This window comes from Homalodisca vitripennis, chromosome 8, assembly GCF_021130785.1.
Source record: "Homalodisca vitripennis isolate AUS2020 chromosome 8, UT_GWSS_2.1, whole genome shotgun sequence".
In the NCBI taxonomy this organism is placed as follows: Eukaryota; Metazoa; Arthropoda; class Insecta; order Hemiptera; family Cicadellidae; genus Homalodisca; species Homalodisca vitripennis.
This window is the reverse complement of record NC_060214.1, coordinates 10,682,388-10,807,442: the sequence shown is the minus strand read 5'-3', so window position 1 is coordinate 10,807,442 and position 125,055 is coordinate 10,682,388. Positions and strand designations below refer to the sequence as shown.

At 34.9% G+C, this 125,055-nt stretch overlaps 2 protein-coding genes across 2 annotated transcripts; one reads left to right on the top strand and one right to left on the bottom strand.

Annotated features, from left to right (window-relative positions):
• Positions 1–54,983: 54,983 nt before the first annotated feature.
• LOC124367285 (transducin beta-like protein 2) lies at positions 54,984–117,197 on the top strand. Its single transcript, XM_046823999.1, has 5 exons — positions 54,984–55,281; positions 77,639–77,825; positions 79,700–79,885; positions 91,314–91,499; positions 113,031–117,197. Exons 1-5 carry the CDS (start codon positions 55,114–55,116, stop codon positions 113,267–113,269), a joined length of 966 nt encoding a protein of 321 aa, XP_046679955.1. The 5' UTR covers positions 54,984–55,113; the 3' UTR covers positions 113,270–117,197.
• On the bottom strand, positions 102,376–107,307 carry LOC124367284. The gene is made up of 3 exons (XM_046823998.1): positions 107,044–107,307; positions 105,929–106,012; positions 102,376–102,875 (listed from the first exon to the last, which is right to left on the bottom strand). Exons 1-3 carry the CDS (start codon positions 107,090–107,092, stop codon positions 102,499–102,501), a joined length of 510 nt encoding a protein of 169 aa, XP_046679954.1. The 5' UTR covers positions 107,093–107,307; the 3' UTR covers positions 102,376–102,498.
• Positions 117,198–125,055: the final 7,858 nt, after the last annotated feature.

The window sequence follows — 125,055 nt, the reverse complement described above, 5'->3', positions numbered from 1 at the left end:
AATTAAAGCAATGGCTTTTTAACTTTGAGGACACGTCAATACTGATACATATTCTGAGATAGTCTGATTTGGTATATTTTGCTGAATGTGAATAAGTTTGAAATACTATTTTGAGTAAGATTATGCTATTTTTGTTTCTTTTACAGATACTTAGTACAATATTACAGTTAAATCATTATTGTTATTAGTATTTTCTTTTGTGGAACTTTGTTAATTTCAATTTGATTATAATCTTAGCTACGACATTTTGTTATGTTACTTATGATATAAAAGTCACATAAATTTGTTTAAATTAAAGTGAAGCTTTGCTTTAATGATAACTAAATAATATGTTCTGACTATTGTTTTTTGTATGTCATAACTTTAACTTGAAACAGGTAGTGTACATACTGTGTTGGTTAAGATGTTGCACGAGCTCGTCGCACTATTTATTTTGTAAAGGTAGACTCTAAGTTATGTTTTTTTATGTATTGCTAAACCATCGCAACTGGTTAAAGATGGTTTAGTATTTTCACAAATGAGTAATTTATGATTAAATTGTAAATATTTATCGAAAATAAATCATTATTCATTATCTCATCTAAATCCCGGGAGTAATTTAGCCAACTTTGTTGTCCAAGCTCAAAGACCCTTGACCATCTTTTGTAATATTTACCACAATGTTACGTGAAATTTAAAATATTTATTATTGAATTGTATTTATTTTGGCACGCTATGGATGTATGTTTTGCACATGCTTTCAAAGTAGAATTTAAGTTTTACCGAAACGTAACATCTTATCTGAACTAACAAAAGTTGAGTTAATGAAAAATCTTTTAGGAGAGTTTATATAGACCACAATAACATACAATATCGGGTGCTTATTGGACCCTACCCGGCAAATAACGAAACACTTCTCTAATCTAGTAGTATTTTACAATTATTTGTTTCCTAGCTGTTCGATAAGTTTACTCATATTAGACTATTATTGACGTAAATGTTGTCCGAAATATCGCATCGTCTGGATCTATACCTTGCTTCTGCAGACATTCCTTGGTTATGGAATCTTTCAGAGGTTACTTAAGCTCTAATTGAAAAGCTGTTAAAATGTACATAATCTATTCATACTCTGCTATTAGCACCTATGTTGACTTCTACACACTACAAAACTTTCAACGCAAAACAATCGTTGCAAAGAGACTAAAATATGTGGTAAAATAATGGTTTGAATAAATCTACTACTAGTAATTTAATAGTCTGTAATATACTATTACTATTATACACTTTAAATAAATGGTTAAACTTAATTTGTATTCTGATGATTATAGCTAGAAATAACAAATAACTCAGTATGATACAAATGTGAACTTTAATGATGATAAACTGACATACAGGTTTGAATTTTGAAACAAGATGGAGGATACAATAATAATGGTAAATTTTTAAATACAGTTCTTAAATTTTAGGGCAGGGTGGTCGGTCGTGCTGGCTTAATGAAATAGAAATATTGGGTATTTTTTTTAATAAAAGATATTGTAATTTTGGAAAAATAATTTTGTTAAATTTTAATTATATTAATTTTGAATTATTAGCCAAATCGAATGTTCCTGGGTTTTATGTTCTTCCAATGAATCACTATTAAACTTAAAAAGAATTTTCTCACCCAATGTCTGTCTTCTGCTTCTTTGTACTTCAGTGATAATAAGAATTTAATCAAGTAACCTTTCAAATACTGCTGAATAAAAGTAACCAGTTTCTTTATTTAAAATAATAATCTTGCTTCACTTCTTCCAGATCCCTCTCTCCTCTTCACCTTTCAAATCTCTGCTCTCTTCCCTCTTCAACAATCATCCCTGCACACTGTATCACTGACTTTAGTTCACTTTATAACTTTTGAGTTTTTATATGTAATAAGGTGGATTTTGATTAATTTTGATTTCGTATTTATTATTGTTTGTAGTTAAATTTGAGACAATTTATAAATAATTATTCCTTAATTATTATTACTAATAAATTTCTAAATTAAATTAGGCCTAAGTATTGAAATGAATGTGAGATGGGTGTATGAAATGAGTCATTACAAGTCATTTAGTATTTAAAGCTCATCAATTCTAAATTGAATTTCAGCACGGTTAATGTGAATTCCTATTCCAATTCACTACTAGTTTCATCCGGAGCTAATAAATTGATTAGATCTTTTCTAGCTAACAAAGCCGTAGTGTAACTTAATCCTGGAAGAAAATTAGTCTTTCTGTTAATTTTAATTATAACCTTTACTCAACTACATCGCGCCTTACCTTACATGCACTTAAAAAATAAATTACGAAAACAAGATTTTAATACAAATTTTTCTGAAGAAACATTAAAACCATTAATTGAGTTTTTGAAGGATAAATTGAATTTAACAATGTGAAACGATAAAAACACAAGTACAACGAGATATGGAACTATAACAATAGATGCTGTGTTTACAAGATATTTAGCAAGATTTTGTTCGCGAATTTTTATTTCAGTTATTATAAACCCATAATTTTATCTTTTTGAATATAGTGATAATGAAAATAAAGCAATTATTTTGGAAATACAAGATTGTATTGAAAATGATACTGATAAAATTATACAAACTAATATAAACGATAATAATGAATATGTATAAATATTTATTATTTTAATATTTAAAAGTCAGTGATCATTGTAATACATGAAATATAAAAATATTACAAAAATGTGTATAAAATTAATACATATAATATACAAATTTTAATGTAAAAATAATAGTCTCACATAATACCTTATATTTTTATACATATGTATAAAAAATAAAAAACCATTTACAATTAGCAAACGTTCTTTTTAAAGATATATATTCACAACCCGTTATAAGAAGTAATCACTTTTGTCGTCTAGTTCCGAGACTGCCTTTCTGTTTTTTATATTTTATAATTCCTTTTTACATTGTTATTTATTATTTTATTAATAATTTTTATCATTTTAACAATATAAAACAGTTTAAAAGAAGAGTGTATTTCTTTGGTTACTTACAACGACAAATGTCTGTATATTGTTACGCAGGCTGTATAAAGGTTTGCGTATTGTATAACAGCACAGCAGTAATACCAGTGAACAAGTCAAGTAAAATAAAATCAGATTTTATTGCCGGAACATATACATCGCTTGGCAAAAGTCAAGTTTTTACTTTTGAAAACAACTACCACCACTTAATGGACGGTTTCAAGATGGCAGCGGTTTGTGTCAGTCTAAAGTTTTATATCAGCTGCGGTACAATATAAGAAATATTAAAAAATATTTATATTTAACTATTTTTTCCGTTGTATAATTCGCAAGGTTTTCATAGATTTTGGTCGCTCATCCTTATAAAATAGTGTAATTAAATATAAGCTAATCCGCAAATACAGTATAGCCCCGCTATTCTAAAGTTCAGAAAAAATACAGATTTTTAATTTGTTTATAAATTTAAAAAGTCGCTAAATCTCCGATTTTTTACTCTAAACTTAAAAGAAAGGAGAAATTAGGAGAAGAAAGAAGAAATTATAAAGATGTTCGTGATTTATTGTTATACAAAATATACTGTACAAGGAAGTTTAATTTTAATGAAGATCTGTACTTGGAGTCTAGGTTTGAGAAAAACACGAAACTAATTCACACACCCTTAAGAAGTAAAGGCAGTGATTTTTTTCTGGCGAATTGCAGTGAATCGACTTGAGCATGCAATTTCCCGCCATCGCCGCATAAACATAACATCATTTTGTGATGTTGCGTGTTGTTCATCGTGGTGTAAAGAGAGGTCAAGAGCATTTGCCGCGTCTGTGTGTGATTAAACTGCCCTTCCCTCCTGATTTTCACGCGTTCACGAGACGATCATCGCCCATGTCGAGTTTATTCATGAAATCCGCCTATTCCGAACTCCCGCTTATCCGAACAGTGTTCGGTCCCAGTTAATTCGGATTAGAGCAGGGTGACCAGACGTCCGGATTTTGGAGGACACGTCCTCTTTTTTTAATGTTTGTCTTTCTGTCACCGGCTTTTGGAAATTATGTAAAATGTCCGGCTTAAATGTTCAAAAAAAGCAGCATCATATTAAACAAATTCTTCCGATTTCCGAAGTCCCGAAGATAGACAATGACAAGTTATTGCAGCGCACACGTAATGCCATGGCATGTGAACTGCTGTTAGATTCAGTTGTATGTTGAGTGTTGTCTATAGTGTCACTGACTCACTGTTGTTTCTATCCGCTCAGCTGCACTGGCGCTACTACCCCTTGATTTTATAAATTAATTAATCAATCTTATGTCACGTACAAAATAATAGCATCCAATAATACTTTTAACAACCAATATATTATTTAATAACATTTAATTTCTCTGTTTATAGGCTATGTCAAAACTAATCTAATTTATTTTTTTTTTTAATTTACATAACAATATGCTCAAATATAGTACAATATAATTTATATGTGCGTTTTTTTTATTAATGCATAAATAAATGTTTTTGCAAAGTTGATAAGATTGTTTTATACTGTCCTCCTTTTTAACCCCAAAAGTCCTTCTTTTAGGAATTTGCGTCTGGTCATCTTGGATTAGCGGAACTCAACTGTAGGCCTTTAGTGGAGCCAGAACTATAAACTGGTTTAAAAATATCAAGTTAGTTGCAACAACTTTTACCCACATATGTTTTTAATGCGGTGGTTAGGTTTATAATTGTTTAAACCCCAATAAGTTTCGAAGACACTATGTGCTTGTAAATTTCGAGATATCATGTCAATATGTCAAGGCAGTGGGTCTCTCAAACGTTTGATAATTTTACTAACACACCGTCCGTTAAAAGGAAAGTCATTGTAAACAATGTCACACATGACATAACTGAGTGACTTGCGTTTCGCTCAGATACTCCACGTTATACGCAACCAGTTCAAGGACAACTAAAGTGCGAAAATTAAAACTTCTAAACTTTTGGACAAGATAAGCGGCCAGCGCCGTTATATAACTGCAGTACAACGCGTTATAACGAAACGGTGAACTCCGCACTTGGGCTAAATCACGCAATCGCTAAAAATAATGTAGCAAACTTAATATAAATTAAGTTAATGGTTTTTAGAACTTTAAGATATTGTTTGTTTAATTCAATACTAATAAATAAACTACATCATCAATAGTAAAACTTACTGTAGGTGAGTTAAACAATAATGAACATTCATTACAGCGAGTGAAATTCAACTGATCTAGAAATTAATTATATAATTAGTTGTTGTATATAACAATAGCATTACCATCTTGCATGATTTTTGTGTAAAAATCGACTTTCGCAACGTAATTAAGACTCCTCACTTGGGCTAAATCGTGCAATCGCTAAAAATAATGAAGAAAATCCGTAATTAAATTTAAAAATTATTTTGAGATCTTTAAGTAATTACACTATTTTCGTCAATAATAAAACTCTAGGTGAGTTAAACGTTAATAAACATTCATTGGAACGAGTGAAACGCAACCGATCTAGAAATTAATTATCTAATTAATTGCTAAAGATAACAATATCATTATCATCTTGCATGATATATCTGTAAAAATCAACTTTCGTAAACGTAATTAAAACTAATGAAGGCCGCATTGTAAACGAATTGTCCAGTCGTATATCTAACCTGTATATCTGGAAATTAAAGAGCTGTTTTTATGATGATAGTACTAAAAATGTTTCATGAAAAACTGCAATGGTTGTTTCAACACATTTACTGGTTCAATAAAAACTAAATTATTACATTGCATAATACTGAATTTCCAAGTATTTCCGGCTATATCGAAAATGTTGTTCTTGATATGGGTTTTATCTCGTCAGAACCAACCACGCAACTTTGTATGACACACATACGCGGTTTAAAGGTCCAATAGTTGTCAATATTGAAACGTTTCGTCAAGTTTGCCCGGACAGTTAACAATCTCTAGTGATGTGTTGTCGTAGAGTTGTGCAAGGTTTTGGACTACACACTCTAATATGCCCTGTTCACATGCAATTAAAGATATCAATACTTTAGCTATCGTCATAAATTGTACTGTCAGCATACGCTTTAAAATAATAAATAAGCGTTTGTAATCAATGTTAGAACATGTTAGGCCATCGCTGAGGGACAGAGCTTTCCAGAGTGTGTCACACCAAGTGTCACGTCACAGGCTTTGCTAAGTTAGCTTGCAACATTTCAAATTTTAAAGTTCATTCTTGTAACGTCCTGCGCACAGACAGACAGACTGATGATCTGCCGGGGAGAGCTTCACATCCCCGGCAGACAAAGAGGGATAGGCTTCAATGACGCTCAGCCAAACTCCATGGTTGGACATGCACCATCATTGATTCCATTCTTGTCTATGTAAAAATTCGAGAAAAGTTGGATGGTTCGAATTTTTCTCTCGTCAAAATTTAAAACCTAATTTTATGATACATCATATTTTTGTTCACCTTCCGCTCTACAATGGAAGAGTCCGTTGAAATTAAGTATTGTATCGCCGACTTTTAACGTTGACTTCCACTCGTACTGTATGTGTTTTACTCCAGGTATAAAAATGCCACATGTTAAAATCCCATATGTAGGCCTACTCGATTTGTTCCCAAGTGATATTTTTTTGGTTGCCATCATGGTTACCTTTCAAATATCAGTGTAAAAATATTCGCTAACGCTCAGCCAAATCCCATGGAGTGACACGCAACTTCATCGAGTTTAGTGAAAGTTCATGCAAAAATATAAGTATTATAGGTCAGTTCGTTTTTAAGATGTGGTGTGGAGAGACTGGCAGAATGTTACCAACCCTCGAGTGATGAGCTTCGCTAACGCTCAGACGAATCCCATGTAGTGACGTGTACCTTAATCACATTTAGTGAAGAGAGGCGGGCTTAAATGTTACTGGCCTCGAGTGATGATTTTCGCTAACGCTCAGCCAAATCCCATGTAGTGACATGTACCATTATCGAATTTAGTGAAGAGAGGCGGGCTTAAATTTTACCGGCCCTCGAGTAATGAGCTTCGCTAACGCTCAGCTAAATCCCGTGTAGTGACCTGTACCTTTATCGAAATTTAGTGAAGAGAAGCTGGCTTAAATGTTACCGGCCCTCGAGTGATGAGTTTTCGCTAACGCTCAGCCCAAATCCCATGTAGTGAAATGTACCTTCATCGAATTTAGTGAAGAGAAGCTAGCTTAAATGTTACCGGCCCTCGAGTGATGAGTTTCGCTAACGCTCAGCCAAATCCCATGTAGTGACATGTACCTTCATCGAATTTAGTGAAGAGAAGCTGGCTTAAAATGTTACCGGCCCTCGAGTGATGAGCTTCGCTAACGCTCATCCAAATCACATGTAGTGACATGTACCTTTATCGAATTTAGTGAAGAGAAGCTGGCTTAAATGTTACCGGCCCTCGAGTGATGAGCTTCGCTAACGCTCAGACGAATCCCAATGTAGTGACGTGTACCTTTATCACATTTAGTGAAGAGAGGCGGGCTTAAATGTTACTGGCCCTCGAGTGATGATTTTCGCTAACGCTCAGCCAAATCCCATGTAGTGACATGTTACCATTATCGAATTTAGTGAAGAGAGGCGGGCTTAAATTTTACCGGCCCTCGAGTAATGAGCTTCGCTAACGCTCAGCTAAATCCCGTGTAGTGACCTGTATCTTTATCGAATTTAGTGAAGAGAAGCTGGCTTAAATGTTACCGGCCCTCGAGTGATGAGTTTCGCTAACGCTCAGCCAAATCCCATGTAGTGAAATGTACCTTCAGGGCCATTCCACACCAAGTCATCCAGGGGTCGACACCCACCCGTCACAGATTTTAATGAAAATTTTTGTACACACATAATGTAGGCATTTAGATAGGATAAAATCCAAAATTTCAGTTTGGTTCTGACAAATGGTTCCAGACATATGAATTTTTAAATTTATTAGCTAATTCAGTTCCCGAGACCCATTTTGCCGCCAAGTGAGCGTACACGTATTCTCGTATTTTCTATGTGGAATGGACAATTTTTTAAGCTACAGGCTTCAAATTTTACTCATATGTTCAAAACTTAATGCAGAATCATAATATACTATTAAATGAGATTTGTTATCTACTATCACCATAAAAATAATTCCGAAACACAAATAATTGGATTTTTCTGAAATCGGAACATCAAGTTTTGTAGCAAAAATCTCTCTCCACCTATCCCTATAAAAGTATATATCACTGGAAAGAGGATAAAATTATCTTTCAAATGTGTATAATAATATGAGTGGGGTTTTGTGTATTACCATTTTTATTACACGTCAAAGTAAAAAAATACAATTTTACTCTATTAAAACACAAAATATAGCCAAATATTAAAAATACCTATGAAAAATTGTTTTGAAAGAGGCCATTTTACATAAAATTAAATATATGTTAAATCAAATGTTGTTGCAGAATAAGTCACAGTTAAGTTTTAAAACAATTAAGTCACTTATAATGAGTACACAAACATTATATTCAGTACTTACTTGATAATATTTCAAACAGGTATGTACATTTTCATGTTAAAAAAAAATAAAAATCATTTATACTGAATTGATTATGTTGGTCCATCAAAACTACATTTTTTCTTTCTCACACACACCCATTGCACTCTAATTACAAACTGAAAATATTCCACGCTTTGTCTATTTCTTTCCGAGATACAGAATCAATTTTGTACGAACGTCCAAGAGAGGTTGTTTCAAGTGGATTAACAATGCATAACAGATGAGCTGCTGGAACAGGGCACTGATCTTCTTTTTGGGGCCAAAAAAAAATGTTTCACTAGGTCCATGAGGGTGCATAAATTTTACATCATAATTTCCTTCAACTTCATTGAAACACTGGATCATTCCTATCCACCAAATTATTTTCATAGACACATGCTACAAAAGAATGAATATTAGGCTCTAGAGTTGGCAAAGTGTTCTTGAATATGTTTTGTTTTAAACAGACATCAGTGTCTGAGCTTAGTCGCTTCGCTGTAATTACTTCACTAGTTGCTGGCTGAAAGAAGTGAAAACTTCTTGTTCCCTTAATAGTTTCACAACATTCAAAACGGGTTTCAAGAGACTTTCTTTTGTTTTCAATATCGTTCTCTTTCAAAAAGAAAAAACTAATTTTCGAGAACTGATTTGCACAAAATGAGTACATTTCTTCAGCATTTATGATTTGGTCTGAATCTCTGGCACTTTGTAAGTTTTTCTTTGTTACAGTCCTCTTAACTGTTCCTCCGATCCCATCACAAACAGTTTTTTCCGTGACTTGTTGCATGGAATGACCAACTTGCTTCTAGCCCAAAATCTTCTTTATGGTAACACAAATTTACCATTGACTTGTAATTTTTTATATTGGGCACTGCAACCATCTGTTAGGTATTCAATTTTGGTTTACGTTAGGAAAGTTGGACTTAATGTACTCAACGGTTTTTTCTTGAACGGAATAGACGAATGGTACATCATGTTTCAAATCATCGGAAATAAAACACAAAGAGGATTCTTTTGTTGTTTCACCCTCGCTTTCTTGAGTAAACAACAACAGGATGAATTGAACAACTTAAATGACTCCAATGATAGGATTGCACTTCATTTTGTAGGACAAAATTGTAATTTTCAGCGAAGTCCATTAGGACTAAGGCTACATCATATTGTAAATTCTCCTTCCTTTCCCTCATATAGGTGTTTTGTGATTTAGTTATGAAAGAATGTGGAATGAGTGATTCAATTTTATCAATTACAAAAGCCAATAAACTCTTGGCGTGGAAGAAGCATTGTCTGCAGCTTCATGTGACCATCACTTATCCACTGTGAGAATTTGATTTCTTCCTCATCATCAAAATCTTCTAAAATATCCTCCAAGTATTGTCTTAATGGATCGTTTGTTTTTTTGGACATTCATCACAACGTTTCAGCATACAATTTCTGGACTGTCTGTTGCAGACTAATTTTTCCATCATAATATGTATGGCTTCTTTATCATGCTGATTTATGGCATTAGCCAAAAGCTCGACATTTTTTGATGGTATAGGCATACACAAACGCAATGCGTGCCTGGAGAACCAGCCAGTACACACCATTTTGGCCTCAGAGAGCAAAATTTTGAAAATCCTATTTTAAAAATTTGGATGTTTTTCTTTGAATGCAATAAACAGTTCTTTTAAATTACATAAAAGTAGTCTTTTTTTGCATGTAGGTATTTTTTTGTACACTAACTCTGTCTTTCGCTCCTGGAAACATATAAGAAAATTCATCATCTTCATAGAACTGTTTTACTGCTTCAATTGTCTCTTCAGGTAGTTTTCTACCTTCTTTTGGTTCTGGCATCACCAAAATGCCCTTTTCATTACAAACAGCCCTAGCTTTTCGTACTAAGTATTCTGAAACATTCAGTTTTTCAGCTACTTTTCTGCGGGACCATGACTTAGGAGCAATTGTTAGTAAATTGTATTTTTTTCCCTTCTGGTTATTATTGGTCCTCAGCTTTTGCTTAATAGCATCCATTAAATAATCAAGATCTTCAGATTTTTTCTTTTCCTCATCATGAAATTTTTCTTCGCCATCACTCGAAGACTCATTTAAAGAATCATCATTTACTTGTAGGACAAAAGATAGTTTCTTCTTGACTTGTAATTTTGCCTGCTTTAACTTTTTCCTGGCATATTTTTTTTTTAATGAGTAGATAAGGACTGGAGTTTCAGAGGTGTCACATCTAAAAACCTAACAGAGACTCATTTAGAACTTCTTTTTCCACTACTCCTTTTGGCAGTCGTAAGATCTTTGCCAATATCTTCATCACTCTCATGAAATGCAGTTTCATCATTATTTAAACCTTTGTTTTCTACAATTCAATAACTTTCTACAATTACTGCACAAAAGCTTTCCTGGACTAAAATTATGTCTTATGTTCTCTAACATCTTTCGCCTTTTCTAAGGTAATTACTCTTAAATCTTTTTTCTTTGTCAAAGGTACAGCATGTTTTTGAAAAGGGTCACAACATGATTTTTGGCTTTTTTCAAAATATTTAAAAAAATAACAAAAATGATGAGAACAAATTGTGTCATTTTCACAATACTGATTATTTGTCCGCCAACTCAATGTTTCTACTTCTTCACTTGAAAGCTTTTGAAAAATTAAATGTACACTTTTTTATCTTTTGTCAGAGTAAAGTTTTCACAAGAAGAGTTCTGAAAGTTTACCTACTGTACAAATTAAATTTGGTCTCACTTGACTTGGTCCAGCAATTTCTTCCATGATAAAAATAAACACTTCACAATTAATTACATATTTATAATAAATAAATTAATTCATTCATTTAAAATAGACAATTCACAAAAAATATGTAGTACACAGCACCAATGTTAACTGAACCACAGATCCTCACATACTGACAATAGCTTGCAGTGTGACTTACTGAGTCATGTTGAGACTTGTGTGTTTCATGTCTCCACAAGAGTAAGTTTCTTTCATGTTGAGACTTGAATGAATGTTTCATGTCTCCACAAGAGTAATTTCAAACACTGGTTTGAAACTGGTCTAGATGTCACCCATTGTGGTTTGTGTTATAAAATATTAGTAATTAGCATATAATGTAATATTGATGTTTGACCTTTAATAGTTAATAAAGTGTTGTTTTTTTTTTATTCAGAATGTTAAACTTTTAAATGTTGTATAAAATATTATTTTAATGCTTGTAAAGTTATAATTAGCCATGTTTTAGGTAAAAGTATTGTAGGCCAATTTAGTTAGGCCAATAATTATTTGTGTAAAATAATACTTTAATTCATTGACTTACTAAATTTTTTAAAGAAACTTAATTTTTTCTTTTTTATTTATACACACTTATAAAACTTAGAACACAATATTTTATTTCACCTTCATATATTTTCAGATATTTTCAAACAAATATAATACATTTTTACACCTTAGAATTTATTTTTTCTTCATCACATAAATATTTTGTATACAATCACATTTTAGTGTCTTAAAATTTAATTTTTGACTTTGATATATGATAAAAAATGTTAATACTCAAAACCCCACTCATATTATTATACCATTTGAAAGATGATTCTATCCTCTTTCCAGTGATTATATACTTTTATAAGGGTAGGTGGAGAGAGATTTTTTGCTACAAACACTTTTTGTAAACTTAATGTTCCGATTTCAAGAAAAATCAAATTATTTGTGTTTATGAATTATTTTTATGGTGATAGAAGATAATAAATCCCATTTTAATAGTATTATATGATTCTGCATTAAGTTTTGAACATATGAGTAAAATTTGAAGCCTCTAGCTTCATAATTGTCCATTCTACATGGAAAGACGAGAATACGTGTACGCTCACTTGGCGGCAAAAAGGGTCTTGGAAAACTGAATTAGCATAAAACTTCAAATGGCCGTATATCTCTGAAACCCTTTGTTAGAATAAGCTACAATTTTGGATTTCTTCTTATTTATATGTATATATTATCTATGTAAACTTTTATTGAAATCAGAGAACCTTGGGTGTCAATTCTACTTTTGGCTGGATGATTTGGCGTGGAATGGCCCTTCATCGAATTTAGTGAAGAGAAGCTAGCTTAAATGTTACCCGGCCCTCGAGTGATGAGTTTCGCTAACGCTCAGCCAAATCCCATGTAGTGACATGTACCTTCATCGAATTTAGTGAAGAGAAGCTGGCTTAAATGTTACCGGCCCTCGAGTGATGAGCTTCGCTAACGCTCATCCAAATCACATGTAGTGACATGTACCTTTATCGAATTTAGTGAAGAGAAGCTGGCTTAAATGTTACCGGCCCTCGAGTGATGAGTTTCGCTAACGCTCAGCCAAATCACATGTAGTGACATGTACCTTTATCGAATTTAGTGAAGAGAAGCTGGCTTAAAATGTTACCGGCCCTCGAGTGATGAGTTTCGCTAACGCTCAGCCAAATCCCATGTAGTGACATGTACCTTTATCGAATTTAGTGAAGAGAGGCGGGCTTAAATTTTACCGGCCCTCGAGTAATGAGCTTTCGCTAACGCTCAGCCAAATCCCATGTAGTGACATGTACCTTTATCGAATTTAGTGAAGAGAAGCTGGCTTAAATGTTACCGGCCCTCGAGTGATGAGCTTCGCTAAACGCTCAGCCCAAATCCCATAGGGTGACATGTTCCTTCATCGAATTTAGTGAAGAGAGGCTGGCTTAAATGTTACCGGCCCTCGAGTGATGAGCTTCGCTAACGCTCAGCCTAATCCCATGGGTTGATATGTTCCTTCATCGAATTTACTGAAGAGAGACTGTCTTAAATGTTACCGGCCCTCGAGTGATGAGCTTCGCTAACGCTCAGCCAAATCCCATGGGGTGACATGTTCCTTCATCGAATTTAGTGAAGAGGCTGGCTTAAATGTTACCGGCCCTCGAGTGATGAGCTTCGCTAACGCTCAGCCAATTCCCATGGAGTGACATGTACCTTCATCGAATTTAGTGAAGAGAGACTGGCTTAAATGTTACCGGCCCTCGAGTGATGAGCTTTGCTAATGCTCAGCCAAAAAGACACGTATTTGTATGAAGATAAAGTTCCGTTTGTCTCTGAGTTTAGAGTATATTTTGAAACACTTTACAGCAGCCCTGCTCATGGGAATTGGCAGATAAGAGGTCAGGCCTTGAGGTCATCTGGGGTCAGGAGCCTGTACCAAATTGATATACAGCATCGTCTATATTTCGCAGTTGATATGTGTGCAACTGTTGTTCCACTTGCGTCTGCAGTCAGCTGATTTCTGCAGAACTGCTTTGTGGTCCACATGCGAAATTAAACATCAAGTCTTTCTTGTTTTTAATGAATACAAGTGACATCAACGGTAGTGACGTATTTTACTCTTCGTTAGTTTCTCATTTCTTAATCTAAAGATTAGATTACAAAGTTATGAATTTTTGTACCGCCATTCTTTGCACATTGTTAGGTATTTAAAATTTGAAAATTAAAGTGTTTGAGAAAAATTTGTAGTTTTTTAATTGGTCGAGCGAACTGACCCGTATAGTTTAAATGTCGCATGAAGCGGCATAGATGCAATATCGATATCTAAAAGGGTGCATGGCATTCTGTAAGATTTGGCTGAGCGTTAGTGAACCTTTTTACCACGGATATCCATGGTGGCAACGAAAAATTGGAGAGTAAATAAATTTATAAACGAAGTAAATACAATCATACAGTATTTTAACACGTACATAGACACGAGTGAGTTCGATGGTTGTTTATTTGGCTGAGCGTCTATGAATCCTACCAATCGGTAGGCTGGCAAAATTTCTCTCAAGTTTGCGGGGGGATGTAAAAATTTGTTTCTCTACGATTGTCTGTCTGTCTAAAGGAATAAAATGAGCTTGAAATGTCGCATCCAGTCTCAGCGAAGTCTGTTACGCAACAATACTCATTTTAGGAATGATCAAAAACCTAAAAAGACGTTTCCTCAACTAGAAATAATCCGTAAATAGTTTAGAATATTTAAACAATTTTGTTAGAAATGGACTATTTCAATTCATTTTTTAATATGTGTAAAATCTTAGATTTAACAAAAGTTGAGAGTTAGGTGTTGAAATTTATCTTACATTTCTTATACAGAAACAAACATACTGAGTGTAAATAAAATAAAGATTTACGAAATCCATAGTTGTTATAACGATATACAATAAATTTTAACGATGGTGTAATAACAATAACCCAGGCACGTACCAGTTTGTGCCAGTTACAATATCTGTGATTAGCCACCTCTAGTAAAATTTATTAATGACATTTCGACTGTTGTAAGAATTCCACCTTGGTAAACAATGATAAATATGGTTATATTTATACTTTATATTTCAAAACTTACCGTATCTGTGTTGTTACTTGGTGTAAGCGGTGTGTATTTTTATAGATTGCTTTGGATATATTTAGAAGAAAATAATCTGTTTTAGGTGGAAAATATATGATTCAGGGTGGTCAGCCATTCAACCGTAAATAAATTGGGAATCTCTTCCTGTAGAAACCGGAAACGATCAAAAACTGTTTTACTCTAGGGGCTCCCTTAAATCAGGGGTTGATTACTCCTAAATATTTTACCTAACGCGATTACTGAAACTGTGAATGAAGATCAACGATGTAGGCCCGACCTCGGTCAGCTCTGGGAGGGCTGCAGTGGGCGTCGAGAGTGAGCAGGACATAGTCAGTGGACAGTACTCGGTTACTAAGGTGGTGTGATCGACGCTGCTCCACCTGCCACCGTTTAATCCCAGGTCGCCTCCGTTAGTGTATTGGTCTAATATTGTCGCCAATCTGCAGTCGGCCGACCGATCCTAGTCTGCGAACGATTGCTCCTAACACACGATCCGATTGATAATCCGATTACGTAGGTTGGTACGAAGAAAATTAGGTTATGTTTTAGTGCCACAGTTGCGTACAAACCTCGACTGAACTAATATTGTCGCCAATCTACAGTCGGCCAACCGATCCCAGTCTGCGAACGATTGCTCCTAACACACGATCCGATTGATAATCCGATTGCGTAGGTTGAAACGAAGAAAATGGGGATAATGTTTTAGTGCCACAGTTGCGTACAAACCTCGACTGAACTAATATTGTCGCCAGTCAGCAGACGGCCCCCCGAGTTCCCCACACACGTCAGTTTTCGTCGTTAGAGCGGCATCGTTTGGATGACGGCGGCTGGAAATTCTATAATTTCTCCGATCTAGTATTCGTCACGTTGTGACGACCGGTCGGACAATTCGAACTGGTCAGACCAAATCGTCCAACCAATCGATTGTTACGTGTATGAGGAGTCTTACGCCTCGTTGTTCCATTGTCAATCTAACGACCACTTTGTAACTTAAACTTAACTTTGCCGTGATGCTGTGATTCTATTCTTGTATTATCTTAAAGTAAACACAAAATATTTCAATATCCAGTTATTGGTTACGTCAATTGTACTTTTTATTCCGGGCGCAACTGTAGACGATACTCAAGGACGTAGCCAGTGAGAGGGTCCAAGAGGTCCGGAACCCCCCTAAATTTTCAATTTTTTAAATTACTTTTTTAGTAAACAATTATTATTTAAATGATTCAGTATTACTGACATGTACTACTGCTGAAAGTTCGTTCTCAGCAAAGAAACGAATCAAGAACCTTTATAAGGAACAAAATAGGGCCTTACTCTCTGTCCAGTACGCGAAAATATTAGTTGTCTGGATCCTCACCCCTAATTTTTTCCTGGCTCCAATTTTATTTTGGTTCTTAAGTTGATACTGTTCGTTACTAGTGCTTATTGTATTCAACCGACGGTAACTTCTGTAGCAGATAACTTTCAGATGCGGTCTTCATATATTGGTCGGCAGTGCGGTACATTTGGATCCACGACACTGTCACCAGGGCTGCCACCGACCGTGAAACCTGTGGATTGCGCGTGAATTTCATAATGTTCTTTTAATGTTTACTAGAGATCACTTCCGATACCATCAGGATTGTTTAAAATACGTTTGGAAAGTAACGATTTTACAATATTACTATTACTGGTATTCGCTGACAGCTGATCAGCAGTACGCAAATTACTATTACTAACACGTAGCGTGATTTAAAAATATAATATTTTACCTGAAGTTCGTGTTCTCCATATGTTATAACGCCAGCGGGCAAATTCTTGCCACGTACCGAAAGATCGTGCCCCGCAGACCTGCAGACCCGCAAATACCAGACTTGTAGTCAGCCCCACAGCATCGATGTGATGGTAATTTTTCATTCTCTTATTTTTTCGAATGGGAGACATACATTTTCCAAACTTCAGAAATTAAAATTATTAGGTACACACGATGTTGTGCCGATACATTGCAAGAAACAGATAACAAAGGAGTTTAAATTAGATGGTAGCTATGAATATTCACCGAATTTCTCGCATGTACCGCCAGTGACGAAATGTTCTAGGCCGCCGCTTCGTGCCGCAATACAGCTGCCGACTGAACCCGGTGCGTTCCACTCTACCATAGGGTTAAATGCAGTATTACAGTTGTTTATATTTGAAATGGACTAGAGAATCGTCAATTTTCGAAAGGGAAACCCGGGAATTTGAAGAAAGAGTGTTTAAGTGGCCATCCTGTGACTGTAATCACTATCATTGTGGACTGGAGGTAACGAACCCAGAAAAAAAATGCTCAAATTATATTATTAGTCTGTTTGATTTGAAGTGAAAGTGGACGGAACGTAATTCCCGAAATCCAAAGATGTTTATTATTCATTTATCCCTATTCAAAAATTGCCATCTATAATCAATTTGACAAACAAGAAATCAATTGTTAGAATCAAATTTTTGAGTTGAACCAAGGGTTAAGAGTGGTAAGGCATAAATAACTACCTACCCCCATCTTGCTTTATCCAAAGATGATCCCATCACCGGAGATGTTTTAGTTTAACATCAAAAATGTTTATTTTTTATTCATTTTAGAGCTTACGATATTTTTGTATTCGTTTTTAAATATCTCTAATTAAAAGTAGCTGCAAACTAAATGTGTCTACACATTGATCAAGCAATAAAACATATAGTCTTATGACAATATATTTTCAAGTGCTTTCAAAAACTAGTTGAGGATCACTCGTTTTCAACTGAGTTGAGGCTACATTTATTTCTGATGAGCATTTTTTAATTTGTAGTGTAACTTTGCTGATTGTTAATTAATAAATAACGACGGAGGTTTGGCTACGAGAACTACCTGCAGGTTGAACTTTCACTAGGCGGAAGCTCTCGGCCAATTTAATTACTTAATAGCGTCATTCTCTGATGATGTGGAGACACGAAAGTACGCGGGGTAAAATATATGGGTTTTGAATAACATTTTAGCCTTATATACAAAATTGTAAACTAAGTTTAGATCATTCGTTAACATTGCAGAGCCAAGTGTATTTGTGTAAATGACAATACATCTCTTCGAACAAATGATTACATTTAACAAATAATGTAGTTGTACAGGCGTGTCCTGAAACCCCGATCTCAAAGCTAGAACTCTGTTGAATAGATTGATAACTTGCCAAAGTATACACGTTATAAGAACAATTTGTAAAGTTTAGAATTAGCCTGAAGTATTTTGGACATTCAACAAGGAAAACAATCTCCAAGCCAGCCCTCGTAACTCGGACACACACCGCAATAACGAACGTACAGTTATCTCTTCTCGGATAACTAGTGGTCACACCCCAAATACATTGTTTACTTCCAGAAGAATTCGTACTAAGGTGACTTTGTTAAGTTTAGAATTAGCCTGAAGTGTTGGACATTCAACAAGGAAAACAATCTCCAAGCCAGCCCTCGTAGCTCGGACACACAGCGCAATAACGAACGTACAGTTATCTCTTCTTTGATAAGCAGTGGTCACAACCCAAATACATTGTTTACTTCCAGAAGAATTCGTACTAAGGTGACTTTGTTAAGTTTAGAATTAGCCTGAAGTGTTGGACATTCAACAAGGAAAACAATCTCCAAGCCAGCCCTCGTAGCTCGGACACACAGCTCAATAACGAACGTACAGTTATCTCTTCTTTGATAAGCAGTGGTCACAACCCAAATACATTGTTTACTTCCAGAAGAATTCGTACTAAGGTGACTTTGTTAAGTTTAGAATTAGCCTGAAGTGTTGGACATTCAACAAGGAAAACAATCTCCAAGCCAGCCCTCGTAGCTCGGACACACAGCTCAATAACGAACGTACAGTTATCTCTTCTTTGATAAGCAGTGGTCACAACCCAAATACATTGTTTACTTCCAGAAGAATTCGTACTAAGGTGACTTTGTTAAGTTTAGAATTAGCCTGAAGTGTTGGACATTCAACAAGGAAAACAATCTCCAAGCCAGCCCTCGTAGCTCGGACACACAGCTCAATAACGAACGTACAGTTATCTCTTCTTTGATAAGCAGTGGTCACAACCCAAATACATTGTTTACTTCCAGAAGAATTCGTACTAAGGTGACTTTGTTAAGTTTAGAATTAGCCTGAAGTGTTGGACATTCAACAAGGAAAACAATCTCCAAGCCAGTTCTCGTAGCTCGGACACACAGCTCAATAACGAACGTACAGTTATCTCTTCTTTGATAAGCAGTGGTCACAACCCAAATACATTGTTTACTTCCAGAAGAATTCGTACTAAGGTGACTTTGTTAAGTTTAGAATTAGCCTGAAGTGTTGGACATTCAACAAGGAAAACAATCTCCAAGCCAGCCCTCGTAGCTCGGACACACAGCTCAATAACGAACGTACAGTTATCTCTTCTTTGATAAGCAGTGGTCACAACCCAAATACATTGTTTACTTCCAGAAGAATTCGTACTAAGGTGACTTTGTTAAGTTTAGAATTAGCCTGAAGTGTTGGACATTCAACAAGGAAAACAATCTCCAAGCCAGCCCTCGTAGCTCGGACACACAGCTCAATAACGAACGTACAGTTATCTCTTCTTTGATAAGCAGTGGTCACAACCCAAATACATTGTTTACTTCCAGAAGAATTCGTACTAAGGTGACTTTGTTAAGTTTAGAATTAGCCTGAAGTGTTGGACATTCAACAAGGAAAACAATCTCCAAGCCAGCCCTCGTAGCTCGGACACACAGCTCAATAACGAACGTACAGTTATCTCTTCTCGGATAAGCAGTGATCACAACCCAAATACATTGTTTACTTCCAGAAGAATTCGTACTAAGGTGACTTTGTAAAGTTTAGAATTAGCCTGAAGTGTTGGACATTCAACAAGGAAAACAATCTCCAAGCCAGCCCTCGTAGCTCGGACACACAGCGCAATAACGAACGTACAGTTATCTCTTCTCGGATAAGCAGTGATCACAACCCAAATACATTGTTTACTTCCAGAAGAATTCGTACTAAGGTGACTTTGTAAAGTTTAGAATTAGCCTGAAGTGTTGGACATTCAACAAGGAAAACAATCTCCAAGCCAGCCCTCGTAGCTCGGACACACAGCTCAATAACGAACGTACAGTTATCTCTTCTTTGATAAGCAGTGGTCACAACCCAAATACATTGTTTACTTCCAGAAGAATTCGTACTAAGGTGACTTTGTAAAGTTTAGAATTAGCCTGAAGTGTTGGACATTCAACAAGGAAAACAATCTCCAAGCCAGCCCTCGTAGCTCGGACACACAGCTCAATAACGAACGTACAGTTATCTCTTCTTTGATAAGCAGTGATCACAACCCAAATACATTGTTTACTTCCAGAAGAATTCGTACTAAGGTGACTTTGTAAAGTTTAGAATTAGCCTGAAGTGTTGGACATTCAACAAGGAAAACAATCTCCAAGCCAGCCCTCGTAGCTCGGACACACAGCGCAATAACGAACGTACAGTTATCTCTTCTCGGATAAGCAGTGATCACAACCCAAATACATTGTTTACTTCCAGAAGAATTCGTACTAAGGTGACTTTGTAAAGTTTAGAATTAGCCTGAAGTGTTGGACATTCAACAAGGAAAACAATCTCCAAGCCAGTTCTCGTAGCTCGGACACACAGCGCAATAACGAACGTACAGTTATCTCTTCTCGGATAAGCAGTGATCACACCTCAAGTAGATTAAAGCAATTACGGGTAATTGGCAGTTATTCAATGAGCCGAGATAACAAGCGGTTGGTGCGTATACACTGTATAATGGCGCGGTTTACTTGTAAATTAAGATTGCTCAATTTCGACCACAATCTCCATTTGAGCTTGGATTGCAAAGATAATTGTTAATTGTTACAGATTTCAACGTGTCGGTTCCGAAACGTCCTATTTGTCTAGGTTGATATTTTTTTTAAATTGTAGTTGTAATATTATTTTTATTCTGTTTCCACGTGCTTTTTCTTGGCGAACTGGTGACAATAGACCTTTAGACAAATGGACAACAGAATGGCGAAATTCATTCCCATAACATAAGTTCTTTTTATATGGTCATAACTGCATTTCTTAGATTTTCTAGAAAGTTTCTTTAAAAATGGACTGATAATTAATGTAAGATGGAATAAGGCGGAAATTTATAAATCACATGACTGCGTGGTTACAGTAAAGTATAAATTAAATATACAGATTAGGCGTGTGTGTACAGACCTACACAAAACGTCTTACAGTTTAATTTGTTTTAGTTTACTTTGACCTTCATTAGTGTTCATTTTTGTTGTTGTTAAGATTTGCCCTTCGTAGAATAAGTTTCTGAAATTGAATACTAAACGTTGATGAGTAATGTTTTCACTTTTAATCTTTGGACCGTGAAGGGATTTTTTTTATACTTAATTAGGGTTTCCAATAGAAGCGCAATTCTTTAATTCCATATAAATGATTATAATGGTCCACTAAATGTAGAAGGCTGCAGAAAAGCAATTCTTGATCTTTGTAAAGCACACAAGAACTTAACAATCGTTACCCTTCACGTTAGTGCTACCACTACATCCTGGCTTACAACTGCGTTGTCTGTCTTCTGTGATCGTAGATCGCTGACGATCACCAACCCTCCAGATGTTGAACTAACACCAACCCTCCGGATGTTGAACTAACACCAACCCTCCAGATGTTGAACTAACACCAACCCTCCGGATGTTGAACTAACACCAACCCTCCAGATGTTGAACTAACACCAACCCTCCAGATGTTGAACTAACACCAACCCTCCAGATGTTGAACTAACACCAACCCTCCGGATGTTGAACTCAGTTGGCCCTCTCTCTTTCTTGTGCTCATCCTCGAGATGTACTTGATACTTGATCGACTAGTGGCCTATCTCTTTTTTCTCACCATATTTGCCTTGTCAACAAGTCACGTAAATCTCTTAAAAATACATACCTTAAGGTATGAAATTTTCTTTGCAATGTCTTCTATGGATCATCCAGGCGTTCTCACTACTGTCATATCAATAAAATGAAATATAAACTTCAAATAGCACTTTTTAGATTTGATTTTTGTTCTGTAGTAAGCAATTAGACCGGTAAGTAAGCCCATTCTGAGAATTAATTGAATTTGAGAGTGTTCTGTCTCCTCTTGTGATGGGTGTCACTGGTAGAGAGTTTTGTTGTCAAACCATGTTATGGCTCTTGCCTCACCTTCACCTTTCGCGTGTCTCTTTCTTCAAGAGAACCTGTTTCTTTCTCTTTCTAATCCTTATCATTAGAGTAGGATAAGGATTCATTCAAGGGCCTGATTATAAAACTCTGTAATATGTAAAAAAAAGCAGATCCATAAAAATCTAATTCTTTTGGCCTATTGTTACAAAAAAATAACAAACCTCTTTTGGTATAAGCAACCATTACAATCTAATGTTGCAAAAAAAGCTACAAACTTAATTTTTGTTATTGTAATAGCTTTTAGTGATATAATTTTGACTACTTATCAACATAAAAATGCTTCAATAATATATGAAAATTGTTTTTATTAACTCATTACTTATCTTTTTGTACAAAAATTAATTTGGAGAATGCAGCTGATTGGTTTTGAATCAGATATTGAGAACGACAAATACAATATGCCTGAAGATGCTACTGCTAGAATCAGTGTAGCCACTACAACTACATAATACTTCCCGACAGTATGTTCCAAAATAGTTACAGTGGGCTTTAAACCGGAAATTAAATATTAGTGGAAACAATATGTATACAAATGTATGTTGCAAAATTGCAACAGTCGGTTAGAGATCGGTAAAGAATGGGACCTTTATATCTCTTGTGGTTCCTTTGGACAGAAACTTCTGGATTCTAAGGTTACCTCTTGAAGCTAGATGAAACCTTAGCTGGCTGATCTTAGAAGCCAATAAGTTATGTATGCAGTGACATTCTAGTAGTGCGATTGCCCCAGAGACCATAATTCTTCTGCAGATTTAGTGCACAGAATTTTCAAAAGTCCAAGTCTTTTCTTTAGTGTTATAAAAATCCAATAATCTTTTGGTGAATGAACCGAAAGGTACTCCCCAGAATTTAGCTATGGTGGGAAGAGTTGATTCAATGTGAATGTTGAGTTTAGCTCCATATTCCTCTTAGTGCAGCTTCTGGAATCCAACGCTGTCAAAGACTCCTGAAATGGAATCACATTCGTCTGAAGAGATAAAAAAATGTTTACCTTATGAGACAATGAGAGTTTTGGATCTCTTCAGACGAACATTCCTAGTAAGGAGACAAAATTACTAGCATAGATGTCCCACATTTCACAGTTAATATTTCAGCAGCAGCACCTAGTAACACCAAATTCGGTGTAAGTTTGAAGAGTACGAAACTATAATTTTTGGTCGGTATGAAAAGTTTCTCTTACTCCCATTTACCAACATTTCTCATTATTTTCCATTCTGTCATCAACTTAAAATTAAGTGTAAACTCACGTCAGTGACACATACTTTGATGATTTAACTTTCGATGACTTACTTAGATTTTGATGAAGGAGGGAGCATAGGGAAAGTGTAGTCTATCTAAGTGCAGGATAAACTGAAGAGTGTTTAGATGCTGTATAGATATATACTATCTAGATACTATATATATATATACTAAACAACCCAAAAATTGTATATCTTCTTCATAAAAATCGAACTAAAAAAAAATATAAAATCAGCAAAGTAAGATCTAAACAAAGTGGGTTTTCTTACTAAAAGAAAAATAGTATACGTATTTTTAACTTAAAAATAATATTTTTATGAACCATCTTCCTTGTGGTACGTAAACTGTTGAACCTGTTAGCTTAAGCTAATTAAAATGTAAATTTTTGAGTTCTATATTTCGAATGTACACATTTTTATGTTCAGCGAACAAGTGGAGTTCAGAATTCAGAGTTGCAAACCTTACATGATCGCCATTCCTTACTGAGGTGTTACAAAACTCACTCTTAAAATTGAATTGGCTTACCCTTAATAGATAACATGGTTTTCTGTATAAATATTGAGAAATATTGCACCATGATTTTTGAAATCTGTCAAAAATAAATGTAACTATTGAAATTGGTTGATTTTAAATTGGTTGGTTTTCTATATCTTAATTTCAGAATAGAGAATTTGAACTGTTCTGTTCAAAAATTCTCACAATTAACAGAATAAATCATAAAGCGAGTTTCTTAACCTAAAAAATACAAAATATTACGCACTCTTGTTGGTTGTTTGAGTGTCTTCTTGAGATCTCTGAGTACTTACAAGATAAGGAGAGAAATTATAGAATAGATAAGTGAGAGGGGGAGGGGGAGGGGTGATGTTGACTTTGTGGATTACAACTTGCTCCCATTCCAAGCATGTTTATTTCAGCAAATCTAAAATTGTTTTGCTCTTCCAGATTTTTACATACAAAACGTTATTGACGTAGGGGAGAATATTTCTCTGTGAATTTTTGTGTTGAAAAAGTGCACTTGGAATTTAGGAGATTCGCAATTGACGATATATTTTTCGGCGCTTTACTTTGAAATATAAAACGTTACATTACCTGAGATGTATCTGTTTTCCAGATCAATTGACATTTCATTTTTGCCTAAACCTGTGAGTCAGGATCTATTTATGACGTAGTGGCGGATGTTGAAACGATACAAAACGTTCGTTTTGAGCTTCTTCGTGACAGACTCGTTTTGGCTCTCTTCAAAAGAACATGACTCCAGATTCCAGGAGTCAAGTCTTGACAGCGTCAGATTCCAGACGCTGCTCTATGCGGAAGGTGAACTGGAGCTAAACTCAACAATCGGCTATTTATTGTAGTTGATTGCATAATAAGAAGCTATCTAGATAATCTTTAACATTTAGAAATTATATAATATTTAAATTTGTTAAAAAAAGTACAGATTTTATTTAATTTTGGATGTAAATTTGTGAACAATGTTGAATTCCTATGCAAGTGATCTTCTAATTTATTGTAAGTGCAATTGTGAATCATTGGTATACGAGTACCTTGGTTCATTTCAGTTCATTATTTTACAGCTTTAAAACGTGAAAACCTTTAAAATTATTTGAGTCAATACTGCCTGTTGATAAAATATTCCTAATATTGTGAATCTTGTAAAGTATTTTATTGCAAGGATTTATTTTTTAGCCTCGATGGAGAAATTTAACTGTTAGGAAAAAGCCTAACACAAAAGTAACTGTCATTTTGGATATTCTTTGTTATCTGAGACTATAAAACGTCATTATTTGAAATGTGTATTAAATGCAGTAGACGTTTATTGCCATTTTACAAAACTTCTTTGCCATTGCTCGCTGTTTTTGGATACAAATTTAGTTTGAACATTAGTTCAATATATCTGGAGTATTTACAAATTATCATCAGCCATGGGCAATTAATTTTGAACTGAAGTTGTTAACTACCTTAGCGTATTATAGCTTATATGCTATATAAATTAACATAGCAGAAATTAAGACCTTTTTATTTTTAATTTGCGATAAAATTTGTACCAGTCTTAGGAATTTAAGTCTTTTTTTACTTTTAAATAAACTGTAGTCAAAATGGAATTGTTTATTTGCATGTTGGGAAAAAAACCTAGCCACCGATAATTGGGGGTTTAATTGTCAAGTTAGGTATAAAACATATTGTGATTGTGAAAACATATTGCTTGTACGTTAAATATTGCTTTGTGTTTGATTAGAATTTACCTTCACAAACAATGAAACTATTAAATTTGTCATAATCCTTGTAAAAATGTCAGAGTTAGCTTTTTCACTGTCGGATGACTCCTTAAGCTGGTATAATCGATTGTGAGCGTGGAGAATTTTTATTGTCTTAAATTAATATATCTTGAAGGTAACTAATTTTGTATAACTCCGCTTGAAACTTCGAGACAAATAGTAGGCAATTAAAACAAAATTTAAAGTATCCATATTAAAATTAGAAACTTAGTCAATTTTGTAATCAGGCTCAAATAAAAACGGTTGAAGATAAAAATTTGAATGTTTTACACTATGTGCATAAGCTATATTTTGAGATAGTGACGTGTTTTTATTCATATATAACTTTAAAAATTATGTATTTTGTTATTGACGAAATTAGCTGTGATAAATGATAACAAGTCACTAGCTGTCATCTTTGAAGTACCCTACTTTATAGAAACATCCTGTCACTTTGGGGCAGGAACGTCTGCATCGATCATAAGTAGATTCTATTTAAAGTGTAATGGATTATGACTTTAATACAAGTTAATCAGTGGGATAAGTTGTCACTTCCTTGTAATTGAACAACATTCGATAACACGATAGCGAGTAAGCTTGTGAAGTCGTACTTGTAGCAGATTGCGCAACAGGTGGTCACATATTATTACTAAGTAATCAAAATTAGAATAATAGAAATACGATTACTTGCAGTGCTCTTACAAAACTGCTTGTCATGTGGTTATCATTTATTAGGCAATCACGTTTTTTAGTCCAGTCGTATTACCTGATTGAAAAAATAAATGTTTTCTTACAGCAAACTAATGGCACAATTTAGTCAAATACATCATAAATAAATAAAAAAAAAACATTCCGAACCAAAATCGTCTATTAGGGGGTATAGGAGGGGTGGTTTTTAGGGGTGAAAATGGTTTTTTGCAATTTGTGACTAAACAATGCATCCTATTGAAAAAAGTCAAATAAAAAAGTTGTTGGAAATAAAAAAATCTACAACTTATGTAGTAATCATTTTTGCCCTAAACTCAAAAATTTACAAAAAAAACCCAAAAAACACCGTTTTTTTTTGTTTTTAATTTTTTTCTTTTACAAAAATGGTTCGATTGAGCTGAAAGTTTAATCAAATATACTTTGTGCTATTCTAAAAATACAGTATTTTTTTCATTAAGAAATATTCAGCCGTTATAATAAAATTTCAATTGAAAAAAAGTTTTGATAATTTTTAATCACCATTTTGAAACATTTTTTTATCAAAAAAGGTTCTCTGACGACTCATTTTTTTCGTTTTTTTGTCTATTTTGAAAAAATGAAGTAAAAAATATGTAGTTTAATTGAAAAAAAAAACTGCAGAAAAATTGAAAATAAACAAAATATTGACATTTTTCATTGTACATTTATTTCAGAAAACATTTATTTATTTGACCATTTTTAACTGCTATTTCTCCTGGATTAACAATGATCGTGGGTACTGTTTTAAAATCTAAGCAAAATTATAGTGAATAAATAAGGTCAAATGCGTTCATGTCGTCAATTCAACTGTTTATTTCGACGATTAATAGTTTCAGAGGACTGGCCATTATGACATCAGATGTGTGTGTGTGTGTGTGTGTGTGCGCGCGCGCGCGCGCGTGTGTGTGCGTGCGTGTGTGTGTGTGTGTGTGTGTGTGTGTGTGTGTGTGTGTGTGTGTGTGTGTGTGTGTGTGTGTGTGTTTTTATTCATGATATGTGCAGTCTTATTTCTTCTGACGACGTGTACAGTTTTTTTAAGCAATTTAACCGAAATTGGTAATCATTTTAAATAGAATTTTGGATTGGACGGAAGGTTGTTTAACCTTATTTATTTATAGTCGTGTATCAATTCAGGAGCCAATACAGGTATAAAAAAATTATAATGTTCACCGATTTTTCAGAGGGAATATTTCCATCAAACTTGAAGTTCCTCACTATAGAACAACAATATACAATAAATAATTTGACACATAACTTGTATAATATCGCAACACCTAAATTGTTTATATTATCCTTAATATTCGTTATGTGTTTTAAGTGTTATGGCCTGAGGAAGAGATCTGGTGACAGATCTAAACACTGTAGTGATTCTGATTGTTCGTAAAATCAAATCGATCTCTTACTGTTTGTGAAATTCCCTTTCGGCTTCTTTAATCTGTTTAGAACCAGGATGGGCTTTGGTTAATAACAGGAGACATGTATGTGTGAGTGAATGTGTATTGTGGCTATTCTTCTTTTCATCTTTTTTTTATTTTTCCACTTTAGTTGTTATAGCTGTTATGCGATAAACTATATTTAATTGTGAAGGAAACAAGATTTTTCCGGACATTTGCCATCGTTCAGTGAAACAAGAAAACAGTAAGACTACGTTTCCAGATCTGCAATCTGATCTCTTCTTCAGGTAAAGAACTAACCTAATACATAATTACAAACTAGGTTAAAATAAACAAATCTTACTAAAGCGTTGTGGCACGTCTAAGTCAGGAATCACAACCTACATGTTGTTTGTCAACTTCACTAACACTAAAGACATGCACTTAATACAAAACTATACAAAACACTAATCATTAACTAAACTACGGAATACAGGTCACAACCTACATGAAGTTGACAAACAACATGTAGGTTGTGATTCCTGACTTAGGCGTGCCACAAACGCTTTAGTGAGATTTGTTTATTTTAACCTAGTTTGTAATTATGTATTAGGTTAGTTCTTTACCTGAAGAAGAGATCAGATTGCAGATCTCGAAACGTAGTGTTACTGTTTTTTTGTTTCACTGAACGATGGCAAATGTGCGGAAAAATCCTGTTTCCTTCACAATCCTTCCATCGTCAAAAATAACCTTTAAAATATATTTAATTATTTTTATGTTTATGTAGATTTGCGGATTTTATATTTAATAATCACGTATTTGCTATTTTTGCATGTTTATGTATCAAAATAGTTACGCATGTTTAATTTTGTAAGTTTTATTCATTCATGTACTTTCAGATACTATTATTATATTTACAGTTAAATTTATATGTATTTTAATCGACGCGCGTGTTAAGGTTATGAATTAGGCTAATAGTCCTAACTCCGCTTGATTATTAATGATTAGTTTGATAATTAAAATGTATTTGAAATCTAACTTTTTACCTCTAAAAAATTTATCACCGCTCACGAACACTGTGTACGTAATATTAAGAAACATCAAAATAGTTCGTTGTTGAAGTTTGTTATAGACGATGGAAGGATTGTGAAGTTTAGCTATTTACCTGAAGAAGAGATCAGATTGCAGATCTCGAAACGTAGTGTTTCTGATTTTTTGTATCACTGAACGATGGCGAATGTCCGGAAAATTCACGTTTCCATCAATTAGTTAATACAATTGGAAAGTTTCATTATATGTGTAGTTAAATGTGTAGTACTACTCTGTGATAGTTAGTGTTAACTACACGTTACTACTCTAAAACTGCGTTCTTGTTTATTATAATAGCATGTTTGTAGTCCTTTATCTTTTTGAGGTATAGAATCATTTGAGCATGTTGCAACTGTTTTCTCGGCAGCACTTGGGAATAATTTCGGTGATCCCAAAAACCAACCCCCCCTCATTTATAAGTGTATGTACATATGGTATATATGACGCGGCTTGTGGAAACTGAAACTAACCCACAACGCTCAAACGATTTGAATGTGTTCAAGAACGTATCTTGTAAATATCTCTGCTAAGTTCGTTGGCCAGCTTGGTACGTTCCTTTATTTATAAATCCAGAGAAAGAATGAAAAGTGTTCTGGAGTGCTCGTAACATTGGAGAACAATTCAATCGCATGAGAATTAATTAATGAGATTGAAGTTGTCACAATATCTATGTACGCCTTTCGACTGAGCAGGAAAGACTATTTTTTACAAATTCGGCATTTGCAAACTTAAGAGTGGTTGTCATCATTCTTAGATACGTAGATTTTGACGTAATTCGTTTCCAATATCATTGAAGTGTCAACTATTTTGTACAATGCTGTTGACATCATATTTGTTACGCAATACACAGCTAGATCGTTTTGCAATCCAGACATTCCGACTAAGTTAAGTATATAAACAGTATTTATAAACGACAATCAGTTGCAGGAATGTACGCAAGTAACTCATAATGAGCACAATGTTATCTGGGTAGTGTTTAGCCTCGTGTTGCGCAGAAGGTTCTGCAATCAACTTGCAGGAATGTACGCAAGTAACTCATAATGAGCACAATGTTATCTGGGTGGTGTTTAGCCTCGTGTTGCGCAGAAGGTTCTGCAATCAACTTGCAGGAAATGTACGCAAGTAACTCATAATGAGCACAATGTTATCTGGGTAGTGTTTAGCCTCGTGTTGCGCAGAAGGTTCTGCAATCAACTTGCAGGAATGTACGCAAGTAACTCATAAAGAACAAAATGTTATCTGGGTGTAGTGTTTAGCCTCGTGTTACAGAAGGTTCTGCAATCAACTTGCAGCTTACTCATTGCAAGATTACATTATCTTGTGGAACATGCCTGAGCCACTACTAACTGCGTATATCAACACCGCAGGCTCTTGCTTCATGTCAGTTACAGATTTTTCCATTAAAAAATTTATAATTGATTAAAATGCTATACAAATCAATAAAAACTTTAAATATACCGAGACCAAACTTACGATTTTTGGGTCGAAATAATGATGGTAGGTCGAGATTCTAAATTTAATATTGATGAAAGTTGTGATACCCAATATTGCATACGCGTGTAAAGTTTTAACCAACTTAATCAACACGTCTCCATAACTGTCTGCTTATCATTACATAAAAAATTGCTGATTAACATAAAATTGAAGAAATTGTTTTGCATTCTTATTGTAGTAATGATCCGGGCAGAGATGTGAAAAATGTAATCACAAATTATATTCTGAGACCGTATTGAGAGGAATGTAAATGCCTGACACGCATAAGTTATTGATGTGGCATTACATACTCCCATACCTACAGTTTAGAATTAAGAATAAATTGAGGTGATTAGAAATGTCATATCACAAAAATGTACAAACTGAAAGATTTATAATTATTGTCTTTCCCAAAGAAAACATGGATTTTCTTTAAACTAATTTTAGATTTGCTCAAAACGTCATGTAGGTATAAAAAATGCAATTACAACTTTTGAGATGCACTAGATTTTAAATAATTACGTACTGTAAAGAAGAAGAAATTAACATTAAGTTAACTACTAACCAATTAAAACAATTCAACCCTGCAAAAAGGTTCTTGTGTTTAGACTTTACTGCAGGAAATTCAATGTATGTTTCTTAACTACTTGCATATATTATATCTGAAAATTAAACGCACTAAATAATAATAATGAAAATGATTATACATGATGTGCGTTTTTATCAATAGGCTACTCCATAAAACTAAATGAACTTTAAATAACACTATAATCGGCATTAACAATAGTGTATTTGGAAATGAAGACTGGCTGGCTTTATGGTTAGACTCGTGTATAAAACATGCTAACATTAAGGATGACTTTAGTACGGTAATGAAATGAATAGATTTCATTGATTTGACAAGCTTTGAGTACATAGGTCTAACGTGAAATTTTGTGTTCTTCAAGTAAAAGATTAGCTTGAAAGGTAAAGATATAAATGAAGATTTGTCTCGTTAAAAGTATCACGTGCGTAATGAGTTTTGCGGGTTTAGATATACTCAAGTCTAATAAATCTTTTTTTTTTCAATTCTTTGGCTAAATTTTTTTACTCATAGACAAAAATAAATGATGGGGGGTAAAAAAATCATTTTAAAATTATGACAAAAAACAATATTATTTATTGGCCAGTCCTGGTTAACTACATTGACTTCCTCCAAGACTGAGAATTTTTCATTTTAATTAGGATATTAAAATGATAAGGAAGTTCATGATGTAACATTTTAATTGCATTGCTGGACAAGGAAAAGGAAGTTGAATACTCAGTTTGCTAGCACGCGGTTTAACGTAAGGTGTACATATACACGTGTGTTACATTAAACAGTTTATGTGTAGTTTGGTATGAAGGAACAGCTAGCTTGAATACCAGAAACAGAAAATTTAGAACTTAATTGCAACGCTGAACTAAGAAAAGAAATACATTACAATCTACTTGTCTAGAAATAATATAATTAAGAAAAATGTAATAGCGAGTCAGAAATTGGAGAACTGTGTGGGAAATGAGCCTTGATTTAAAATTGGCTTTATTCTATACCATCGACTAAGCACTTGTAAAAAAGTTGATACATTGATAAAATTAATTCTTAGAGTTGTACCTCCCAAGCAAACGTTCACCTAGATGTCAAATCGTGTAAAGTGCCAAGTGTACTTAAATTCTGTACGATAAAACAACATCAAAGTGTTGTTTTATCGTACAGAATTTAATGGGGATGCTGTACTGCAGACAATTTTCCAAGGATGCTCGGTAATCGAGTTGTCCACAGACCAATTAGAGCGAACGTAAGCAAATGCATCCGGCACAATTTGAAAGCAATAAATAGATAGGTGAGGCTCGGGTGCCAACAAGCACATGAATGGAATGTTCGCGCCTCGTGCCAGTTCACGTCACGCCATTTCTGATCTTACTCATTCAGATACGTAGTGTCTTGTGTCAGACATACCGTATCGTGATCAGAAATATTGATCATACTACTACGTGATCCACGTCCGACGCTTGTTACTGACGGTGGATGATCAGAAGGAATAGGCAATTAGGCAGAGTAACAGTCATTTGTGTTTCTTAATTTTTACAATTAAAAAAAAAAAACGCGACGTTTACTAAAACTTAAGTTTCCGCGTGCAAAAAGTAGCATTTTAACACATGACGATGATCACATCGAGGTTTTACCGTCAACGTGATTCTTTGTACTGGGACAACTTTTTTTTTATTAATTTGAATGTTTGGTGACACAGCACTCTTATATAAACGTTTAATTTTTTTTAAGTATAACATTTTGAAATACAATATAATATTGCCAAAATTCCAAAAGTCTTATGCATCTGTACTAATTTAAATGAGAACAACTTTAACAAATAAAAAATTAACATTAAAAAATAAAAAAAATTGTATACAAATGTTTGAAAAAATCATTTTTGAAACATTTATTAGTCAGTGAATTTTTAGTACTGCATGGCAGATTTTTTTACATATTTATTGCGGAACATGGATATTTATCAATGTTCTGGTGCACCAAATAAAAACTGAATCATTTTAGAGTGCTTGAATTCACGCGTCCAAATAATCAATATGTTCAATAAATAAACTAGCCCAAACTTTTTTGAGTAAGTAAAAGTGTTTAGGTTTTGGGTTCAACAACTGCGAGGAACAAGTAATTTAGTACAAAACGTCTGAACTAATTGTTGTGATCTTAACTTATAGAACGGTGTTAGAGAGAGACAGATCATGACGTTACTATCACCATGCCCACTATAAAACACCACTGTCGGTCGTTTCTCAATGATCCAGGGCTGCCAACTGCATTCTCAATCTAGATAACTGTGTTTTAATTCAGTTATAATTTAATTACACGTGTATTGTTAAAACAATAAGGAAACAGACGGTGACGTACAGTTGTTGACGATTGGAGAAACAGACGCACTTATACTTCACAGATCTATCGTACACTGAACCATTCTACCTACCGTGCACTGAACCAGTTCATCAGCTTGGGTCAGGAGGCAGGGTAAATGAAAAAAATGAAATGAAAAATTGTTTATTTAAACAGGCAAAGTTAGGGCCTCATGGTCCTTTCTTACACTTAACCTGTCTGAACAATAATTATTAACAAATATTAACCAAATTAATATTAACACTAATCTACTTTACTAAAGACATTAAATTAAACATTAATCTAAACACTACAAAATAAATATGATACTTCTAAAATATATATATATATATATATATATATATATATATATATATATATATATATATATAGTAGGCAGTATATATAGTAGGGTAGGTGAGATAGTCAGGCTTAAATGATAAAAAAGCAGAAAGGAATCGAGCAGGTTCGCCAACCGTAATCATCCGCGGTTCCAATCCAGCCAACAGTTCGCTGACTAACACTAAACACAAGTCATATGATTCCAGCCTAGTCATGGGTCAATCGACGCTGAAGATTTTAATATACGATACACTAGTACTGTGAAATCCCGTTTATGTCTGTTTTGGTCAGTGGATGACATATGTTATAGATTGTTTCAATACATTAAACATATTACAGTTATTTCTGCACTCAATGGCACTAGTTAATGAAACACAACAAGCAAACAGTAAGGTTTCGAAGTGGTTGACGTTGAGTAGAGATAGAACAGAGTATAGCTGACGTTGAGTAGAGATAGAACAGAGAATACTCGTAGCTGAAGTGTTTGTCAACTAATCGTCTGCATGTTTTACACATTCGTTAATTAGCGCAATGTTTACTATGTAACAGTAGAAAGTTTTTACCTTACTTTGGCTGTTCTCGGAAGGCTTACCCACCCAGAGACTTGATACATTTAATATTGAACCAGTTACTTTCAGTATACATCAGCGTTCCAGGATTTAACTCATGCACATGATCTGTAGGCCTACTATAAATAATCATGTTTTTATTTCCAGCTGTTTTAATTTAGGCCTATCTACAACGTTTTCTACTTGAAATTATAAATTCCTTTTACACCGTCTTCAAAGAAGTTTTCGTCAAGGGCGATAATTTTGAAGGTAAAAATTTACCTAAATGGAAGATGATTTCACCACCTTTAAAAATAATATCGTAGAAAGAGGAATTTTGTAATTTAATTTAATATAAAAGATCTTTGTTGTTTATTGCGTGGTGGTGATCAATGTGGTAATTGGGGGTTTGAAGAGAAACAAGTTATAATTCTAGAACAAACGATGTAGTGCGTGGTTAAATAATGATTGTCAGTCCAATAAAGTCCAGCTTCCCGGCTTTTCTCAGAACTCCCTGTGTTTGTACACTATTGATCTCGCAGGTAATTTTAGTTAACCCTTGTTAGTACGTTACAAATAACGTTCAGTAATGATTGTCAGCCCAATAAAGTCCAGCTTCCCGGCTTTTCTCAGAACTCCCTGTGTTTGTACCCTATTGATCTCGCAGGTAATTTTAGTTAACCCTTGTACTAACCTTTAATATCATCTTCCTTGTTGAGGTGCCGGTCTGGTTTAAACGTTGTAACTGTATATTCATCAGAAACATAGTTCTTGTTCAACTGCCCTGAAAGATTATTAAATTATATCACATCATTGATCAGTACTTTCAATCTGAACAATGAATTAATTTCTTCTCAGTCTTTAGGTATTTTTTGCTTCTGGTTTTTTTTTAGAGAAGATCTCTCTTTAAGCCTAATTCTGTCCGTCCTCATGGACCACTTGGCTGTGCGAGGTTGATGGTTCTGTTAAAACTGTTACGGTCACGGACAGGATTTGATCCTGCGCTATCTCTAACTCAGTTCCATTCGTAGACCGCTCGGCCATCGGCACTCCCTTCTTTCAGTTGAGGAATGGCTCCAAGAAGACCTCAACCTCCTTGCGTAGAGTTGGACAATGACCGCGTGGTGTTGGGCCGCACGTGCAGTCGAAGTGTCTGACCCTCATTGATTGGGTGGTGAGGGCATGTCCCAATATTCATCAAGTCTGAGAAGAGTTGCTCGTTTCTTGCTTCTGGCCAAAGACGAGTTCCTGTTTTTCAGTTAGAGTTCATGATTGCTTTTAATGGCAACCATTTTGTTACCAATATGAACTCGGTTCTCTGTTGTCAATTGTCTTTTTTTAAATTTTATTCAAAAGTTGAACTACGTCACTTTAATCCAAGTTTTATTCTTGATATGAGGGTAAGGTATGCCGGGAGATAAAGCTCATTGCCTGTGGTAACTTGTGTAATAATTCTGGGAATCTGGAATTTCTCAGTTTGAAGTCTAGGAACGGCAAGACTCAAAATCCGTTTTTACTCTGACTCAAAATCTTATTAGCATTTCGAGAGTTCTGGCACTGCCGTTGAAGCACTTCTTCAGGTCCATTATCTGACCTTCTCTCTGCCATTTAGCCGATCCTGGATGAATGAACTGTTAAAGTTCTCAAGTTTTGTTGACAAAAATGGAAGAAAATGGAGTTATAAGAATCTCCCTCGCTCCTATTCACATCCATTTCTTTATTTTCTAGCTTCGCTCAAAGCCTTCAGAGATGCTTGTGAAGAAGCGATTAAGATAGGGAATAATTAATTAATTTAATTGTCGTAAATGACTTCTGAAAATTCTTATTTATGTCATTTTAACTTCGTGCGGATGATGTAACCTTTTTAGTTGATAGTAAAATTTCGCCGATATACAACCAGTAGTACGGGTATTGTTTGGTTAGACGCAGTAATCAGAGCTGTTACGGTGGTGTGGAGGTGAACCGGCGGCAACGGCATCATTACCTCCACAGGACCTGTCGGTCAGGAAGATTCAGTTTACCGACATGGACAGGTTCGTGTTTACTCACGAGAAAGCAATTGCTCAATATTTCAGGCCCAAAGATGGTAGTTTCTGTAGATTCATCTCTGCAATCCTGGAGATCTTCCGTTGCGCAACAGCAATGGACTTGTTTAAGTGTGCCAAATACAGTCTAGTCAAATGGCTCTGGCTGCACATTCTACTATAGTATCAACAAACAGGAAGTGCTCCTGTGTCCTGGTAGTTTCACACACACGCACACTCAAGTGCAGTGTATTGCACTTCCATTATCTAACTTTGAATTTTGTTGTTTGTACAAAAGGATCTTTTGTCCAACATGATTTGATGAGCTTGCTCCATGTGCTTTAATCTTAATCTGTTGTAATTTTCATCAGGGCATGGTGGTATTTGGTGTATTTCATTTAATGTAAAACGCTCTTCAATGTTATCTTGTTTATATTCTAGATAATGTCTTGTCAGTGGTTTTACTTCATCTTTGTGGAAAATATAAAACCTATGCCCTGTCATACGAATTCTGAAATGGTTAGATGTTTGGCCAATATATTGTTTGGAGCAAAACTTGCAACTGATTTGGTTTATTAGATTTTTAGAATTACAGTCGATGTTGCCAATTATAGGATAGGTCATTCCAGTATTACTGCTATATATATATATATATATATATATATATATATATATATATATATATGTCTTAAGTATTTAAAAAAGAATACAATTTTATTTCTATTTTTGTATGTTTGCATAACATTAGGACGTAATGTAATAACTAGACGTGCTAAATCGCATTGTTCTAATTTATACCGTTTATGATTTAGAATTTTAAAATAGGCAGCCTCATGGTAAACAAACAAATAGGATACAAAAATCTTATTCAAATCGATAGCTCTATGTTTCCTATGTTCAATTTTTAAATCGTTGTGTGTGTGTTTATTAATAACAACAAACACAGCATTAAAAGGGAAAGGAAGGAACTGGCTAGAGCCAGAAGATACAAGCGTTGTGACAAGGCTTTGTTAGCGAGGTGACATGACCAATCGCACTGTCTGGCTTATCACAGGCCGGTAGGAAGTGATAAAACTCGTGACCTTGGGGAGTGAGGACTGGGTATCTCCATATGGCCTCCAGCCCACACACAGACACACACACACACACCGCGAGTATTGTATGTGTGGGATATGTTTGCAGTTCGCATGTACTTTATGTTCTGTGTACTTCTATTGAAGTGTATTGTCCTACCCCTTTCACGTTATGAAATCAGAATTCAGAAGAACCATTCTAGATTGTAACACAAAATGGAGATAATATTTAAGGCAACTTGTCCGTAGAATGACAGTAACTTCAGAAACAAACCATTCCTGAACAAATTACATTCATTTCATCACCAAAAATATACATTTCTAACTAATTCCAATGATAATAGTGGATGACGTCATTCTTGAAGCCGAACCCATCAAGTTCCTAGGATGACCCCTTGTCAGAGGCTTGACCTGGAACTGCCACATTGGCAGGGGTTTTTTTTTAGAAAATGTCCTACTTCTGTAGTCGGCACTACCATTAAATGGCCTGTGTTGGTGGTATATACCCGCACTTATGCTAGGGTATTGTGCCAAGTCAAACTTTGTTAGAGATTCTCGCCTCCAGAAAGAAGTAATTCGTATAATTGCTAAATAAAATTCAGAGAATCGTGTAAAGAGGCCTTCGGGGTTCTTGGGCTGCTGACCCTTCCATGCTTGTGCTTGCTAGAGACTGCCCTTTACTGTCGTTCTTAGTGTACCTTAACGAAGGGCAGAGCAGTGCACCAGTACGGGACTAGGGCGCCTAGCACCGTACTGCCGCTTTTGAACGCCTGCCATCGGAAGCTGGTGTCAAAATACTCAATAAACTTCCTGAAGGCCTAAGATTAGCAACAAATCCCTCAACATTTAAAGCTCGTTTGAGGCGCTTCCTAGTGGGTGTACCTCTGCTCTCTACTCGGTGGACGAGCTCATGGACCTTAATTAACAATTAGATTAACACCCGGGGTGCGTTTTCTTCTAGTGAGAATGGCTAATGGATCATTTAATGTTTGTACTCTGGGAAGTATGAATGTGTTAGAACTCTAGGAATTATGAATGTCTTAGAGCGAGTTTTATTTTATGGCGTAATACATAATGAGTGACGTCTGCGATACATTGTTATAAAATGTCTGATGCAATAAAAGATATTTCATTTAATGTCAAATGTGCCTTGCAGCTTTTGTGCAGTTGTTTGTAAAAAAGGGTATTTGCTAAATTTAAACTACATTTTAAAATTGGAACAAATGTTTCTCCACGGAAAATTGAAATATTATTCAATAAGACTGTGTGTGTTGCATATATTGAGGATTATTTCAACACTTACATTAATAATTGAATTTGTCTCTCATAGCACATGTGTCAATTGCATTATATTTGGAATAAAAATTAAAAAAACAATTCAAACATTTAAATAATACTAAAGTGGTGCAATTTGTTTTCGGTTGTATTTTCTATTTTTTAAAGGGCTATATTACTTACAGTAATTTAAAATACATTTCTTAAAGACAACAAATGAAAAAAATAAAACTTCTTTTCACGAGGAGTTGTAATCATTTAAATAAGAATTTAAGGATATCTTATACCATCATCAGAACCAAAGAAAAATTAAAGTAAGGATATAGATTCTTTATTGTACGGACGTGAGTTGTGTGGTGGGGGGGGGGTGACATGTTTGTTATTCATAAAAAAATAATTTCCTTAAATAAATTATTTTTAAATTATTATAAATCTCCATTAATTAGTAATGACAATGCCACTTCCGAAGCTACAATTGATATACAAATAGAATAAATTCACCTGTTTACCCTTGGTCTTCGTTTTATGTAGCCCTGATTACAAAATAGGTTGTATTTCCCACTGTGATTCCTGTAGTACCTCGTGGGTGGAGTGATCGTAAATACTTGTATTTTCTGTCTTCAAGGACGTTATTTTTAAAGGGCAGGACTTTAAAGTTCTAAAAAATTGTCCCAACCAAACCTGATTGCTCCAGCTTAATGTAAGGCGTAACGCTCTGTCGAGTACTGTAAACTCAAGACTGCATGAAAGGTAGCTGGAATTTGGATTTTAAATTTTATACAGAGTGGTGTAAGAAGGATTTTAGATAATTTGTACCGTATTTAGTTATTTTATCTATTTATACGTGTGCGTGTGTGGGCCCAGAATGATTCATTAGTACGACACTTTAGGCAGAGACAACTACAGAACTGGGAGACACAGGCCGGTGGTTTATGAACGCTTGCCTTCACAGGCATGGGTTCATTTTATTAACAGATTGCCTAATGAATTAAGAAAAGCCTCTACGCTCAAGGCGTTCAAAACTAGTTTGAAACGCTGTTTAGCGTCAAATGCATTTTGTAATGTAAACGGGTTTCTGGAGTATGACTGGGAGACCACACAATAACAAGACTGACTCTCGAACGAAGTAGGGAAATCAATGCGTTAGGAGTGGTCAAATGTACTCGTATATCTGTCTGAATGGGGCTCGATGTGGTATGTATGTCCAAATTTTAGAATGTTTTGACGTTTGCCGTTTTTGTTCCCGTAATAAATAATTGACTATTGAAATATATCAGTAGGCACAACACGCATGTGAGTTTACACCCCTACAGAAACATTCTGTATGTTACAAGATATTCATTAAGCGTATTCCTTAATACAGTACATGATAGCATAACTTTGTTTATAATTATGTTACAATGGAACTCTGGAATGGAATCGTAACAAAGTTAGGTATTCGCGAAACGAATTTTAATTTAGTTAACCCGTTATAGGTCCCATCCTATCCACACATACGTACCAGGTCCCCTGTATAGCTGCTATCTAACAGTACGTTTTTGTATGTTACCTTTGTTTTTATGCTTCTAAATGCTATTGTACACTTATTACTCGTATTGTATCTGTTTTTGGATAAGTTTATACTTATTTTAGTGTAAATAAATTATTACATGTTTGTTTATAAATATATTTGTCACTTTAAATAGCACATTTTAGTTTATTAAAGTACAATAGACAATAATTAAATGCCAAGCAAACATTGTTTATTAAAGATTATTATAAATTAAATATCAAATATTTAAAAATACAGAGACAAATGCAAAATAAATAGTTATTATTGTTAGTTTGTAGTTGGTTTTTATCATTTTTCCTCTGTTGTACAATTATGGCACCAGTGCAAGGTTTTCGCAATATTTTCCTTGCACGTAGACCTTGAATAAGCTGTACATTTGAATAGCGTAAATCTGTTTTTCCTGACAGGGCAGTTGGGAGGAAAAAGTTTTAAAATGAACTAAATAAAATGAATGGTCACCGATAATGTTTGTTACAAAGACACACTGAAATAACGATATCGAACTAAACACTGTATTGACACTAACCCGCTTGCACTAACACAAAACACTAACGGGATTGGTCACGTGCGTAGATGCCGTATAACACCTGCACTAACGCGGTCATTCCTGTGTCGAGATGGCAGCTAACAAAGCGCCTAGGGTGGGATTGCCCCTTCCACCACAGACACGGATGTGGATGAATAAAACCGTGTATAACGGAAAAGAATGTGTCATATAGTCAGTGAGGCACTTGTGAAGCATCGGAAGGAATTATCGTTTAATACAAAAATTTAATCAGTCCAATAAATTATGTTTGTTAGATTCCATCTAACCAGGAGACCTATCACGGGTTGATACAAATGATAAAACCTACCTGGCTATGTTATTCCAGGAGATACAAACTAACGAATTTCTCAACAAGAAGCGTCTTCTTGTGGACGGTTAGTGCACTTTTGTGTTCTTCATAAACCTAATGTGTGTGATTTTCGTTCATACCCTACTCCATGACTTATTTACACAGCTACTTTGTAACTCAAAGTTAACTCTGAGTTTTCCAAAACATTTAAAAAGCTGCTTTCTCTCGAACTCGATTAAGAATTTTCATTTATGTGTTCCCAGTGTATTCGTAGGTTTAAGCTAATCTGCCGCAGTTGACTTTATTGTTGTTCAAGAGGAAACCCCAGGTAGTTCTGAACTTTCCATTATAAGTGTGTTAGAATTTTACTTAAGCGCGCTTAAGTACTTTACCACAGAATGTTGACTGGAGGACAATATCGTTCATTTCCCTATTTCTCTCGAGTTTTACACAAGAGGAAAAGCGCACACTAAGTGAGGCAATAAAACCGGTTTTCAAGCGTCAGTTTATCAGCGTTATCAGAATGAAGCAACCTCTCCACCCGGCGAACGTGAACTCTACAGTTTATACTTCTGTGACTGTCTCGACATTGAAAGTCCTCCCCCTCCCCCCCCCCGCGGTTAACAGATGCGGGCGAGTAATCGGTGACTGGCGCTGATTGCGTCGAGTAAGCACATCGCAGGTCAAGTGGGCAAAAAGTAATCGCTTCAGAGTCGGACGTGTTCGTTTTTCTGGCCGCAATCTACAAGCGAGTGTAAACAGTCGGGGACTTCGGTCGGCGGCCCACATCGGCAGTGCAACGACTTGGGTTTGGCTGCGCAGTAACCCATTTGGCTCCCGGCGCGGCTCCATTCAGCTAACAATGTGTCTCTTCCTTCCAATAAACAATCGGTGTATTACTCTAGTACAACTGCGTGGCATAGTCAGATTGTCTAAATCAGTCCAGTAATTTTTTTAACTGCAAAGGTTCTTGTAAACGTAGAGTTCTACCAAAAGTAGAGTAAATAATATTTCTACTGCCCATATTTTTGGGTTTTGGGCAATCATCGGTATGGGAATAAAAGCATTACTTTCGACGTAGAGCCGACTGTAGGAAGACCTTGACCTTGAGCTCTTCCCCATAAGAACTATGTTAAACCTCATGCACTTGTACGCCCTAATTTTTTTTTTTTCAGAATTATTGTAGATTATACATCGATTGTTGATATAATACGGTGTTTCTGAGACGATCTCAAAAATCACGGTGGAGCTGCCGAGATTGCTACACACAACGTCGAGAGAAATTGTGGGAAGGGTTGATTCAATAAGAGTGTAAAGTTCACTTTCCACTTAGTGCAGTGTCTGAAGTCTAAAGCTTTAACAGATTTAACTCCTGGAATCTGGAATCAACATCCATATGAAGAGATCTAAAACAAAGAAGCTCAAAACGAACTCTTACATCGTTTCGACATCAAAGACACCTGGACTACAAACAAATGTAGTGAAGATGAAGTGGTGTTCTCATTGTCTCATCAGATACACAATTGAGTGCACTTCGATGTTTCTGAGCCGATCTCAAATCGTTGACGATGCGTATTAATGATATCTTAACGTATCATAACGTAGAGAAATGGCGGAAAGGGTTGATTCAATATTTCGGTTCCAGTTCACCTTCCACTTAGTATGGTTTCTCTACGTTACGTGTAAGAAACTCGGTTCCTCCACCGTGATTTCAGATCGTATCAGAAACATCGAAGTGCATGCAGTCAGTTGTGTGCCTGGTGAGACAATGAGAACATCACTTCATCTTGATTACATTTGTTTGTAGTCAGATGTCTCTGATGTCGAAACGATGTAGAGAGTTCGTTTTGAGCTTATTCGTCGCCGACTGTTTTGGATCTCTTCAGATGGATGTTGATTCCAGATTCCAGGAGTTAAATCTGTCAAAGCTTTATACTTCAGACGCTGCAATAAGTGGAAGGTGAATGGAGCTGAACTTTAACATTCTTATTAAATCAACCCTTCCCACCATTTCTCTAAGTTATGTGTTAAAGGTATTACACATCCGAACGCTTTACATTTTTCTATATTTCTATGGTTTATTTTATGAAAAAATATAAAACTTTGATTTCATCGTTAAATATTGAAAAATCATACACTTTACAAACAAAAAATAAAATACTTGTGGGTTTGTATATGTTAAGAATAAGAAATCTCATAACGGCGCTTCGATCAAAAGCCGTGAAACTGCATGAGCTTCAACATTGTTCTTAAAGGGAAAACTCAAGATCATTTTACTACTCAGCCGGTTGTAAACACCACATACACTACACTACCAATTTATTGTGTAGTTACAAGTACAAGTTTCTCGTGCGAATGATGTATAGGAAGAGTTATCGAACAAACACGAGAAGAATGATCCTTTCATTATTTTCCTTTAAATTAAAAATTGTCGTTTTTAGGTATCGTGTCAATCCTCTAGAATGTTTATGTCATCTGGTACACTATTGCTACTATCTCGGGTAGTTCGGTATTTTACAAAGGTCACTCTGTCCCTATCTACTACTTGGTATTATACAAAGGCCACTCTGTCCCTATCTACTACTTGGTATTATACAAAGGCCACTCTGTCCCTATCTACTACTTCGTACTATACAAAGGCCACTCTGTCCGAACCTACTACTTGGTAGTATACAAAGGCCACTCTGTCCGTATCTACTACTTAGTACTATACAAAGGCCACTCTGTCCGAACCTACTACTTGATATTATACAAAGGCCACTCTGTCCTTATCTACTACTTGGTATTATATAAAGGCCACTCTGTCCGAACCTACTACTTGGTACTATACAAAGGCCACTCTGTCCGAACCTACTACTTGGTATTATACAAAGGCCACTCTGTCCGTACCTACTACTTGGTATTATACAAAGGTTACTCTGTCCCTATCTACTACTTGGTATTATATAAAGGCCACTCTGTCCGTACCTACTACTTGGTATTATTCATGGGCCACCCTGTCCCTATCTACTACTTGGTACTATACAAAGGCCACTCTGTCCGAACCTACTACTTGATATTATACAAAGGCCACTCTGTCCTTATCTACTACTTGGTATTATATAAAGCCCACTCTGTCCGAACCTACTACTTGGTATTATATAAAGGCCACTCTGTCCGAACCTACTACTTGGTATTATACAAAGGCCACTCTGTCCGAACCTACTACTTGGTATTATACAAAGGCCACTCTGTCCGTACATACTACTTGGTATTATACAAAGGCCACTCTGTCCCTATGAACTACTTGGTATTGCGCTAAGGTACGTACTTATTATAATTAGGTATAAGGCCAAAGTTAACCTTTACCTTTACAAGCGTTCACGTGATCTGAGCTTGATTTTGGGTACTATCTCGAGGGACGTTTTTCTTCTCCCGCCAGAAGTGAGAGGTGGCGCGGGGGCGGAGCCCCGTGTTCAGGTGCATCTCCGATCGGAGCATCTTAGATCACGTTGATCAAGTCGTGAAAGTACCAATCGGAAACGCCCCTTGTCATCGAGATCCGCTCCCGCGTCACCTCGCACTTCTAGCGGAAAAAATAAAAATATCCCTCGAGATTAGTACCCAAGCTCAGACCACGCGAACGCTCGTAATGGTTGTCTACTTTAGTACTACTAGTAACATATTCGCGGTGACCCACTCTAAACCTACTTATATCGTGGAATATCAGGTAGTAGATAGGGTCAAGGTGGCCTCTGACCTCTGTATAATAACTATAATAAACTACGCTAAATCGATTAATGTTTTACGTTCGTTACGTCGCCATCAGTGCAGTACCCTAAGTTACTACGTTACCCCTTACTTGTACTGCTAAGTTGTTTTATAGGAGTTCGTGGAGTTTTAATTACATTTCCAACATAGGTATATATCATGAAATGTATTAAATAACATGTCGGTATAAAAAAAGGTATCGGGTAAAAGTTATAAACGAAGTCTAAGGGAGAAACTCTGCGCCGGTGAATAACGGTACACGGAAGGAAATATCGATGTTGGGGTCTATTCATAGGGTTTGTAAATAGCCGTATATATATAAAATGTAAACAAAATGTAGTAGTTTCTGACGTGAGGTGCGGTGGAGTAGAGCCATTTGTGGCCTGGCAGACTGCCGCGACCTCGGCTTGCCTGATCCCTCTCTCCCTCTCTCTCCTCTCTAGTGCCCATTGCACTATTTGCCTCGTCTGACAACACTAATTGTGCCCGTATCTCACGCGCTCGCCACGACGTACCGACCTGTTGATATCATTGTCGTCCTCTGTCTTTCTCCTCCACTAGTGCCCATTGCCTCGTCTGACAACACTAATTGTGCCCGTATCTCACGCGCTCGCCACGACCGACCTGTTGATATCATTGTCGTCCTCTGTCTCTCTCCTCCACTAGTGCCCATTGCAGTATTTGCCTCGTCTGACAACACTAATTGTGCCCGTATCTCACGCGCTCGCCACGACCGACCTGTTGACATCATTGTCGTTCTCTGTTTCTCTCCTCCATTAGTGCCCATTGCAGTATTTGTCTCGTCTGACAACACTAATTGTGCCCGTATCTCACGCGCTCGCCACGACCGACCTGTTGACATCATTGTCGTTCTCTGTTTTCTCTCCTCCACTAGTGCCCATTGCAGTATTTGCCTCGTCTGACAACACTAATTTGTGCCCGTATCTCACGCGCTCGCCCCACGACCGACCTGTTGACATCATTGTCGTTCTCTGTTTCTCTCCTCCACTAGTGCCCATTGCAGTATTTGTCTCGTCTGACAACACTAATTGTGCCCGTATCTCACGCGCTCGCCACGACCGACCTGTTGACATCATTGTCGTTCTCTGTTTCTCTCCTCCACTAGTGCCCATTGCAGTATTTGTCTCTCGTCTGACAACACTAATTGTGCCCGTATCTCACGCGCTCGCCACGACCGACCTGTTGACATCATTGTCGTTCTCTGTTTCTCTCCTCCTCCACTAGTGCCCATTGCAGTATTTTGTCTCGTCTGACAACACTAATTGTGCCCGTATCTCACGCGCTCGCCACGACCGACCTGTTGATATCATTGTCGTCCTCTGTCTCTCTCCTCCACTAGTGCCCATTGCACTATTTTGCCTCGTCTGACAACACTAATTGTGCCCGTATCTCACGCGCACGCCACGACCGACCTGTTGACATCATTGTCGTTCTCTGTTTCTCCTCCTCCACTAGTGCCCATTGCACTATTTGCCTCGTCTGACAACACTAATTGGTGCCCGTATCTCACGCGCTCACCACGACCGACCTGTTGATATCATTGTCGTCCTCTGTCTCTCTCCTCCACTAGTGCCCATTGCACTATTTGCCTCGTCTGGACAACACTAATTGTGCCATTCCCGTATCTCACGCGCTCGCCACGACGTACCGACCTGTTATCATTGTCCTCCTCTGTCTCTCTCCTCCACTAGTGCCCATTGCAGTATTTGCCTCGTCTGACAACACTAATTGTGCCCGTATCTCACGCGCTCGCCACGACCGACCTGTTGACATCATTGTCGTTCTCTGTTTCTCTCCTCCACTAGTGCCCATTGCACTATTTGCCTCGTCTGACAACACTAATTGTGCCCGTATCTCACGCGCTCACCACGACCGACCTGTTGATATCATTGTCGTCCTCTGTCTCTCTCCTCCACTAGTGCCCCATTGCACTATTTGCCTCGTCTGACAACACTAATTGTGCCCGTATCTATCTCACGCGCTCGCCACGACGTACCGACCTGTTTATCATTGTCCTCCTCTGTCTCTCTCCTCCACTAGTGCCCATTGCAGTATTTGCCTCGTCTGACAACACTAATTGTGCCCGTATCTCACGCGCTCGCCACGACCGACCTGTTGATATCATTGTCGTACTCTGTCTCTCTCCTCCACTAGTGCCCATTGCAGTATTTGCCTCGTCTGACAACACAAATTGTGCCCGTATCTCACGCGCTCGCCACGACCGACCTGTTGATATCATTGTCGTCCTCTGTCTTTCTCCTCCACTAGAGCCCATTGCACTATTTTCCTCGTCTGACAACACTAATTGTGCCCGTATCTCACGCCGCTCGCCACGACTGACCGACCTGTTGATATCATTGTCGTCCTCTGTCTTTCTCCTCCACTAGTGCCCATTGCACTATTTGCCTCGTCTGACAACACTAATTGTGCCCGTATCTCACGCGCTCGCCACGACCGACCTGTTGATATCATTGTCGTCCTCTGTCTCTCTCCTCCACTAGTGCCCATTGCACTATTTGCCTCGTCTGACAACACTAATTGTGCCCGTATCTCACGCGCTCACCACGACGACCGACCTGTTGATATCATTTTCGTCCTCTGTCTCTCTCCTCCACTAGTGCCCATTGCACTATTTGCCTCGTCTGACAACACTAATTGTGCCCGTATCTCACGCGCTCGCCACGACGTACCGACCTGTTATCATTGTCCTCCTCTGTCTCTCTCCTCCACTAGTGCCCATTGCACTATTTGCCTCGTCTGACAACACTAATTGTGCCCGTATCTCACGCGCTCACCACGACCGACCTGTTGATATCATTGTCGTCCTCTGTCTCTCTCCTCCACTAGTGCCCATTGCACTATTTTGCCCTCGTCTGACAACACTAATTGTGCCCGTATCTCACGCGCTCGCCACGACGTACCGACCTGTTATCATTGTCCTCCTCTGTCTCTCTCCTCCACTAATGCCCATTGCACTATTTGCCTCGTCTGACAACACTAATTGTGCCCGTATCTCACGCGCTCGCCACGACCGACCTGTTGATATCATTGTCGTCCTCTGTCTCTCTCCTCCACTAGTGCCCATTGCACTATTTGCCTCGTCTGACAACACTAATTGTGCCCGTATCTCACGCGCTCGCCACGACCGACCTTTTGATATCATTGTCGTCCTCTGTCTCTCTCCTCCACTAGTGCCCATTGCACTATTTGCCTCATCTGACAACACTAATTGTGCCCGTATCTCACGCGCTCGCCACGACTGACCGACGTAACGACCTGTTATTTCTTTGTCGAACTGCACATTGCTGCTGATGCTACGATCATGTGTTACAATCCAAAGATGTGTAATTATAATTATGTGTCGATATATTGTCTCTACTCTCGTGTACGCAATATTGTGTTTACCTGGATTTCGAATTTTAGATTTCATTTAGTTTGGGACCGTCCGAACCAAAAATTGACGTCCTTGATGAAAGTTGTTTTTTACTATTTTTGTCTCATAAAGCCACTATGATATCAATTATAAAATTCGACAATATTTAACAAACTGTGTCTTTGATCATTTTTTAACTGTTATTAAAAATTGGTTACAATTTTGGATAAAATGCAATTGAATTTGTAAGAAACCCGATGGTCTGTTTCATAATTTTAATAATTAAAAACAATTTTAATCTTTAAACTGTAAAATAGATAAATGAATGAGTTTTTTTTCTATAGATCTAGCTGAAAAAATTTATAAAATACTAAAAAACGTTTGGAAGCGCATTAACCAATATATCTATAAAACGAGACACATCTCATATTTCGACAACAAAAATAAGGGTTTAAAAGTGCACGAGGTTTAACACTGAGCTACAACTCATTTCATCATATCATGAAAAAGTTTTACTTTGCATTAGGTTTAATTTTAATATTGTGTACAAATATAATTGTGCTATTTTTTTTAAGGAGTGTCATAAATAAAAGGCGTGTTCTTGATTTCTTGATTCCTCACTTTCGCAGAATGTTTTAAATTTTACATTGTAAGAAACACGAAATTCAGATAATTATGTCGTGTTTGATAAATTGAAACATCTTTTTTAGCGTTTACTTAAATTGTTATTTTTAAAAATTATTCAATACGATAATGGTAAAGGGAGAATTGTTTTTAAGAGGTCTAGATTATTCGGCACTTCATATTCTACATACATTGAGGTTGAGTGGTAGAGAGGACTTTATAGTCCTAACTTCGCCTCTAATAAAGTCATTTTTCATTTCATTTCATAAGAGCTTGATATTAACTTGATATTAATGATTTCCAGCATTTAAGAACCACTTCGTTACTGACGACGAACATTCTTACTCGTGTCATTTTGGAACAGTTTTGATCCGTCGCATTTACAATTTTCTGTTTCCAAATGAGGAACAAATAGACGATAAGCGGTCCCAGTGTCTGCTTACGCACATGACGAAACTACTGTTCCTCCGTGTGTATAGATTTTGTTAACTCTGCGTTTTCGATAAGAGTGTGTAAACATCGCCCGATTGTTTATGCAGAGATTATACTAATCAGTGCTAAACTCCAGACCTTGGTCCGCACGTACAATAAATACGCAGTATTTACAAACACGTATGTGGTATACAGTGCAGAGTGTCACAGTTTACTATCAACAAGGAAACATTTACATGTATGTTTATACATGTATCTTACACCAAACATCGTCCTTTCTTATCACATTTCAAGGCAGTATTTGGAAATTAGAAATTCTCTCATTGAAACAACATTGTACCTGCAACGTGTGTTAGGACTCGTGCAATAAGACTGTGTTATCGTCGACTTGATCCTAGGTCACGGGTTCGATTCTTGGGGAGGCCAATATAATATTCCAGTATAATATACCTAAGATTGTATATTTGTATTTTTTTCTAAACAGTTTTTTAATTCTTTTCATTGTCTAATTAGTTTCTAATAATCACTCTATATTGTATGCAGATTTGCTATACGTATCTATTTTGGTTGTAGTTTTGTTTGTAGTCTTATGCAGACGTCGCAGAAAGCAGTCTGTTGACTTTTTAGTTTTTTATGTGAGAGCAAGCTATAATCTGTTTATTTGTGTATTGTTTATCTGTTACACTGACCAGCTACTTGATTTTGGTCAGTGACTTCCTAAGTTTTTCATTTATTGTAAACATGAATGTAAATTTTGGAAAATATTTATTTATTTGGACCATTATATCTTGAAACAGTAGAGTATACTCAATTTATTGCCAATGACGCAGTGTAGCGGGTATAGCGGTTATCGCAAGATAACCGAATCAAGCAACGTCGAGCGTGGCTTGCTGCTTGGATGGGTCACCGCTAGCGATCCTGTCCTTGCAAGCAGCCCGCCTGCCCGGTCATTGGTGGTGGTTCGGAAGTCACCTTTAAGCCGTCGGTCCCCAGGTTAAGTGTTAGAGAGGGCTTCTTAATCTTCACTGCACATGGTAAAATAAAACATTACTTTACTTTAATAACCCATCGTACGTACGGGCCAATTTTTCTGGCGGAAATCGCCCTACGTACCGGAAATAAGTTTTTAACTCTGCCACATATACAACTCGGAAGTGTTCTTAATATACGAGTATTTATGATTTTTTTTATCGTAATGTTCTATATTATAATTTATTACACTTCGTGTATTTTCAAACAAGCCATTGTTAAAACGTTATTTCAAACTGGGATAGTCGAGGGTAAAAAAAAAATAGCGGCCGGTTTTATCAGCAAACGTAATTTTTAATAGGGAAAGAGACTTTTTTCAGGAACGGCACAGTGCCTTCCCACATTACACCACCCTGTTAAGACTCGGTTATATAAGCAATATCAGTTACGCAAGCCCTTAACAGGTATAATCTGTCAATTCGGTTGCGAGGTTGGCACGCCTGATGACACCGCGTCGTGCCAGTGCCAGTGCCAGTGCCAGCTGACCGGCTCACCGGCATACTGATGGCTACTCGATCTCGGTCTTGTCACCGACTGTACTGCAGCTTCACAGCCTCACCATCATTCATTGTGTCACCTGAAACAGAAAGTGCTATAAGAATCTATAGTTTAGCAGGCGAGAGCTAATTTCCGCTGTGTACCACATAACCCAAGTCCACGGTGGAGTCAGAGGAATTTCCCCTAAGAGGTAAATCGATCTTCAGCGTCGCTTTCTTGTGGGAGGATCTCAAAATGTACTTTTGTCTCAGATCATAGCTTTGTTGTCTCGACTCACACGCTTAAAATCAACCATCAGACTTGTCAGTAATAGACTTTCAGTAGATACGGACTACCAAATGAAATAGTCACCGATAATGGACCCCAGTTTGTTTAAAATGAAAACTCTTTCAAAAGAAATGCAATAAACAATATTGAGACTAGTCCTTACCATCCAAAAAGTAATGGACTTGTGGAACGACTCTTGAAAAGGAGATACTACTCGACGAAAAAGGAAGTTTGGGAGACGGTACATTAGCTCTCCAAAATGTACTCTTCAGCTACAGAAATTCCCCCCAAAAAACTCACCAGAAAGGCTCCATCTGAAATGTGTTTAGGACGCAGAATGCCTACGGTATTTGACAATATGAAATCTAATCTTAAAAGGAAAATTGAAGCAAAACTTTGGAGAGATCAAACTAGGGATACCCAAAAAGATCCGAGAGTCTTTGAATAGGGAGAAGAATTGTAAATAAAGGATGAATATGGCAGCGGTTGGTCGGCTGGAGTTGTCGGAAATCTGAATGGATTGTACACGTGCGAAGTTCTTGCTGGTGGAATTGTATGAAGGAAGCATACAGACCGATTGAGAAAACGTGTGGGTGCCGTGGATGAAAACAGGCAACGATCCAATATTAATGGCGATGACAATTATTTAGGGGGGAAGGGGAGTGTACGATTGCTATTAATGTCAAATCACATGTTTTATTATCAGCTGATTGTTTGTTGAGAATGTTTACATTTTGAGTTTGTTTCAGTTTTGGGGTAGGGTACGATAAGCAGACCCGGTTTTTTATATCGAAGAATGTAATCATCGATACCTAATATTTGCATCTCAAATCCTAGACTATCAATCGATATAAAAGTATCTGTAGTCCTCAATAACAATCAAATGTTTTAAATTAAAATATGAATTTGATATTTACAGTGATGAAACAAATTATTATAACCAAAAATTAGGAAAAACTGAAGACGACCATATTGGCTCCTCTCACAGTTACAGTTGTTTCTTTCCCACAAATTTCACATAATGGATTTTTCTGTATGAGTCCAACATGTTGAAGCCACATCAAACATTTCTTATCATCTTTCAAGTTCAACGTGTAGTTTTCTAAAATTGACTGCCATTTTTAGTAATCAAATGTTACTTATGTAAAATTGAAATATTACCTTACGTGAAAGTATTTACAGCTGTTTATATAGTTTATTATTTTTTTAAGTTAATTGTTCAAAATAATTAATCAGTATCGATTTATTGTATCGGTGGTTATGATTAAGTAATATCGTTTACCAATTTCGATATAAAAGGCCGGGTCCGCTTATCGTACCCTACCCAAGTTTTGTCTAAATTGATTAATTAAATGTTTGTGGTCTAAAAAGGAGTTATTTTAGTAATTCATTCTAGACATCGTAAGCTAACGAGATAAAGAAACTGGAAGACGCGGTGTACGGTGTTCAGCCAGTCAGTCTACATATTGTTTACTGGCGTTGATTTAACCTTTAATTCAATATAACTTAGGTTTCTCCTAATCAAATTGATTTTTATCCCCAATTTCTCCCAAAACCTAGAGATGGAGACGGTCTTGTAGTGCTGTATCCAATAATACTTTTGTGCACGTAACGTAGCTGTGGTGGAAGGGTTGAGCAATGTGAATGTTGAGTTTAGCTCCAGTTCACATTCCTGTTAGTGCAGCGTCTGGAATGTGACGTCACAGGCTTGACTCCTGGAGTCTGGAGTCACGTTAGTCTGAAGAGATCCAAAAAAAGTCAGCGGCTATGAAGCTCAAAACGAACCCTTTACACCGTTTCGACACATAGACTGGTTTGTTGTACTATGTAGCCTACACAGTTCACACGATGAGTGGAGAGAAACGCTAACTAGTTGTGGTGGCTATGCAACAAGCATTAATGGTTATAAATATCATTAGGCTGATAATGATCTGTTACAACCTGCTGATTGTATAATTGGGGTTTTCGCTTTAAGCGACTTTTCCTTCATCCGACCAAGCTGCAGGTGATCGGTTAAAAGCGTTTACTTGTAATATGAAGAAGGTCCTGGTGGCAATACTGCAATACTTCACTCTACAATTTTCTCATTTAATTGGTGCCACAATCTCAATTTGGAGCAGATCATTTTATTATGCTATAAAAAAGTCAGTTTCTGACTTGGGTAACGTAATAAAAGCAAAGAAGAAAGAAATTTCATTTCTTTCTTATATTGTTATAGATGATTTTGCTATGAAATTTATCTGTCTTGATTGCCGACTGTAGGCTATAGACTAATAAGATACTGACTTTTAAGTGTCCTATTCATTTATTTCAGAGCCGTTCAAGAAAAGAGAGCAAATTATTATCCCGCACTTGTTCCAGACAGAGCAGTGTTCATCTGGAGCACCAAGGACTTAGCCGGCAAGGAACACAAGAACGTGAGGCACAACATCGAGTTCGACCACGCCTCCCACATCTGCTGGAGCCGTAAACAATTATCCCGCACTTGTTGTTCCAGACAGAGCAGTGTTCATCTGGAGCACCAAGGACTTTGCCGGCAAGGAACACAAGAACGTGAGGCACAACATCGAGTTCGACCACGCCTCCCACATCTGCTGGAGCCCTAACCATTTATCCCGTAGTTGTTGTTCCAGACAGAACAGTGTTCATCTGGAGCACCAAGGACTTTGCCGGCAAGGAACACAAGAACGTGAGGCACAACATCGAGTTCGACCACGCCTCCCACATCTGCTGGAGCCCTAACCATTTATCCCGTAGTTGTTGTTCCAGACAGAACAGTGTTCATCTGGAGCACCAAGGACTTTGCCGGCAAGGAACACAAGAACGTGAGGCACAACATCGAGTTCGACCACGCCTCCCACATCTTCTGGAGCCGTAAACAATTATCCCGCACTTGTTGTTCCAGACAGAGCAGTGTTCATCTGGAGCACCAAGGACTTTGCCGGCAAGTAACACAAGAACGTGAGGCACAACATCGAGTTCGACCACGCCTCCCACATCTTCTGGAGCCCTAACTAATTATCTCGCACTTGTTGTTCCAGACAGAGCAGTGTTCATCTGGAGCACCAAGGACTTTGCCGGCAAGGAACACAAGAACGTGAGACACAACATCGAGTTCGACCACGCCTCCTACATCTGCTGGGGTCCTAACTAATTACCCCGCACTTGTTGTTCCAGACAGAGCAGTGTTCATCTGGAACACCAAGGACTTTGCCAGCAAGGAACACAAGAACATGAGGCACAACATCGAGTTCGACCACGCCTCCTACATCTGCTGGAGCCGTAAACAATTATCCCGCACTTGTTGTTCCAGACAGAGCAGTGTTCGTCTGGAGCACCAAGGACTTTGCCAGCAAGGAACACAAGAACGTGAGGCACAACATCGAGTTCGACCACGCCTCCCACATCTGCTGGAGCCCTAACCATTTATCCCGTAGTTGTTGTTCCAGACAGAACAGTGTTCATCTGGAGCACCAAGGACTTTGCCGGCAAGGAACACAAGAACGTGAGGCACAACATCGAGTTCGACCACGCCTCCCACATCTTCTGGAGCCCTAACTAATTATCCCGCACTTGTTGTTCCAGACAGAGCAGTGTTCATCTGGAGCAATAAGGACTTTGCCGGCAAGGAACACAAGAACGTGAAGCACAACATCGAGTTCGACCACGCCTCCTACATCTGCTGGAGCCGTAAACAATTATCCCGCACTTGTGTTCCAGACAGAGCAGTGTTCATCTGGAGCACCAAGGACTTTGCCGGCAAGGAACACAAGAACGTGAGGCACAACATCGAGTTCGACCACGCCTCCTACATCTGCTGGGGTCCTAACTAATTACCCCGCACTTGGTGTTCCAGACAGAGCAGTGTTCATCTGGAGCACCAAGGACTTTGCCGGCAAGGAACACAAGAACGTGAGACACAACATCGAGTTCGACCACGCCTCCCACATCTTCTGGAGCCCTAACTAATTATCCCGCACTTGTTGTTCCAGACAGAGCAGTGTTCATCTGGAGCACCAAGGACTTTGCCGGCAAGTAACACAAGAACGTGAGGCACAACATCGAGTTCGACCACGCCTCCCACATCTTCTGGAGCCCTAACCATTTATCCCGTAGTTGGTGTTCCAGACAGAACAGTGTTCATCTGGAGCACCAAGGACTTTGCCGGCAAGGAACACAAGAACGTGAGACACAACATCGAGTTCGACCACGCCTCCTACATCTGCTGGGGTCCTAACTAATTACCCCGCACTTGTTGTTCCAGACAGAGCAGTGTTCATCTGGAACACCAAGGACTTTGCCAGCAAGGAACACAAGAACATGAGGCACAACATCGAGTTCGACCACGCTTCTCACATCTGCTGGAGCCCTGATTCCAAGGCGTTTGTTATCAACCGGGCAGCCGAGAATGTCCTCGAGGTTTACAAAGTCACGAGAAGAACGGACGGGTGGATCTCTGCAGTATCCAAGGCCATCACATTTCCTAAGGTGACCACATGATTTTCTTTGACACATGATTCATGATCAGTCATAAGAACTATGGTATTGGTACTGACAGTCATATTTTGTGATCCACAGTATGTAAAAAAAGTGGTAATAGTATGGGATTTTTATCATGTGTAAGAATAACCCATAAACAAATAAGCATGAATTTTATAATTACATTGACGAACTGACTGAGTGCCTTTAAAAATATCGGGGAAGTTCCCAAGTTCATGTTAATTAATCTTAAGAGCTGGATGTAGTGGTGGTTATACATTTTAGCTCAATAGGATTAATACTAAAATTCAAACACGTTTATGTCCTTATGTTTAGTCAGAATTGCGGAAGATATATAATCTTAAAGGTAAGCTTTGTTTGAAGTTTATTTTTGACGATGGAAGGATTGTGAAAGATACAGGATTTTTCCAGTCATTTGCCGTCGTTCAGGGAAACAAAAACAGTAACACTACGTTTCGAGATCTGCAATCTGATCTCTTCTTCAGGTAAATTACTAACCTAATACATAATTGCAAACTAGATTAAAATAAACAACTCATACCAAAGTGTTGTGGCACGCCTAAGTCAGAAATCACAACCAAAATGTTTTGTGTCAACTTCACTAACTCTAAAAAATGCAACAATAAAAAAAGTATACACAACATTTTATTTACCCGAAGAAGAGATCAGATTGCAGATCTCGAAACGTAGTGTTACTGATTGTTTAAAGGCATGGTTTGGACGCATCCAAACAAATTTTAGAGCTGTTCAGTAAAAATCTCAAATTGTTGTAAGTTGCTGATTTTCACCATTTCAACTGTTCAAAAGTATCCACATTACAAGAAAAAGTAAAAAGCATTTGGATATGTATTAATTGTGTGTATTATTAAGAATATCTTTGCTACGAGACATCTCCCATACTTGTATGACCAAAAATAAAGGTGTTAAAGTGTTTTAAGTCCATATAGGGTGAAACTCCAGATCTTTTCGCTGCAAAAGGCTCTTGGAAGATATGTAGGGTAAGATGAAGATAGAAGACGTACAATTAATTGGTTTTAACATTTGTTATTAGTTTAAATTGACACTGTTAAGACCCTCCATGAATTTTTAGGTAACAAATTCATTTTATATTAATAGCTGATTTAGTACTTTTATTTTTTCTTTTAAGTAGAAGTGGCTCCGTAAAATATTTGCCTACTAGAACAACAGCATTGAAGATAGAGAGCCACAATTTTTCCTTTTGGGTACAAAATTGATTTTGGATTTCTCCAAAAAAGTGATCATTTTACTTTTTTACCCCAGTAGCTGGGGCAATCAGGATTTGGTTAGATATTTTTTAAATTTAATTTGACAGTAACTTTGCTTTAAGAATCCTTAAAGATTATTTACATTACATTATTAACAATCCTTGAAGATTAAAAAACTAAAAAATTTTAAAACTGTTTTATTATAGGATAGGTATTAAAGTTTTATAATTAGGCCTGAGGAATAATGGCTGAAGATAAGAATGTAAATCTTTACAATATGTGTATAAATAATTACATTCTTTAATCACTTATGACGTTAGAAAAAGCATTATTTTTTTAATTTAATTTAAAAAATTTGCATTTTCTACAGTAAAAATTATAGTAAGCAAATCACATTCTTTGTAACAAAAACATGTCTCTTTAATCTTCTTTCTTTATACATGCTGTAAACATTTTATAATATCTTATCTTCAGCCATTCTTTTTGTGTACCAGATTACAAGATAACCCCAAATACTCTTTAAGTGCCTGCACTTTCTTGTGAAATGACCAAGCATATTTTGTTATGAGTATATCTTTTATCTTCAAGAAAGGCAACTTAAAAATCTGTGATTTTTTTTTTTTGTTAAAAGAAAATTAATACGTGTGAACACCAATTGCACCATCTTAAAGTGTTTCTGTCATAATTTAAATATATTTCAAATTCTACTGAAAAACAACTGATTATACTTTTTTTATTTCCTCCGTATCTTCTCACAGAGTAGCCTTCGTCATCCTCTTCTTACTTAATATAAACTTACTTGCATATTCTCTACTTAATATAAAGACTTTCAGAATTTGTTGAAAAATACTCATTTATTTAATACAGAAATATGTGTTCAATACTGTACTTACTTGCTACATTATAATTTGTTACTAATGAAAAATCTTATTTGTTAACATGTTTATCTATAGAATTTGGGTAATTCTTGAATCATAATTATAATTATTCATTGTGATATAAATATGGATTTTGGAGATGTCCTCATTTGTATATGCTGGAGTGAAACAGGTCACCAAAATTTTATATATTTGGCCATTATCTGTCTGTATGAATCTATATTGGATGCTTAGTTTTATCCGAAATACCCCACAATCTGAAATAATTATATGATGTGCTGTAATTTACTAAAACTGATTAGATAGTGATTACCAGATAATGATAAATGCAGGAATCATATAGCAGATATTAAGATGTTATTTATCATACTTGCTCTAAACTTACCATTTAATAATCCTAGATCATAAATATGTAATCTTTAACAGCCAAGCCTTTAAAACAATAATTTGATTGTATTTTTTTATAACATGATATACTGTTGATACATAAGGATCTGTGAAGATTTACATTTTTATTTACAACCAAATGCAAGTAATTAAACGATTGATTTTTTCCTTTGTTTAAAGGTTGTTGTTGAAATGGAAGGTTTTAATGGATAGTAAGATTTTGGATATTTGCCATCGTTATATGTTACAAAATGTATAACACAATGTATAAAACATCCGATCAGGCCCTCCTGGAGAAATTCAATGCCTTTGTACCAAGGATGGCATAGCACTCCCTTGCTATTGCAGGACAGTCAAAGAGCAGGTGTTCAGCAGTCTCCTGCTGCTCATCACACATTCTACAGAGCGGATCCTCCCGAAGGATGCCGACTCTGTGAAGATGCTTCCTCAGGTGACCATGTCCCGTAATGAGACCCATAACCCGAGAAGACAACAATCTACTTGGTGAGAGAAGGTCAGACGCCACCCTAAGGGGAAGGTGACTGTAGAACCATTCTGCTCATTCTCAGACCCGGATGCTCGCTCCACCTCCTTTCATGTTCATCGTGAATCCACTTCGAGACAGCCCCAAAGGATTCACACCTAGAAATACCGTGAAACGGTGGAGGCCCCTTCATGTTGGACGCTGAGCAGCCCAAGTTGGCCAGGGCATCAGTTCTTTTGTTTCCAAAGATCCCCTCGTGACCAGGAACCAACAAACAATCACATTGTTGATTCTGCCAAAAAAAAAACAACTTGATGGCAATCCCAGACAAGTTTGGAGTTGAACACAAAAAATTATTTGATTCTTCCACTTAATCGCCGAAGCATGAAAATTCCTTCTGAAACTATTTGCAACTGACTCTACATGGTTATCCCAATTTAGATCCGTCTGTATTGTAACACCTAAAAAATTTACTATGGCAAATTCATGACCATGTTTGAAAGAAAATTACACCTAAGTAACTTTTTCTTGTGTATGCCGATGGTACTGCTTCGTCCCTGAATCAATGTTCTGCAGATAACCTTGCTGTCTCAACCTATATTGCCCTTAACATGCCCATCCAGTATTGTTCTGGAAACGATCTTGTTGTAATCCCACCAAAGACTAACCCTATCACTTTTGGAAGGAGAGCACCAGAAGTCCCAGCTATTCCTGATGCCAGTATTGTTGCCCAGTTCAAATTCCTTGGAATAACAATAGATACAGACCTAAATTTGACTAATCGTGTGAACAACCTTATTAAAAAAACTCAACACTAGTCACCTTGCTATAAAACAGATAATTTCCCTCAGTAGTTTACAAACAGCAAAAATAACTTACCTCTCCCTTTTAAAATCCCACCTCCGATATGGTCTACCTGCTTGAGGCGGAAACTTCTGCTGCAGATCTTCAACGATTACTTATCATACAAAAGATAAGTATTAGGACACTGGCTGGCCTCCAACCTCTTGAAAGCTGTTGAGAAGTCTTCAAATCTCTGAAGATTCTCACTATTATTTCACTTTAGATTATTGAAACCTCCAACCTCCAAGTTCACATCTTCTGAGGCTATACGAGCGGAAACCTTCATACATGGGAATGAAGCTCTACAACCTGCCACCACCCTAACTGTTGCCCAAAAGATAAAGGAACTGAAGACAGCTCTACATGTATGGCTTGTACATCGACCATTCTATACGCTTGAAGAGTTGCTTCAAAAAACTTTATTTCCCTGATTTTGTATTTTTCTTTGACACTATTTGTAATCTTGAAGATTGTAAAAAAAGATATTCTCATCGATAACGCCTTGAGATATTAGTAAATTACAATTATTTGATGAGAATTTCATCAAAATCAAATGATTTTTATAATTTCTTATCACAGTTCAAATTACGCTTTATCAAAAATTGATTTTTTTAAAGTTTCTAAAGAGAATGTTGGGGATGTTTGGTTTTTGCCATTTTTAGTAAGCTTCTCAAGGAATATTTGTTATATTTTTTAAAACAATTGTAATAAAAATCTTATAAAAACTTAATTATTCATTAGGTGAAAAACTCGGGGTGTAACGATTTTATTTACCCCATGCTAGATATGATAACAATCAGTCATCACAAGGCACTTTGCAGTACATCCATACATGTACAGGCAAACATTTCTAAAACTACTTTTCTTGACTCAAGGATCAATAAACATTTCTAAGAAAAACTAAAATTCAGATTTTTTCATAATATTGCTGTCTTCTATAACCCTTCTATATGTGGGGATAAAGGAATAGTAGAAATTTGTGTGAAGTTGTATAATTACAAAGAGAGATCGTGTAAAAACGGATTTATTGTTTTATTATTTTTTACTGAAACCATTAAAACTTGTTATGTATTTTTTATTCTTTAGCCAACTGCAAGAAGAATAACAACGTCAATACTCTAAAATCAAAGATTTGAGGCCATGAGATTTGACCGGGATATTTCCAGTTTTTTTTACTGGAATAATAAATGTTGACTTTAAAATTATAGTTACACTATACATAATGTGAATTCATGTTTTTGTGTAAACTCTGTATTAAATGTTGTGATTTTACAATTTTAACACTTGAAATTTAACTAAAAGTTTTTACTATTTCGTCATTCTTGTTATGTTGATAAATATTTCATAATTATTGTCATATTTTTCTGTGTATTAACTAATGTGTCATATGGTACTTAAAATTATGAAAATAAACTTTGATATTTTGGAAAAAGTTTACTTTTTTCAATAAATTACTACTAACTTACGGGGCACCAAAATCTCGTGTGGGGCGCAATCCTCATGTTCCAAACCAGCTACCAGAAACTGGCATTTAAAATGGTTCAAATAATATAAAAATAATCTCTTAGTATATTTAACTAAACAAAAGCAGTTGTATAGTTACAGTATACAGTATTGATATTACTCCTATGTAAGACATTATAACTATCAGTTTTATAATACGACTTTATGGTCAGTTTTATGTTATTATTGTAAATACTGCGCAGTATGTTTAATAGTAATTTTCCTCAATTCTACCATTTTTATTAAATCATATACCAATGATTATAATTATATTTCAACATCATTGTTAGTTCTTAAAACCGATCAACTCTTTAAATATTTCATAATTTCATAACAACAAGTAAAAATATTAAAATCATGTTAACGTAAAATTTAATAAGTAAATATGTGGCAAAAAATAATGTAAAGAGCTGTGTGTGTGTGTATTGTAAACTATACGACCTTTTACAGTACAACTATTATTTTATATTTGATAAGGTAATGGCAAAATATATACAATGTATCAGAGACTTGTTTTTGTAGTTAATATATTAATATATCCATTTTTAAAATATAAAATGTTCAGTTAAATCTAAATATAATATTTAGTTATTATCAAACTAAGTATTACAATGTTTCAAGATATGAAAACTTATCCAGATGTTCAATGTCAAACCAGTGTGCCAAATTTGGCAAAAACCTTCCTGTTTTGGTAATGGCCGAAACCTAAACACACAACAGGGCCTTTTTAACATTTTAGTCAAAACCTCTCAAAAACTCGGGTGATCCGGAAACAAATATTTAAATTGAAAACCACAATTTTATTTTTTATACAGGTACATTATAGTGTACTTGGGTCCTTCCCCCAATAAAATTAAAAAAGGACAGGAAATAAAAACCTTATCTAATTTATGGCTGTACAAAAATCCCCACTGGATATAAATTTGTGTTATCATCGAAGGAGGAGCTTTTCTTATTGGAATACAAACTGTTGCTGTAAAAGAAATACACAATTGTGCAATCATTTAAAATTTATTTTACAGGGCCTTTCATCATCCAAGACTCCTAACGATGGATCTTCTTGGATGCTGAAAGACTTCTTGAAATAAATTTTAAATTATTGTGTATTTCTTTTACAGCCATAATAATTGTGTAATCATGTTTTGAAAACTTATAATACTAAAGAAAAGAAATTACTTTTAAACTAAAATTATGTTTCACAATATGTGACATTGTTTGTTATTATGTACAATTATAATAAAAACGGATATACTGTACTAGAAAGAGTCTTTAATGAAAGAATAATCCACAAATAAAATTCTAATTCAGTCAAATAATTAATTGTGTAATACTGATTGGAGTGTTAGTAACATAACTGATTCACTATTGATTAGCAGTTCTAAAAATAGAACAGATGTTGTTTTTGTTTATATTGCGACCAAACACACACACAGTTAACAAGTTGTAAATAGAACATTTTTTTATCGCAAGCAGAGTTATAAAATTTTGCCATACAATTATTATTGTTCTTTATATTTTTATAAATACTGTGACGTATTTAAAACAATTTGTACTATCGTCTTTATAATGAATTGGTGGAAGTTTATCAGAACTAATTGGAAATTTAATGACAAATTAACGTAATATAAAGTTTTTATAATTACTGATTATTGTTTACATTGTTAATAGGACAGGTAAATCATATTATAAGGTATGAAAAAATCATACTTCTAAAAAAAAATTTCTTTTAAAAACAATAGTTTCTTTAAATGCTTTTCTTGTAAATTTAACAATTTTAGTCTATCTTTCCAGTGCTCCCCCCTCCTCCTCAAGTTGTTGATATGTGATAAGGTGTGATAGGGTTCCACATGTATCAGGAAAATATAGGTTTGTTTATTACCAGTGTTTGTAAGCAGGCTTTGATTACATCCATATCTTCACACACACACACACAATGGAACGTGTCAGGTATCAGTTTATAATACAAAACACTGGTATCACAGTGATTGTGGTAACACTAAACATTCAGCCAAACATGACTTACCAAACGCTGGTAGTTGGAACTTATCAGTTTTACAGCTAAGTTAAATATCACAACAATGAGAATCAACCCTTTCTACCATTCATATGTGTAGAATTACAACATATTGTAATTTGCCATAAACTGGAAATTTTGTTTTACGGGGTAATGCTCCTGAATTATATACAACAATTAATTGGCATCTAAAAGTTACTCATTAAATTTAAAAAAATACAAGTTTTTTTTAATGTTATTTCTTGTTTCTAATTTTACTATTTTATTATCTATCTGTACATTATCTATATATATAAAAATGAAACTGTTCGTGTGTAACAGCATCACTCACAAACGGCTGGACGGATTCGCCTAATTTTTTTTTTAATTTGTTCGTCTTGATCTGTAGAAGGTTATAGGATACTTTTTATCCCTTTCCCGATTCAGGATTCCGCCCCACTGGTTACAGAAATACCCGTAAGAAATGCATTGCAGCAAACATATGTTATTAAGTGAAAGAGTCTTTTCAAATTTTTAATCAGCTGTTCTTTGTAAACATATATAATGCGACAAAAAATTGTTGTTATTTTTGACAGTAACTAAGTAAACATAAATATTTTTGACGTTTCTATGTAAACAAACATTTTTTGACATTTACAACGTGTCACAAATGTTTGAATTTAAGAGACTTCAGTTCCCCGTTCGACTTGCGTTCGCAATGACGATTAATGAGGTACAAGGACAACCACTTAACGTCGCAGGAATCCATCTGGAAACCCTCATGTTTCTCGCACGGTCAATTATACGTCGCTTGCTCAAGAGTCGGAAACCCGAAGAACCTTTATATTTATGCTCCAAATAATACAACTAATAACGTTGTTTACCAAAACGCATTAAAATAAACAAAAAACTTTTATAATAGATTTTATGATATGCTACGATGTATTAGTAGAGCAATAAATTAATTGGAAAAACGTATAATAAAATTAGTATTTCTTTTCGATGCTTGATTGATGTAGCCCTCTCTACTGCCACGCGAGCGGAGCCGCGGGTTTAGGCTAGTTTCTTATAAAACGTAATTTCTTTTCCTAAATTAAATTGAACTTTACATTTTTTAATATATGAGTATTTCCTCACTGCGGGAATAACATTTTCTGTTTGATTAATGCATGTTTTGTTGTGAATTAAAAAAAGTATATTACATGTGATACCACTTACATTTAGCTTCATTTTGTGGTTTACTCTTCTTCAACAAATAGTCTTCAATAAACTAAAATAAAAACTATAACTTTTTAAATTATAGTTTATTCGTAGCCTATCATGTGCTTAATAGAATCGTTCAAATGCATTTATTTTTAAAATCTTGTTCAAACATTACAAGAATAAGAATAAATTAGGCAAAACAGATTTGAAAATGTGATAGAGAACATGACTAATTTTTAAGGATTTCTTAATAAGAGTGTAATTATAAATATCTTGACAGGATCTTCATATACTTTAAAAATGTGTTACTTTTTACAGCCAATAGTCAAGTATTGTTTAAACTTCAAAGAGTAACAAAGCGTTTGTTACATACTGAAGTCTGTTTAGTTTTCATTTAAATACATTTTTGCTCAAACAAGTAATTAAAATAGGGTAGATTATTTTATCCAGATGCATAACAAAGATTAAAAATAGTTGTGACAAAATACTATTTAGTAATATGCTATTGAAATAATTTTTGATCTATCACATCATATCAAAAGAACTTACCCGATGTAAAAACAAGCCTATCTTATTTTAAAACAAATTAAGTTAGAAACTTTTACTTCAGTAAATATAGAGAGATTTGTAGAAACCTAAAAGGATCTTGAAAGACCTAACACAAAGTATCTCGGAATAGTGATAGATGAGAATCTGACCTGGCGAACTCATATTGACCAACTCTGTAAAAAACTGAGCTCAGGAACATATGTAATCAGACGAACCGAACAAACAAGTGGGATAAAAACATCCAAAATTGCATATTTTGCACTTTTTGAATCCCATATAAGTTATGACCTGGCAATATGGGGTGGAACAACAAGCTCAAATCTGGAAAGAGTGCTTATACAACAGAAACGAGCGATTAGGAGCCTTGCAGGGTTAAACTACCAAGATAGCTGTCGAGAATCTTTCAAAGAACTTAAAATATTAACTAGTAGCACTGTACATAAGAGAAATCATCTTGTATGCAGTAAAAACCAACCAAGACAGACACAGATACCTACATCAACATAACACGAGAAACGCAATAGATTTCTCACTCCCAACTCACCACTTGAGTCTTTATGAAAGGAAGCCTAGCTACAGAGGAGCCTTGTTCTACAAACAATATGCCTGGACACCTCAAGAAAGTATCTGGACAACGACTGAGTAGACAACTAACAGCATGGCTGGAAGACAGACACTTCTACTCAGTGAAAGAATTCCTGGAGAGAGCCCTTGACTAAATGAAGACCACATAATGAATTTACAAACACTGACTATTACACTCATTTATAACATTAACACTTCTTCTTGACCTTTGTTCTGTTCTCTAAGAATATGTACAATTAATAAAGATTAAATGAAAGGACGCTGTGAGATCCTAAAAGGGCCTTTTGGGGAGCATGGCAATTTTGGCCCCTTTATAAATAATTATAATTATAAATCTGAACCCTTGAAGTATGATAATTCATTGAAAAGTGATAGAAAGGTGTACCACACCTCATACCCCAAAAGAAAAATAACCCCATAACAGTTGAAGAATGTTGAAGACTAGAGGTATGTATTATTTTTTTTCAAAATGGTGATCTTTGAGATTTTAACCTAATGTATAAATTCATTAATGTAACTCTTGAGTAAATTACTTTGAAATGTAGTACAAACACCTCTATCCAGTCATTAATGATTATTTGTACTTTGAATGATAACTTATGAGCTGGAAGCAAATGGAAATAATTTTGAATGTGTGTTATTGATAAAAAATATGTATTGCTACCAGTTTAATATTGTTGATAGTTAAAATAATAAAGAAACATGCTTTAAAGGTTTTAAGTAAATTTTAATAAGCCACCATTTTGGATGGTGTCAACAAAGAGACCTTAAGTTTCACCATTATTTTTCTAATTGTACCTTTAAAATTATGTATAAGTTAGGGGTTCATATTCAATAATTCTTATCTTGCCTTTTCCTTACTTCTATTTATATACTTATGGAGCAAAATTGGAAAGTTAAATAGTACTGTATAAATAAAAGTTTCAATTTGTTACCATTTAAAATAAAATGATGAGGGGGAAAGACTTTGTGTATACCTGCTGTATCTTGTAATCTATCAATTAATCCAAGTCTCACAGGATCAGTTTTAAAATGTGTGTATAAAATAATGTTTTGACGCATTATAATAAATAAATACCAAAGACAACACAACAGGTTGTTGCCAGTTGTACCATTCCGCTCGGATATTATCATGGAATGTCTTCTAACGAGGGACACGGGTGCCCAAGTATAGAGGCACTATGCAGAATCATGAGTTTATTGCCTCATAAAGTAATTTCTCCTCTACACTTATGGTGCCACCAAGGTCAGCATGTCTGAACATGTTGGACCTCGCACTCCAGTGTCTGATGATTCTCATTTACAGATAAGCAAATTGCGAGTCTAGTTCTGTCTTGTTCAGAACGGTATCGGTTCTAAGGTTTATCAAGTCGGTGAAAACATTTATACCAATAAAATTTACAATACCGAGTACAGATATTTTTATGACAGCCAAGGAAGATCATGTAAAGATGAAATAGTTTAAAAATACAAAATTGAGTTTAAAGCTCTGAAGATCACCTGAGATACTAGTTTAGGTTGTTCAGATATTCAACAAATATCATGGGAGTTCTATGAGGATAAGTTTTTTAGTAAAATGAACACACGTAGTGTGAAGTAATCTCAGCTTGCAGCTTAGAAATAACATTTTTGCAAGCATATATCACAGAGTACACGTTCATCCTTTTTGTATTTAAAAATCAAATTTCTTAAAATGCTTTTATAATGAATAAATATTTAAATGATAACAAAATTAACAATTAAATTATAAAACATTAGTAAAATATATTAATTTATCTACAATCTGATTTTGTATACAATTTATGTTTTAATTTAATGTTTTTTAGTGTTTGTAACAAGTTGAGACATCATCATTTACTGTGGTATGGTGTTATGTAACAACATAAGAATACAATAAAAAAAAACCATAGCTTTTTTTTAAGAGATTAGCGTAACTTATGGAGTTTTATGATCTCGAACTTGAAACTTGCCTGATGTTCCTAGCCGACAGAAAGAGACTGGCATTTAAAATGGTTCAAATACAATCAAAATAATGTCCCTATATCTTAGCCAGACAGAAGCAATAATATAATTATTAATATATTGGACTTCCTATTGGAGTGTAAGATATTATTTTTATCATTTTTATAATCCAAATTTTATTGTGAAATTTATGTTATTATTGCAAATACTGTGCAACATGGTTGATAGTAATTTTTATCAACTCTGTTAAAATTTCTTCTAGGTCATATTCCAGTGATTATAATTATATTGCTGAACCGTTGTTATTGTTTTTAATCAATAAACTTTAAGTAATACATATTTTTTATGGCAACCAGTAAAATAACATAAAAATAAAAATATTTAAAAAGTGAGCTGTGTAAAAGTTTACCAGAAAAACATTTAAATAACGGTGCGAATTTATAATAATAACGCACATATACATATATAGGATGGAATAGTGTGTAACATTTATTGCATTTTTATTGTCTTGTTTAAGTTTTTAGGTAGCAGTGGGTTCACCATTAACGCGAATATATTGTTGATCTTTTTTCTCTCTCACTCGTAAGCCCACATTATAGGTTAATGAAGAAGTTGCTTAATTAATTGGGTCCTGAAATTAACATTTAGTGTGTGATTTAAGGAGTACCTGTAGATCAAAACACATTTTAAAAATACAGTGTTATTACATTTTACCAGCTTCTTCTTATTGGAAACTAAATGCTCAATATATGATCAAACACTCCAATAAATGAAAAATTTTTATTTTGTGAGGCCTTTCGTGCTCAATGAACACATCGTCAGACCCACATAACTGAAATAAAAGTAAAGTAATAATTAATTGTGACAACTGTAATTTAAAATATATTGGCCAAACAAAAAGGAAAATAAAAAAGAGATTAAAGGAACATAAAGCATGTCTGAAACAAGAGGATGATCGGCCATGGCTAAACATGCACTTCATACTGGACACTGCTTTTCACAAGTCAAACTATTAAAAGAAATCAAAAACAACAAATTCCTCGATGCTTACGAAACTATTTTTATGCAGAAGAACCAAAATTATTTAGTAAATAATGAGCCTGGACCTCTACAAAATTCACTGTTACTGCCTTTAATTTAATTAAATATTAATTTTTACATATACTGTACAGTAGACATACTTCCTGGCCTTTAAAATCTTATCTCTTTGTATTTTTCAAGACATATGTTTTTATTTAAGTCTAAATTGTATTATTACTTTACTTTTATTTCAGTTATGTGGATCTGATGATGTGTTCATTGAGCACGAAAGGCCTTACAAAATAAAAATTTTTCATTTATTGGAGTGTTTGATCATATATTGAGCATTTAGTTTCCAATAAGAAGAAGCTGGTAAAATGTAATAACACTGTATTTTTAAAATGTGTTTTGATCTACAGGTACTCCTTAAATCACACACTAAATGTTTGTTCTCTCTCTTACTAACAGCACTCCTTAATCAATAACTTAGAACTAATGATTATTTTGACGATTCAATGCATGAAAGTATGTAACCTATACATTTTTATTTCAGTCTGATTCTGGGTGTGCTTGTATAAATCCTACATTATGTGCTTGCAGCTTGAGCAATCCAATTTATTCTTAGGCGTGACGCGTTTCGCTTGATCTCAGCATTGTCAAACACACACTGAAATAAGTAAAAAACGCACAGTGTAGGCCTTAAACACATAAACACATGATATAAAATAAATGAATTAAAAGTTCACCTAGGCAGAATGGTAATCTATACCATTAATAGATAATACAGAACTGTAATGGTCTAAAAATAATTCATCATCACACAATATTGTCTGGTGACGCACTACTATGGCAGTATAGTGAATAGTTGTTACCATTGATTGTTTGAAATCTTCCATTGTTAAAAATTATTGTATATTGTTCACTGGACAAATGATTCATTATCTCTGACTGCATTTGTCGATATGGATTTAGCCTTTCAGGGAATTTATCAGCAGGGTTTTTCTCAAAGCCTGCAACAGTCATCGGGGCTTTCGAGTACATTTAACACGCTTACGTTATTTTTATTATTGATCAATCAATTGTAACTTTCTAAAATGACCTTATATAGTGATGTTGTTTGGTCTGTTCGGTTTCCTTCGAACATCTCGGAACACTGAGACATGACAGCTGCATCGAGCGAGACACGGACAACTGCACATCATCTGATGTTTGGCAGACCTGTCAGAACACACTTGTTTCTACTCTGTGCACTGAAACAAAGCAATTAGCCGCTGTGTACAGAGAGTTCAAGGTCAATCACATGATACGTGCTAGAGACACTCTGGCCCAAAGTGCAACTGGGGTTTTGGCAAAATAATTTTGAAACAAGGGGTGATTTAATTTACAAACTTGAGATGAACAAACAGGATCATTTGAGAACACAGATGCATAGACAAAATATTTATATCTACTTCCTGTAACTTCTTCGTTCAATAAGAGAGATGTTATTAGTTTAAAATATTTAATTTTCATAGATAAAAAATTTTTATACAGTACCATGAATAGGTTTTTATGTTTAATTTTGATGATATAAATTTTCTTCTGCTTGTATATGATGTTTTATTAAATATTTTGTGATATGTAAATAGCCTACTTTATAACAAAAATTTTGTGCACAGCTAACCCACAAAGCGGGTGTGTATGCACTCTAATAAGTAATATAATTTTATAGTTTTTATGGTATAATACTCTTTTGTAATCCATATTCCTCTTTAACAACATCCTTTCCCCCTCCCCCCTCTCTCTCCCCCTCCCTCCCTCCCTCAACCTCCTCACACCCTGAAGGACATTTCTTTGTATCCACAGCCAATACTCTTTGGTTATCCATATCCCTCTTTAACAACATTCTAAATTCTTTCATCTCTCTCTCTCCTTCCCCCCCTCTCTCTCTCCTCTCCCCCCTCTCCTCCCCTTTCTCCCCCTCCCACCTTCTGGGTACTTAAAGGAAGGCTTATTCCACCTCAGCTTTCAACCCTTCCCAGAACACATCCACCAAAGTAACACTGTCGTGGAATCTTTTTTCTCCACTAGACTGTGTTGGGAAACTTTTGTCAATAATCTACCCAAACTGTCTATTGACAATTTATTAGTATCTTATCAAATAAATGGTTGGGGGGAGTGTGGCTTTGGGAAACAAAAATAAGCCACTCTCTCGATGTTGCAGGCCCTTGTTTCTGTGTGTTATCAATGGTGGCATCGTACATCTTCAAATATTGACTCCACCTGCAGCAAATATTGCATATCTACTAATAATTTTATCACTGCATTCAACAACTTTTATCACTTAAGTGTTGAACTCGTATGGCCCTGAAATTATTGTGCTATAAACCCTTTTGAATAATGATAATGATTATTTATTGCATGACATTATGTACAGATGCACAGTCATAAAATATTTTTTTGAATACATGCAATTACTGATATTTGCTCGATGAATCCTCCATGTAAAGTTTCCTCCCAACTAAGTGGTTTGTCGTTTTCTTCTGCCATTTTAAAATATTTTATTTCTAGTTATTTTTATTTTTTGGGACTCTAACTCGCCTCTACACCCTGAAAGATACAGACAGAAGTTTCACAGACCTGAAGCTGGTCTGTGAAACTTGACCAGTGGAACTGTCAAAAGTGAAATATCCAAAATAGACCTGAATTTCAGTTCTTTAACAGTTGAAAATTCTTAGTTGAGCTCTTATCGTACGCTGAGTCACTGTCACTGCACTGCTCATGCCTATTTCACGTTCCACAGATATTGGCCAAGTCAGTATTAAAAAATGCAACCTGTTAAATGTACTTTCAACCCCAAAAAATCTGTTTACCATGTCAAAATCCTTGAAGTTGCCATAAATGTCTGTGATGCTAAATTTTCCTAAATTTATAACCTGTAATAACTTTGTCTTGTTCGATGTTGGAGACGATGCAACAAGTCTTGCATCAAGTTACACCTTGAAGGATGGGAAATTTGATAAGATAAGATTAATAATAGCTACATATAACATTAATATTTTTTTAAAGGGTATATAGAGAGAAAACAATATGTACTCTAATGTAAAGATTAGTATGCAGTAGGATTAACTTCAATACACGCAACAGAATGCAATCAAATCTTAAATATTTAATATAGGGCGTCCATCAAGGATTTATTCTATGACCTGTTTTTTTCCTGTATTATTTGAAGGGACTTCCCCAAATTATTGATGACCCAAATAATTCGATCTTTCTCTATGAGGATGACACTGATGTTGTAACAACTGGATATGATCAGATGTTGAAGATAACTAACTGTTGCTAATTACATTTTACAAGTCAAACTTTTTTGACAGAAAAAACTTACTTTTAGAGAAATCAATTCATGAAATATTCTATACTGCACACTTCATTTTGTAAAACTTTGAATTTTTATATTAAGTTTTGTCCTGCTGCAATCTTAATTTGTATTTTTAGGAGGTGAAAACTTGGACTTTCTATGGGTATCCGTGGTTTTAGTTGCACTTTGTTCACAAAATCAAAATTTTTTTTTCTCACAAAAATGTGTATTTATGCAAATATGGTTTATGCCATTTTTAACAATTTAATTTGTTGTAAGTGATAACATATTAACTTTTCAAGAATTTTTCTTTCTACACTTTTTTTTAAATACTATGTAATAGGTCGATACCCTCCGATTTTAATCCTTAGGAAGTCACAATATTTTTTGTGTGTAATAAACAGAAAGCAGATTTATATTTTATAACCTGAAAATATTCATTCCTTGTCCAGATAAATAATTTTAAGTTTTATATACTGCAATGATTATTTATTACCTGTTTTATGTTTGTGTGTGTTTCAAGTCCTTATCATAACCTCCAAACATTAGTTTCAGTTTCTTTTCATCGTGCAAGATAGATTTTGCTCTTTAAATGCTTTAAATGGTAAGATCTACAAACTGTAGAGCTTACCATATGAAAATAGTGGTAAAAATTTAATAAATTTTAAACATATTAGAGTTTTGAGATAGGGTACATGCAGGGAGGAGCAAGGATTTTTTATTCCAAAATAGTTTATTTAAAGTTTCTTTTTAGCTTGGTAATTGTTTAGCAAAGAAAATAAACCATTAAAGAAACCACTTGGTACAGGAACATAATTTGACCAGTTGGGTTACTCTGAATAAGTTTATTAATTTTTAGCAATATGATTATAATAATGTTATCTCTTTGCCATGTTGTAATCTTAAAATAAACAATTATTATGATAAGTTTTGTTTATCTGATTACTACTAAGCAGATAAGGTTATTTTTCATTTCTATTTTTAATAGTCTCTCACCCTTTGATTGTCAAAAAGCATATTTTGTCAAAACTAAGAATTTCCAAAGAATTTGTTGCAAATTTATCAACCACTATTTAAAATAATAATAGCCATTTTTCTGTTTACATTAAATAAACAACGTCAGAATATGGCACAGAGAATCAAACCAAATACAGTTACTTGACTGTAGCTCTGTGCTCTGTGCCAGGTACATTAGTTCTCACTGGAATACTGGTTTCAGTTGTCTTTTTATACAAATTAAAATTAAATATGTTTAATATCAATGTTTAGATAGTGTCCGAATAGTGGGGTGTAAGTGGTAAAAATTTAGTAGAAATAACTAAACCATTTTATGAAACAATGGTTTTTTGGCTATTAAAAAATCACAATTTGTGAAACTTAAAAAGAATTTCAATAAAAATAGTCTTGTAGGTATTCATAAATTTTTAAATTTTCATACCAAATTTTAACCATTTGCAAAGTTCTATTAAGGTTTCGTTTGTACTTTACCTAAAATTGTGATGGATTTTTTTAAACTTTCCATTAACAATATCAAGAAAAGCAGTTTGTGCCATTTTGTTAATCACCTATTGGGCATTAAATTAATTGTTATTATACTAATTGTTTGAATTTAATCAAAATCGACTCTAGAGAGTTTCGGAAATTTTGTTTTTAGACAAAAAACATAATCTGTGAGGTATAATAAATGAAAATTATTTAAATCATTAGAAATATAAGTAAATTATTGTTTATTGTCATTACTTTAATTGTTATTATACTAATTGTTTGAATGTAATCAAAATACACATTGGAAAGTTTAAAAAATTTAGTTTGTAAACTAAAAACATGATCTGTTAGGTAATCTGTTAGTAAATGAAAAATTATACTAAACGTTAGAAATATAATTCAATTATTGTAATTTTAAAGTACATTCACATGACAAAAATGGATAAAATGAGTCTAAATATTATCCTCACTTAATTTTCTGCATTTATAAATGGGCATTTTTGAAAAATTATTTTTTTTGACTATACTATGGAGATCCAAAATTAATAGGTCTAATAATAACAAAAATTTATTCTTTTATTATCATAAGTTGATACAATCTTTAAATAACACGTACGAGTAATGGCAGAAGTTTCAAAATTAATCATGAGGGTTTTTAAATAAAATTTGAACTGGTAAATAACTCAGAATTACATAAAAATGTATTGTTTGGTTATTTTATAGAATGTTTTATAAGACATCAAATATGTGTTAGAAATTGTTTACCTGAAGAAGAGATCAGATTGTAGATCTCGAAACATAGTGTTAATTATTTTTTGTATCACTGAACAATGGCAAATGTCCGGGAAAAATCTTGTTTCCTTCATAATCCTTCCATTGCCAAAAACAAACTTCAAATAAAGAAATATGAACATACACATTTTTTTGTACCAATGAAAAGGTAAGTTAAGTCATTATTGAAGTTAAGTTTCTTCTTTTCGTGTAGGATCTATTGCAAGCTGTGTGTTCTCAGAATAGAGACATAACTTCAGTAGAGAATCTCTTTTTAAAATTATTTTAAAAATAATTTTCTCTCCAGGTAAGTAACAACCAAAATCTCATATTGATGTCAGTTTTAGATTTTGAGTAATTAAAAACAACTCTAGAACATTCTGTATATTCAATACAAATTTATTTAAATTTAAAATTCAACTCCCTCTGTATAGTTTTTCTTGAAACATATATAATTTGTAATTTAAAACAGAAGATAATTTAGTTACGTAATGTTTCTTATGTTGGGTAGGATAAGTATCCGTTTGGTTTTGTTTCCTTGTAAGATAATAGGACAAATCTCGCTGTAGCTGTTAGGATATTATTAATATAATTAACGAGACTTGTTAAAACTTGTTAAAATAATTGGCTAGCAACAAAAGCTGCATTGTGAAAATTTTTTACTTACCTTTTTATTCAACTTCACTTTGATGTTATGAAGTTTCAGCACAAGAACCGCACACAAATTTAGTCTCAAGACCGTAGCTTTTGTCTAGAATCTCCATAGACACAATTTGTGTACACTTCTTGCCTGCACTCGATATTGATCCAAAACTGGATGCGCCACAAACTCGACCAGTTTTCAAGCTATAAATTGAATGGATAGTAAAATCAACTTCACGATCCATTTCCACTCTACAATCCAAGACACCTCGTTTCACATCCAAAAGAAGTACGCTATCTCTTGTGGTATATCGGCGTATTAAGGCCAAATGTACATGTGTGAGTTTTGCTCTCTAAGGGAATAAATTATTGCCAAGGCCAGCTCTCCTGGGAAAGCTACACGAGGTGTTTTTCTCTGATAGTAGCTATCTGCCGACGATTGCCAGTGACTCATTCAGGGTCGAATGTTTACATACAACTTTGATCATGGACTTTTCTAAAATTATTACATATTAAATTTATTTTTTTAATGTAATTAAGAATGTTTTGATGTAGTTTAATTGTGATAGGGAAGAGTCAGAAGTTTTGATTCTGCATTAATCCAAGAGGCAAATAAATAAATTTCCTCCAGAGTTGAGTGCTTAAGCGCAAAAAAAGAGTTATAACTTTAATTTAGTCGACCAATTCGATACCCTGAATGGAATGTTACCCAGCTAAAAGTTTAACTACTCTCTCACTATTAAACATGAGGTGTAATTTTATATCACTTTGTATGCATTTGCATCATCTTACATTCTGTATATATCCTGATCTCATTAAAATCGTTCCTAATCTAACATTCTTTTGATAGAAGTCAATGTCATTTCTCTACAAATAATGAAAATTTTTACTATATTAACATTTTATTTTATGCTATTACGGAAAATTCACATTGTTCAGATGTGGGTTAAAGTAGTTGTTGTTATAGGCATATCTAAACAATTGAGTATTTCATATAGCTAGTTCTCCTTTTCTGTTTCTACTGTAACATTCAGCTACTAAGTAATACCATAACCTACATTGAGTGGTAGAGAGACTCTTTAATAAAGGCATTTTTTCATTTCACTTCCTACATAAAATATTTCTAATATGACAAAAAAACAGCAAACTTTTGTTCTGTAAAACATTTTGGATACTAATACTATTGTATGGTGTTTTACAAAGATCTATTTTAGACCCTATCTTTATTGAAATCAATATTTAAAAAATTTAACTGTTATCAAGACAAAACTAAATTTAATTTTGGTTGCCTATAACACCATTATATAATTCGAAACAAATAAGTTTTGTTAATTTTCAAGATCTACACAAGCAACAAATAATAGAATAAAACATTCCTTTTTATAATGAGCTATTTAATTTGATGCAATTTAATTCAGTTCTGTTCAATAAAACTCCATTAAAATGCAAGCATTACATATACAAATAGTGTAAAAGATTTTTAAAATACTGCAATTAAAAGAATATACAGTACAAAATACATGTTAAAAGTAATTGAAATATTATTTAAGTTATTTATTACAATATGACAAACCCAGAATGTTCCATTAATATATAACTTTGGAAATATATGTTTTATTATTCAAATTTAAGCATTATATTTTGAACATACATTCTTAAAATTATTAATTGCATAAAATCTGGCCCAATATCAAGCTTCTCTACCGAATTCTGCTCAAATGCATTGCATACATAATGTGACACTCACATTTGTCTCAAACTTGAGCAAACTTAACTTGATCCATTGTTTTTATGGATGCGGTTACACATTTCAACCACTGAAAACTCATACACAATCAGGTCCATAATTTGGATGCAAGTGACGGTAAGCTTGGATCCCATTGGTCCAATCCATCGTTGACGAGTTTGACTTCCATTCTTCAGAGTGGTTGTGTCCACTGTTGGAAGAAACCCTTAGATCTTCACTAAAGCTACCGACTTCTAAGCTGTATGTGACTTCTCCGTTACCGAGAAGTCACGTTTTCAATTCCTGGAGAAGTCATACAAATTTTCAGTTGGATTTTCATTAAACCCTTCAGTATAATTATTTAAAGCGCTACTGCCTAGAAACAACCCTTTTAAATAAATAGTTGACTGGTTGAACAGCCATGTTGAGGTGTCTTATGCCCATTAATTTCCATAACTCTGCCAGATACATTCCTCATTGTCGTTATCCACATGTGTAGTGAAGGACAACCAGTGGATTTCGCTTTAAATAGACAATCTGTACTTTTGAATTGTAAATACAAACGCCTAATGCTAAGTGGTAGGCATCTTGCCATTAACAAAAGTCACTCTGACTCATAATTCTCAACAGTGTAAAACGTGGAAGGACTTATGTTGATCAGGTAAAATTGAACTTTTATTTTCTTACAATACATAGTTTGATCAAAGTGGCTTATCACTGCATTGTTTTATTTTTGTGGCATCAGATTATTCCTTCTTAAATACAATTTGCCCTAAAGCCCAGATTTTCATGTAAATTATGGTAAAAGAATTCTGTGTTGTAACAGATGTTTGGATATTTTCTATCATTATGTGTTGGCATCTAATATTGTTGTTATGTTTGTAAAGGAGTCCTTCATATAATCTGTGATATGTGTTGTTCAGTGCACCTGTTCTTGCACTTACGTGGTTGGTGTGGTACTTGAACCACTCTGGTTGGACTCTCAAGTGTGTCCTTGGGGTTTTTGGACATCTATTTTCTATCCTCAACTTTAACCTTGACAGTTATTGCCATACAGTAATAAATTCTTAGTTTTATACATACTTGAATGTATCCTGGTTTTTTATACTTGACAATGAGTAGATTCCAATATTAGAAATATTTCTCCTATTTTTTGTCATAAATGATGGCAAATGTCCCAAACAATGTTATCCAATCAAATAATTTTCTATTATTTATTAATAATTAACTTTCAACACCTTCACTGTGGCCCTATTCTGAGTGATCTTTCCTTGTGCATGAGAATAATGTGCACTAGGGCATCTGCCAAAGTCAATATGTTAGGACAAAATATTCTCAGTTACATATTGTTCCATGTTAACATTGCCATTGTGTTGCAGCAATTCTCGGAGGAGATGGTGGGTATAGGAGTGGCGGTGAGTGGACGCTACATCATGTCCTGCTCCATGTCAACATTGCCATTGTGTTGCAGCAATTCTCGGAGGAGATGGTGGGTATAGGAGTGGCGGTGAGTGGACGCTACATCATGTCCTGCTCCATGTTAACATTACCATTGTGTTGCAGCAATTCTCGGAGGAGATGGTCGGTATAGGAGTGGCGGTGAGTGGAACGCTACATCATGTCCTGCTCCATGTCAACATTGCCATTGTGTTGCAGCAATTCTCGGAGGAGATGGTGGGTATAGGAGTGGCGGTGAGTGGACGCTACATCATGTCCTGCTCCGTGTTAACATTACCATTGTGTTGCAGCAATTCTCGGAGGAGATGGTCGGTATAGGAGTGGCGGTGAGTGGACGCTACATCATGTCCTGCTCCGCAGCAAACCAGCTGGTTGTATGGGATCTGAAGGGGGCTGTGCTGGCAACGGTTGACACCTGTCTTCTACATACTTACCGAGCCAAAGTGTCTCCCTGCGGCCGCTTCATTGTTGCCTCAGGTTCACTGATTACTCTCAATCTTATCATCTATTAGTCAGTTATTCTCAATCTTATCATCTATTAGTCAGCAATTTGGTGGCTAGAAAACTAACTTAGCTCAGATTCAATGTTTGTGAACTCTCTGGTGGTCTTGTAGGGTTCAATATTTGGGTTGAGACAAAGATGGAAATAACACCTAGTTTGCCATCTATGCATATTTATTTTGTACTTAAACATAAATAATTCACAAATTTAATCGTGGTATGGTGGTCTTATACTCTCAAAGATCCAGCTTTGGATTTAAATGTGAAAATACTTTTCTTGATTAAAAATTATGGCTGTTTCAAAATTTTAGCGTGAAATTTCATGAACATGGATATTGTAATCAAAATTTACAGTAGAAAGAAAAGGTATCACCAAATAATGCAATAAATTGTAGTACTTGATTTTTTAAGACCATTATTCAATAATACTCCATTCAATAATACAATATAATTCGCCCTAATGTTGTATTTTAAGGAAATAATTAACGGTTTAAAAAAATCTGAATATTTAGTTTGATAATTAAAAATAGTTTTCCTTTGTGTTGGCTGCAATGTAAGTATAGAAACATATTCAAACGTTGCAATTTAAACTTCTATACAAACTCTAGTTTTTTTCAGGCATGGAATTAAGTGTGCCTGTTACATGTTAAAACTATCTGAATCAGAGCAATCAGTGAATATGGATGGTTAAACAAATACTAGGAAGAATTTCTCTCTGATAACATTAATGTGTTCTTTGAAAACCAGAATCGTTTCAATCATTTTAGAAGTTTTTCTAATATCTTTTCAATCAATGATAACCAGGATAACCAATCAACAAGAACTTGTGTCTGTATTTATCAAAGTGAATTCCATAATTATTGTGTGAAACAGAGGTTTATACTTGATTAGAACTTGATTCTAAGTTGTATCATGTAAGTTTACAGGTTTACACACAAACAAAACATTATTAATTGAGTTAAAAACTAGAAATGTGTCTGCTGGGCTGTGTAGAGCCATAATTAGTTAAAAGATATTAATGGGACATATGTATCCCATTAGTAGTAAAAGCATGAAACCTAAAATATCAGTAATACATATTCACTTATACAGGCTGCCTTTGGTAGCTGATGCTATCTTTTATGTTATTTTCTTTATTGATTATTCCTAGGGTTTCTCTTATCTTCTTGGCTAATAGTACAGAATGACCTTTTCGTTAAATTGTATTACGTGTTTGATTTTGTAAAAGTATTCTAATTTGGCCGATTTTTTCATATTATGATGTTCATGTCCCTAATGTATTCACTAACTTGTGCAGGTATTAAACGTTCTGTTTCCCCAATCTAGACTGAATCACAAACAGATGAAATGTTGCAGACTCGAGTTGAACACAGTGGAATCATTTCCTTTATTGATCTCAGTGTCTAAGTTTTTTAGTGTCTTTGCCACCTTGAAAACGATTTTGATATTTATGTCATTTTAATATCCTATAATATTTTATCGTCCTTACTTACTTATAAAGAATAGGACTTTTTTATGGATTTTTAATTTAATAATAGGATATTGTTACACCTTACTTTCATAATTTGTTTTCAAAAGGTTTGCCTACCTTTATAAGTCTATTTGTATTACTGGAAATTTAAATTTAAGATCTGTTGACTAACGATGCTTCATAGCGAAGGTGAAATTCCAAGATTTAACTGTGTTGTAATGTTTTGAAGTGGTGTGAACCAGAAAATAAAAATGATGGTTGTGATTCGGACTTTCTGTAATTTCCATTTTGTATGTAAAATTTCAAGTAAAATCATTATTGGTTTGTAGTTTTTATACCGTTGGTTTCTCCTTATTTTGTTACCGTCTGCCCGTCACAGGGTTCGCTCCCGATGTGAAGGTGTGGGAGGTGGTGTTTGCACGGACAGGGGAGTTCAAGCAAGTTTCCCGGGCATTCGAGTTGGCTGGACACACCAGCGGCGTCTACGACTTCAGCTTCAGCTCGGACTCCACCCGGATGGCCACTGTCAGCAAGGATGGCTCCTGGAAAGTTTTCAACACCAACAGTGAGTCTCCTAGTGGTAATCTATGGCCGTTTCTCCTCTAGTGGGGACTCAAGCCACCATTCTAAGAAAGCAAAGTGTATAAGGAATAAATTATCGTTATCAGTTAACCAGACTTTGGGAGAGAAATTAAAAACATACGTTTGTTCTTACAATTTAAGAGTATTTAATTACTTCCGCTGATACAGTACATATACAAATCAAAATTGAAATTGAAATCTTAATGTAAAATAAGCTATTTTTGTTTTCTGCTGATTTATGTCTACTATAGTTACAAACTCCAATACGGAATAATGAACAGTACCCACTATTAACTGACAGCAAACCAAGGAACAACGATCATAGTACATAAAGTGTGAATTGCTTCTTAAAATATATATTTTTACATTAGATTACTATTAAAAACAAAAGTTAGAGTATAAGAAAAATAACATTGAAAGTCATCGTTTTATTCTAAATGATTGTTTGTTAATTCCTAATCATCAGGTTCTATATAAATGTTGAGTTAAGCTCCACTTCACCGTTCTCTTTGTTCAACGTGTAGAATGTAACACCATACTAGACTCCTGAAATCTGGAGTCGTGTTCGTCTGAAGAGATCCAAAAAAAGTCAATGATAAAGAAGCTCGAAATGAACTCTTTATATTGTTTCCAAATCAAATTTATGTTGAGCTTCTTCATAGCTGACTTTTTTGTATCTCTTGAGACAAACATGACTCCAGATTCCAGGAGTCAATTCTGTGACCGCTTCAGATTCCAGACACTGAATTGAGAGGAAGGTAATCTCAACATTTACATTGGTTGACTAGCTCCATGTTCCTGTCACACTTGGGGCCTGTAATGGGGAAGATGATTACCACAGCTCACCTGTAACTAAATACTGATTTCTGTCCACTTACTTTCATCAGTGCATAGCTGACACATTTTATCCCTCTTCCGATTCACTTCACATGTTGGACATTGTCAAATGCCACACTTGGACCCTGTAATGGGGAAGATGATTACCACAGCTCACCTGTAACTAAACACTGATTTCTGTCTACACTTCCATCAGTGCGTAGCTGACACATTGTATCCCTCTTCCGATTCACTTCACATGTTGGACATTATCAAATGTCACACTTGGACCCTGTAATGGGGAAGATGATTACCACAGCTCACCTGTAACTAAATACTGATTTCTGTCCGCTTACTTCATCAGTGCATAGCTGACACATTTTATCCCTCTTCCGATTCACTTCACATGTTGGACATTGTCAAATGTCACACTTGGGGCCTGTAATGAGGAAGATGATTACCACAGCTCACCTGTAACTAAACACTGATTTCTGTCCATTTACTTTCATCAGTGCGTAGCTGACACATTGTATCCCTCTTCCGATTCACTTCACATGTTGGACATTGTCAAATGTCACACTTGGACCCTGTAATGGGGAAGATGATTACCACAGCTCACCTGTAACTAAATACTGATTTCTGTCCACTTACTTCCATCAGTGCGTAGCTGACACATTTTATCCCTCTTCCGATTCACTTCACATGTTGGACATTGTCAAATGTCACACTTGGACCCTGTAATGGGGAAGATGATTACCACAGCTCACCTGTAACTAAACACTGATTTCTGTCCACTTACTTCCATCAGTGCGTAGCTGACACATTTTATCCCTCTTCCGATTCACTTCACATGTTGGACATTGTCAAATGTCACACTTGGACCCTGTAATGGGGAAGATGATTACCACAGCTCACCTGTAACTAAACACTGATTTCTGTCTACACTTCCATCAGTGCGTAGCTGACACATTGTATCCCTCTTCCGATTCACTTCACATGTTGGACATTGTCAAATGTCACACTTGGACCCTGTAATGGGGAAGATGATTACCACAGCTCACCTGTAACTAAATACTGATTTCTGTCCACTTACTTTCATCAGTGCATAGCTGACACATTTTATCCCTCTTCCAATTCACTTCACATGTTAGACATTGTCAAATGTCACACTTGGGGCCTGTAATGGGGAAGATGATTACCACAGCTCACCTGTAACTAAACACTGATTTCTGTCCGCTTACTTTCCATCAGTGCATAGCTGACACATTTTATCCCTCTTCCGATTCACTTCACATGTTGGACATTGTCAAATGTCACACTTGGGGCCTGTAATGAGGAAGATGATTACCACAGCTCACCTGTAACTAAACACTGATTTCTGTCCATTTACTTTCATCAGTGCGTAGCTGACACATTGTATCCCTCTTCCGATTCACTTCACATGTTGGACATTGTCAAATGTCACACTTGGACCCTGTAATGGGGAAGATGATTACCACAGCTCACCTGTAACTAAATACTGATTTCTGTCCGCTTACTTTCATCAGTGCATAGCTGACACATTTTATCCCTCTTCCGATTCACTTCACATGTTGGACATTGTCAAATGTCACACTTGGACCCTGTAATGGGGAAGATGATTACCACAGCTCACCTGTAACTAAACACTGATTTCTTTCCACTTACTTCCATCAGTGCATAGCTGCACATTTTATCCCTCTTCCGATTCACTTCACATGTTGGACATTGTCAAATGTCACACTTGGACCCTGTAATGGGGAAGATGATTACCACAGCTCACCTGTAACTAAACACTGATTTCTTTCCACTTACTTCCATCAGTGCATAGCTGCACATTTTATTCCTCTTCCGATTCACTTCACATGTTGGACATTGTCAAATGTCACACTTGGACCCTGTAATGGGGAAGATGATTACCACAGCTCACCTGTAACTAAACACTGATTTCTTTCCACTTACTTCCATCAGTGCGTAGCTGTCACATTTTATCCCTCTTCCGATTCACTTCACATGTTGGACATTGTCAAATGTCACACTTGGACCCTGTAATGGGGAAGATGATTACCACAGCTCACCTGTAACTAAACACTGATTTCTGTCTACACTTCCATCTCTCAGTGCATAGCTGACAAATTTTTTCCCTCTTCAAAAATCACATTTAAATCTCTCGATAGAAACTATAATAATCCCCAAAGTGTGCTCACTTCTGGTGGTAACAAACAAACCAGTGAAGCCCATGTTCTGGGTGAAAATTACTTTGATTGTTCTTTTTCTGCTTTGTATGCTTGATGGAAGTGACCAGGTTTTAATATAAAAGGCATTTTTAATTCTTCCACAATTTAATTTATTTTTAAAAGTAGTTTTGCCGGTTAAGGCGCCATCAGGTATCGTTAACAGAAAAACATATAAATAAAATAGAAAAAACATATGATAAAATAGAATAAAATTAAAAACTAATTATAAAGACCAAAAAGTAATAAATTATAAAAGTATTATTATAGAGAAACATATGGTTTGCAATTTATAATTTTTGAATGAATTTCTTTTAATAATGGTAGAAAAATGTCACTGATATGTACAGAAGGTTGGAAAATACATTTATCTTTCCATATTTCCCAAGATAAACGTATTTCCCAACCTTCTGTAAATGTCAATAACATTTTTCTAACATTATTAAAAGAAGAAATCCATTCAAAAATTATGAATTGCAAACCATATTTTTCTGCATAATACTTTTATAATTTATTATTATTTTGTCGTTACAATTAATTTGAAATTTTATTATAACTATTTTATCATTTTTTTCTATTTCATATTCATAAGTTTTTTTGTTAACAATAACTGATAATACCTTAACCGGTAACAGCGCTTTAAAAAAATAAATTAAATTGTGGTAGAAATAAAAATGTCTTTTATATTATGGTTGTTCTTCTCCTGTGGCTGGATAGTTTATACAATAAAATTTGAAGGACTTGGTTGTTTTCCTCTGTACTCTCCATACGTAGACAGTTTTAGAACTAGAACTAGAGTTGGCGGAAATGTAACCTCTTGGGGTCTGGAGGATTAGCTCCCAGAAGAAAAGGGAGGGGTCTGGTGATCCTCCCCCAAAAAATGTTTGAAATAGGACATCTCAAAGTAAGGTTTTTTATGCATTTCTAAGGTACAAAGAAAGTTTCCAGTATAAACCATACATACTTTCACTTTTTCAGAGAGTGCTATCAGAACGATATTCCAGTGCGTTCCATCACAAATCAGACGCACTGTATGTAAGTGTAATGGTTAATGTCTCCAGTGTCACAACGAAAACCAGTGCTCAGTTGCCTATAAGGGGGTTTAATTTTTGGTCTTTGTTGTAAGTGGCAAAGTCAATTACCAAGCAATTAAAAACACCAGACCTTGAATGTGGTTTAGAGATAGAGCGAATTTAAATACTGTTTGTGACCTCATTATTTGTTATCAGCAATTTCCGTATACTTTACTGATTCTCCTCCTTACTATTAAGGTACTGTAAGTAGTTCTTAATTACTGCGTTCATTTGCCAGGAGGTATCAGTAATCAATGGAAAATTAGTAGAGTGACCTTATGTGAAAGAAAAAAACTGTGTATATTTTTGGTAAATTTGTTCTAATTTCTACTGTTACATAAACATAGCTTAAAAACTGTTTTGTTGTTTTTGATTACTAAACATAAATTTAGTTACTCTAATCAAATTTAAATGATTATTTTGGTTACGTTATTTAAACTATGACTTTAAAACATACTGTATTTATAGCTTAGATCTGTACATAATTAAGTAATTAAAACAAATAATTTCCTAGCATATTACTTACTGAAAATCATAACACTAGTAGAGTTCATACTTTATGTAAAAGAAGATTCAGTTGTCTTGCATATTTAGTTTGTCAAAGTATAGTGAGAAAATTTAAAAGTTGGGCAGAGCTAAAAATCATTCAGTTAATTAGTGAAAGACTGAAGTTTTTGCTAGTCCAAATGCCTTTGTAAAAAGAGTGATTTATATAACGAAAAATTTACACTTTTATGTTTTATTTTTTGTGTCATGTTCAGTGGTTCTTTGAATATCTTTTTTTATTTCATTATTTTTCATTTTCATTTTTTTTATTTGCACATTACGTATTATAATTGTTACAAGGTACAGTTGGAGGAATTTAGCTGTGCTCTTAGGGCCCAAATACTACCCTTTCAACAAATAAACGCTGTCTGTTTGGCGGGTTGCGTTTACGTGCTAGCCGCTGAGATGAAGGCGCAACAATCTCTTCAACGACTTTAAACTCACGATTTCGATTTGCAGATTAGTATTGACAAATACATTATATTTTTAAAAACACGTTTAACAACACTATAACAACTGAAAAAAGGATAAGTCCTATTATTGCTATTATTTGGTATTCTCTTATTATTTAATTCCACCACAATCAGCACTGTCACAAAACAGAATGATTTTAGCGAGAGTGGTGAGTTACTTGGGCCAATACGATTCCTGAAAGGAGGGTATTACCCATGAGTCACAGAAAACGTTTTCGGGACGCAGCGCATAATGCTACCCCGCCACCCCTCCCACCTATCACCACACACTCAAGGCATAGCGCGCGCAGCTACAGTCCTGGAACTCTACACAATACAGGTGCATCGTTAAAGCATAAAAATATACACTATCCTAACCAAAACTAAAATAAATTTTGTATATCAACAGCCTAAAATATAATATAATATAACAGATAGTATAATACAAATAAATAAAAAAGATAAATTAAAATATTAAAACCTATCAAAAACAGGAGGGTGCAGCAAATTAGTTCCAGCTATCAAGCAGGCACTAATCCAAGGAGTAATATGCCTCCTTCACCACCTCATCCTTTACAGCCTTTAACATTTTTTTCTGATAAAGGCAAGCGATATGGGGAGGTATTTTATTAAAAAATTTTAAAGGCATGTTTTATGGGCTTTTTTCTAATGAGGAGAGATTATGATGGGGATACTGAAATAAGGCACACTAACTTTATGACTTCATAAACATATGTAAACATTATTATCATCATTAAACCAACATGTCTTACCAATATATTCTTTAGATGGATTCCAAAGACTAAACAAACTAAAGAGTTATGGGATAACTTTTAAAAATGTATAATACAAACATCCGTAAAATGATACTATATGTTTTATAACGGTGTACATTGTACAGATAATTAACAAATTATTCCTATAAAGTGCTAAATTCAGAAAACTATTTTAATTTGAATGATTCTAATGTACTAGGATATCAAATAAGTAAATAGATTATTTGAGCTTATGGTATTACATATACATGTGTCTTTGTTTGATGCAATTAGTACAGTTGTTCAAATTGAATTGTCACTGAAAGGAAGTGTTTGTGTCACAGTTCCGGAGTACAATTCATCGACTCATATTTCCTCGTAGTATGAGGGCGTTATCACTGAAAAAACAATGTTGTTGTTTTCAATCTTGAATGATCTAATGAAATAGTCATCATTTGTTTCCTAGATAATGTAATAATATATCATGTAGTGCTATTGGTGTTTATGATTCAATCTTGTAGACAATACTCCATCAGATGTACTACATTTACAATCCGTTACGCCTCATAGCTGGTGTGTAGGCGAGACACAGTTAGCTTCTGTTAAATAATTATTTATTTATTTATTTTACAGAAAATCCTTTTTACAAACAATTTAAAACATGATAAATAACAATATTATAATTGGCAACAAACTGTGACATTCTCTAACAACAAGATATTTAAAGTCAAAGATCACAACAATATTTATATATAAAACAATGTTAGTATATGGCCGACCAAACCAAAAAAGTAAAACAAGAAATACATGTATATAATATAAATATAAAATGCAAAAATATAATAAATCTATATATCATAAAAAGGTAAGTGTAACAAAATAATAGAATAACAAGAAAAAAATATGACAAGAATAACAACTAAGAAAATAAATCATAAGGATATAACTACTACTATATGATGGATAACACTAATAAAAATTATAATCAATAGATAACAATAATAAATCAATACTTAATCAGTAGTAATAAATGGAGACGAGAACAAAAAAACAAAAAAAAAACAGAAAAAAAGAAACCTCAAGAACTAACAGAAAATCATAACATTGGCAAGCAACAGGGTACACTCTTTATGGCAGCCAACAGATATTTCCTTATAGTTAGAACAGCAGTGTGGAATAGAAGTTGATTTTGTGCTGCATGCAAATACATCACTGGACTGGACTGTTCAACTCGTAAGCTGTTCCGTGGTGGTGCCTAGCAAAAAGTTCAGTATTCCTAGTTCCTGATGGCGTGCAGAAGTGTACCATCTCAAGAAGCTCAGGAGAGTCAGTCATTCCATTAACAATCTTGTACAAAAAGATTGTTAATGGTGAGTCGCGTCTTGAATTTCCATTTGTAGCTTTAAGCTTGGAAGGTTGAGCTGCAGAGCAATGTCATTAACCGGCACATCAAGAAAGGGATCATTCAAACGCAGGCCTACTATTAGAAGGAACCTTGTCTGGATCCTCTCTATAAGTTCAGTGAGGTAATTGTGATGGGGGACCAAACCACGGAGAAAAAGCTCTAAAAGCGCTTGGACATATGCAGTGTACAAAGCTCTCAAAGCAACAGGCTGCCGAAGAAGACGTGATGCTCAGAAGATAACACCCAGACTCTTGTTTGCCTTTGCTCTTACATATGTAATACAAGGCTCCCAGCTGACATTCGAGGATAGTATTACACTCAGGTCTTTGACTTCATCAACTCTCCTGAGGGCCAATGCATAGAGCTGGTACGAAACGCAAGCGGCGACTTGATTTTGTGTAAAGTGATACATACACATTCCTCCAAGTTCAGCTTTATACCACTTGCCTCGCACTACTCGTCTACCAGCTTCAGATTGTTCTGAAGAGAGACACAATCCTCCAAAGAGACAAAGAGAACACCGAGGAATACAATTTCATGTCGTCTGCAAAGAGGAGGTGTTGAGAATGTGGAATCTGGGAGAGGTCATTTCATATTTATAGGCCTTTGAAGTTATGAAGATTAGTATCATAGTATCATAATACTACAGATATGTTAGTTCTAACACATTGCAGTCTATGCTCTAGTCGTGCTCGACCGCCAGTACTCAAGTCTGACACAAGCCCAGTTTTTGCCTTCTGTTTAATTTTTCTACAAGTTAAACACATCACATTTTTCCTGAATGCCGTCTGCTTTATAATAACAGACTTTTTTAGTGGTTTGTTCCAAAAATATACCATTGAAGCTACAACTTTTTTTGCTACGACTCTTGGAACTAAGCTAAAATAGATGATAAATTGAATTCGAAGATTAGGTTTGCCAGAGATTTATTTAGAGCAAAATGTATGTGTTCTTTTCTGAATATTTCCATCTGTTGCACAAAAAAGGCTACTGTAATTTGTAGAAAGTAGTTATAAAATTATACAAGGATACAACATTTTGTATAAGTTATTGTATTATATATATACTATAAAATTGCCTATATTTCTCAAACGTTTGGACTTTTGAGGAATTTTGTGGCTTAATCGTTGTAGGTACGAGAAAAATTAGACCTTTTAAGTAGAAAACTGAATTCTCTTAAAGTATTACCTAGTAAGATCTTTTCTTTGTTTGAAGGTTATTTTTGACGATTGAAGGATTGTGAAGGAAACAGGATTTTTCCGGACATTTGCCATCGTTCAGTGAAACAAGAAATCATAGTAAGATCTGAGATAGTATCTCTAGTTTAGCTGTACGGGGCTTTTTAGAAAAGAGTACAAAAGGATCTGCTATTTTGAATTTTTGGAGGACTTAAAAGTGAAAGGAATTTCTGAATTTTTTTCGTACAAGGCCTAGGTTACAATCAAGTATGTAACACCTCTGACCCCATGTGTTGGTTGTTTGCTTAATTTGGGAGCTAGCTGAATTCAGAAGTAAAACAGTATAACAGCTTAGACTCCTCTGTACATTAATCTACCGACCAACAAATATAAATTCTTTTTTATTTTCATCATGGAATTCACCCACCATGAGTGAAGAATTTGTCATAAGCTTAAACACTGACCTACCATTATCTGCTTTAATGAACAGTAGTTGCTTCACTCTTTATATCAGCAGAGTGGAATCTTGTGAAATTCTTTAATATGGGTTCTGTTCTTGGAAGACTTTTTTATGTTTAGACAGCTTGGATGTAGGTTCTGGTCATTGTTTGGGGTTTATAAAAAAACTGTTCTAAAAGTAAAAAAGATAGAAATTAATTTGAACCCAATACAATTAAAAAAATTGAAAAAATTACTTGGTGCAGAAAATGGTCAAGAAATTTACTATTTCTGGAATTTTACAGGCAATTGCAATTCTAAATTCTAAACTGGATTTTAAAAAGCTAGGGAACTGACCAATATAATGTATTTCTCATTTTGGATACCAATCATTGTTAACCCTTTTACTAGTAACAGTGGTAACACATGGTACAGTACTAGAAAGTGTGCCTTGTGTGCCACCAGCAGTAACCCTGATCTTTGGTCGCATATGCTATCTAGTGGAGAATGGTAGAATCATTTTCACATAGTTTCCATTATGCCTCATAGAGTGCAGTGGCATATCTTCTCTGTTTCTTATTTCTTGCTGAATTGTGAGTGATGTTGCGCTCTCTGATTGCAGACTGCTTTCACACCACTAAAAACTTTATATATATAATTTACTTAGTTTAAATTTCACAACTTGAGCCAAGACAAGAATATTAAACCATCTAGAACAAGACCTATATTGTAAATGTTTCAAACTTTAAACCAGCATAATTTTTAAAAGAATGAACCCTTTGAGGTCGGATTTGTGGCATTGTACTCTACTAATAAAGACTTTTAATTTGATGTACTACTCGACCTATGCTCTCATTTAAGATTTCCTTCTGACACCGTGCAGGCCATCCCTCTGACATGACAAAAATATGGTAGTTACTTCAAAAAGTACATTTATAGGTCCAGTAATGATGTACCAACTTTTATTGCTTTACCTATAACCGTTCGGGAGTTACCGAGCCAGTGCGGGACTTTTTTATACCCTTTATATAAAAGAACCAATAAATAGTGATTTGTCATGTAATGAATTTTTAACATGTTTTGTTTAAAATTCTCTAAGAATTAAAACAAATATTTCATTTTATGAATAGTCATTTTTCTTTTTTAAATTGTATTGTGTTCTTGTTAGCAATCCAAATATAAAAAATCAAAAGACAAATGTCACTTTTAAAGCATGATTACTGTGAAAAAACCCACCAGTCAAAGAGTTAAAATGAGTGATAATAACTTAGTTTTGTTTTCTCAAAAGTCATTAGTATTTTTTTAAACTTTTAATTCTGTTCAAAGACAGGAATTAGGCTTAGAAGTTGGAATTTTGAAATTATTTATGTTATACTAAGTCCTTGATTATCTTATTAGTAAATATGCATTTCCATATTATTAAAAGTACCAAGCTTACAAAACTTCATGTATATTGAGAACACCCTGTATAGTTTTTCTTAATTTTATTAATACATAGTAGATTGTGGTTAAACCAATTCTATAAAATATAATAAGGTCTTTGGCCTTAACTAGGTACCTTTGAGCTTAATATTTATATTAGAAACTATTTCAAAATTGTAGTTTATAAGTCTAGTCTCTGTATTCATGAAGAGGTGAATATTTTGTTTGTTTAAAGTTTGTTATTGATGATAGAAGGTTTGATAGGATAACAGGATTTTGGACTTTTGCCATCGTTATATGTTACAAAAGGTATAACACAACGTTTTAAGGGTTGGTTTCTATCCTCTTCATCAGGTGGGGGAGGTATTAAGGTACACACAAAAATAAAGAACAGAAAGAAGAAAAGAAGGGGAAAAAAGGGATCAAACATACCCAAAAGCTGCTTGGAGTCCAGTCCTGTCATTGTCACTGCAGAGAATGCAAGTCCTGAGCACGAGTACGAGAAAAACACAATCACACATCAAACCAGCACGGATGAAAGTGCGATAATGACACGAAAATTGATGGCGGCTCTTTCTTTGGCACCGCGTAATGTCATCTGAAACAATGGGACAGGAAGGCGATAGTCAGGAGGAGGAAGGGGTAAAGGTAAGCCTCTTCCGGCCCTATATTTTGGTCCTAAACCTTAGTGTCAATTGTGTGTGTACGTACACATACATCGATACATTGATTTTCATGTTAGTATTGCTCTTACATTCGTAATGTGCGATTGTGTTTCACCCCCCCCCCCCCCACCTGAACGAAGAGGATAGATTCCAGTCTTTGAAACGTTGTGTTATAACTTTTGTAACATTGCTAAACCTGTTGCAGTTGAGTTCGAGAAGGGCGAGGATCCTCATCTGTTGGTGACTGGAAAGTACACTGGCTCAGGCCCTGCTCACCTGGCACTGTCCCCCAACGGTGAAGTGGTGGCGATAGCTTCTGGAGCCTCCTTGTCTCTCTACTCCACTCTCTCTGGTGTTTGTGACAAGGTCATCAACAACATTGGTAACAAGATTGCTAAACCTGTTGCAGTTGAGTTCGAGAAGGGCGAGGATCCTCATCTGTTGGTGACTGGAAAGTACACTGGCTCAGGCCCTGCCCACCTGGCACTGTCGCCCAACGGTGAAGTGGTGGCGATAGCTTCTGGAGCCTCCTTGTCTCTCTACTCCGCTCTCTCTGGTGTTTGCGACAAGGTCATCGACAACATCTACCCTTCTGGTGAGTCACTGTGTCTTTCCTCACCAATTTCACTTCTTATTTTTTTTAACTATTTAGGGTCATATTTGTTTTCTTTGATTCAATTGGTAATGAATTTTATTAAAACATTCTTTTTAAAAATCTTTAACATTTGATGTATCACGCTGATTGGAAGAGTGTGATTTTAATGTTGGTAGGGAATAATAATGTACCGGTTGGTTGGCTGTGTGTCTAACGTAAAAGAGAGAAGACGTAATGGCACATTTTTTTAAATAATTTGAATCGGCTGTTATTTTATTTACACACAATGAAAAAGGTTTTCATTGAAGATTAACAGTGCTTGGGGATTGGGAATGGTAGTTTGTTAAAGTGTTAGAGGAGTGCAAGCCAACACAGCTGATTCAGCTTTGTGATGGGGCTCTCTAATCTGTGATGGGGCGCTCTAATCTGTGACGGGGCGCTCTAATCTGTGATGGGGTGCTCTAATCTGTGATGAGTCGCTCAAATCTGCGATGTATTGTCTACCACTTGCCCCTGGTGGTAGCATGCGCAGTAACTACCCCGATCCTTGCTCATGTCTTACAAATATTACAGCTTATGTTTGTGTAGCACTGAGCATCTGATAGTATTGACAGGAAAATCTTGGAGTGCATATTGAGTTTTTTTTACTGAGTGAAAAAGACAAGAGTCACCGTACATAGTCATGAAAGGACCTATGCGCCTCCATTAATTAATATTTAGGCTCTCAGAATCTGAGACTTTTACAGAAGCCTGTAAGTTTGAGGACTGACTCTCATATCCTTAAGGCTGGGAAGATATGCCTGGAGAAATGTTTTCCAAATTTTGCATGTGGCAGGACAGTCAAGCCGTATATGTTCCACTGATTCTCCTGCTTGTCTGCAGAGTCTGCATTCTCCAGTCTAGTGTAGACCCATCTTCATCAGACGTTTCCTAAGAGGGCCATGTCCTGTCAGCATCCCTAATACTAGTCGTACATCCTCCTTACTTTCTTCAAGGAGTACTGACCATCCTTTTGCTGGAGATAAACATTTTTGATTGCCTAAGCTCTTTGGCCTTTCTCCAAGTTTCAAGAAGTTCAAGAAAGATTTTTTTTTATCTGGAAATAAAGTATTTTTCCACTCAAAAGTTAAATATTTATAAAATTGTAACTCCCAATAATACCATTTTGTAGGTATATTAAATATGCAACACACGATTGATGGAAATTGCCAATAGTTTGTTATATGTTCCTAACTTAACATTGGAGCGTACCATGGTTTAAATATACAAATTGCCACCACTGTATCAGTATTCAGACAAGGACTTAACTAGTACAGATTAACTCATTATCTTCATGTACATTGTGATTCACAAAATGGATATCCAAAACATTACTTGTATTTTTGTAGGTAACTTTCAAGGAATTTTTCCAATCTGGAAGTTACTTCTGAAAATTCTCTTTCTCTTTTTAGAATTACCTGTACACCCTCTGTTTGGATGCAATTTTTTTAATAAATAGCTAAAAATAAGTAAAACTTAGTCTTGCAGCTGAGAAGCACTGAAACAATAGAATCAAATTCCCATGTACAAAGACTAATAAAGGGTATTGGTTCATAAAAGTTTTGTTGGGCTCTGAGAAAGAAAAGCCACTAAAAATCTAATTCTGTTGATTCTTTAGGATCTACAGCAGCTGTCATATTTTAAAGTTAAGGAAATGCTGTTCATAAATCCCTCAGCATCGTGTCCTTAATTTGTTTTACATATACAAAATTAAGTTTTCGCAAGAGTTATTCAAGCAAAAAAAAAGTAAGGTAACAGATTTGTAATTTTTTCTTTTTGAAAAAACCAAAAAAGTCTTTAAATCTGATTCTCCAAGAACTACAATTTTGTCTATATAATCGCTCCAAATCCACCCCCTTCCTCTAGTCATATTTGACCAAATTTACAAATTCAACCAAAATGATCAAAAAAGTGTTCCAAATTTGAAGACAATTGGTTGAAAAATGTGGCTTATCAGGTAGTAAGGAAGTCCCTGGAATTGTGACACATATGCAAATATTTCATTGAAGAACAAAAATCTCCTCTGCAGTTATAAACACTGCAGCCGGCTGACATTCTGTTGCAGGTTTGTACATATTTATTTCAATTCTTGATACCATCAAATTTTGATTTCATTACGGGTTAAAAAGGCACCATCATCTATCACGATTACTTCAAAATTTTATCATCTCTACAAAAGGTATTTCCAGGCATGATTTTATATTCCTACTTCTTTTCATTCAGGAGTTAACATTTTCAGAAACATGAGCAAATAACTTATGCATGTTCCTTCATGTGAAATTCCAAATAGCCATAAGTATTGATAATAATAAGCATTGCTCTCAAATGTGAAGTAGGTGTGAAGCATACATGCCTACTCTGGAGATCACCTGTAATTTCTTTCACAAAATACAGCTCATACACTACTATCAATCAATCAGAATATACTTTATTCGTATACATCAAGTACAGAATAGGCATCAGGAGTAGGAACAAAGTTGAAGTTACAAGTAACCTCAATTTTGTTTTATAGTGTTATATTAATGCAATGCAGTTTTGAGTGTGGTGGTGGTCAACTGTGTGGGGACAGGTTGTCACTGGAACATGGCTGAAGATCTCCAATTGATGAATTCTTCAACTGAGTAGAATGGTCTCTCTGCAAGCCAAGCCGATAGACGCTGTCTTGTACTGCTTACATTGGGACCTTTAATTGTCTCTGGTAGTAGGTTCAGAAACTTCACTCCCATGTAGGAAGGCTTTTCTTCAAAGAGTGAAAGATGGTGTACCGGTAGGGTGAAATTCATAGCTTGTCGAGTGTTTCAGTTGTGCCTTTCTATGCCTCGTTCAAGTTGCAGTCCGCAGGCGTAGGTTGTTACAGCTAGGATGTACATGCTGGCCACTGTTAAGATTTTTAGTTCACAGAATTTAGGTCTGCAACTTTCTCTTTGGTCGACCTCTGTTAATATACGTATTGCTTTATTCTGGTGGATAAGGACACGCAGTAAATTGGTTGCTGATGAATTTCCCCATACTTCCAGGCCATAACGAAGATGTGATTCGAAGAGTGAGTGGTAAACAATCTTGGCTGTGTTGGTGTTACTTATAGTTTTAATTCTTTTAATGACATAAGTACCTCATTCTTTTTGTAGTGTGTCTGTTGAATTGACCACTATTCAATTTTCTACAGAGACTGTCAATATGAGGGGTCCATGTCAGTTTCTGATCTAATATTACACCTAGATAAGTCAAAGTCAAAGATTCTTTATTTACATATACTTAAAGTACAGCAATGGCGTCAATTCTTAATATCTAAATATCTAAAAATAGTCATAAATTGAAACAAGTTGTCAATAGTTACATACAAAGCAAGTAGCATACAATGTTTTTGCCTGACGTTGTCATGAGGTTAATGAATAAAAAGGTCTATATTTCTAAAAGATAAAAACTGCAATAATATTAAAAGTTACTTAGATATATAGTTAATATTTAGAGTTTAAAAAATCCAAATTTAGAAAGTTGTAATCAAAATTTGAATGAAAATCTGAATTTTGTTATATATCTTGATTGTCTATGTATTCATTCAGGGTGTAGAAAGGTCTAGTTGTTAGCCAGTTGTTCAATGACGTTTTTAACTTCTTTCCTGAGAGAGTCTTCATGTGTGCTGGTTGTAGGTTGTAGAGCTTCTTGCCCATGTAGGAGGGTTTCTTCTCATACAGTGTGAGGTGATGTGCCGCCAAAGTGTAGTTTGCAGCATGACGAGTGTAGTAGTCATGCTGGTCAGCTACACGTGGCAGGTTCTTGCCGTCAACATATAGTATGACCTCCTGGATATAAAGAGCAATCACTGTCTTAATTTTAAGCTCCTTGAATGCTTCTCTACAGGAGTCTCTTGGGCTAAGTTCATTTATAACCTTTATGGCTTTTTTCTGGAGTCTTAGAATTCTTGACAAGTTCTGTTGAGCAGTTCCGCCCCAGACAGATATGCCATACCGAAGGTAGGATTCGAAAACAGCAAAGTACGTTGTTCTAGCTGTAGCTGAGTTGCTAATGGCTTTAGTCTGTTTTAGGACATAAAGGCTGGTGTTGAGTTTGCTGCATAGTGTGTCTACATGTTGTGTCCAGGATACATTTTCGTCTATAGTTACTCCAAGAAATTTGGTCTTTTGCTTCATGTCAACGTCTGGCAGGGCTGGCACCTGGTCTCGCTTCCTACCAAAAGCTAGCTGGTTTGTTTTGGACATGTTTACTACCAGGTGGTTAGCATGACAGTACTGGTATGCTGTGTGCAGGGATATGAATGACTTTACAGCTAGCTGGTCGGTTGAGTTTTCTGAGGAGAGCAGGGTGGTGTCGTCAGCATACATTAGTGTATTACACAGTCCATTGAGGTATTGAGGCATGTCATTTGTGAACAGTATGAATATCATGGGGCCAAGGACGGAGCCTTGTGGGACCCCTCTCTTTACTGGAAGAGGCTTTGATCTCACACTGTAAATTTTATCACCTTCTGCATGTTTAACTTCCACCAACTTCCTTCGTTCTTCCAGGTAGCTCCTAAACCAGTTTATAGCGGACCCTTTTATTCCAAGGTTGTCAAGTTTTTTAAAAATTAGATTGTGCCCAAGGCAGTCAAATGCTTTACTAAAGTCAAGCATGATGCTAGTGACTAGCTGTCCCGACTCCAGGTGGTCTATAATAAACTCCACTAGCTCGATAATTGCAGTGGTGGTTGATCGTCCTTTTAGAAAGCCATGTTGACTTGCAGAAAGTAACTTCTCTTGCTCTAGCTGCTCTAGCCATACTTGGCTTCTTCTGGAGCTTTGATATCTGGGATCCTGTCTACTGCATTATTTCTTCTGCCAAACATCAGTTGTTGTGTCTTCTCTTCATTAACTACTAGGCTATTGTGGTGGCAATATTGTATTGCCATGTTAATGGAGACAAAGGAATTAATTTCAAGGGCTATACTATATTTTTTCAACACATTCTTCTGCATCTTAAATATTTTGAAAAGTATGGAACTACTACACATGATTTCTAGAGACAAGGATGTACTCTTATGATACTAAAAGGCTAACTGCAGTAGTTCATATTCTCTAAGAGCTTGTTGGGGAAACTTGCTATAACATAATAAATTTATTTTATTTTTAGAACAACAAATAGAGGTTTAATTAAAGTTACATTAGATTCTCTATAGCTTAATATTCTTTTATTTGACACACTCTATAGTCTGAACGCCTCGGCACCCATATTTTCTTGTGTTTGAGCGAGAGACACAAGAGAGTGAGAAACGTACGTTATAATTAGTAGTGAAGAGATGATTTATCTTTCCTGTCACAAGTTTAACCCGATTCTGCTGTTAGTTCACTTTGCATTTTACTATTCTAACACAGTGAACAATGATTTCTATCATGTATGGTTAATTTTTATTTTTATTACGCTGTATTGATCTTGGAGCCTGTGTCTCCTGTGTTTACAATGGACCTTCAGTTCAAGTTAACTAAAAACTTAAGCATGCAGCTGTAACTATAGCTGAGAAGTGGGCAATTATTCAAATTCAAAATATTCTTTATTTACAGTTTCATCAAGAAATTGATGGTGTCATATAATAATAAACCTAAAGCTAGATACAATAGTCTGAACTTAAGAGATAGCTATTACGTCAAATGATGTACAACTAGCATTATACAGGAGTGTTTTTCATAGTAAAATTGGTAAAAATGTTATTTAGAATAAAAACATGTAAAATTGTTATTATGTAAAAAGTGTTAAAGTAAATATATTATAACATTCTTAAAGTTATTGATGTAGTTCAAGTTCGAGGAATTCCTTCAAGGAGTAAGCTGGTCTGTCTATCAGCCACTTATGTAGTTTTGTTTGCAGTTACTTTCCCTTCAGTGACTTCAGTAATTGTGGTAGGCCATTGTGTGTGGAGTTTCCAGCCAATATAAGATGGTTTTCTAATGTATTGGGTAGTGTGGTGTGCTGGCAGAATGAATTGTCTGCTGTTGTAGGTGTGGGTACTTGTACCTTTTGGTAGATCTGTCTCGTTCACCCTCAGGATTACTTCTTTAATGTAGAGGTTTACGACAGTCAAAATCCCAAGCCAAAAACAATCCAAGCTTTTGTTGCAGGGAAGTGATCTGAAAGCTTCCCTGCAACTGTCTAAGGGTTTAAGGTTGGCAAGTATCCGTATAGCTCTTTTTTGGAACATCAATATCCTGTGTAGGTTGCTTTCAGAAGTCCCTCCCCAAACAACAAGGCCATACTGTATATGTGACTCCATTAAAGCATGGTATGCTGTTTTAGCTGATAATAAATCTCCAATCCATCTAATTCTTCCCACCACATAAACACCAATGCTGAGTTTCTTACACAGGTCACTGATGTGGTTGTTCCATGTTAGGCCTGTGTCTAGTGTAATCCATAGTACCTTGAATTCTTGTAAAGAAAGAAAGGAAGAGAACTCTTTATTCATGAACATTGAGAACAGAGTATTTGTCACATCATAGAATAGTAAAAAGTCCAAATCAGTTACATTACAAGAGAAGAAAATTACTGTTGTGTACTGTTATGGTCTCTGCAATGGGCTCTGTTTTACGGTTGAAGTTGATACGGACTGTTTTTGCATGGTTGAGGGCCAAATCATTTTGGTTGCAGTATTCTTTTGTTCTGGTTAATAAGATGAGGGAATCTTTGTTGATAAAAGTAGAGTGGTGTCGTTTGCATACATAATGCATTTAGTCGTGGTGTTTTTTTTTTTTATCATGCTAGGGAAGTCATTTGTGAATAAACATACAAGACCGGACCAAGCACTGATCCCTGGGGTACTCCTCTCTTGACCAGCTGAGGCTCTGATTTGTATGTGTTATTCATCCCATTGGTTATTTCCTGAGTTTCTACAATTAGAGTTCGTCCTCGAAGATAACTAGCAAACCATGCATTTGCCCTACCTTTAACTCCAAGTGAAGATAATTTTCGTAGAATAAGACTGTGGGCCAGACAATCGAATGCTTTGCTGTAGTCAAACAACACTGACAAGGCATGTTTGCGTTCTTCTAGTTGGTCAATGATGAACTCAACAATGTCTGTAACTGCAATTGATGTTGACCTTTCCTTTATGAATCCATGTTGATGTTGGCTGATAAGGTCTTCTTTTGTAAGAAATGCCATTAATTGTGTTAGAACAATTTTTTTGATGATTTTGGAGAAGACGGATATAAGTGATATAGCGCAGTAGTTTTTAACATCTGTTAACGGAGCCTTTTTTGTGTTTGGGATATATTTTTGAGATCTTCAATAAGGATGGGAAAGTGAAAGATTTGTTGATGATAGTTGTTAATGGACTTACAAGGTGATTTACACAGTGTTTTATAACCTTACCTGGGATTTCATCAATTCCATATCACAGCTTGGGTTTTAAAGTTGCTATGGAATCTTTTACATCTCTGATCGTAACAGGTTGAAGCTGGAATTGACATGGGTATATGTCCATGCATGGTGAATAATCTGATTGTAGATTTGTGGTAAAGTTTTTTCTGCTATCTGAGAGAAGTAGAGATTAAAATGGTTTGGTATGGTTGTAGGATTTTTTCACCATTCCTTCTATTTCTAGTTGCATTTTGTGTTCCTGTAGCTGTTTGATTATGATAATGATAATGATAATGATAATAATGTTTTATTGCGTGAACATATTACATGTTATGCAATCGTCAAATAACTGAATTAAGCTAAAATTTTTCACTCATACTTGCATCAAAATCCCTTTCTAACATACAATTTTGACGTTCACTCTCTCCCAGTCATTCGAATTGTTCCACCCTTTCCCCAGTCAGTAAGCCAATTGTTATGTCTCCCAGTTGTGTGCCATGAACTCGTCCGTACTGTAAAATGCGTAAGTGGTCAGTGTTGTTTTTAGACGAGTCTTAAATGCCTTCAGCATTGGGGCACTTTTAATCGAGCTTGGCAATTTGTTGACCAATCGAACTCCTGCCTGAGAAGGCAGTCGTTCATGAGCTACCGTTCTATGTCTCACAGATCGGTAGTCGTCCCTGCCTCTCGTTGCATAAGGGTGTATGTCACTACCTCTTACGGTCTCGCATTTGGACTTGAAAAAAATGCAGGTTTCCAATATGTAGATTCACAGAGCTTTTGATTTATTTTGTAATAGAGCTATGTGGTTAGTTGTAGCATATCGTTTAAGATTCCTATACTTGAGGTCATAATCTTTCTTCCTGGCAGCCATTCAAAGATATACATAGAAAAATATCGTCAGCATTAAATAGTATTACCAGATTGCACAAGCAACTATTTATATTGATGAACATTATGAAAACTGATGCAGCCAAAAACAACATTGTTTTCCATTTTAAATCTTTTGTATCTCATTTTAGTGTTACTTAAGAGATTATTTTGTAGTGATACATCCATAATCTTTGCGATCCCATGGGGTTCTGATCCCATATATGTTTGTTGGGATTGTTGAGAGTTGGCTGCATATGTAATGTACAACAGTTAGGAAGATATAGGTTTATAATTATACACTAACTAGCAGATACCTGCGGCTTTACACGCAATTTTGTATTAACTGAAAAATATTGTTAATATTTTAGAACATTTAGAGCTGGAATTAGTACATTTGTTCAAAAGCACAGACCAGCGAACTTTCATCTAGCACAGTACTTGCCGACTGCTTCAAATGGATTCTTTGGTGTAAAATTCTGACCATCTTAAGTTTTAGGAAATGTTGTAAGGTAGATGAGTACTTACCTAATTGCTGAAATTTAAAACTGTGTGAAAACTAAAATCTAAAACTGTGAAATACAAAAAAAATATCAATTATTCCTTGCACATAACATTTTATTATATTATACATGCTCTTTTAATTAATATTTCACAATTTTAGAGACCAAGATGGTATTTTTCACTACTTTAAAGACTAGTGGGCGTTGCTTTGAGGGATTTTCGAAATAAGAATAGGCTCATATTCATCCCAGGGATCCGAAGAATGGTTTACGTGTGAAAACAAAACAAAGGCACTTTCGCATTTATAATAATATTAGGATGTAAGAGATATTAAATTTGATTAAGAATAATTAAAAGTAACAACCTAGATCCCAGGGACCCGAAGAATAGTTTACGTTTGAAAACAGAACAAACAAACAAAAGCACTTTCACATTTTTTATAATAATATTAAGATGTAACAGACATTAAATTTGATTAAGAATAATTAAAAGTAACAACCTAGATATTTAGCAAATTACTTTAAATTAAACTCGAAATTGTTTTTGAGTATTTAAACAATCTTTAATAGAACAATGTATAGTTAAAACAATAATTACGTGGGACACAAGATTCAATCAGTTGCCTGTCTCGTGAATGTGCCTCACAGAGAAAGTTGGCCTGAATGTTAAATGAGCCTCTTTCAGAACCAAACGTTTTGATGACATACGCCCATGACCATTGGTCAGTGAAAGTGCTCTGTGTGATCTGCACGCAACTTCTCGCGTTGTATTCATCCTCTCTAGTTGTCTGTGGGTGTGACCTCTTCTCTTACCCTGTGTTAGTCAAGTGAGGTGGCTGGGTGAGTAATATGGAGAGAGTTGTCTTCTCTGACTGGCCTCAGTGATTCACTCTTCCACTTTGGCGTGTCCAAAATTGAGGCATACCTGTTAGTAACATTACTCATTGTTTCTGGCATATTTTAATGAGCACAAATAGTTTGAAAATTGCAAATTTCCAGTGACTGTTGTCTTCTGAAATAATTCATTCCAACGTAACCAAATCATACTAATAATTTAATTCATAACTTACAATTTTTACATCAGTTGTCGTTTTCATTCTCTAAAAATATGATTGGTTCCCTAAAAAATACTAAGATTTTAATTTAAAAAATAATAAAAATTTTGTATTCACTGTACTTAAGTTGAACTTTATTACAATCAGTCCATTGTTTGTTCATCGTCAGTAATTTTATTTCCAAATACCGCTATTTTTACTTAAGGGTCGCAGAATGGATGTATCCACTGAAAACCAAAATTCCAGTTTTTATCACTACAATATAGTTTCCTAAACTATGCAGTGAAGAAAGTAGTTTTCTGAAAATGTCTATATTTTAAATTTGCAATTTTTAAGTTTTATCTTGTCTATGCAAGTAATCCTTCAGTTAAAATGAGTTTATGTTATTATTAACATAGTCTTTTGAAAGCAAATATCAAACTTGAGTAAAATTAGTCAGTAAAAACTAGTTACTATATTAATAGCATAATATTACTTATAATGTTGAAGATGGTTTTTTCTTATTGTAATCACTACATTTAAAAATTACAGCAACCAATATTGTATAATTTTTTTTATTTTGTGATGCCTTTTGATAGCAAGGCACACATCTCATAAGAATATTCGTTTATTTTTTTATTGTAAATTTTAAATATTGTGATTATAAAATATTACTTCTGTTACAAAATTCTCGTTATATAGATTAATCTGTGAATTTCATCGTGAGAGATTGTAAAGTCTGTTGAAATTATGCACCAGCGGACTACATGCAGGTTTTAGTGTTTAATAATATACAAAACCTTACAGCAGTGTAACATTATATAACATTGAAAACACTCAGTACAAATAAAGCAAGTAAATATTTCCAATTTACTTGACGATATACAATCTGGTTATAACTAACCAAAAGTAAAACTGCAGTAACAAATAGTAAAAATAAAACATAATATAAATTAATAATAGTATAACCAAACCATTGTGATGTACCTGTGTTTTTTATTTTCCTGCTATACAGTGTATGGCTATTTTTAATCTTTTTAGTGACAAATAGGGGAATATTTTTCATTGAAGCAAGTAACATAAATGAATTTTGGAGTAATACCTTATTTAATTACACTTTTTTACATATTTACATATGAATAATAAACCGTGATATGTACATCGTATTTTGTAAAGTTGATGATATTAAACTGTCCACATATGTTATCTTGTCGCTTCGTTTTCGTTCCGTTGTTCCTTGTACAATTGCTGAAGGTGTTTCACCGTGTCCATGTCCAACAAGGGTTGTCTGTTGAAGTTTTTAAGGTCCACGACTTCCTCCTGCTGTGGCAGCGCCGCCACAGAGGTCTTCCATGTCTGCAGCCATCCCATCGGGGTATCGGGAACCTTCCACTTTTTCTGAGATTTCAGAGGTTTCGGTGCCAACCCTGATCCTAGCACAGGGACATGTCGCTTCTTGCTGGATCCCTCTGCATCAGGACCCAGTGGCTGCGTACGGGTCTGTGGACCCAGCTCCAATTGTAGCTGAAAGTCTGCATTGGGCCCAACACGGAACCCTATGCCCACTCGAGAGTCCGTACCTGAATCCAAAGTATAACAATTACCATAACCCTCTGGACATCATTGATGAAAGTTTTATTCAATAAATGTAACTCCTTACGCTATCAGATCATTGGCTGGGGCTCAGAGGTTTAAAGTGATGGCTCATAAAATAAATGTTACATTAATTTTATTTCAAGAGTAATAGTGGATTATTACATCATTACTGATGATCATTTCCCTAAACCATCCTCAGAGAAAAAAAAAAGCATTTGGTTCCTGGTCATGATGGGATCCCTGGGAATAAAAGAGCTGATACCCTGGACAACTAGGACTAAGCGTCTAATATGATGGGTCCCTAACGTTTCTGTGGCATTCCAAGGTGTGAATCCTTTAAGGATGTCTCGAAATGGGTTCATGCTGAGCATGAGAGAAGGTGGAGGTTGCGTCCGGGTATGAGAATGAGCAGAATGGTACTTCAGTTGCCTTTCTCCAGGGTAGCGTCTGACCTTCTCTCACTAAGTAGATGTCTTCTCGGGTTATAGGTCTGATCATGGGACATGGTCACCTGAGGAAGCATCTTCACAGAGTCTGCATCCTTCAGGAGGATCCGCTCTGTAGAATTTGTGATAAACACTAGGAAGCTGCTGAACATCTACTCTTTGATTGTCCTGCAATAACAAGGGAGTGGTATGCCATCTTTATTAGTTTGAACAAGAGTGGTGAATTTCCCCAAGAGGACCTGATATGTTTGTTTTTGGCGGTTTGTGGAACTGCTGAAACTGTAGACTGGTTGGCCTCATGGTGTGCTTCCGGGTGCACAAAAGGTCCTTGAGGCTTAAGTGCATCGCAATAGGCCACCCCATAGAAGAAGAAGGACGAAAGCGAAATTGTACAGAAGGAATCTAACGAAAGTGAAATGGTGAAATAACCAAGGAGGAGTTCAGGAAGGAGTTTAAATCAAATATAACTACAAGGATGTCTGAGGTGGGGAAAGCTTGTGGAAGGAAAGTACATCTAGTGGTTAGAAACATAACTGGAGGAAAGGAGAGATTGTATATATAATGGCAAAGTTGCAGGATGAACGACTCGTAGAGCTGGCAAGATACTACAAGTGGTAAAGAAAGGCTTGGGCATGTTGTGGAACACTGCAGCAGAGCAATGCCCAGCTGTCCGTACTGTGCTGATAATATAAATATAACAAGTGTGAAAATAAGAAATTAGTGTGGCAAACTGTGGGAGAAAGGCTCAAACAGGTGACCAGCATGGCGGAGTTGTGAAAAGACACAATTAATGAATTAACTATGGAGCTTAGAATGTTTTATTGCATGCCAGAGGAATAGATGAAAGGGTGAATGATGGATGGATGAGTTAAGAACTTGATAATCCTGAGCACAAAGGGTGGGGTAAATAGAGAAATATGTAAGGTTTAGACTCAGAAAGATAGGTTCCATAATTGATGTACGAGATGAAAGAAGCCTGGAGAGTAAGATTTGGAACCAGGGTTTCGGTCTAACATCTTTGCCTACAGTAGAACTATCCTGTTTATTGACGCTGTTGTAAAATAAAAATGATTTTAACATTAAAAAACAGGCTTTTTTCAGTAAAAATTCAACAAATACGGGAACAAAGTTTTGGAAAATACTACCTCTTACGATTAAAAATTAATCGGATCAGAATACATTTGAAAAGGCATTGAAATCTTTTCTGTTGAATAACCCTTACTATTCATGTCATAAGTTTTTGGATAAATAGAGCATGCTATGGTAATTAAGATCATTGACATAAAATTATTTATATTAAATATTTGACACAATTTATGTACATGATTTTGTGCTGAATAAACAAAAACATTTTGACTTGACATGTGGATTGTTAAAAATGCTTCAAAATCTCATATAACATTTTTTTAAGTGTAGCTATTTTGCCAATCCTTTAAAGGAATAACAGCAGTGCAGTTGATGTTTGTCAGGATTTATAAAACTATTTCAAATAAACGAATCATTAGTAATGTTGTGACTGTATTTGGTTCATACCAATTGTTTATAAATAAGAAAGATGCTTTCTGTTTATCAAAAATAACAAAACAAATTTTAAAGTTCTTGACAAACTATACTGAGACCTACACATAATTAACACAAACATTAGAAAGTGTTTAAACTGTTTTATTGGACAATAAATGTATTTTCAAGAAAACTTACAATAAATTGTTATAGAACAAAATTTGTATGTGCAAAATAAAACCTTTAATGCAATTTGTATCAGTATAATTTTCATAGTAAAAGTAATTAAATGTTTAAGACTATTGCATAATCAGACAGCTATTGCACATTACATGGTATTGATTTGTGAATTGCATTTGGCAGAAGCATTATAAGAATATGCTCTGAAAGCAATGGTGGGTAGTTATCAGAATTCTGGTCGGACTTAAATGCAAAATGTTAAAGGTTACACAATTCTTCTTGAAAAACACGTCTTAAGATCACATAATAAGATGAGAAAAGCATTATATACCTTCCCAGGCAATTGAGAAATTTTGCTCGTTTCGTTTTTTTACTCCAATTTTGTCAATGATCGAAACATTGTAAATTTAAGAAGAATGAGTTGAGATGGACTAACAAAAGTCACAAGAGTACTATTAGGTGAGAACCCAAACTGAAATCCAAATAACAACACATGATAAATAACATGTACATTTGACGTGAATTGTGATGATAACAAAAATCAAAGAGTAGATCTACAAATAGCAGGACAATAACTATTGGGGAGTCCTGTAACATCAATTAGGACTTAATTAATTGACAAAAGACAAAGTCTACCCTTTGAATGGTATATTGCTTTGGCTAATTGAAGAGCAAGTGGCTGCATGGTCTTTGAATGCCTTGAGCCTAAGTTAGAGACAACACCAGTTGTAATCCTATCTGTGATATCAGTACTATCTACCGCCTACTCTACTGTCTTTCTTACTTATTCTGTTTGATGCAATCCTTGCAGAATACTGTGACTAAAAGGAATAGGAAGAATAACGCTAAATGGGAATCTGGTTTTCTTAAAAGTTATAAATCGCCTTTTTTCTCAATTCACTCTATCTTACCTTTGAATACTGGGGGGATGTTTGTGTAGAGAAAGGATAACAGAGTGGGCAACTCCTCTGGAACAAAAAGGCTCGCTGCCAACCCTGAAAAAAATAAACAAATGCTCAAGACGTCATATCTCATCTGTACCAGTTCAAGCCAAGTTGAACCCTATAGCCCAGAGGTTTTTTCTTCATGTTGCATCAAAAGTTGGAATTCTTAGATTTTTATAGTGGACAAGAATAATCATATAAATCTTCTTCGTACTTAACAAAATTGTTGTGACATTTGTTTTCATGATTTTTTTATTTTCTTCTGTAAAGGTTTCAGTAAAAAATATGTAGGAGAAACTGATAAGAAACAAAACATCTTTCTTTGTGTAAAGTTTGTTATTGACGATGGAAGGTTTGAAAGGATCAGAGAATTTCGGACATTTGCCATCGTTATAGCCTTTACCTTTTATAACCTATAACGATGGCAAATGTCTGAAATTCTGACATCTCTCTTACTCTGTTATGTCTGTTTAGATATTCCATATCACAAACACTGTTGTAAGTGTTGGCCCTATTCGTGTTTTTGAACTTCACATTTCAAGTGGTTGGTATGAATGCATTTCAAACTACAGTGATTCAGTGACATTGTCAGATAACAATATTGTAGTTATTGGGTTTAGTCACTGATTCGTGACAGATTCGCACATGTCCAACAGACAATTCACATTTTTTACATTGTTTCAAAGTAAGTCCGATTTTTTTCTGCCAGTTTGCCATTGTTGTACTGTACACTTTTTTAAAAGCAGTACAAATTCAAACATTCCAAAATTAAACTCCCAGAATATTACATAGTGTGAGAAAGTTTTTGATTATGATTATGAGAAAATTATAAGAAATCTTAAAGAAAGAAATCTAAATGCTTTGGCCCTCTTTGAGCATTCAGCAGTTGTACATAAATAAAATTGTGTAGACTCTGACAGTATTCATGGTGTCCTGATTACACAATTAGTGATGACCTGCAATTGTAAGTAGATCAGCATTTTATATTGAAATCAAATCATGCTACATTCCACTTGGATCAATCTACATATTAATTTCACAAATAAAACAGTTTGAATATGTTACTGTATTATATAACTTACCAAGCGAAGAAAGCAACAAAGCGGTACGAAATACAAACACCTTCATCATCACATGTTTGGGACAAGTGAAACTCTGGACATCAGAGCGGCCCTACTGTTCTGCTTTCACTTCTGGGCTTCTCTCCCTCCCAGCCTGTCCCTCCCTCCCCCTCTTGTTGACAGCCATATCATTGACCTTGTGCCTAGCATTCCTTCATCTTCCTCCAGTAGGTCTTGTGTAAGCATGACCTTGACCTAACACTGATCCTGTTCTAGTTCAAGTTTGCCATTTCCCTATACCGCTATCCATCCCACCTTATGTTAATAACTTTCTGCTTTTACTTTTAACAAGACATGTTCTACTTCCTTCATTCTGTGTACTAGTTCTCTATGTATGAAATTTTCCAAAATTTGGTACATTCTTTCCTTTGGCAAAACACTACTCTTAATATCAATACTAACAATTTTTTATTCTAGATTAATATTTTTTGGAGTACTTATAACTTCAATTGAATTTTCAAAAAATGTCAAAATGAATTTTGCTTCAATAACTCGTATGTGTAAAGTATGCCCTTTAAACTGTTAACAATCCAGCAACAACTATTAATTCCAAAAATGTGTAATAACTTTTTTATAAAATGTTGTAATTTTAGGTAATAACAATAATATTTGGTTACAAAAATAAAATTGTACTTTTAAATTTATCGATAAGTTTTACAAAAGTTTTCATCAAAATCTGATAATCTTTATCAATTTGAATAGAATCTGTAACTCTATTATGGTTTCAAAATTGTTTTTGTAACTATTTTTAAATACATTCAATCTATTTGGACTACCTTCTTCTTATACTATAAAATTATAAGTGTTGCCTAAATATTAGGATTAGTCTTTTATAACCTATTAGTTTTTCTAAAAACCTGTTTTTTTAATATCCTTAAAAATGAACACTGTGCATTTGGGTATAGTTTACATGAACTACACTTTATTGATTGCTCAAAATTGGTTTGTTATTTTGGCTTAGTTAATCCCAAAATAAATATTATCAATGAATGCAACAATGGCTTTTTTGGATCGTTAGAATATATTTGAATACACAAAATAGGCTAAAATGTGTGAGAATGTAGTAAAAAACGCATTAGAAAATATATTGCCATAAATTTTGCTTATGCCAATTGCCCAGGGCTTAGACAATAGCCCAGCTACTATTTGAAAATGATCTAAAGAAATTTTGCTATTGATTTTTAAGTTTGTTTCCAATTAGTTTAATTATGTATTTGTAAAAATAGATTAATTAATTAATTTCCATATTATATAGCCCTTGAACTGCGGATTGACTAATAACAATAACTACGTATTATTGTCAAACAGTTTAAACTGTAGTCATACACTATTATAGTTTCGAATTTTTATTGTCATTAGATAATGAATTATTAAAAGTTGAAACTACAGTAAGTAGTGTATGGCTACAGTTTGAACTGTTTGACAAAGGTATTTAGTTTATTGTTATTATATTAATTAACATCAATTAAAGAATAAAATATGTTTTATTGACTACGGATTGTGTGAAAGTATTATCATAGTAATGATCATTGTTCCGTGATTTTCTAAAAACAACAAACACAATTTTGTCAAACTAAAAGCATTTTTTTAATTACAAAAAAATGTGTGTATATATGACAACTTGTGTACAATGTTCCGGAACTGGAAAATACACTAATTGCTTCAATGTGTAACAAACAACTGTCCCTGTTGACAGAGTTGTCAACAGAGGTGAAAGTCGCATTGTTCATAGCCAGTGGCTGGGGTAATATCGTAGAACGTTGGGGACCAGTGTAATCATAGACATCAACGGGACAACCTCAACAATGACGGAAGTTGCGGCAGCCAACATCTAAACCTCAAACTACTTATGATACCGCTTAAATAACAATATCCTCCTGGTTATCTACGGTCTTGTTTCATGCTGTGATATAACACTCCTAGTCTTTCAAAATACATTTGTAAAATAAACTAAAAACTGGCAAATAATGTGTAAAAACTAAAAAGATATTTTGTTCGTTTACTGTATTTTTGGTTTTATATGAGATAAGTAATTTTTTTTTTAATTATGGTTAAATTTAAAATGTGATTGAAATGAAAACACCATTTTGTTCCAGAGGTCCACATAGTACATAAATGTAGTTCTTGTTAATCTAAAATTCTTTAGGACAGTGGTTTTCAATCTGTTGGTTTGATGACCCTCTTATGTGCTTGAACTTTCCAGTATGCTGGAAGTGAGAAGGGAGAGAAGTGTTGATTTTCCATGAGAATGTTTCCAAAGGCTCTTCTCCGAAAACGTGGATGATCAAATTTAAGAATCTTTCTGGATGCAAATAAACCTAACTTAAATAATGTTATAGTGGTATTAAAAAAAAACATACCCACGTATGATATTGTAAAAGCTAGTTCGCTTTACCCACAAGTTTGCTTAGCCATCTACATTTTGGGTTAGCTTACCTAGTCTTTTGAAAATTTATTCCGTATTAGAAATTCGAAACTATTCATTACTATTGTGTTCTCCAAGGTGCAGTCATCTTAGTCTTTTTCTGAAATAGGAGGAATAGTAAAAATTATTTATAACTGCCATTATTCATAAACTGGACTAAATAAAGTTCTTCAAATTATTATGCAGTTCATTGAGATAAAAAAGTATAAAATAAAAAACAAAATGTTGTGACAAAATAAACACAATGTAATTTTATTTAGACTTATAAGTAGTGTTTTATTATTCATAAAGCTGTGGAGCGATGTTGTTTTTGTGATTGTTGAAGAAAACTTACATATTTGCATAATATGTTACGTATTGTTTATATTTATGAACAATACAGGTTAGAATTTCGTGTTTAACTGACTGATATAGGTAAATCACAATTCATTAAAAATATTAATTTAATTTAATATCTCACTTGCAAGTCTTATCAATTTAAAAATCTTTCATATTGTAAATCTTATTTTTTTATTATGTATGAAATATTTATAATACACAATTATTCAAACTGAAGTATATTCATTAGGTTTGTATAAATATCTCTTCATCACTTAAGAAACAAGGTCGTTATTTCTAGGCAGCTGTTCTTATACTAACCTCAAACCCCTTCATTAACTTCTCTCCCTTTTGGCCAAGTACTGGTATATTGGCAAAAAAGTGCTCTACTGTTAAATAGTGGTACATGTATTCATTGGTAATCGTTCAAAAGGAAAACGTTAAAACTTGAAATTTAGAATGTACTGAATTTGAGAATGTTGAATTTAGCTCCATTTCACCTTCGTCTTATTTCAGCATCTGAAACCTGGCGTGTCACAGACTTGACTCCTGGAATCTGGAGCCATGTTCGTCTGAAGAGATAATAAAAAAGACAGCGATTAACATAACATAACGACCAAGTTTTCTACACATAATGTTCTGGATCTCTTCATACAAACCGACTCTAGAATTCAGGAGTCAAGTCTACAACAGTGTCAGATTTCAGACACTGCAATAAGAGGAAGGTGAACTGTGGAACTAAACTCAATATTATCATTGAATCAATCCTTCCCTCCGTAGCTAAATTATTGAATTCGTGTTAAAATTTTATCAAAGTCGGTTTTAATTTCTGAACAATTTTTGGTATACTAAAATTGTTGGTTTCTTGCTTCACTTGGTACAATAAACATTTTCTTAATGATGTTATTCTTCATAATGAAAGAATCAACTTGAAGTAAAGGAGGAATTAGAGACAATCAAAACCCAGAAGGCTCCCTGTGGTCGGTAACTAGCACCGATCAACAGACTGCTATTAATAAATCATATCCCACCACTGTTAGTTCCTATGTCTGGCCGGCGGATTGTGCTGTGAAGAATGTTTTTCAGTGATATTTCTTTGTTCTATTGTTTCTTTGGAATAAATATTAGTTGTTACTAGTGTGTTTTAAGGGGAGTCGTATGGGCCTATCCCCACAATGTTAATTTGATGAAATTTAGGTACCATTATCTTAAAAAACTATAAATGGTAGCCAGTTAATTCTTTTTTTATTCTGCTCCTTGTACTTTTCTTAACATTTTGAATACAGGGTTATAAAAAAAATCATTTCATATAAACGTGTGAAATTTTTTTTCTTTTAATGCAAAAAATATCATAAAAAATTACAATTTACTCTGATGTATAAAATTAAGTACTGAACATAAGGCAATAATAATGTATTCAAAATGTAGATTATTACTTAGGGAACAAATTAAAAAAAGAATCAACAGGCTCCCTATAATAGTTCTTCAGAAAAGTGTACCTATCGAACAAAAAACATAGATTTACAGAAAACGCATTTGACGTTCATTGTAACCAACTCTATAAAAATACAAAAATAAACTACAGTTAATAGTGTCCAGGGGCATATGCTGGGTTATCTGGATCCTCTTCTTCCTCAAGCAACTCTTCCAGTCTTAATTTGGTTAATTTTGCCCTCTGCCGGCACTTCTTTTCTAATTCCTCGATGGCATTTTTCTGCTTGTCAGATTCGGATCTCATCTTTCTGTTTCATTTGTCTGACCAAATTGTTGTCAGGCTTGTAGCCTAATTATTGTTAAAGCTAAACATCTCACAATATTACCTTGATTGAAGCAAGCAACAGCCTCATATACACCTAGTTCAAGGGTTGACCTTAGCATAAATGTATTTTTAGGAAGTCGAGACCAAAATTATGTTGTTGACGGATTAATTGGGGTTTTATGTACCTCCGTGTAAAACATTTCCTTAGAAGGTCTGGTGAAGCCAAGTCCCTAAATATTGGTTTTATTTTGTCCATTACCACTTTAGGCAGGTGGAAATGATCTTTATGATCATAGGCCTCCTTATTGGCCATCGCTCTCTGGTACTTGCACGTCAAAATCTCTTTGCAATTCTTTAGAAAAACAGCTATAAAAAAAGAACTAACCATCAGAAAATCTTAAGTGAAGTATTTTCTGAAAAAGAATGAAACAGGGAATACAAAATCACAAAAAAACAATTTTTGGTAAAAAAAATTTTTTTGCCCATCCGAGTCCCCTTAATGTTGTGGAAGATAAACATTATATTTCTTCAAATCTTAAATCATCTAATGCTCAAGCATTTTAAACTCTAAAACTCCAACTTAATGCATCAGCTGAAATCTGACTCTGTCACAGATCTGACTACTGTATACACTGGGTGGTAACTGGGTAAATAGACAATGCTCTTTTTTCTTGAATGACTTTTTTGAAAGTCTAGGTGTTTCCAATGTCGAAACGGTTCGAAAGTTTGTTTTGAACGTCTTCGTCACCGACTTTATTGAATCTATCCAGGTAGACTCCATATTTATAAAAAGTATAGAGCTGCAGTAAGTGGAATGAGAAATAGAGCTACATTAAACATTCACATTGAATCAACTCTTCTACCATAGATATGTTGTGTAAAGATGGCAACATTGTCACATGTGGCTTCCAATGGCTGTGTTCCAGTTGTAAATAATAAAAACTTTCCTTCTTGTCTTTTTTTTTAATTTAGGACAAGAAGCTGAGAAACCTGTCTCATTGCACTTAGTTCTAAAAGGAACTTTATGCTCACCTCCAGATCGATGGGACATTCAGGATGGGTAAGGTTGGGGGGCAGTCATGTCACCTTGGGAGAAGGAAAGGTCAGCTCTGTTCCTGCTTCTGCAGTTAATGCAAGAAAGGAGTAGCACTCCCTCTTGTTCAGAAGTAATGACCTTGAACACTGAGGGAACTCAAACCACTCCAACAGTCATTCTCCGCAGTAGACTAAACCTACTGATACAACCTTCCACCTTGATATCTCGACATTTTTTTTTTAGTGATGTGTCGCTCCTGAATACCTATAGGGATGCTCAGATTTAAAGGAGAAATCAGTTTTTGCTATACCCAATCTAGGTTTAACCAGAAGGTATAAAGCAGCCAGAAATGAACCTTCCTTCTGGTGACTAAAGTTTGATATCCTTAACGAATCAAACATCTGTTCCAGGCTCGATAACACGCGTGCTGTTCGACTCGGCTGGTGACCATGTGCTGACTGCGGGGGAGAAGCATGTCCGAGTGTTCCACAACGTGACTGGACGCCGCACCGCAATAGCCTCTGCGCGGCTGCGTCTCTCCATGGCCAACAATTCTGCGGCCACAAAGGAACGCCTGGAGGGAATCATTTCTACTGCAGAAACTTTCCTCAAGAGCCTGAAGGAGCCTTTGGTCACAAAAGCAAAGTGAAGCCACAAAGTAGCCTTTCATAACAATACAAATGCCGATTGTATTAATAAATAAATAACTTTTGTAACTTTTTATACAGTTTGAAAATCTGAAGATGTATTTTAATAATAATAGTGTTATCCTATCAAACTGAGACAAATAATTTGTCCACCAGTTAAAATTTGTTGTTTTGGTTTATTTAACAGTTTGCTATCACAATTGTGTTCCTTTTTAAGAGTTATATCAACTCATTTTCCTCAGTAATTCCAAGTATTTTAATTGCATTTATGTATGTTTGTGTTTTTATTGCATGCTCACTGTTTTTCATTGATATGATTTTAGCACTAAAATCTCCCTTGCGTTCCATATTTTGGATATGATTAAGTCTTATTAAGTTAAAAATATGTAAATCACTCAATTGCAGTGTTATTACAGTAGGACTGTTATCAAACTCTTTTTGTATATAGGGATTGTGCAAGTACGGTAATTTTGAATTTTGATTTAACTACAAGTAAGAAAAGTCATTGGCTACGATAAAGGTGGTTTTGACTGAATTAATGTTGCTACTCTTTGGATTTTTCACTAAATCAGGTGTTTTACAGCATTTATATTCTCTCTATTATACCAGAAACTAAGAACAGCAGCTACCATCCCAGCCTTTCTGAATGTTTAATATCAGCTGATAGTTTCTATTCATTGTCTCCTCACTAAATCAGGTGTTTGACAGCATTCATTCTCTCTATTATACCAGAAACTAGGAACAGTTGCAACCATCCCAGCCTTTGTGAATGTGTAATATCAGCTGATATTAAATATTTACTGATATTTTCACTAAATCACTTGTTTGACATCATCTATTCACTCAATTATACCAGAAACTAAGGACAGCTGCTACCATCCCTACATTTGTGAATGTATAATATCAGCTGATATTAAATATTTACTGATATTTTCACTAAATCACTTGTTTGACAGCATCTATTCACTCAATTATACCAGAAACTAAGAACAGCTGCAACCATCCCAGCCTTTGTGAATGTGTAATATCCGTTGATAGTTGCTATTCATTGATTTCTTCTCTAAATCAGGTGTTTGAAAATATTTTTTCACTCTATTATACCAGAAACTAAGAACAGTTGCTACCATCTCAGCCTTTGTGAATGTGTAATATCATCTTATATTAAATATTTACTGATATTTTCACTAAATCACTTGTTTGACATCATCTATTCACTCAATTATACCAGAAACTAAGAACAGTTGCTACCATCCCAGCCTTTGTGAATGTGTAATATCATCTTATATTAAATATTTACTGATATTTTCACTAAATCAGGTGTTTGAAAGCATTTTTTCACTCTTTTATACCAGAAACTAAGAACAGCTGCTACCATCCCTACCCTTGTGAATGTGTAATATCAGCTGATATTAAATATTTACTGATATTTTCACTAAATCACTTGTTTGACATCATCTATTCACTCAATTATACCAGAAACTAAGAACAGCTGCTACCATCCCTACCTTTGTGAATGTGTAATATCAGCTGATATTAAATATTTACTGATATTTTCACTAAATCATTTGTTTTATAACATCTGTTCACTCTTTTATACCAGAAATTAAGAACAGCTGCTACCATCCCTACCCTTGTGAATGTGTAATATCAGCTGATATTAAATATTTACTGATATTTTCACTAAATCACTTTGTTTTATAACATCTGTTCACTCTTTTATACCAGAAACTAAGAACAGCTGCAACCATTCCAGCCTTTGTGAATGTGTAATATCCGTTGATAGTTGCTATTCATTGATTTCTTCTCTAAATCAGGTGTTTGAAAGCATTTTTTCACTCTTTTATACCAGAAATTAAGAACAGCTGCTACCATCCCTACCCTTGTGAATGTGTAATATCAGCTGATATTAAATATTTACTGATATTTTCACTAAATCACTTGTTTGACATCATCTATTCACTCAATTATACCAGAAACTAAGAACAGCTGCTACCATCCCTACCTTTGTGAATGTGTAATATCAGCTGATATTAAATATTTACTGATATTTTCACTAAATCATTTGTTTTATAACATCTATTCACTCTATTATACCAAAACTAAGAACAGCTGCTACCATTCCAGCCTTTGTGAATGTTTAATATCAGCTGATAGTTTCTATTAGTTGATTTCTTTACTAAATCAGGTGTTTGACAGCATTTATTCAAGACCTTTGTAAATGTAATATCAGCTCATAGTGGCTCTTAAGGGACAACTTTCCTTATACCTCCTGCCAGTGGTCCGCAACTCATCATTCCCTATGCTGCTGTAGGAGCTCGAATATTGGTCTAGTTGGTAATAATCTCACTCAGCCCAGTGTGCCGAGTTCTTGGTATCAGCAAGAGGAGCGGGCGATCTTCACTCTTCTGATCGGTTGTGATGGAGGGAAAGGTCGGCTCGTTTTTTATCTCTGGCAGACACTCTTGTTGTAGTGCAAACCCTCTCCTGAGTAGTCTTTCTGTTCTCATATCATAATATTCTAAATAATGTATTAGGCGTTCAACAGCTGACTTTACATGATTCTCCAAGGATGAGTACTTTTCCTCTTCGGCAAAGTCAGAATCTAAATAGCCAGGCATGACTTTTATCTATTCAGTTTTCTTCTTCTTCCTCCTTGACCTTCACCTTTTTCCAGTCTGAGGTCATGTTCAGCTTTCATCTCATACTCAGAATCAACCGTGTGAATGCACAATTTCATAATCCTCTTGTTTCTTGAATTTCACAGCCTGGTAGGCTAGCATCTCTCTACAACTGAGATATTCCTATAAGGAGGTACAGAAAAAATGGAAATACGTGATGATATATTGCTACTTAATTACATTGATCACAAATAATGGAGAACATTGATATATTACGGGTTATTGGTTATTATAAGGAAATATGAATATGGTCAGGGAGGTTGCAATAACAGTACCCAGCCTCCTCTGCAGCAGCCTAGGCTTGGTGTGGTGGTGCCAGTGGCAGTGACAGTGAAGCTTTAGGCCAGGCACAGAATGTAATGACTGGAATTTTATATCTAGTAATATTTTATTTCATGTTCAAATTTTAACAGCTGTAAAACATTGTGCTTCAATTTAATGCTACCAAATTAATGATGAGTTAAATAAGTTTTATTTTTATTGTAATGCAGTTATTGTCATATTTGGTTATGGTGTTACATCTCAAATTTGTACCATAAATTTCGTAAATCAACATTTGCTACAGATTTAAATGTTATTTCGCATACTTTGCCCAGCTTTTTAACAATAATATAATATTTTTTTTATAACATTGCCAAATATTTGAGTTATGTTTACATGGCACTAATAAAAAAAGCTTTAGATGTATGGTCGAGTTCATTATAGCTTTGAGCAGGACTTGTATGTTAAAGGCTTGTATAGTAATAAATTGTACTGTTGTCTTGTTTATTTCCATGTGAATGAGGCAAAATAGAGACAACAATATGTCAGCTATATCAAGTATTTTATTATATGATTTTATCAAATATTCCAAAATGGTTCAATAATTTTTAGTGTTACAGTAACAATCTGTCACTGCCTATTTCCATTATGAAACATGCCACAGAGCATCTTAAGTTTCAGAGAGTGGACTAAACAAGAAACCTGCGCCATGTCTCACTGTGGTTGAGGGTTTCTTTTTAAATATAAAAATCCTATTTTATTTAGTGATTAGATTGACACCTTTGTTCCAGGAATGAGACTACGTCAAGTGTGAGAGTTCAACTCTGAGCTGTTTCACTTGAATTGTATTTTAACCAATGGAGTGAAAGTCGACTAGTTAGTACAGAATACAACTTGAAATAGGTTTATTTTTAATACAATAAAGTGTGAATTAATATTAATCAAGTGTTTTTATATGAGTAAGACTGAATAAAAGTTATATTGTTTAACAGTTTTGCGTTTAATTTCATAACCTCTTATACAGTTTTGCGTGTAGCTTAATTTGGAAACATTGACATAGTATCTGGAATTATGGGAAGGATAAATTTGAAAAGTTGTTTAGTACAAATATAATACTCAGAGGAATTTTTTTTTTAACTTGTACCAGAATGCATGTTTAACATTTTCACTTTTAGTGTGTTATCTATATACTTGTATGTTCAAGGGCTGTTTTTTTTCAACCTCCTATCTCATATCCTGTCATGACAATCAGACACGTGGCAGGTTCGTGTGGTGTGCAGTAGTTGATTGCACATATTTCCCAGTACAACATTTATCACTGCAGGGTTTGAGTAGCTAGTTTGTGCTGAGCACCAGTTGCATAAACATGGCCGCTTCTTGAGGAGTGTTATTTGTTTCTTGCAAGCAGAATGACATAGTGGAGCAGAAATCCATCAGAGAATGAGTTGTGATTACGTAGAAAACATTATGAGTGATGGTGTTGTACGTGAATGGTGTACAAAGCCAAAGATGTTGACTGACACCCACAAAAATCACCGAATAGCTTCAGTTTTGACATTCCTTGAATTGATCTATGTTTAGAATTTTGACATGATTTACGCACTTGATTCACAAGTTTATTAACTGACGAAAGAAACTTAAGCTGGGTTATGTCCGGAGGAACATTTTGTAATTTTAACAATGTTAAAAACTTCAGAAAAGTGCGTTGTGTAATAACAAAATACAGTTTTCTGAAATTTTTGTTCATGTTTTCAGATTTCACTGTAAGTATTTACTTTAGATTTTTATAGACAGTGGGCAATCTTGATTTGAAATACGTCAGTTATACCAATTATTTATTTAATAAATGTTTGTGCAAAGATATACGATTATTGTTATGTGTCTTTACTTTTGTGTAGGATACACTATGTACATTGTTGAGTATTATATAAAAATTAACAGAATAAAAAATGCACGCTCCTTGTATGGCTATTATCACATTCTTCTATATTACAAAAATATAGTTTTTTAATAAATTATTAATAATATCAAGCTTTCAATGTTTTAAGTACAATTTAAATTATATTATTCAACTACTTATATGTTGGTTGTTTCTTATTCATATCATTAAGGCTTTAAACTATATAGTTGTGCAGTTATAAGTAAAATAAGAGTTTAATGATTAAATCCACGTCTTATGTATTACAATTTAGGAACAAATATATGTATCTTTTCAATTGTGCAACACGTACACCGTTTAGACTCACTTAGTTACTGTAAACCCTAACATGAACAATTAAACGTTTTTAACTCAATCATAGTACTGGATATTGGTGCATATATAAATGTACATATCAAAGTAAGTAGTTATTGGTAGGATCAGAATCAGAATTATCTTTATTTATAATCATCAAGATTACAAAATAGCATTTAATGGTGTCAACGTTTTAAACAATTACAATAGCCTTTTATTCAAAGGTGGCTGGGTCAGTTCTGGAATGTTCCTTGTAGGAATTCCTCGAGAGAATAAAAAGGTCTGTCCAATAGCCATTTCTTCAACGCTGCTTTCAGTGAGGAGCTTCTCTTGTGTTGCAGTTCTTGTGGTAGCCTATTGAAGAATTTCCTGCCGATGTACGATCAATACTGTATTAGAGAATTTGAAGTTGGTGAAACAGATAGCAACTGGAACAAGAACATCCTGTTTCTATTGAGCTAGCGAGGATACTTCAACCCTTCTTAGAAGATTCCGTAATCAAGAGTACGCTAAAATCATATCTTGTCTACGACTTTCCACTTTATTTTATTTTTTTCTATGGTTGCAATATCAAGGCACATACAAATATAACAGGATTTTGTAACTTCTCATTAAGGCACTTTTTAAAAGGTTAGGATTCCCCAAGTTCAGGGATATGTGTTTTATTTCATTTTAGGTATATTTATGTGCGGAGCATGATCATATAAAATCAATATAAGCGTGAACGGTGGTCGCGGTCACTGAAAAATCAAATTCACAACTTTGATATTACTTCATGCACAGTGAAATACCTTTGTTTCTTTCTGTTACAGATAGAAATAGATGGGAGTTATGTAAAATTGATTCTAGAAATATGAGAAAGAAACAGTAATGAAAGAAATTTATAATTACAAATTTCACCTACTGAACCTCTTTGATGATCAAACTATATTTTTTAACTTATATTTTTATTAAAAATATAAAAAGATGTACAAAAACCATCAAATTATTTTCAGATACAAGTTAAGTAGTGCAAAAATTGTGAATATGGAGAGATTGAGTAATATGAGGGGCAAACTAAATAAGTTATTGTATTAAAAATGACAAAATCATTTAAAATTCTGTAATTAAAATACAGAATTTAATTTTAAAAGAAGTGTATATCCGGAACAAATGGAGCTTCCTGAGCCTAACAACAATGCTGGATGGTTCTGCTACTCAGCAAGGACTCCTATAGGTTAGGGAATGACATAATATTTTGCCTAGTCTCAAACTACTACGAATTTGTCGGCAAAACTTTTCTTGAGCCGGCAAGGTACAAAGCTGACCAACAAATAAACAATCCTGACGAAAAATATTAAAGATTATCCTAAATCTCAATGCTAGAAGAATTGTGTAAAATTTGGGTCAATTAGCAGGTCTCTGTTATGAAAATGAGATTGAGGATGAAGGAGCGTGGAATGTAAGAAGAAAGACTCATTACAATAAATTAAAATACTAAAGTATTCATTACTAAACTGCTTTGGCAAATCTGTCATGAGCATGGACATCATAGCTATATGGAAGACCTCACTTTCATTGATGAACAAAAATTGTAGAATTTGGTTAAACCTGTAGATAATACAAAATCTTTGAATCCTGAGAAATCAAATTCAAAATCTGATTGTTGTTCTTACTGTTTTATTTTAAGCTTGGATGACAACTTGGATATGCTTTTAGGGAAACTACATTACCTACCTAATCAATGAATAAAGCCTAGCAAAATAGCACTATCATCATTAGGAAAGGAGATTTTAACACCAATCTCTTGAGTAACATAAAACCAAAATAATTTTATTCTTTAACCTATTAAAGTACTTAGGCTTTAAAACAGTCATAGCTGATCTAAACAGAATCACAAATACTACAGCAACTCTCATTGAAAACTGTTAGTAAATTTTGAAGTTCACAAAAATAGTGTAATACAGCTATATTTATATAATCTTATCATACAGTAGAAATAGAGCTTACATTTAACAATTGAACTGTTTTTAGAAAAAAAAAGAATCATATTATGTACCAACACAGAAGCCATTAAACGATTTTGATATTTTTATAGAAGCTTAGTAAACAAATTTATTATTTTTTGGCTTAAAAAGAAATTATAGGATGATTAATTAAAATAGAGTCAAATGAATTAATATGACGATGATCTTTAAATCATATTATAAGCATGATTCAATGCTATGCCCACCATTGGCGAACCCAGAAATCTTCTCTGGGGGGTGTCCAGCACACTATTGAGTTGGGGGGTATGGAATAATCCTCAGACCAGTATGGGGGCTAGGGGCACACCCCCAGAAAATCTTTGTAATAGTAGGACCTAACATGGTTATTTTATAGTATTTTTGAACTAATTAAAGGAGGTTAATGTGGATGGTCAGAATGTATAAAGTTTTCAATAAAATCACTCTACCACCAATCACCAGTAAGCTTATACTGGGATGATTAAAATCTTCTCCAACAAATTCAGTTTATATAAGTTTGTTTAAGGGAAATCTGACATTTCATTTATCTTAATGTTAGATTTGTTATATATCGGAACCAGGTATTTAAAAACTAAAAGTAAAAAGTAAAGAATGTCTTATTTTACCAGGCGAAGTTAGGGCTAAGAAGCCCTCTCTAACACTTAACCTGGGGACCAACGGCTTAAAGGTGACTTCCGAACCACCACCAATGGCCGGGCAGGCGGGCCGCTTGCAAGGACAGGATCGCTCAGCGGTCACCTGTCCAAGCAGCAGGCACGCTCGGCGTTGCTTGATCTGGTTATCTTGCGATAACCGCCGTACCCACTACACTGCGCCATTGGCTACTACTGTAGCCAGGAAAGCTACAACTTGTTCTAATGGATCTTTACCTAACTATTATACCTCAAATTTAAGTTTTTAAACTTTCAGAATTAATATTAATACATAAATAAGAAAATTAAGCACTTTTTGAGAAAAAAACAACTGTACCTAAAATAGAAATTTTTATAAGTTTTTGGGAAATCAAGCCAAAAGAGGAAATATTGTGTTTATTCAGACATCATCAATTCCAGGCCTATAAAGCCCTTATTATTCTTCCAGTGTTCCAGCTTCCTCTTCTTAGTTCTTGCATTTTTTATCATCTCATCAGCTTTTTTATCGGCTTTTATTTGCCGCATTTGATCAAACACCTTTAGCCCACAGATTGTAACCAGCCTCACCAAGGAGTTCTTACAACACCTTTACCCTACCTAAGTAAGCAGAGCTTTAAATTACTAATAGAATCCTGTAGGTATTACTATATATGCTTGATTTTATTCATGACTGCCAAAGGGAGTAAAGCAGTATATCCATAAAAAATGGAACAAAAACTCAATATTTGCATTAAGTTAGTATTAGTTTTATTAGTTTAAGAATAAAAAATGGGAAAAATCAACATTGTACCATATAATGTTGTAAAATTTAATTGAGTAGTTTAGCAAATTTAAATATACGTGTTTTGTATATCAAACTACATATTCTTAAAATAATAAAATCAATAAAATAATGAAAAATTACTTCTTTTATGGTCAAACTCTAACTAAAACAAAATTTAATCATAGTATTAACAAAATGTTGTTAATTAGACAGCATTAACGAAATAGTAAAGTTAAATCACAAATCAAGACCAAAATTAAATCTTGATGTATACACTCGATCACAAACTAATAGAGCTTCAATAACAAGAGATATACTAAAATTTAGCTTGTTTATTTTTGCATTTCTACATATAAAACTGTTTACTTACAATAAATTCCATGATATATCATTGACAACGAGAAAAATACCTGTTTTTTGGCACTTTTCAACCAATCTGCAACTTTGAACATTCATAATTTTGTAAACCATTAATTAAAATGTTACAATTATTAACACAGATTAAATTGAGCACGTTTTTCATTTACGGCAACCGGTAACTGCTCGTTTTAACGCGCAACTCGTTACACTGCCCAGGGCGGTGTTGCCTTGTAAATGACAACAAACAAACACGGTTCAGAACTGCTCAGAGCTTAGCAACATACTACTGTGACAAATAATCATATAGGGACTCCTGTAAAAGATACTTTGTACCGGGGACTCATTTTCCTAAGAGTACAAGTCATCGCAAACCAAAAGTACTCGGTATTGTAAAAGTAACGTGTACCGAGTACAGGTTACTTTTACAATACGGATACTTTACAACTTAGTGCTCGGACTCGTTTAGCAGTAAATTAAACTTGAACCTTTATGGAGTGTTCTATAACGTGTGATTTTACATCAGTACGAGTACATTTTGCACTCGGTTACTGAAAGTACAGAGTGCAGGGACAAATCACAATAATAGAAAGAACTAACCTCACTTTCGTAGTTGCTGCGTGACAGTGAAATATTACGTTTGAACTAAATTGAATTATATGTGCAGTGTTGTGTATTTCGTAAATTAAAATAGTTATAAAGTTTAAATGTATATATCTAATTATAACTGAATTCAAAGTTTCAATATAAATGTTATTTTAAGTCTAAAATAATCTATAGGGGATTGATTCCTGAAATGAAATGCTCTTGGGAGGAGACCGGACCTGTTTGTCACTTTTTTTCTTCTCTTTTAAGCCTCAGCTATGCTGGCTTCGATGTACACTGATTTATTATTACACTGGTATTTTATTTGCAAAGTACTCTGATTTATTACTCTGGTATTTATTTGCAAAGGACTTTTATCAATCGTGTCTATGCCTGATTGGACCTCCCCGGGATTTGAACCCGTGATCTCTCAGTTAGAGAGCCGAGAATATATCCATTAGTCTACGGATGAGGACCTGTTTGTCACTTCCTCCGTCGGGTCGGTGCGCCCCTAATACCTACAGGAAAGGTACAAAACAAACAAATATAGGCTAAAGCACAACAGTGAATAGTTAATAATAGAACTTAAAATGCAAGCAGTAAAGCAATTAGGAATGACGACATTTACATGATTTGAGATGACAAAAAAATCGACATACTTAATTTTAAGAAGACACATAAAAAATAAATCAATAATCTAGTCAAAGTCCTGGACAGTTAAATGCAGTTTTTTTAGTTACTGTAGCAATTTAAATCATAAACAGTTTAGACTTCAGATACGCTGTTTCAATAGAAGTTATCTTTGTTCTACGTCAGTTAATGAGTAGTCAGTTCGGCAGTTTCTTTACTTCAATAACAGTAACATTTTGATTAAATTTCAACCTGGATTCAGGTCTAATCATAGTGCCACTACAGCCTTCTTCTAAATTACCGATTAAATCCGTTTGGCAATGGAAAATAAGCTAGTAACCATTTTAATACTGTTAGCTTCTTCAAGGCTTTCAATTGTGTTTACCACCCTATTCTTCTTATCAAATTTAAAAAGTGTGGCTTGTTCATTTGTCGGACTGATTCGTGTCTTACCTAAATGAACTTCAACAAAGTGTGAAGGAAGGTGATATAATTGCTGAATGATAAACAGTTACACGCGGGTTATGTCCTTGAACAGCTTATTCTCAACTTACATAAACGTAAGGTACATAAAAACAACGAAATACAAGCGAGAATCTCTTACTTCGGAGTGATGGTTTCAATCTTAAAGCATTCAGCCCTTCATCTTTACGCCGACGATTTACTAATACATAGGTACCTACACTGTTTACTGAAACATTTTGTCTAACTACTCAACTTGAATGTTAAAGCCATTCATCTTTGGAGGAAACACTATGGATTGGAACAAAATTAGGCCAAGACGTAAGCAATCATAATAAGCTATTTCCAAACCCGAAAAATTGCAATACACAAATACAATATAAGAAATCAAACTTAGAATGAAAATCGTCCATCTTTTTCCACATAATAAAATACGCTTGACAGCAGAATACGTCACGTGGAACTATATGAAGTTTCAATTATGTCTGTTACGGTACTTTAAATTTAAAAAGTGCCTAATTCAAATAATGTTCATATGCTCAGTACGTGCAATTTGCCATTCTCAAACGTAGGTGGCCCACGAGTTCGTTATACTAAGTCTAATCTTATATATATAAAAATCTTGAGTCACGATGTATGTTGCCAATAAACTCCAAAACGACTGAACCAATTTCAATCAAATTTCACATGTATCCGTAATTTAGTCTAACTTAGAAGATAGGATAGTTATTATCTGAATTATTCGCTTATGTCGTGAATATAAACGAATAAAATGAAGAAAAGTTTTCAAAGCGCCTGCACATTATAACCTGCAATTACGAGATAGATACGTATATTAAACAGTGAAACACTATTTGAAGGCGCTAAGTTATGATGTATAATTGTCTAAACTAAATTTTTTGGTTGAACTTAAAGGTTGAGTGGTAGACCACTTTGTAATAAAATACATTATGCATGTACAATACATTTTTGACATATTTTCTTGATCGTGACATCAAGGTAAAATCTACATCGGGGTTGGAAATATAATTTACTTCAACCAGAAATGCTCATACGCGGGCAAAACTTACGAAAAGCGTGCGAAGCCGCGGGAAACAGCTAGTTTATTATAGTTTATTTAGGTTATATTAAAGAAATTTAGCAAGGTAATAAACAATTTAGTTTTCCTTTTTAATTAAAAC

Coding starts and splice junctions, on each gene's coding strand:
- LOC124367284 (XM_046823998.1), bottom strand. CDS start 107,092: ATGATGAAGGTGTTTGTATTTCGTACCGCTTTGTTGCTTTCTTCGCTT. Junction 106,013..107,043: donor TTTGTTGCTTTCTTCGCTTG/GTAAGTTATATA, acceptor TATTTTTTTCAG/GGTTGGCAGCGAGCCTTTTT. Junction 102,876..105,928: donor CATCCCCCCAGTATTCAAAG/GTAAGATAGAGT, acceptor CTTTGGATTCAG/GTACGGACTCTCGAGTGGGC.
- LOC124367285 (XM_046823999.1), top strand. CDS start 55,114: ATGAGGCACAACATCGAGTTCGACCACGCTTCTCACATCTGCTGGAGC. Junction 79,886..91,313: donor GAAAGTTTTCAACACCAACA/GTGAGTCTCCTA, acceptor AACCTGTTGCAG/TTGAGTTCGAGAAGGGCGAG. Junction 91,500..113,030: donor CGACAACATCTACCCTTCTG/GTGAGTCACTGT, acceptor CATCTGTTCCAG/GCTCGATAACACGCGTGCTG.